The following is a 110,502-nucleotide window of genomic DNA, read 5'->3' on the forward strand; positions in this document are numbered from 1 at the left end:
GAATGCTCTAAAGAAAAAAAATTATTGCAAGCATTGTATAGCCTAATAATGTCAGTGTTTTCAATTAAAGTTATACTTTAAGCAGAAAATCTAGCTTTTGGGGGTCAAGTAGAAACGGGTCCCTGGAAATTACTTCAAAGGTTGAAAACCTCTCTAAGAGATGTAGTAATATATCAATATTGAAGTGCGCACTATTGCAAGTGTCCTCGCACGCCCGCTTGAGCTTTAAAGCACTTCCTGTGATGAGAGGCGCGTGCATCAGAAAAGGACGGGCTTCATGTGGGAATATTTGTGTTTAGACTCCAGAGAGGGCTCCACGTCCCTACAGTCAAGCTCCATAACCTACACTTAACAGGACTGCAGCTGCAAGAGGGAGATATTTATTGGACTCCACACAAAGGTCGCGTTTTCAGATGAACAGGAGCATGGGTCTGCAGACTGTGTTCCGCGCGGTGATCATGGGGGCCCCGGGCTCAGGGAAGGGGACCGTGTCCAGCAGGATAGCGCAGAGTTTCACACTGAAGCATCTCTCCAGTGGAGACATGCTGCGGGCCAACATCGAGGCCAAGACAGGTAAAACAGCTCGGACTATCTCAGGTTTTATTCACATAAACGATTAAATAGCTTTCTCCGCTCGCTGCGAACGCAGTTCAGCTTACTTAAGGGTTAAACGCAGCGGTGATCAAAAAAAACTTCAGCTTCGGTTTTATGCCTAATATCAGGATATAGGCTATAATTACAGGTTATTTATCAGCAGAATTGAGTCTTAACTTCGGTTGTGTCTCAAAACGTAGTGCGCTGCCCATCTAGACAGCAGTGTTCAAATGAGCTCGCGCGTGTGATGCCCAAAGATAACAGTGTTAGTGCACATTTTTTGTTTTCTATCTGCGCTGAAATGCACGAAAGAGTTAACGAGGAAACAGTTCAGCTGATACGTTTCCAGGCCCGCCTCTCTTCTTCTAGTGCTGGTGTTGATTTAAACACTGTCTGGAGAAACCATTAAAGTCCATCTGAGGGTTTCTGTTTGTGTTATTACTCTTTTTATGCGTAGACTGTCTGGTATTTTCAAATATTTGTACTTTATAGAGCTTTTAAAGGCGTTGTCTTTCTTCAAAGAATGTGCCTTGCATACTAAACATGTCTAGACTGTTTACTACAAATGATTAGGCTGCAAATCACACTGAAGCCCAAGCCTGCAGCGCATTCATATTTGCTCCACAATTCAGAGGTTTGCAGGGTTGTACTGTGTACAGTACTGCAGGTTTCTTCTCTAATCTGAGCTCTGTAAATACTGTTCTTGTAGAAGTGTGTGTGTGTGTGTGTGTGTGTGTGTGACAGTGGGGGTGTATGTAGCATCATCAGTTTTCTGGTGTGCAGTTCTCTACCACAGTCAGACTAACCCAGGTACAGCATAAACAAATGAACCATATAGGCTGTAAAAGAATTTAGCCAGATATGGAGCTGCAGGAGATAAATATTTAAATGTGAGTTTCATGTTGTTTCAACTTAAAATAATTTGTTACCCCACTGACTTCAAATATTTAGCTTAGTCAATTAAAATGTTCCAGTTGTCCCTTAAATTAACAGCGAGTAACTTAAAATTTCAAGTTGACTAAACAAAAGTTTTTAAGTCAGCAGGGTAACAAATTATTTTAAGTTGAAACAACTTTTTGAAACCCTTTTTTTTTACAGTATACTGTACAGTTACAACTTAAAGTAAGACCTTAAAGGTATAGTTCACCCAAAAAGTTGCCCTCGTGTCGTCAAAACCTGCATGACTTCTGCGTAACACAAAAGAGGATGTTTTGAAGAATGCTGCTGAACAAATCAGTTCAGTTTACCATTGACTTCCATTGTATGGACAACAAAACATTGAGACATTTCTCTAAATATCTTCATGTGTTCCACAGAGAGGGTGAGTAAATGATGACAGAATATTCATTTTTGATTGAACTAAGTAGATTTTCAGCAGGCGATTTTATATTTCAAGAATTGCTTAAACCAAACGTATTTCTGAATAATTTGTATGTATGTCGATTTTATGAGCTCATATTAATTTTGATAAATTAATTATCTGTACTTTAAAAAATTATATTGTCCATTGCAGAACTATTTAAGCAAACTGTGAAATAAATTAAATATTATTATGGTAGAAAAACCTATATACCTATAACTACTACTCAAACATTTGAGCAGTAATGAGTAGTGCTGTCAAGCAATTAATCGTGATTAATCACATCCAAAATAAACGTTTTTGTTGAAATAATATATGTGTGTGTACTGTATACATTTATTATGTGTATATATAAAGACATATACATACAGTATATATTTACAGGTATATATTTATATTCATATAATTTATATTATGTATAAATATATAAAATGTAAACAACTTATATTTTCTAAATATATACATGCATGTGTGTGCATTTATATATACACAATAAATATACACAGTGCACACACATATATTATGTAAGCAAAAACGTTTTCATGCGATTAATCGCGATTAATCGTTTGATAGCGGTAGTAATTAGTAAGACTTTTTAATGTTTTTAAATATAGTAAAACTATACTATATTTAGTATAACTATAGTATGTGAAAAACATTGTAATTTAAAATAAATGTTGTTTATTTTAATAGTGTAATATCTTGTAATGTAATTGTTTATGTAATTATATTTTATGCAATATAATATATAATATATTCTTTTGATGGCAAGGCTGAATTTTCAATACCTGAATAAAAGTATTAATTAAAAAATAAAATAAAATAAAATTTACTGACAATATTTATTCAGCACTTACCAGAAATGTCACAATGGGTCACAGGACGGTTATTAATGAGTTATTACAGTGTGTGTAGAGCCACATCTATCTGTTACTACAAGCTCATTGTAGTGGTCACACTTCATTTCATTGGAGTTTTAATAGTTAATAGCTAAGCTAAAGGTCATATGATTCTGTAGGCGAGGATGATAAACCTGACATCCTTCAAACCAGTGAATTTAATTAAATGTTCATTGTTGATTAATTTGGCAGTATTTCAAATAATAAAATGAACACCAAAATGTTTATTTTTCTTTTTTTTTGTGATGATTGGCAGATGCATCATATTCCTGTAAATATTTTATTATTAATTAATAATAAATTAATTGTAATTTAATGTTAATAAATAAAATGTATTAATAATAAATAAAATGCAAATAAAATGGACTGAATTTAATAAATACAGATTTTTTTTTACTATATTCATGTCTGAATTTCTTCTGTCCTTACTGAACCACTGATGATCTCTTATGCACCTGCGCAGATTTGGGTCTCCTGATGAAGTCGTGTATCGATCAGGGTCAGCTGGTTCCCGATGATGTCATCTCTCGCCTCATCTTGTCCAGTCTGAGGGGTCTGGAGCAGACCAGCTGGCTTCTGGACGGTAACTCTCACCCCGCTCACCTGAGCCATGTTACTGATTAATTGTGCAGTTTAATCGTGGTCACCATCATCATATTGTCCCGACAGGGTTTCCTCGTACTGTGGCTCAGGCTGAAGCCCTGGACAGCGTGTATGATGCGGACTCTGTTATAAACCTGGACGTGCCTTTCCAGACGATCCGAGAGCGCCTGACCTCTCGCTGGGTGCACCTTCCCAGCGGCAGGGTCTATAATATAGACTTCAACCCGCCTAAGAAACCAGTGAGTCCTCTGATCCTTGTATATTCTATATCTATATTCTATATATTCTATTTCCTCAATCACGTTTAACATCACTTCAGAAAACTTTAGATGATTAAACAATACAAACAGGAAGTCGAACACTCCTTTTCATATGAAAACGCCACAGTGCAAAAAGTACACTGCAAAAAATGGTGTGAAAATCCATGAAAACTTATGAAAACTTTCATTCAAATGACCTGTTTTCTGCAGGCAATAATAGTGACGTGTAGTGAAGTTACTAAAAAAGACTGACATTAACCTTGGCCTGGTTAAACTGGATTAAGTAAATGTTTGAAAACCTGTAATTGCAGCTCTGTGCTGAATTATCTTGCTTGCGTGGGGTTGTGATCCGGTGCTCCGGCACGGCTCCAGCGCGGATGAATCTAATGATTTGAGGTGAATGTGTGGCAGTCAGTCACTGCACCGGTGTGGATACTGTACTTAGGAATCACAGATTCTAGCCTACGTCTTGGAATATATGACCCAAATAAGAATTTTCACCATATATTGCCATCTGAACAAGTAACAAGTCTGCCACGTTTGTTCTGACCAACTGAGGAAAAAACATTACCATAAATCGCGCTACCAATGGTGATTAAATCTAAAGACTGGTTAGCTCACATCACATCAAACCGTGCAAATTATTATTATTGTTATACTTTATTCTCAAATGATTAATGTTAATAACATCAGCATTGCATGACAATGAGTATAGTGTGTATTAGCATGTAGATTTCAATTTCTGTACAGTCTAATCTCTAATTGTCATGCCATTTGAATTTCATATTAAGAAATTCTTTTAACCCAAAAAGCAAACTATGCTTCCTTCGAACTGATTTAAAAAAAAAAAATACAAATCTTGTGTAATCCCAGGCTATCTGTAATCAGAAGCACATTTAAAACTGGAATATAATTTAATTTCATTCACATGTGTTTCATAAACGCATAATCCTTTCTGGATTACAATCCGCCATCAAATTGATATATTTAATTATTCTAGCTGCTGTGAGAAAAGGCTACAAATGATCCTCCACCTGCAGGATCCTCACGTGCGATAGCCTACTAGCCGGGACAACTTCTTTATGTTTACAGATGTGACGTAATGACGCAGTGCCATGCTCGAATCTCCCGTGGAAACCTACCCGTACCACTCAAATTAGAAAACGTTATTATAAACTAACCGTTGTGAATCTGGCTAAAGTAAGGCGGTCGTTTTAAACACTGGCTGGTTATGTACTTGCTCAAATATTGATTTCGGATCATTTTTAACCCAAAAAAGTTACGGACTGCAGCTTTAACTTTACATGTAATATCAAATAACACTTGAAATTATAATCAACATCTTTAAATGTGATTTAGTATGTTAGTCAACACATCAAAATAAATGCACTTCTTTAAAGAACATGAATTAAAACAATGATCTAAAAGTTACTTTAAAATAATACTTGTAATTTGACATTATTAGTGTGTAAAGAAACTCTACATACTTATATTACACTTAAGTGGACATTTCAATACTATTATTTGCAAGTACAGATTTTAATGTGTTTGCTTTCAAACTTTCAAGTACTTTATATATAATATAGAAATATACTATACACACATACATACGTGCGTGTATATATATATATATAGTCTTTCTTTAAATGCTGTATAATAAAATAATAATGAGCTGTAAAAAGCATTGAACCCTAGGTAAAATCTGTGTTAAACTTGTAAGGAGTCCGACGAGTTCCTGTGGTGAAAGTAGGTCATGCTATTTCACAACCTGGCACTCAAGACAGATATGAACACTTCTGTTCACTAAGGAATTTATTCAAGGAACTTTGCTCTCATCCATGCAATAAAACTGGAGCTGGCAGAGGAAGTCATGGAGTTCCTGTCCATTTATCAAACAATGTCAGAGAAATAAGGAATCACAGGGCCAGAAAAATGTTGCTTAAATAGTTTTTGCTGTACTTTAAAAGATAGCTTATCTTCTAAGAGTAGAGAGTTTTATAGAAAGTAAAACTGAACAAAGAATAGCTGTTTATATTCAAGATGTTTTGTCTACTGCCACAAAGCCAGTGAGTTTGGTTTTTGTGACACAAAACTCTTTCCTACTTGTTACATTTGGTCCTCTTTGCAATTATTCTTTAGACAGCAGTTGAGTGCGTGTTAAACTAATACAGCACAAGCCCAGTGTGAAACTGTGTTTGTCAGTGTTGCTCAAATACAGCTCAAGCTTATGTCAACACAAAACTGTTCCTGAAGGTCACCTCCGTTCAGCTCTGGAACTTATCAGCGACTGCCAAAGATTGTTGGCACGTTCAATGCATGAATTCTTGAGATACAGCAGCTTTATTGGGTGATTATGGCACATTTGAAAGTGGGCTCTTTGTGGTGGAGGTGGCCTGCAGTGATGTAGTCTGTGTTGTGCACAGGGTCTTGATGATGTCACAGGAGAACCGCTGGTCCAGAGAGACGATGACAGTCCTGAAACTGTGTCCAGGAGACTCAAGGACTATGAGAGACAGACACAACCAGTTCTAGAGTATTACAGGTACTGTACAGGAACCACAGCACTTTAGAGCTGTTTTACACGCGTGTTTTCTTTATGATTTATGTTGAATGAAAGAATTCAATAACACAGAAGAAAATGTTCAGGAGATTAATAAAGGAATAGTTCCCCCATGTTCTGTCATCCTTTCACACTCAAATGATTCTAGATCTGGAATAATTTCTTTCTTAAGTGGAAGCAAAAAGAAGATATTTCGCAGAACGTTAATGCTACTCTTTTCCATACAACGAAAGTGAGGCTGCTGAGCTCTAAAAAGGACAAAAGAAACACAGAAGTAACATAAATATAGTCCAGACATTTTTTTTTCTTTTTTTGAAAATCTTCCTCAAATCTCATTTGTGTTTTTGCACATTAAATTATGTGTTTGGTCTTGGCGGAATAGATCTGTAACGCTGCTGCTGCAACAAAGTACCGAGACTTGCTACTGCCAATACATCCACAGACATATTGCTGTGAGCATGTAAGAAATGCTGCTGCTGCACATTTAACATATATGAAATAACACGTGAAATTAACCCATAGCAGATCTATACAGGTGGAGCTGGTGAAGGTGGAGGGTTTCTGGAGTGCACTGCAGTGCAAACTGCTACTACAAACGTTAACTATTTGAAAAGTATTTGAATGTTGAGCAGCGAGCTCATTGGCTACCGATACAGGAGAGAACCAATCAGCTGTGACATGCGATGATGATGTCATTATGTCATACTGTGTTAGATCTATTGGACTGCGCCATCTAGAGTTTCATGCCAGAACTTTGTATTAATGTCTTAAATTCTTTCAAACATTATTTCAAACAACCAAACTCTTTTAACGTATCAGTTCCTGGAGCTTTTATTTAAGTGGAATATTACAGAAGTGCTGTAAACTACTGCCCATAACTGAACCTAGCTCATGATGCAGTACAAAATATATGCTAAATTCTCAAGCAGAGATTGAGTTTGCAGTGCTTACTGTGAACCGAGAGGCTTGAAACATAAACTTATTTCATCAACTCATAAACCCCTTTCTAGGAAACCCCATGTCACTGGTTCTCCAATGTCCGGTCAAAGGAATTAAAACTCATTTATCTGAGATTTTGGGATGATGATGATGATGAGGTAGAATGATTCCTGATGGACTGATGGTGTCATTTAATATGAATAATGATGTGTTTAGGTCATTACATATGATATTCTCTTTGTAATTGAACAGGAGTAAAGGAGTGCTGGAGACCTTCTCAGGAACTGAAACCAACAAGATATGGCCTCACGTTCATGCCTTCCTGACCAGGAAAATCCCAGGAAACCAGCAGGCTATGGGAAAAGTGTGATTCCACAACAACCTTGAGGACTTTCACCACAGCTGAAGTACACTGTTGGACTCGAGCACAATGCACCTCTGTGGCCTTAAGCGGTCTACTGTATTTGTCCAAGCCTTTGGTGTCCCCATCTGGTTTAATGCCTTTGTGTGAAAGTTAGTGCCAAACTAGAGGTTTATGGCCAAACTAGTCTATTACTGAGCTCTAGTGCTGTCATCTTAATGAAATAAACCCAGCTTAGAGAGTTAGAGGTAGGCATGCTAATATTATTAGATGACTCCAAAGTTAACAATTCTCAGCTTTCCACTTAGAAGTAGTGGCCAACCATAAGATTTTTTTTTTCTTTTAACTGAAGTGGCTGCAAAGTTTGGACACAGCAGCTCCAAAACATTCCTGTTTATTGTCCATAATGGCATTTTAATAATATTAAAATTTGTGCATACTAGAGAAGTATTAATTTAAACATTTCACAAATGAATGCAGAGCAAAATTACAACCCAGACCTGATTTTTGAATATTCTGTCATTTTTGTGCGAACCACTGTGGCCTTAATTAGCAAAAACACTGTCTAATTATGAGTCTGATGACTGCGTGGTGATTTTTCTATTGTAGATCATTTGAATGTTAATATTTTTTGCATATTCAAAATAATGTATTTTTAATTAAGAAAAGTTTGCACAATACAATAAATAAAAAAAGGGAAAGAAAATCTATGTGATCATAATTTATAAACTGTTGTTTTATAAGTCCTTTTTGCATTGATTAATCACTATTATGTGGTTATGAAGCCCTAGACCACAAATGAAGTGCAAATTGTTTATTCATCTAATTTTAATGGCACAGTTTGCGAATTGAAAATCTGCTATTGAATAATGGAGAAATTAAGTATAATGCAAAGCATGGCATTTCAGAAACAACTGCAATAAACAGTGAAGCTCAAAACTTTTTAGTTTTTCTTTTGGTAGTGAATCATAGGAACAGGTGCATCTGAAAAAAAAATAATATCATGCAAAAGTTCATTTTTTTTGTAACTTGAAACTTTCATATATTCTAGATTCATTACATGTTTTGATGATTAGAACTTACAGCTCATGAAAGTCAAAAATCCAGTATCTCAAAATATTAGAACATTTACATTTGAGTTTCATTAAATGACCATCCCTACAGTATAAATTCTGGGTATCTCTTGTTCTTTGAAACCACAATAATGGGGAAGATTGCTGACTTGGCAATGATCCAGAAGTCAATCACTGAGACCCTCCACAAAGAGGGTAAGTCACAGAGGGTCATTACTGAAAGGGCTGGCTGTTCACAGAGTGCTGTATCAAAGCATATTAAACGCAAAGTTGACTGAAAGGAAGAAATTGGGTAGGAAAAGGTGCATAAGGAACAGGGATGACCGCAAGATTGAGAATACTGTCAAGCAAAGCTGATTCAGACACTTGGGAGAGCTTCACAAGGAGTGGACTGAAGCTGGAGTCAGTGCATCAAGAGTCACCACGCTCAGACGTCTTCAGGAAAAGGGCTACCAAGCCGCTTCTGAAACAGAAACAACATCAGAAGCGTCTTACCTGGGCTAAGGAGAAAAAGAACTGGACTGTTGCTCAGTGCTCCAAAGTCCTCTTTTCAGATAAAAGTAAAGTTTGCATTTCATTTGGAAATCAAGGTCTGAAGTCGAACAAGAGCTGCTTGAAGTCCAGTGTGAAGTTTCCACAGTCAGTGATGATTTGGGGTGCTGTGACGTCTGCTGGTGTTGGTCCATTGTGTTTTATCAAGTCCAGAGTCAATGCAGCCGTCTACCAGGAGATTTTGGAGCACTTTATGCTTCCATCAGCTGACAAGCTTTATGGAGATGCTGATTTGCTTTTCCAGCAGGACTTTAGCACCTGTCTACAGTGCCTATACCCCTTCCAAGCGGTTTGCGGACCATGATATTACTGTGCTTGATTGGCCAACACGCCTGACCTGAACCCCATGTGGGATCTATGGGGTATTTTCAAAAGAAAGATGAGAAACAGTCAATCCAACAATACAGACGAGCTGAAGACTCAATAGTGCCTCAGCAGAGCCACAGACTGATCGCTTCCATGCCATTCCTCACTGATTTTGAGATACTGGATTTTTGACTTTCATGAGCTCTAATCATCAAAATTTTTAAATGTTTTACTTTACATGTAACGAATCTAGAATATACTAAAGTTGAACTTTTTGAAACAAGTTACAAAAAACCATGAACTTTTTCCACGATAATCAAATTGTTTGAGCTGCACCTGTATATACAATACAGTGCGTGTATATATATATATATATATATATATATATATATATATATATATATATATATATATATATATATATATATATATATATATATATACACACACACACAGAAACATATACATACATACAGGTGCTGGTCATAAAATTAGAATATCATGAAAAAGTTGATTTGTTTCAGTAATACCATTCAAAAAGTGAAACTTGTATATTAGATTCATTCATTACACACAGACTGATATATTTCAAATGTTTATTTCCTTTAATTTTGATGATTATAACTGAAAACTAATTAAAGTCCCAAATTCAGTATCTCAGAAAATTAGAATATTGTGAAACTGTTCAATATTGAAGACCCCTGGTGCCACACTCTAATCAGCTAATTAACTCAAAACACCTGCAAAAGCCTTTAAATAGTCTCTCAGTCTAGTTCTGTAGGCTACACAATCATGAGGAAGACTGCTGACTTGACAGTTGTCCAAAAGACGACCATTGACACCTTGCACAAGGAGGGCAAGACACAAAAGGTCATTGCTAAAGAGGCTGGCTGTTCACAGAGCTCTGTGTCCAAGCACATTAATAGAGAGGCGAAGGGAAGGACAAGATGTGGTAGAAAAAAGTGTACAAGCAATAGGGATAACCGCACCCTGGAGAGGATTGTGAAACAAAACCCATTCAAAAATGTGGAGGAAATTCAGAGTGGACTGCAGCTGGAGTCAATGCTTCAAGACCCACCACGCACAGACGTATGCAAGACATGGGTTTCAGCTGTCACATTCCTTGTGTCAAGCCACTCTTGAACGAGACAGCGTCAGAAGCGTCTTGACTGGACTGCTGCTGAGTGGTCCAAAGTTATGTTCTCTGATGAAAGTAAATTTTGCATTTCCTTTGGAAATCAAGGTCCCAGAGTCTGGAGGAAGAGAGGAGAGGCACATAATCCACTTTGCTTGAGGTCCAGTGTAAAGTTTCCACAGTCATTGATGGTTTGGGGTGCCATGTCATCTGCTGGTGTTGGTCCATTGTGTTTTCTGAGGTCCAAGGTCAACGCAGCCGTCTACCAGGAAGTTTTAGAGCACTTCGTGCTTCCTGCTGCTGACCAACTTTATGGAGATGCAGATTTCATTTTACAACAAGACTTGGCACCTGCACACACTGCCAAAGCTACCAGTACCTGGTTTAAGGACCATGGTATCCCTGTTCTTTATTGGCCAGCAAACTCGCCTGAGCTTAACCCCATAGAAAACCTATGGGGCATTGTGAAGAGGAAGATGCAATACGCCAGACCCAACAATTCAGAAGAGCTGAAGGCCACTATCAGAGCAACATGGGCTCTCATAACACCTGAGCAGTGCCACAGACTGATCGACTCCATGCCACGCCGCATTGCTGCAGTAATCCAGGCCAAAGGAGCCCCAACTAAATATTGAGTGCTGTACATGCTCATACTTTTCATGTTCATACTTTTCAGTTGGCCAACATTTCTAAAAATCATTTTTTTTGCATTGGTCTTAATTGATATTCTAATTTTCTGAGATACTGAATTTGGGACTTTCATTAGTTGTCAGTTATAATCATCAAAATTAAAGGAAATAAACATTTGAAATATATCAGTCTGTGTGTAATGAATGAATCTAATATACAAGTTTCACTTTTTGAATGGTATTACTGAAACAAATCAACTTTTTCATGATATTCTAATTTTATGACCAGCACCTGTATATATATTATTTTTTTTAGACCTAAAGATTAAGTGAGTAGCTTAAAGGAAATAAAGAAATGGACAATTTTCTCATCAATATCTCCAAGTAACATTCAATATTTCTCAACCACTCTCAAATGTTTAAACAACACCCTCATATATATGTGGCCGGGGCCTTGTGTTCCTTTTGTTGAGTGGACGTGCTGCAAAAGCACATATCATACATTTGATCCTAGCTGCTTTCATCCAAAACAAGCCCCTCCTTCTAAAACCGCACGTTTTATGCCAGTTTATTGCCTACAAGCAGTCCGAGGTGAATCCCTCACACAGAGACCTAGCCAACACATTTATAAAATGCCAAGAAAAAAATGCCATTCTTTTTATAAAAATAACCTGCAAAATTAAAGATTTCAATCAGTCAGCACTACTGGTGGTCTAAAGATTTAATTGCGTATTTTGTTCTGATTGTAAAGACTTGCACAATGTCATCACAGCCATCATTTAATATTACACAAATTGTGGTTTGCTGTATATGCTCTTTGGGCAGCACAAGCAATGCAACTGCTGCAATCAATACAAGTCAGTTTGATGGTGAGGCAAAATGGCAACTCTGAAAGTCTTATTTGTTGGGATAGTTCAGCCAAAAATGAAAACGGTCATCATTTACTCGCCCTTGTGTTGTTCCAAACATGGAAAATGCAAGAAGAGATATTTAGAAGAACATTTCTTGTTTTTGACCATATAATGAAAGAAAGTCAGTGGGGTCCAAAACAACATTGATTGGATGCCATTGACCATCATTGTATGAAAAAAAAACATTTTTGTGTTCAACATCAAGTCAAACAGGTTTGGAACAACATAAGATTGAGAAATGATTATTTTTTGGGTGAACTATCCCAATTTGTCACTTTTGACATATCGAACTCAACAGCCCCAGTGCCTTTAGCATCCGGTTTACATTTTGATAACGAACATGAATCTCTTTCATTATAACTGAAGGTAACAATATTAAATTGCTGGTTTTCATGTCGTACTACTTGAACTTTTTGCAAAGGTCTCATTTCCATCGTGAAGATAGCAAAGTGGGAGGTCCTGCTTCGCCTTCGAGTCGTTTGTCTATCTGCAGGAAGCCGACGGTTATCTGCCGTGTCCATGCACAGATGACACACGAAAGAGTTTGAATGTTCAGCGGACGTTGTAGATTACAATCCTACGGTGGAGAACAACAAAAAGAACATGAGAAAAAAGCTCGATTTAAACTATGAGGTTTTCCTTTGCACTCCTGCACGTACCGCTTTCCTAAACTTTTCTCAAAATGCTCAAACAGAAGAAAAAGTTAGCAACAGAAACGTAATAAAATGTGCACAAAAATATAAGTGCCTCAAAATACAGTTCCCTATCTTTTTTAAAATACTTTCTCTTTTAAACAAATATAAAGTGCAGCACACATCCAGGCACGGATACAAAACAAAAGTCTCTGCGCACAGCCCTTGTTTTTCCTGTCCTGCGACCCAAAGCCCTTTTCCTACTGAACGTTTGGTCAGGGACTGATAGTTTCCACTGCTAGGTCTCCATCATTCTCCACTCGTCCGTTTCTGAACTTTCTTCTTTGGAGGCTCGTGGTATATTCGTCCAAAGTCCTGCCTCCAAGCAACGCTTCACGTGGTATTCTGCCACCTGTTATGAGCGAGAAAGAGGATATTAATAAATAACAGGAAAAGATGCTCGCAGAACAGAGATCAGTATGAGGAACAGGAAGTGAGCTGTATACTAGATCAAAAATGCTTTTAGTTTACCCAAAAATGTCAATTCTGTCACCATTTACTCACTCGTGTTGGTTTCTTTCTTGCATGCAAGAAACTTTGAAGAATTGTTATGCTGCTCTTTTCCATACAATGAAAGTCAATGGTGAGCAAAATCACATTTCAAATTTTAGCAAATAATTTAAAGGTTTTCTTCATACAAAGCTTCAGTGTCACATGATCCTTCAGAATTTTTTAATATGCTGATTTGCTGTTCAAGAAACAGCAAATTGTGCTGCCTTATATATATTTTTTGTAACATTATAAAGATTTTAGTCACTTTAATGCAAATAAGTATAAAATCTAAAATATTTTTTTTTTTCTGACCCTTAACCTTTTAATGGTACTGTAGTGAGTTGTTTGATCTACATTTATGGTGCCTTTGTGGCATTTTGGAGTTTGGAAGTCCCTGGTCCCCATTTACTTATTATATGGAAAGGAGCAGCATGAACATTCTACGAAACATCTCAATTTGGGCTCTATGGAAGAAAATGAGTCATACAGGTTTGGAACGACATGAGGGTGAATAAATGACATATTTTTGTTATAATCTGCACATCCACCTCTTATGCAGATCTGCAGGGCAGGAACAGGGATTATAGGTTAGCCTGGATTCTGATGAATGCAACGCTGTTGCAGATTAAAGCTGTTATCAAATTCTTCCTGTGTCCTTTGGCTGTCATTCAGCTCGTCTGTGTCAGGTTCAGAGCATGTGCTCTCTGTGGTGACAAGTGAAAGTGATGGAGGAAGTGTTCAAGAACCTGAAAAATGTACTTAACCCCTAAATGAACCTGAAACACGCCATCATGTTTTGGTTACACTTCAGACAACGTGCTGCATGATTCCTAAAGCTGTAACACTGCACCTGATTTGAAGGGTTGGGAACCTACAACCATTTATTCTTTCAAATTAATAATAATAATAATAATAAAAAGACAACCCAGAACCTGATTGAGAATGGTTGACACGTTCTGATGTTATACAATATAAAGCTGTTACCTGCGGGTTCATGCTGCTAAGCACGTTCTGAAGAATCTGCATATCCTGCATCTGGATGCATGTTTTCAGCTCCTGCAAATTCAACATTTGACTCATTTTATATTTTGTTACTAGCAACACTAGTGCTGAAAAGCTGAAAAGAAAAGTATACTTTTATTCAGCAAGGACACATTAAATTGATCAAAAGTGACATTTTCATAATATAAATTCTATTTCAAATAAATGCTGTTCTTTTGAAATTTTAATTAAAGAATTTTTTTTTTTTTTCAGTTTCCAAAAAAATATGAGGCAGCACTGTTTTCAGCATTGATGATCATTTCTGAAATGTTTCTTTAGCAGCAAATCAGCATATTAGAATGATTTCTGAAGGATCATGTGACACTGAAGCAATGATGGTGAAAATTCACAGGAATAAATTACATTTTAAAATATGTGCTTTGGTTGCTTCATGCAGAATATTTTCTGTCAGTGAGGATCAAAAAAATGACTTGATTACAGCACATAAAACTGAGAGATTCAATCTTTCCTACCGGTGGCAAAGACTCTAAAACCTCCTTGGGGTCGAGGCGAGAGTTTTGGTGCACTGTATCCTTTGGGGTTTCTCCTTTTGATCGCATGGTATACTCTTTAACTCTCTGCTTAAAGGCGTTGAGTTCTGTGTGGAAGACGTCCAAGTATCCCTCCTGCCCTGCCTTAAAAAAGAAAAAAAGAGCAAACAAGATTAAAAATGATTCAAAATGCATTCAGTGCAAATATGAATGAGGTTTGGATGAACGTGTGAATATGAACATCATCTGTGTCCATACTGGCTTGTTTCCTGGCCTCAGGCTGTCAGTTATGTCATGTCTCTCTCTAGTGGTCACTGACATTATTGCATAACACCTACACACTCAGACTGACTTCACTAAAGGCTGCATTTATCTGATCAAAAATATCCTGAGATATTATTACAATGTAAGAGTTTTTCTATTTTGAACATTTGTAAAGTTTTCCAATTCTTTTTTCTATTTTAATGCGTTAAATGTAATTTATTCCTGTGATCAAAGCTGAATTTTCAGCATCATTACTCGCATGTTTTCAGTGTCACATGATCCTTCAGAAACCATACTGATACGATGACCTGCTGCTCAAGAAACATTTATTATTATCATCAATGTTGAAAACAGTTGTGCTGCTTAATATTTCTGTGGAAATCGCAATACACTACCATTCAAAAGTTGAATAGTAAAATAGTAATAGTGATACGTTTTTTCAAAACAAAACATTTATTTGCATTATACTGACATTAATAATGTTACAAAAAAAATTATATTTCAGTATTCATCTCAGAGAATCCTTAAAATAGCTTCCAAAAATATTACGCAGTAATAACAGTTTTCTACATTGATAATAAGAATCATTATTAATAATTGAGCACCAATAATAATTGATAAAAAAATGGAGCAGCAATATTATTATGATTTCTGAAGGATCATGTGATGCTGAAGACTGGAGTAAAGATGCTGAAAATTCAGCTTTGATCACAGGAATAAATTACAATTTAAAATACATAACAATAGAAAGCAGTTATTTTAAATTGTAATATTATAAATCACAACATTACAATTTTTATTGTATTTTTGATCAAACAAATGCAGCCTTGGAGAGCATTCCTTCAAAAATAAAAAGCCCTTAATTATTCCAAACCTTTGACCAGTAGTGTATTTTTGAAAATAATTTGAGGACTTTATTGTTGTACCTCTCTGGCTAAATAAGTCATGTACAGTAAGAGATGTATAATGTATTGTCCAAAACACCACTGGGAAAAGCGCAGCAGAGGTTGAATGTTGATGTTGATGTCTGCAGATGTGAGTCTAACTTTGGCTTTCTGAAAGAACTGACGGAAACAGCCTCGTGGGTCTTGCTGAGTGTTGCGGGCCATTTCCAGAATAAACTGCATGACGACTGCCTGATGAGCCACCTGCTCCATTAAGGCCTCTTTCTGCAGAAGATCCAGACAGTCAGGATCAGTAGAAGGTCATTAAGGCACACGGTACATACTGCAGAAACAGTACAGCTTGTTTGCACTCACTTGCTCTGCCTGTAGACGGAAGCACCACAGGATCAGGTAATTGGCCGTTTCTTCACAGATGAGATGATGGTACTCTGCTAGAAAGCGCTGACTATCATCCCACCTCCTCAACATACCTGTCCAATCAGAACAGAGATGACAACCTCTATTCAGATGAACAATCTCCATTAATAAACACAAATCAAGATCCCATGACTTACCAAAATGTTTCAAGTGTTCTTCATTACGCTGGACGAAGCTTATGTTCTTATCGTGATCTGATTCATTAGGCCATGACTGTGAACTGTTTATGATACTCTAGGAAACAACAACAACAGGGGCATCAGCAATCTACACATGAACACTAATAACGTAATGTGTTAAATTCAGACTTTGTTCAAGGACAATAACATTCATTCAATAATAACAATATAATAATAATAATATCCCTATATAATTATAACTGTAATTTACAAAGCTACGAGAATACGTTTTGTGTGCAAAAAAACAATAATAATGACTTAATTCAACAATTTGTCTCCCTCGCGTCACCCTATAGTACCATTCTGGAGAGTATCACAGATGTAAACAACGTATGCAATATGTATGTACACGGATACATTGTTTACATTCAGATCAGACTGCAGAAAAATAAAAACAAATCTGTTGCTTTACCACACTCAGTATTTAGGTAATTAATTCAAAGTCACTATAATAAACATATATAAACATGTGGATTGCACTTTTTAAACATTGTTAACTTTTGACAGATTTTAAATAAGAATTTATATATCTTCATGTTTTCAACACATGAGCTCAGTGAAATGTTCTATGATTGGGTGTTAATATTCTGTTCAGTAATTGGTTAAAGCCGACGTGGCTGCCGCTTACAAAAAGAAAATATTTGTAATTTTGGGTGCACGAGCACCGCTTGCGCTCCGCCTCCGCGCCGCCAGCGAAACCGCCCGCTGTTTGCCGCTTTCCGCATGTCTCCCATTGAAAATGAACTAGACACTCACGACTGCCGAGTCCCGTGTGAAAGGGTGTTAATATTAATATATTATGCTTTCTCTCGCCGTACTTTGATGTCATTCACCAATCCATCTTCAAGTCGAACACACCTCTTTACTCTCGCATGTCACGTGACAGTGTAATCGCAGCCTCTGCGGTTGAAAAATATTATCGCAAATGCAATTAATCGTTCGGCCCTAATGCGGAGGAGACAAATTGTTGAATAAAGTCGTTATTTTTGTTTTCTTTGTGCACAAAAAGTATTCTCATAGCGTCATAAAATTACAGTTGAACCACTGATGTCACATGGATTATTTTACCGATCTCCTTGCTATGTTTCTGATCCTTGCCGTCTATGGGAGGGTCAGAAAGCTCTCGGATCTCATCAAAAATATCTTAATTTGTGTTCAATGAACGAAGGTCTTACGGGTTTGGAACGACATGAGGGTGAGTAATTAATGACGTAATTTTCATTTTTGGGTGAACTATCCCTTCAACTGTTTAACTGTTGGGAATATATATAAAAAAAATTATAAATCGGAGTGTCTATCTACACTAAGTGCAAATAGCCTGGTTATTGGCAGAGGCTATTTACACTAACTCCACCCACCAACGTGTGATTGGACTAGTTAACATTAGTGAAGTGACATTCAGCCAAGTATGGTAACCCATACTCGGAATTCGTGCTCTGCATTTAACCCATCCAACGTGCACACACACAGCAGTGAACACACACCCGGAGCAGTGGGCAGCCATTTATGCTGCAGCGCCCGGGGAGCAGTTGGGGGTTCGGTGCCTTGCACCTCAGTCGTGGTATTGAGGGTGGAATGAGTGCTGGACATTCACTCCCCCCACCTACAATCCGGCCCGAGACTTGAACCCGCAACCTTTGGATTACAAGTCCGACTCTCTAACCATTAGGCCACGACTTCCCCCGATTGACCTGGGTTCGAATCTGCCGTTTGGCAAACTTTATTCTCCCTTTTCAAATTTCAAAACACATCAGAAAAGCATTTATTTTTAATAAAAATGAAGGAAATCAAAAAGTTGAAAATAAAGTATCGGTAGGTGTAGGGAGGGCTTTTGTCCCAATAAAGTGGCATACATTTAATGATTTGAATTAAAAATTTATACAAGTTATTGTTGCATACTATTTTATAATATAACAGTGTAAATGGTATATCACTAAAATAATACTGCTATTTTCACTTATAAATAGCATCTATTGCAACATAACCCCCCGTCCCATTTAGTAGTAAGATTACTACTCAAAAATACTTTTGTTAAATATATTTAGCTTCTTTCCCTTATCTCAAACACACTTTTAGTTTAGTTGGGAAACATAAATATGTACGTACAAAGACTCTGTAAGCAGAAAAATATGTAACTGATATAAACTATATCAACAGAACTACAGCAAAGACCATATAATCTAAAATTGAAAAATGAAAGTAGGTTTGAAAATGGATATGTCCACATTTCATCCTGCTTCTACCTATTAAGGAAACAGGACAAAAAAATAAATTAAATTAAATTAATAACATTTTAATTAATTTAAAAGTAAAAAAAAATGCTTTTTCATTATAAAAAATTATATAGTGGTAATTTCACAAATGGGCAACAAAAGAGTCTATAACTGCTGGTACAACAACATACTAAAATACTTAAGTATAAAACCTATCATGACTAATGAGATTCACACAAAATTGCTGAAAAAAGCACTTATGTAACACGATATTTATTTTGTGTAAGCTTATTATCCACTGACAATGAAGGAACTAATACTTTTGTTGAATAAATAGTTCAGGAATATCATTTCAAGCTATTCTTGAACAATATCCTGACTTATTAATTCACATTCATTATAGGGAAAAGAATGGCCAGGATAGTCAGCATAATGCTGGTGTTTGGTTTGCAAAAAACATTACTATTAAAAACATTCAGTTTTCAACTAATATCTGAGTGGAAGTCTATACATAATGGTCTTTAAAGGTGCCATAGAGTGCATTAATACAATATTTTAAATTGTTCTCTGATATCTACATAGTATGTGGCTTAGGTAAGGGCAAAAAGTTTTACATGTCCATTTACAATCTTAGGATTTCTCCCCAGAATGAAATGGTCTGTTACTGGCTGATGTGGAAGGGTCATGAATAATAATGTTGAGCTCTGCTCTGATTGGCTGTTTCACGGTGCTGCTCAATGTTGAGCTCTGCTCTGATTGGCTGTTTCACGGTGCTGCTCAATGTTGAGCTCTGCTCTGATTGGCTGTTTCACGGTGCGGCTCAATGTTGAGCTCTGCTCTGATTGGCTGTTTCACAGTGCGGCTCAATGTTGAGCTCTGCTCTGATTGGCTGTTTCACAGTGCGGCTCAATGTTGAGCTCTGCTCTGATTGGCTGTTTCACAGTGCGGCTCAATGTTGAGCTCTGCTCTGATTGGCTGTTTCACAGTGCGGCTCAATGTTGAGCTCTGCTCTGATTGGCGGCTCATTTCAGTAGCTCACAGGAAGGAAACACAGGGAAAATATATATTTCAATACTTTCTGGCGCAGTTATATCGTTGGGTAATTATACTGTATATAAAATGCGGGCGTCAGGGAGCTGCTATTAATATACTGGGCATTGAAACTGCTTTGGATTTCACAATCACGTTTTACTTTCGAGATTCACGATTGCACAAACTCTAGTTTATACTATGGAGCAGCAGTACCTACCACACATTTTACAAGATCAGATGCTTGTCAGTGGTGCTCAGGATCTGTAAATCATTCGCCATCATCCTCAGGCATCATCTCTGTGGTTAGTGAAATCTTATGTACTGTAACAGGCTACAGCTAGCAAGGAGCTAACCATGTCCATTTAGTGGCTCGCGCTATTTTATTAGAACGCATTATTTGTTTTCCGTGCCTTTCTCAATACAGACACCAACCCATCCCTGCACTTCACATCCCCTGCACAGCCTGGAACATTACATTTATTTCCATGATCTGCCATTTTCGCTGTTGTCCTCGCTTGTTTCTTCACAATACCAGCAGAACTTCTGATGGTTCGGCTGGCGGCTGGCATAGAACAAGGGCGGATATATGCAAATGTTGGGGGCATAACTATTAATGATCCCGACTGTTACGTAGTGTTCAGACCATTTTTCAGTGGTCTTTTTTATTCACGAGATTTAAATAAGGAGGAAACAATGGTGTTTGAGCCTCACTGCATGTCATTTCCATGTACTGAACTCTTATTATTCAACTATGCCAAGGTAAATACAGTTTTCCACTCTATGGCACCTTTTTAACATATTTTTTTCTGTTTTTGAAAGAAGTCTCTAATGCATTTATTTGATCAAAAATACAGAAAAAAAACTGTAATATTGTGAAATATTGCTACAATTTAAAACAACAGTTTTCTATTTTAATATATATTAAGATGTAATTTATTGCAGTGATCAAAGCTGAACTTTCAGCATCATTACTCCAGTCTTCAGTGTCACATGATCTTCAGAAAGTTGATTTGATGCTTAATTATTATTGGCGCTCAATTATTAATTATGTTTTTATTATTATCAATGTTGAAAACAGATTTGTGTAAACGATACATTTTTCAGAATTCTTTGATGATTAAAAAGTTCAACAGAACAGCATTTATTTTACATACGTACATATACATTTATATATAAATATATAGTAACATAATAAATGTCTCTATTGACATGATCAATTTAATATTTGAGCGCTGAATGAAAAGTAACACTTACTGACCCCAAACTTTTGAATGGTAGTGTATATTTAGCTGTTCAAAAGAAAGTAACAAACATAAGTGTATAGATATTCATTTTATTCATATATTTGCAGTTAGCCCTGTTCCAAAACATCACAGGCCTCTGCTGTGTGCTTTATATTTAGACTCAGAGCTCAGTGCTGAGATCAGTGGTCTGTATCCGACAATGCTCTGACAAGTATAAGATGGACACTGAAAGACTTTTCTAGAGTGCTGATATGACATACCTTGTCAAACACATCCCGGCTGGCCTCCGGGCACAGAGTGGGGCTCCGTCCCAGCATGGTCTCTTTATGTCTCCACTCCTGTTCGGTCTGAGAGAGCTCCGTGGAGGAGGCCAAGGCTCGGGCGCGCTCCTGCTCCACAGACTCAGAGCTGTGGAGCTCCAAACCGCAGAGCTGGTCCTGCGCCTCGACCAGCTGCAACTGCGACGCGATCGAGGCCTTCACACAGCGCTGCTGACTCAGGCACAGAGACGCCATGTTCTCCGCACTGGGCTGTGATGGGACACAGAGAGATAACGGTCACAATGTCTCCAACATTCATTCAACAATCATTACAGGCTGCATGTAAGATTCATATGTTTATAAAGAACATTGCTCTGGTTTTTTAACCAGTTTCAGGGATGCTTATTTTCCCACTGTTTATAAATAAATGAAATTTACATTTTAAAATATTCAAACAGAGAACAGTTATTGTAAATTGTTATAATATTTCAAAATTACATTAAAAACAGTAATATTGATATCAAATAATTGCAGCTTTATTGAGCATATGAGACTTAGCCTATGTTTAAATGGCATATAACAATAAATAATGCATTTTATAACTAGTATGTCTTCATCAAAATTATTCCGTAAAATAAAATTCTTCTCAAAATGATAAAATGTTGCGTTGCAAAAAAGTGAGTGCACCTTCCTGAAAGTTACTAAACTAAACTAAATACATTTTTTCTGGTGCAAGTGAAAGGCAATTTTTAATGAACAGGTAAGTATGTTGAACTAGAAACTTTTAATTTCTTGATAATTAAGAGTGTTATATAACTGAATTGTACTCAGACTTATGCAGACAACAATGGAAGCACTTGGGACTTATTTCTTAGCACAAAGGATCATAGTTTTTAATGTGAAAATATAGGAACGTAACAGAAATTCAAAAACAATGGACTTTTGACAAGGCCCCTGAAATAATCAGGCCTTCACTTTCAGCGATTTTCATGGCTAGGAAAAAAGCAAGTGCCTCAAAAGCTAGGAAAAAGTGAGTTAATCTCATACAGTAAGATGCAACGTGCTGAAGTGAAATGCATGGTCTTTGTCCTCTCCAAAACCTACTGTAGCCAAAACACTCATTTAACCTTTTTCAAGGCATATATTTACACAATATAGACCTCTGGGAATCCATAATCTGGTCTCATGAGACCATAGTAATCCTTCTGGATCTAACAGCATACAAAATATTATGGTGCTGCTAGAGGAGGAGTTACTTTATTTCTGTTTTTATTAAATATATGTTTAATACATTCCATTCTTATCATATATATATATATATTGAGTTACCTTATTTATGTTGAGTACATACACACACATGCAAAGTTATTGTAGCACAATACATCGACAAAAGAGATTTTTTTTAAATATTTAATAAGTATATTAACAGTACAGCTGTCAGTAAACACAGGGTCCACACAATGCCCCTCGATGACGGTCTGTCCACCTTAAACAGCCCTCTAGGCACCGTAGAGCTGTTTGATTGTGATGCCCAAAGATGCTGTCTAGATAGGGAGCTCACTTTTCTCTTACTCATCCTGCAGCATCCAACAGTTCTCCAGCTTTACAGCACATTTCCGTATGGTTTCAAGTGTAAACACAGCCTCATGTTGATTTAAAGCACAAGCAGAAGGCATTGAGATGTGAATAAAGCTGTAGTGAACTTTGTGAGTACCTCGTGTGGGTGTGTGCGGGGCATGTTTTCCTTTCGGTCCGGTTCAGGTCCAAACCACTCCATCACCGCTCAGCTCTGCCCTCCTGCTCTTTATATCACTCACGATCCGAGAAACACTCCCAGATCTCTAGTATGTAAGCGAGCACAGAGAGTTATTTTCAGAGTATAACATCAGCAGCTCTTTTTAGCTCCTTATGACAACTTCCGTGCTCTGACGCACTCACTCGTCACGTGACGGTAGACGCTAATCACGTGATAGACAAATCGAACAATATTTATTTATTTATATACAAATGTCATATTTGTATATGAAATTAGATTTGTTTGCAGACATTTTTTGCAGCATATTTGGAGAAATATACATTTGGAGCAAAAACAATAAATACAAAATTGCTTATGTTTTCTTAATTGGTTGCGAAGATTTAACAAATAAAAATATAAAGTATTGTTTTATTTTTAAATAAATTAGTTTAAGGGGAAAACCCACATAACTTTACATGCATTCTATTCTTAGATGAAGCATCACTCTTCAACAAGAGGCTGATGAATAAATAAATAAATGTTTATTTAGATCCACAGATTGTCTTCATCAAATCTTCATAAAGTAAATTTAGAAACAGGTCTCTTTTGAAGAGATATTGTGTAAAAACTGCTGAACCGAATGTAGCTTAATTTATACTAAGGGGTCATATAATACATTATAAATAATACATGTGCAATTTAAATTATAGAATAGATTTAACATATTTAAAACACTCTTATTATTATATTATAACATCTTAAGACTTAATATTATTATATTTTATAACATTTCCGGATTTAATAAATAAATAAAGGTAAGTTAAACTTTACTTTTAAAATCTAAAAGTTAAAATCTACTTTATTCTGTATTGTAGTTGAAGGATGTAGTATTTGATTATGATCACAGTACATCCAAAGAAACTAATAATATTTTTAACTGTCTTACTTGACAAATTTAGTTTTAGATTTTTATTTTTTTTATATAACGAAATCAAGCTGTACATCTAAACCAGACTGTGGTTTCTTTAAAATTATTTTTGAAATATAAGACTGTTTTATACTGTTTACTCGTCAATAGATGGCGCTCCAACTTCGTTCTGCTACTGATTTATTATTTAATAACGATAGACTCGTTTTGTCCTTTAAAAATAAAACTATTACTGTCGCATGTTTAATTTTAGGTCGCAAATTGAAAGCTTTTCCAGTTCCACGTGAGAATATTCGCGTGCCGCAGCGTCAAATGTCCATAATAAACATTCCCTGAATTTAATGGTTCCGCCCGGATATATGGACAGATTTCTCCTACATACACTTTCCTCGGTGGCTGACATTATAGGTATTCATAGGTAAGCTGAATATTCACAATCAACACTGACTCAGTCAGAACATGTAAATATAAATGTTTTGTTTTTAACACCAGTAGTTGTGATGGAAAGCACACTTGTGTTTTTATGCTAGCTGACATTAGCCACTGAGTAACGCTATATTGACTGTTCTCGTTTCAAAATATAGAAATTACGTCTTTTGGTCGACGTTTTAAAGTTTATGTGAAAGTGAAAGAGTACTTCAGATTTAATTAGTAATTTTTTTCTTACCCAAAGTCATTCAAGTTTAGTTTTCAACTTCCAAGACTGGGCTTTGCTCTAATAATATATGTAACGTTATGTATTGAGAATGTGTTGGAACTGTCCTGTTTAATGGCATTGATATCTTTATAATGTAATTATGTAAAGAGCTGTGAGTAACGGGAGTCGGTTTGATCAGGAGCTACACCCACAGTGTCATGCAGGGCGTATCCAGCCGCTACCAAACTGCGCCTAGCAATCATTTTCATCAAATAATTAAATATATGTATATGTTTTTGTCATTTCAGACTCGCTTCTGAAACGTCAAATCATTGATATTACCGAACAAATCAAAGTAAATGCGTTAGAAACCTCTCAAGCATGTAGTTAGACAGCATCAGTTCATATAAAAGCCCACTTCTGGAATGAACTCAGTTGCATCGATGAGCTTGAAGAGCTGTTTGACTTTTAGTCATTCTCAGGATGTGAATCCTTGATATCAACAATTCAGTTTTCACTAGTGACAATGTTCATTTCTGATATCTGAAAATGTATTTCTGGTATCAACAATTCAATTCTTGATATCAGAAATTAACATTGTCACTAGTGAAAACTGAATTGTTGATATCAAGAATAGACATTTTTACTATTAATATTTGTGTTTCTGATGTGAAATTGAAATTTCAACTAGTAAGAAATTAATTCTTGATATCAGAAATTAACATTTTAACTAGTGAAAACTGAATTGTTGATATCAAGAATTCATATCCTGAGAAGGATTAAAAGTCAAAACGGCTTGCCATACTAACTTTGTTACTAGTGGAAATGTAATTGTTGATATCAATAATTAATTTCCTGCGAATGAATAGAAGTCAAAACGGCTCGCCTATTGCCATTACTATGATATAAATTCTTGATATCAAGAATAATATTTTTTACTAGTAGAAATCTAATTCCTGATATTAAGAATTAGCATTTTAACTAGTAAAAATTGAATTGTTGATATCAAGAATTCATATCATGTGGATGAATAAAAGTCAAAACGGCTTGCCATAGACTGGCGACTGGCTTTGCCTCATGCTCTCTCCGCGCGTCCGCCAGAAGGATGCGAGTGGAAGCGACCAGGTGGAGCAGAGAGACTAAACTGTCTTGTTCAGGACTTCAAGTGCTGACACTTTTTTATTTACTTCTGTAAATAGACTATTGTAGTTTTGTATTTGTTTACTTAGTTAAACATTAGACTGCTAGCAAATGTTCGAATAGCAGTCAATTAATTATTGCAAAACTACCAAAAGGACATAGTTACTATTGTAAAGAGTAGGAATTTAGCAGACAAATATTCACATGGTTTTATAACCGGATTAGAGGGAGCTAAGGCAAACAACAACACAATGACATTTAACATGGTTACTATACTTAAAACATGGTTACCAAAAATTAACAATGGTTTTACACTATATAGTTCACCATGGTATTTGTAGTAAAACTCTGGTCATACAATTGGTAATTAGTCTGCCAAAAAAAGGTTACTTTTACCATAGGCCTAATAATACCATGGTTCATTTTCCTTATAGGACAAAACATGACCCATGATAATGCAAAAACATGTTCAGTGTTAAGATTTTTTCTATAAAGATATATTCAGGATGTAGCTATTGTTGTACCAATTTTGACATTTAGGCAAGATAAAACAATAACATATGGTCCTAATGTAATACTTATTTATTTTTCTAAAATAAAGTATAGTATGTGCAAACAAATTATAATGAGGTGGTTGTTTTGCAACAAGGTGGAGATGCTGGTGAAAAAAGTAAACGCACGATGGACAGAGAGATGTCAGGGAAAATGAAGAGACTAAAAAGGAAAATGGAAGTGATAACCTTGAATTATTTTGCACGGCCTCAGCCTAGGGATTTAAACTTGTTTTTATGTGATGATGATGATGATGATGGTCATACAAAAAATATAGTTGTCCGTGGTTTCAAATGTTGTTGTGGGTTTATGGGATGGTCTGGATGAGTGTGAGATTTCCCGGCCTGAAATTTTGTCCCAGTCCACCCCTGTTTTTTTTATTACCACAAAAATATTAAGCAGTTTTCAGCATGTGTAATAATGAGAAACATTATTTATATTTGAGTACCAATAATAGTTGATAATAATTTAGAACCAAAATATCAACCAAATATATATATATATATATATAATTTTTAGTTTTTTTGGAATACAAGAAAGTACTACATTTTTAATCTTCTTAGGTATTAAATGTAAAAAACAAAAAAACTTTTAATTATATTATGTATTGCAGTAAAAATGACAACATTATGCTTGGGAATGTAGTGAAGTAGAAGTTTTCCAAAGAAAAACATTCTGATAAAGTACAGATGCTTTTTAAATTTACTTGAGTAAAATCACTTACTGTTCAGATCTGAGCACAGAACAGGATTTGATGTTGTGTGAGTGGTCTCTGTGTCCACTAGATGTCAGTGAAGTCCAGAGGAGATGTGAGTTAGTGTCAGGAACGGGAGCTTTGGAGTTCAGTGCCAGGAGCTTCCCCTGAGACTGATGAGAGAAACAGTCCAGACTCCAGACCAAAAAAAGTGTTTAGCAGATAAACACAATCTGCTTTGCAAAGAAAAACTCGACTTTCAAGCAAACACAAAGTGATTTGCAAATACAAAACTCTATTTGAGAGAAAATGCAGAGGTATGGACAAATATATGTATTGTGTGTTACAACTGTGAGACTCAATTTGCCTTTTTATGAGGCCATTATTTTCTCACAAATGCGTGTTGGCAGATTTTCTCACAAATGCGTGTTGGCAGATTTTCTCACAAATGCGTGTTGGCAGATTTTCTCACAAATGCGTGTTGGCAGATTTTCTCACAAATGCGTGCAGGCAGATTTTCTCACAAATGCGTGTTGGCAGATTTTCTCACAAATGCGTGTTGGCAGATTTTCTCACAAATGCGTGCAGGCTGATTTTCTCACAAATGCGTGCAGGCTGATTTTCTCACAAATGCGCGCAGGCTGATTTTCTCACAAATGCGTGTTGGCAGATTTTCTCACAAATGCGTGTTGGCAGATTTTCTCACAAATGCGTGCAGGCAGATTTTCTCACAAATGCGTGCAGGCAGATTTTCTCACAAATGCGTGCAGGCTGATTTTCTCACAAATGCGTGCAGGCTGATTTTCTCACAAATGCGTGCGGGCTGATTTTCTCACAAATGCGTGCAGGCTGATTTTCTCACAAATGCGACAGGCTGATTTTCTCACACGTGTGCGGGCTGATTTTCTCACATGTGCAATTGAGCAACTTTCTTTTCCAAAACAGCAGATGGCGCTGTTGGTCAATTTACGCTAGTCTCCCGAGACCCAAAACACCTCTTTACCTTTTTAGACCAATATGAGTGGGGAACAGGTGAGTTTCTGTCTTACTAGATCTATAATTAACCATTTAGATGTTTTCACAAAGCGACCCTACTACAGTGTCAGTGAAATTCACAACAAGTGCTGTAAAGTTGTTAACATGATTGATTAGTTCAAAAATCAGGAGTGACATGGTTAAACATTTAACTAGGCAGGCTTTCCTGCCTAGAAATGAGCCTGCACACATTTGTGAGAAAATCAAGCCAAGTTTCCTCATAAAAAGGCAAAAGTTGTAACACACAATACATATATTTGTCCATACCTCTGCATTTTCTCTCAAATAGAGTTTTGTATTTGCAAATCACTTTGCGTTTGTTTGAAAGTCGAGTTTTTCTTTGCAAAGCAGATTGTGTTTATTTGCAAAACACTGGATCTGTTTGATGAATATTGGCACAAAATTCGCTCCATAGAAGCACTTGTTCACATGTTGCTCAACACCAATCACTTTGACTGTTCAGTCGACTAACTAGGAAAAAATCTTGTTATACGTTTCCTCTCATAATGTGAAGGTAAATCTTAGCCCTGAAGCATTGCGAATTCAATAGGGAACGATATATAACACTTTTTTGTGAGTAAACTGTTGCTGACTTGGGAAAAACTGCCTGAGAATGTGTGAGAACTCACTGAAACGACTCGCATGTCGAGCAACATTAAGAACAGCTGCCAAACTGCACATTTTTGGGGATTGCTACATGGGGGGAAAAAAAGTCATTTTCATTTTACACTCATTTGTTTGAGGTCATCTAGCAAATCCTGCTGTGACTTCCCAGCCTGAGAGGCATTCTGAGAGAGTTTTTCAGTTATAATCATATATTTCAGTTATGAATGTTATTAAAATCCACCAGGCAGAAAAAATTATGCAATGTTAGACGTGTTAGAGTCTCTTAAGCATGTTGTAGCCTGTTAAGCCTGTGTTGGGAAATCAGTTTTTCCATGCATTTTACGATCATGACAATGATTGGGTTCTTTGGTGCAGGGTGTGGAAGTGTGGAGTTCAGACAGCGCCACCAGGTGTACAAGAATGAGCCTGGAAGGACAATCTAAAGGTACATTTCAAACATCATTTGATGCTCTTTATTAAACATTGTGTGCTAATGCTAGCATGATTATTACTGACTCATTCCTAGGAATAGTTATTAGAAAAAATATGAAAACAAATGGGATGCAAATATATCCGTACCATTTATTGGCTAGTAGCTGTTATTTTATTTATTTAAAAATATATATTAATTTATGCTATTTTTCAGAGGTTTGGGAGACAGTAAGATGTTTTAAGAAATGAATACTTTTATTCTGCAAGGTCAAAAAAAACTTTATCATAACAGACAGTAAAATCGCCTTTAAAGTTGTCCAAATGAAGTTCTTAGCAATGCATATTACTAATAAAAAATTAAGTTTTGATATATTTACGGTAAGAAATTTACACAATATCTTCATGGAACATGATCTTTACTTAATATCCTAATGATTTTTGGCATAAAAGAAAAATTGATAATTTTGACCCATACAATGTATTTTTGGCTATTGCTACAAATATACCCCAGCGACTTAAGACTGGTTTTGTGCACCAGGGTCACATTTGTGCATCCCTAAATCAAAATTGACCCCATTTACTTTCTTAATACATGATCCTTGTCTTATTGTGAACAATTATTAGCGCATTAGTTACAAAAAAAAGTTTTCATAATAAAAGCTTTTGTTAAAAATACATAATTTGCTCCATTTCCTTTTCAACTCAAATCACCAAGCCGACTAATTTTTAACCACTCATCATATCAAGACTAAATTTTCCTATCCAGTCGAATCCTGATGGATGAAGCGACTGCTAAACACAATAGCAATGACCTTAGCAGTGGCTTAGCAAATGTTGTGAAAGTCAACTTCAGCATCATCACGGCGAGTTTTGCGCATTTAAAAAATTTAATAATCCACTCAATTAAAGAGATGAAGTGTAGTTTCTGCTTGTTTCTCGGGTCGTTCGCTCCACGAGTGGAAGCAATGCATGATATGGACTTCTGTAAGTACATACCTGTCTCCTTCAACAACAATCTCACTTTTCGAACTTCCCATTGACTAGCTGCATAGTCTACATTCCTTAATGTCCTTCCACCCCACTTTCCTCCCATGCGTGTGTATGTTAATGCCTGGAGAAGAATGAGGTTAGGGTGGAGTAGAGACAAAGACCAGAGAATATAATGTGTTTGTGTGTCATCGTGCTAATATGCGTGTGCCGTGCCGCCACACCAATCACAGAAAGTTTGCTTATGGGAAAAGACTATCCTAAATAATGTTTAAGCTCATGAGGGAAGCGTTGCTGGCAAATCCGATGATCTCCATGTAGCCTGATGGGACAAATGGGGGTGCGGTTGTGCTGAGAGTGGACGGAGAAAAGCCCTTTGCACCACTTTCCCAGGCTGTCGGTCAGGAAGGCTGGATTTTTTACACTGTGACCACCGTGTTGCCCTTTCCGGGGGAAATCCGAGACAAACACCAAGAAGGGGGGGGGGTGGTCGGAGAGGACAGGAAAACCGGTCCTGGGAAGAAGGAGAAGCTAGGAGAAGAAAGGTGTTGGCCACACAGCGTGAGAGAGGTTGTTGCTTTCAGGGCTCCTCAAAGGAGCGTATACCTCCCCTCCATTACCCCATTGTCACCGGCCTGTCCTGTCTCGCCCCCGCCTTCTTCCTCAAAAAATGGCTCATCTTCTCGCAGTTTTGTGGCCTGGAATCACTGCCCAAAAATACAAAGGCCCAACACCTCACACACAACAATAGACTCCTCCTTTATCTCCCTGTTACGCGTATTAAATGTTAATTTTTGGGCCCTTTTTGCTCAATTCAAATGCGGTGTGAAGTATCCACATGTAACAATAGCTGACTGGGAAAAAAGAGTCAAGGAGTGCATTACAATGGAAGTAAAATAGTTAAGCCTGTATCCCGGATTTAAAAGGAAAAGTTGGTAAAGTCTTAGAGTGGCGGGAAAAGTGAACTTTCTTTAATTAATATCTATTCCTGGCCTTATTAATGATTCATTGGTGCATTTTACAGACGAAAGGAAAAATAAAACTAGTGTTTGCATCATTTATCAAAATGTAATGCTTTTCTTTTTCAGCTGTCATTACTGATTTTTCAACCAGTTTTCTCCAACTATATAGAGACCACTTTTTATGGTCAAACCAGTCAGGTTTTACTTGTTGAACTCAAGGTCATATTGTGGAAAGAAAGTTTGCAAATGCATTTGGACTTGCAAGTCAAGTGAACTATTTAACTTGTGGAAATTGTTGTTTTTAAACATTCCCTCATCTGCTGCTAGCCGGTCAAACAGGTAGTCCCACCCTTGTATGTGTATACATTTATATGAAATATATGTAATTAAAAAATTTTGAATAAAGAAATCAGTTTGTGTTGGATAAGGACTTATAAAATCATCAGACCATGGCAGCTCATGTTTTATTTGTTGAATATTCTGAAATATGTCCCAGCGCAGAAATAAAATGGGTTGCGGCTCAGAATGCAATTCATTTGAAATTTAAAGTGGAATTGCACCAAAAAGATTTGCAGAACTAATGTCAGTTTAAAAACATTCTCTCATCTGCCAAAGTGGTTAAAAGAGGTATTCCTGTCTAAAACTCACACCATTGGTTGAGCCAACGTTTTTACATATGAAAAAAAATATTTTGATTAAATATGTTGTGTAAAGAAATTAGTTTACGCTGGAAAAGAAAAGACAACACTTGAAAAATCATTAAACCGTCAGCAGTCCACATGCTCTTGACACATTGAGCTGTGGTGCTCAAATGGGGAAAACAAGTTTGAGTCCAGCCTGCAACATTTCCTGTTACAAGGTTAACACAAAAACATTTAATGACTTTAATTTTCAGCTGACTTTTCATCGCCTTCCCTCCAACTACCTGTCAAATAGAGGCCTTTTTTATGGTCTAATCAGGTTTTACTTGTTGAATATTCTGAAACATGTACAATGGGTTGCAATTGCAAACACATTTTCATTTGTTTCACATTTATGCCAGAAAGATCTGCAGAAATAATGACGATTTTCAAACTTTTCCTCTTCTGCCATTAGTCCTGCCCCTAACTCACGCCACTGGTTGAGCCAGTGTTTCAAAACAATTTCATTTGCAATTTCAAGTAAAGTAAAGTGGTTCATTTTGTGGAGTTTGTTGAAATAATGTATGCCTTCAAACAGTCAGTCCCACTGACTGCATGAGCCTTTTAGTCATAAAAAAAAAAAAAACAGTTTAATTGGAAAAGGACACGTTTGAGTCTGGCCTGCAACGCTTTCAATTTTTTTATAAAACATGGTCAAAAGTTGCAAAATGCAGTACAGTCAGCGTGAGAATTTGTGAGGTGGAGTGAAACCAGACATGCAGTTAAGAGCTGAGTGTGACTGTGTGTAACCCTGCTGTCATGTGTGCTGCCCCAGGTGTTGACCTGCCTGCCCTGCAGGAGCACCTCTGCGGCCTGTGGAGCAGGAAAGAGCAGGAGGAGGTAAGAAACAGATGTAACTATACTCGAGCTGAGCGTGTGAGCGTCTCATGAGAGATGAGACGGTCATGATAAGTTAACGAGAGAGAGGCCTAGCTAACCACTTTCTCAAAATTCCTGTATTCCTCCCCCCAATGTTTAGGACCTACTCAATATTTTTCAAAGACTCCTACATTTAAAATTTGCCCCCCCCCCCCCCCAGGTTTCAGTTGCTTCTTCAGCTCTCATGAGAATAATTTAGACTTTAAATGCAATAATCAGTTGTAACTGCAGTGAATTATCATTATTTTGGTATCACTAGTAAATATTTTCATAATATAATGACAAACACAATTGTAACTTGACAAAAAAAATCACTGTGCAGCATTGACCAGGTTTGACATTCAAAAGCCACAGAGTTGTAGTTTTGGAATACAGAATATTAAGTAATACATATAATTGAAGTAATTTAATTTATTAGTGCTGTCAAACGATTAATCGCATCCAAAATTAAGTTTTTGTTTACATAATATATGTGTGTGCACTGTTTATTTATTATGTATATATAAATACACACACATACAGCATATATTTTGAAAATATTTACATTTATATATTTATATTATATTTTATATCATATATAAATATATTTAATTTATCAACAAAATATTTTTCTTGCATGAGTTTGTATTTATATATACATAATAAACATATATTTTGTAAACAAAAACTTTTGGATGCAATTAATCGTTTGACAGCACTACAATTTATTAATAATTGTATTAATCAGTGCATATTTTATTTTATTTTTCAGCTGCGGCAGTTTTTAGCGAGCAGTTTCTCGCAGATGCAGGAGCCCTTGGTTGGTCTGCTGGACTTCCTGCAGGGCTGCCTGACCGTCCAGAAGGGCAAGTGCACCACGCTGAACCAGATCATTCTCACAGAGTTTATGCGCTGGAGGACCAATAATCCCCAGGCCAGTCTGAATGGCATGAGGGAAGAAGAGCGACTGCGTTTGCAGAAGAAAGCCCTGGGGCTCCTCACAGACTCTCATCCTGGGTACATGGACCCCCTGCTGGAGATTTATCAGCTGAGCTCACTGAAAAGACCACTGCTGCTGGAACATGTGGACTTCCTGCAGGACTTCTGCTGCTTCAAAGAGGTGAGAGGAAGTCGTCACCAGCTGACTGACACTTTTACAATATGTTCCAATACAGTGACAATAGTTGCTAGTAGTAGAAAAGTATAGTAAGGTCAGTTATGGGCAATATTTATTTATTTAAATAGATAAATAATTATATAATAGTACAAAATTAGTTTTATTTTATTTTGTGTTTGTTATTGTTTTTTTTTATACAAAATTCTGAGGTCGCATTTATATATATAAATTTTAATATGTGTCATACTTGCTATCATTAAATGCAGGAATCAAAATTATGTCTAGGTCAGATTGCACCCCCCAAATCAATCAAACAAACAAACAAATAAATATGTTGCTCATAATTAAAAAAAAGATTACAATTATTTACTGCTATTAATTTAACACTGTAACATTATTTTATGACAATTAAAAAATAAATTAATGTATATATATATGTGTATATATATATATATATATATATATATATATATATATATATATATATATATATATATATATATATATATATATATAATATTATTATTATTTAATTTTTTTATTTATTTTATTTTTCTATTCATTCATTTATTTTTTTCAATATACATATTTGCTTTAATTCTCACCTGAGAATATACTATATATATATATATATATATATATATATATATATATATATATATATATATATATATATATATATATATATATATATATATATATATATATATCATTAAATGCGGGAATTAAAATTTTGTTTAGGTCACATTGCACCCCAAAATCAAAAATGTTATTTAATTTAAATGTTGCTCATAATAATAATAATAAAAACAAATATTTACTACTATGAATTTCTCATTGTAATATTATTTGAATTAATATGTATTACTTATTTTTTAATAATGAATTTAATTATTATTTTGTTATGAATATGAAATATAATCAGTCTTGTAAATGGCCAATAATTTAAAATGCTTATATTTGGCAACGAAATATAAAGCAAGATATTGTGCAACATAAGCAGCTGTAATGAAATGAAATGTTGTGTTTTATGACAGGCGTTGATGTTCAGTGTCAAAGTGGAACTGCAGAAAGATCTGGACATGGAGAAGGTCAGTTCACACAGCTTGATGAATAGCTGGACCTTTACTGTTTTAAGCTGGACCATCTCATTTCCGCTGTCCTCTGTTTGTGCTGTTAGATGTGTGTTCCTCTCATTCTGCTGGACAAGCTGTCTCTGGCGGAGCTGTTTGTACGTGACCATCCTGACCTGCAGCAGCGTCTGGTCTCACTGCTGGACTCCTGGTGCGAGCTCAACTTCAACATCCAGGCACTGCTCAGGTGAGAATCAAAGCAAATATGTATATATTGAGATATGTATACCATATATATTGAAAGGTTGAAAATATAATGTAAAAATTATAACACCCTGCCTTATTATTCATTACATCTCTTTATAGTATTAAGAATTTGTAGGGAAAACATGCCAAATGTTTTTAATTGCCAGTAATGTCACAATACAAAACATGGTCTTAATTAGGCTCAATTTATTTTATGCAAAAATCTTTTGAACCTGGAAATTCAATTATTATTGAAACATATATTAACTATTAATAATATTATAATATAATTACTTTTAATAATATTACTTAATAATAATTAAAGTCTATTCTCTCGTGTTATAACACCCATTTAACCATCATTTATCATTCCATTTTTTTTCCTGATGCCTGATTTCAAATCAATACTAATACTATTTATTACTTTCATGATTCATGGATTTGTTATTATTATTATTATTATTGTTAAGTAACAACAATAATAGTCTGTTCTTTCATATTATGATAACAGTAATTTATGTCTTTTATCATTCATCCAACTTCATGTAAAGTTTAGTGTTTTGATGCCTGATTTTTACATAAGAAAACATTAATTATAATAATAATAATATTAATAATGGTTTATTTTTCAATTTGTTATTCATCCATCTTTTTTACAGTGCATTTTATTGATGTCTATTTCACTTGTGCAAAATTGTCTAGAATTTATAAATATTAATCATATGTATTTATTATAGTGCTGTCAAATGATTAATCGCGATTAATCTCTTCCAAAATAAAAGTTTTTGTTTACATAATGTGTGTACTGTGTATATGTATTATGTATATATAAAGACACACACATGCATGTATATATTTAGAAAATAATTACATGCATATATTTATATTCATATATATTATATTGTATATATTTAATATATAATCGTAACATTTTTCTTAAATATATACATGCGTGTGCCTTTATATATAAATAATAAAAATGTTTTGCCTCTTTTTTTACTTCTGCAAAAGTGTATAATTAATAAACAATGCAGTATGTATACATGTTGTGTGGTTTCAGTCAGTACCCAAACATGGTTCTCTCAAAACATCAGAGAGACCAGATCCAGCCCAAGCTGCTCAGTAAACATGTGTTCAGACTCATGGAGAAATTCTGCATTGAGCCAGGTGTGTGAGCATTTCACTCCACGTTTGTTTGATCTCAAGTGTGTAGGTTTATGAATGTGTGTGAATGTGATGTTTACACTGGTCCCACTACAGGTCTGTGCTCTAATTCGGTCTATAAGAGGAAGCTGGACTCACTGAGGTTCCTCATGTACAAAACCTTTGGTGAGGTGAGAAGGTTCCTCTTTTTCACAGCCCTTTTTTATCACATTAGCCAAAAATATGTAAAAGTGTCAGGTTTTTAGAAATCTACTCTTTGTATTTGCTAGTTTTACTTCCATGACTTAAAATATTTCAACTATAAATATCTATATGTCTAGTATACATATCTTACTCAATGTTTTTTTTAAATAAATGTTTTTATATATATTTTTCAAGGCAAGACATATTTGTTTTTACAAATGTAATGAATTATTAATTTATAAATATTGTTATGGTTTTGGAGAGTTTTTGGAGGTTTTCATATATTATTGATTTTTGTTTTCAAAAATCAATAATATAAATACCACGAATAATAATTAGCAATAATGATTTAAATATAACTGTTAATTTAACATTATTAAGATTAATAATTAAGTTTTAAAAATGAAATTTATTTTTTAGAATATTTATTATAAATCATTTCTGTAGCTTACTAATAATTTATAAATAATACTCTTATAAAAAAAAATACTATTTTTCTAAAGAACCAATAATAAAAGATTATGCCAAGCAAATAAACAAATCAGTTAGTCAACCACCAAAACACTTGTTTCTTTTTTATGACATGGCAGTTCTTTTATCCTGATAATATAAATAAATGAATAGATAGGATGGAAAATGAGTGTCATGCAATCAAATGCCTCACAACTACTTCTGTCTCGGAAATGACATGATGATCAATATAAAGCTAAAATAAAGGTGGGGAAAAAAAAAAATGTTGTTTTAGTTACTAATAAACCAATCAAATCTTGATTAATAAAATAAAGTCTCTCCCTTTATTTACCACTAAATATTTTGTGCTTTCAGAAATGCATCACAGGGTAAAGTTTTAAGAACTGCAGTGATGTGTCTGCTTTATTGTTTTTTTTTTTTATTTGACAGAAAAGCATGTCGGAAGAGAACTGGAGAGACCATGTTCAGGTAACATGGTCTTAATTCTGTTTTAATTAAACACTTGAACATTTTAACTGTTTTTAATAAGTGTGTGTGTTGTGATCTCAGGCCATGATTGAAGGCAATACAGAGCTCCAGGTTCAGTTGGTGCAGCTGTTGGTTAAACATTGCAGCCTCCAGACTGCTGCCCAGTGGGCTGCACATTACAACTTACCCAGAAACAGGCTTCCCCTAGGAGTCTGGGACAAAATTCAGAGCCTCTCCCGCAAGAAGCAGCTGTAAGTATTAAATCAAACGCACACATACACACACACAAACACACACACACACACACACACACACAGACTTAAGAAACTATATTTGTAAAGACCTCCCATAAATGATTTCCATTCCAATAATAATAATATTTACTGTAACCCTCACACAAACCTTCTGACACAAGTCAGAAGACACACACACACACACACACAAAACCATCAACCTCACAAGTATATTCCTGTCATCTTGTCATAGAGAGATGTGTTTTGTGAGCGGCCCACCCGAATCTTGGACACCTCTTCAGTCTGATCAGCAAAAATACTACAAGCTGCCTCTGCCCAAAGAAAACGTCCTCTTTGTAGAGTCATTAGATGAAGTTACACAGTGCAGAGATGCTGTTTTAAAGGTAATCCTTTGCTACTGTATCTTTAAGACCTCTGTTATGATTGGCTAACCTCTGAGTATTGATGTAGTTTATATTGTCACATCAATTTTAATTATTTCCAAAGAACAAGGAAGATCCTGTTTTGCATTTTATATCCTCTGTGACTGTCTCTCCTTATTCTTCTTCAGCCTGGTTGTGTGGTGGGAATAGACATGGAATGGAGAGCCGGTTTTGGCACAGTATCCTCTCAGCATGTGGCTCTGATCCAGCTGGCCGTACAGGAACGGGTGTTTCTGTTGGACCTTTGTGCTCATGCCATTAGCCATCACAGCACCACAGTGAACTTCATCAGAGCTCTGCTGTCAGACAAGAACATCCTTAAACTGGGTAGGAAACCTTAAGGCAAATTAAGCCACTGACTTTCTGATGTTCATCATATTTCTTGTGTTAGTAAACTATGGGTTGGCTATCAGGGAAGATATGGTAATTTTGTCATCTTCTTTGGAAAGCATTGCTAGCTGTGTGTGTGTATCTAGGTTATGGGATGTCTGGAGACTTGCGGAGTCTGGTCAGCACGTGGCCTGATCTCCGGGAAGAGCCAATGAAAATGGAAGGAGTTCTGGACCTGCTTCATGTCCATCAGGAGGTGCTGCTACAAATGACCCCCCAAATGAATATCCAATCACCATTGCTGATTGGATATTCCTAACCATATTTTGATTTTAAAACCTATGTTGATTCTTTATACAATTAACCTCTGTCACCCCCAGCTTCAACGGTGCTGGTTGGGAAACAAACTGTGTCGGTCAGTGGAAGTGAGTGATGGACCAGCAGAGAAGGGCCTGAGTTTGCTAGTACAGCAGGTATTAGGAAAACCACTGAACAAAACCGAGCAACTCTCTAACTGGGAGCGCCGACCTCTCCGTACCAGCCAACTCCGCTATGCAGGTAACACACAATTCATGAGTAGTGGCATAGCATTTTCAAAAACCTTGTCTCATTCTCTTTTTGTGACTATTTTTTTAGCCACTGATGCATACTGCCTGCTAGATGTCTACCTCGTCCTCTCCCGGGACCCAAAGGCATTTGGTTTGCCAGAGGACCTCTGCTCCATTCCCTTAGCCCAACCGGGCCGTGAGGAAAAGAAACCCAAAGAGAAGAACAAGCAGACTAAAAGAAGAGAGGTCAGTCCACTGGTCTCTGACTCTGCTTTTTATGAGCCTGTAGTCCTGAAAATGGCTCTGTTGTCATAGTTACTGTCATAAAATTCAATATAAAAGTAGCTGATGAGAATATGTAGAGTTTTTATGGTGAAAAAATTAAGGGATCCAACTAAAAATGTGGCAAACATTCAAAACAGTTTATTTTTGTGGGGGTTTTATGTCATTAGTCACTTTGTGTATTATTAGATTATATATAATAATTTTCCCATTTGTTTTATAATCTGTCATTTAAAGACACTGCATATTTAATGCATAATTTATAATTTACTTTAAAGAACCCATGGAAAAAAGTTTTGAGTTTTAAGAATACAAGTTTTGTGACAGGCCCTGTAATACTGTATGGCCTGCCCAAAATTTTCTCCAATCTCTTGATGCATTTAGTGGATCACAATTTTTAGAGCAGTTTAGGTTATAGAAAGGTCAATTAATTTCAAGGAAATTCTTCACCAATGATTTGTAGTTTGTTTTAATCTTCAGGCTCGGCAGAAGGTGAATGAGCCCCACTCTATGGATGACTGTTTAAGGATGAATTCGGTGTATGAAGGACCCACTATCACACCACCAGAGCTGCGAGTGGTCTGTGATAACATGCTGCAGGGTCTGGGACGTTTTTTGCGCTGTCTGGGGGTGGACGTCAAAATGCTAGAAAACACGGATGACCATAAAGTAGCAGCAGAGGTGAGACAATCAGCCACCTGCTGTTGACATTTGACATAACCATTTTAGTTAAATTTCATTAAATTTCATAGGTCTTTATAAGATGGTCCTCAGCTATCTCAGATCATATTTGGAAAGAATAAGTAACTAAAATTCTGAGTGGACCTCCATGGCATGTGGTGTCCCTCAGGGCTCGATCCTTCGACCTTTTGATGTTTAACCTGTATATGCCCACACAAGGCCAAATAATGAATGAAATGCGTACCAAAGTTATGCTCCCAGATCTACGTACAGTAGTGCTATCATCAAGTGTCTACAGCCCCATATTGTCTCCTACAGTTAAATAAAGACAGAGGTTATTGTATTCGGCTGCAAAGAAATTTAAGGAAAATACCTTCTGAAGTTTAAAGACTTTAATGGTGTCCTCTTTTATATAAATCTCTGTATTAGTAGTTGTGTCAAAGCATAACTAAATAACTCTATTATTATCCGGAAAAAATAGTAATGGAATTAATATATTAAGTAAGTAATGTACTTGCAGTCATGTTATGTTCTCTCCTCCAGCTGGCTCGTGCTGAAAGTCGTGTCATCCTCACCGCAGGTCAGCCCTTCCAAACAGTAAGTGTGTGTTTGAGTTGTTGAGAGACATGCAAACTCTGTGAGCTGTCTTGCATCCTACTGCCTACATAGGTAGTTTATCTCCATAGGCAGCTCAATAGGTTTTAGTACAGAGCCCCAGTCTGCTTACCAAAAAACCTGTGCAGTGACTTTGTTTGTATGTGTGTGTGTGTTTCTGTGTTGTATAGTTACGCTCACAGGTCGGAGAGGGCCGCTGCCTGACTCTGGACTGCTCCGAAAAGGCACGTGACCAGGCCGTCCATGTTCTCAGACATTTCCACGTCCACCTCACCCCTGAAGACATCTTCAGTCGATGCCAGGTCAGTTGTGCGTGCCTGTAAACAAGCACATATGTGTGCATCTCTTACACGTGTTATCACCAGAACAGAAACTTTGTCCTATTTAAAATAAATGCATTTATCAATTTTTATCAATATTAAAAGGAAAGAAACAAGGAAAACATTCTTTATTGATCTCTTGATAGTGGCTTTTACCACAAAAAGTTGCACTGACATTGCAAGCAAGCACTAGGAACCTTTAGAGGAGTGGAACAGCCAAGCACAAAATAGTGGAACACGGTTTGTTTTTAAAGATCTTACAGGAAATAACCAACCAGTGTTTTGCGTCATGAATTCTGTATGTCAGCATCATTTTGGAATTCCATTGTGACTTTAAATTGAATAGTGAGATTCCTAAGCATTTCCACATTTACCCCCTATCTTAAGACATTTGTGTCTTATCTGCAGACATAAGAGTTGTGAGTCCGGAAGGAAGCTCAAGGAGATAGAGGGCTTCTCTGGTGACACTTCTACTGTGAATCATTGGCTTGATGTGCCACTGCTGTTTTCAGTAGAACATGCGCAGGAGGAACTTTCTACAGGCATTTCCTCTCACATAAGTGATGATCGGAATTCAGACAATGGATATGAATAAAGAAATAAGCAATTACCAGAGGGATATAGAAACAACATGAGACAAACAGAAGGAAAGAGTAAAGACAAAAGAGTACCTAGTCATCATTAGCACTGATATGGTTATTAGGATGTCAGTATATCGTTGGTAGTTCATGTCAAAAGGTTTTCTAGGATAGGCTAAAATCATAAGTGAGATCACATTGAAACATCACATCACAACTTTGTTCAGAAAACCACATGGCATGTAGTGTCCCTCAGGGCTCGGTCATTGGACCGTTGTTATTTAATAGGCACATCACAACACACCTTTGCCCAAACAAGGCTAAATAGTGCAACATAACAGAAGAGCATACCATAGGTAGGCAGCCAGATCTACCTAGCACTTTTGTTACTAGGGTATTCTTGGTGGTTGCTGGCTCATAGCTTACTAGTTCAAGTCAAAAGAGTTTCTATGACACTGTTGTTGCTAGGGTATTCATGGTGGTTGTTGGCTAATTGCTTACTAGTTAGTCAAAAATGTTTCTATGGTAGGCTAAAATCATTAGAGAGATGGCTTTGAAACATCACAACACACCTCCCTTGTTACTAGGGTATTCTTGGTGGTTGCTGGCTTATAGCTTACTAGTTCAAGTCAAAAGAGTTTCTATGACAGGCTAAAATTATTACGAAGGTTGCTTAGAAACATCACAATAGAACTCTCCTCAGAAAACCACATGATTTAAGGTATCAATCATGTCCATAGCTCAAACAGGATGGGTTATTATGTGCTGAAATTTAATAAATGTGGTTAGATGTTTGTTAGAAATAAGACCTTTAGAAAAAGCGATGCTTTCTCTAGCAAAATGTAAAAAATGTAATACGGACTAATACCAATAAGATGATCAAGGGATGAGATGAATAAGTGGAAGGTGGAAGGTTGATGGGAAAGGAGACTCTGGCCCTGCAAGAGAGGACAGGCAGAAAGATGATGTGAAAGATAACAGAGACAGACTAGGGTGTGAGACAAAGGTAGAGATGGAGGCAGATATGTGGTTGACTCATTCCTGCTGTAATACCTGATCTCCATTAGAGCTGCACCTCCGGCTCCATTGCAGGTCTACAGTTGTTTACTACCTGTGATTGTAGGATTCAAGAGCACAGTAAAATGGGTTAACATTGCCAGTAAGATTGTTTTAATGTCTTTTAAAAGAAGTCTGTTATGCTCGCCAAGGTTCATTAATTTGATCAAAATATGAAATTTAAAAATAAAATGTAAAATAACTGTATTGTGTTTGAATATACAAAAAGGTGATTTATTCCTGTGATGGTAAAACTTAAGCATACATTTTATAAATATTTTGTTTTTGTAAACCAGTTACCAGATAGATTATGCAGTATACTCAGAGTTATTAATTAACACACAAATAGAAATTCTGTCATTTACTAATGTGAAATGTCACTAATGTCATTACAAACATGTGACTTCCTTTGTTATTTGAAAAACAAAAGGAGATGTTTAGTGTTATGTTCATGCTGCTTTTTTTCTGGATTACAGTTCCGTAAATAAATAAATAAATAAAAGCATGTCATATGACTTGTGTAGTCTTCTGAAGCCATACAGTAGCTCTGTGTGAGGAACACACCAAAGTTTTAGTAATTCACAACAAATATAGATTTTTTTTGCCAAAGCTCTTAAATTTTATTTGCATTTGCATATTCAAACTTGGAAAATCAGAACTCATTTCATTTATCAGAGGCAAAAAAGTGATGCAGCGAGTTTGAATATGCAAATGGTAATTGAATGGAACTGAAAGGGAATTGACAGCTGTTTTCAATAAATGATGACCTAGATTTCGGTCTGATCCTCACGTAGACTTACATGGTTTTGAAAGACTGAATATAGCGCACAAGTCAAATGGACTAATTTTATGGTACTTTTATGGAGCCATTTGTTAATTTTTTGGAGCTCAAGATGGTTTATCCCCATGCACTTTCATTGTAAAGAAAAGATCAGCATGGGGAAGTAGTCATATGGGTTTGGAACAACGTGAGGGTGAGTTAATGATGAGACAATTTTAATTCTCTATGAACTATACCTTTACTAATACTTAATACTTGACACAGCCTATTGTTGTTTGTGTCATAACGATTAAGCTGTTTAGGTGACATCCTAAAAACTCAGTGACTGCGCAATTCTGCATGTATATTATGCCACACACCTCGTAACAGTCAAAGCAGTTTCTACCACGCCAAGTTCACACCTATAGCCAGCGAGGACAGGAGAGCACAGAGATCTAGTCCAGACGTTGGTTGTCTGAGCACCACATGGGTGGTGGTTTCCCCAAATGTGTCTATTTTGTGGCCACCTACCTTTCCTGAGCGGGTGGCCGTCGGCTCCCATCCTGATCTGTCGCATTCCACCATTTGTTGCCTGAGGATTCATCCACCTCCACGTGTTTGCCGACCAAAATGTACAAACAAAATGTGCTACAAAACAGAACGACGGCGTTTTTAAGGTCTGAATGAGATGCACACATTGGAATGCGATGGCGAGGTTGATATAAAGACAGTATGATGGCAGGAAAAGTGGAAGCTTCGGGGCTGGTATGTGGAAGCCCACCCATGCTAAGTTAACCCTTTTGTTATCTGATTGTAAAGTCCTATGATTAACAGTGGCTTGCCCCTCGGCTCTGTGAGAGACAATCCTGGGGCCCCATGTGTGGCCCATTGATACTCATTGCCAATCATTAACCTTTCCCCTACCCATCCCGCCATAATCCCCTCTTTTTCTCAGTCTATCTCTTTCTTTCTCTCTCACTGCTTTATCAATGCCTCTTCCTGTGAATTCCTCTCTGTCCACATCAGGTTTAAGTCAGGATCAGGGCTAAGCTGAGTTCAAATGTGTGTCACCACAGTATCTAGAGCACTAAATGGATTAGAGATCCGACTCGATCTGGTAGAATTTTTCTATTCAGTAACATATTCATTAGAATGACTGTTAACACTTTTAATACAGACATACAGTCCCAGTCAAATGCTTGAACACACCTACTTATTCTTTATTATGGCTATTTCCCACATTTTATAATCATTAGTGAAGTCATCAAAACTATGAAATAATACAATTGAATAGAATATACTTTGTCCCATTTCATGGAATATATTATATAAATAACACAAATCAAAGTATAGGAATTTTGTAGTGAACAAAAAACGTTAAATAAATGAAATATTTTATAGTTTCTACACTGTTGCCACTGTCTATATTTCAGCTGAAGAATACTTTTAACAAATTACATTAATATACAAAGTACGTAAAATATAAATTTAAATGTCAAAATGATGCATATGGAAGCAATAGGGATGACTGTTTTTTTTCCCTCAAAATAATCAAGTATGCATTAAATTGGTCAAGTGACAGTAAAGATATATTTATAATGCTACAAAAAATGTATATTTCAAATAAACACTGTTCTTTAAACTCTTTCTACTTAAAGACTCCTGGGGGAAAAATCATCACAGTTTCCTCAAAAATATTAAGCAGCACAACTGTTTTCAGTATATTAGAATGATTTCTGAAGATCATGTGACACTGACGACTGGAGTAATGATGCTAAAAATTCAGCTTTGAATCATAGGAATAAGTTACATTTTAAAATGTATTACAATAGAAAACAGTTATTTTAAATTGCAATCATATTACTGTTTTGATCAAACAAATGCAGCCTTGGCGAGCATAAGAGACAAATATCTGGAAGCCCTAACCAGTAGAGAACAGTTAAAGATATCTCTCAGCCTTCTTTTTTTTTTTTTTTGCTTAGTCGGTTTAATACATTTTTATAATAATAGAAGAATGAGGATACAAGAGAATAGAAACAAATAATTTTCCCAACCCTACCCGCTAGCCCAACACCAAATTTTACAAACCAAACAGACCAAAAAAAAAAAAACCTCATTACACAATTATGAAGTGTATGTAAATTATGTACAAAATAAGTTTAGAAGCAAGATAAATAACAATCACCCAAGTACATTGAATACATTTGCATCAGCAAACAAAACATAAATAAAGATTATGTACATATGGTGCACGTTCATATACTCAATACGTTTTTTTTATCAAAATCAAGCCCCAATCATAAGGACATCCTATTGATTAGATTAACCAACTACAGAAGAAGGATTCACATTACCAGAAAAAAAAAATAATAAAGGGTCCCAGGTTTCATAAAATATGCCAGTGTTGCCCTTTATTGTGCACCTAATTTTTTCCAAATGAATGAAACTCATAACATCTCTCAGCCAGTCATCAAATGATGGGGGAAGATTTTGTTTCCATAACGGAAGAATACGCCGTCTAGCCAATAATGTTGAAAAAGTAAAAGCTTTTGCAGAACATCCAGGCAAACCTGTGACATTTGGAGGAAGTCCAAAAAGTGCCATAAGACAAGGCTCGATCTATTGTTTTTGTTACAGAAGAAAAACATTTAAAAATTGACAGCCAAAAAGAGGTTATGGATGGACATAACCCAAACATATGTATTAAGTCTGCGGGGGTCTGACAACAACGATCGCATATAGGATCAACATCATGCCAAATTTTTGGCAACTGCACTTTTGTCCAATAAATTCGATTAATAAATTTTAATTGGATAATTAAATTTTTAGCTGACTGTGCTTTTAATTGCAATGCAAGAAGTTTACATGGCTTTTCACCATGCTTAAAAAATGCTTGTTTGGACTTCTGTAGTAACTTTTCAATTAAATCTCCACCCTCCAGAGTCAAGCGTCTTATCTTGAAACAAAATAGAAAGTGTAAGTGGAGCGTGATCTGATATAACAATATGTTATATAAACAATCCTTCACTTTAGACAACAATTTCTTGTCTAAGAAATTAATAATAATTAATAATAATATTCAGAAGTGACTGAAGTGTAATTGCAGATTTAGAGGGTTGGGTAGGTTTGTTGGATGAGCGGTCCATAAAAGGGTTGAATGCACAGTTAATATCACCTCCCATAATAAGATAATGTGTGTTCAGGTCAGGGAGTAAAGAAAATATTTTTTGAATAAAGTTTTCATCATCATAATTCGGAGCATATATATATTAGCCAGTGTTACTGTTAAACCATATAAAAGACCTGAGACAATCACATATCTACAACCAGAATCAACCAAAGTTTGTGAAGGAGAAAACCGAATTCACTTATTGATAATAATTGCCACCCCTCTAGATTTACTGGTAAATTTAGAGTGATATACTTGTCCAATCCATTTCTTACAAAGAACTCTCCATGCTCCCGTGACAAACGTAGGATTTTCGCTCTCATTTGGAAGCGAAGAAAGCGTACAATCATGGGTCTTGGAGGCGCGCCGGAATGCGTTCAGCCTCCGGCATCTGTGATGGTTTGTCTCCAAAAAGTTCTGCGAAGAACGATAGCATGAAATGAGAGGGCCTGGCCGTTTCCACATTCTCTGGGATACCCAATATACGAAGATTGTTCCTGCGAACGGTTTTCCAGATCATCTGCCTTAGACTTTAGCTCCTCGTTATCCCTTTCCAGGGACTGACATTTGCTCTCCAGAATGCCAAGCCTTTCATCCACGCTGTTCAAAGAAGTTTCAATACCTTTAATCTTGGATCCTTGGCTAGAAATGGTGGCTTGAAGAACAGCTGTAGAGGCACGTATTTCAGCAAGGAACTCAGACCTCAACGAAGCAATTTCCTCACGAATTGTTGCAGTGAGCATTTCTTTTAGAAGAGCTGGAGTTAACGCCGAAGCAGCCGCGGCCATGTTGTCGCCGTTGTCAGCTTCATCACGAGCAGGGGAAACGCGCTTGGGTTTAGGCATAGTAGCGATCAAAACAAGCACCAACTGGGATCAAAAAGTTGTTTAGCGTTGTAGACGTCGTCCTAGATCATTAAAAGCACTAAACGTTCCCATTAATTATTACAAAAAATACGATTTACGGAGCAGCTCCCGGACGCGCCTCACTCACTCAACTGCAGTCCTCATTATCTCAGCCTTCTTTACGAAGGCTTTTGTACTCAAGGAAAGCTTTTTTATATATATAAGAGCTCAGCGTTCACTACTGATATTGTTTGGGTAATCTGGGTGGTTGCATACTGGCTTAAATCAACAGAGTCCAACACCCAAGTCTTCATGATATTCTTGTCCCACAATGTAGTTTGAATCCTTTCATCCTTTCATTAATGTTTGCTTCAGCAAGAACTGCTAATTATTTTGGTCACATGGTTATGATTTCTTTAAATTAACACCGTGTTAATTAACACCACTCCTCTGTCTGGTATCCAGTAATACAGGACAATTCCTCACACATTACCATGTTACTGCTATCATTCCCTCTCATACTATTCCATTGGACTCGCAGGGCCTATACTTGATCCCTGCCATTTCTCTGGGAAACTCTCCACAAATGTGCCTCCACCGATGTGGCATCCAAACCACGGAGACAGACTTTCTAGGTTTACTTGATGAGCTTCATACACCAGGATCAGATGACTATCGACCCTTTTTATAGACTTGAGACTAGCAGGTTCTTGGTATCGCAGATGCTGCCGTGGCACTAGCGCAGGAGTTCCCACGATACCGTGGAGGGGAGGTTTTGGGGGGGGTGAACAGGAACCGAAACGACGTGAGAAGATATAAGGAGAGAGAGGAAGAGAAAGAGCGAGAGGGTGTTTGAAAGAAGGATTTCTGCCTCTTTGATCTACAGAAGGCTGAGAAAAAGGGAAGAAAATGAAACGACAGGAGAACTTTGAGGTTCTGCTGCAGCAGAGCAAGTGTGCAAAACACTCTTGGCTGATTGATCATATTTCTGTTCCGCTTTTCCCTTGGTATGTTTGACCCCATTGTTTTATTTGCAGACTAAACCGTAAGAGGCACTTGATTAAAGTCACATGAAATCAAAATGTACCCTATTTAATGTCTTAAAGGGATAGTTCACCCAAAAAGAACAGTTCTGTCATCATATGTCGTTCTGTTCCTGTATGAGTGTCTGTCTTCTGTGGAACACAAAAGATATTCTGAAGAATGTTCAAGCTGCTCTTACATACAATGAAAGTAAGTGGTGACTGCAGCTGTCATTTCAGAAGACAAAAATGTACAGTATTCAAACAGACTAGTTTAATAATGATTTTAATGCACACTTTTTGTCATTTTTGGAGCTTGACAGTCCCTGGTCCCAATCCATTTTGTGTACACGGCTTAATTTCCCATTTTGTGTTTCACCAAAAAACAAGTCAAGACACAAAACTGGCTTTTTATGTCCTTGAAAATAGTAAGCCTGTGTGATTTAAAGGGATAGTTCACCCAAAACTGAACATTACCCCATGATTTACTCACCCTCAAGCAATCCTAGGTGTATATGACTTTCTTCTTTCAGACAAATACAATCGGAGTTAAATAAAAAAAAATGGCCTGGCTCTACCAAGCTTTATAATGGCAGTGAATAGTGGAAATTTTGAAGCCCAAAAAAGTGCATCCATCCAACATAAAAAGTGCTCCACACAGCGCCGGGGGGTTAATAAAGACCTCCTGTAGCGAATTGATGCATTTGTGTAAGAAAAATATCCATATTTAAAACTATCGTACATGCGTTCATGAGAGAGTGGCGTTCCAGCGGATGACGGAGGCGTAGCGTTATCTCCGGTGAGAAGTGACAAACGTTGAAGTGCGGAAGAGAGAGTAAAAAAAAAACACCAGTCGCGAATTAGAAGTACAAAACGAGGAGTTGTAAAGAAAAATGACGGGAAGATTTCGATATAAGCCAAGAGGAGACTGCTTTTTCTTTGCTTTGAACAAAAATTGGTTCTCATGAGACTAGCATATTCTCACCGGAGATTACGCAATGCCTACTTCCTATGTCATTCGCTGGAACGCCAATCTCTTGTGAATGCGCCATTTTAAAGCTTGGAAGAGCCAGGACATTTTTTTATTTAACTCAAGGGATCAAATCAAGGGATAATTTTCATTTTTGGGTGAACTATCCCTTTAAGTAAAATTAATATGCTGTTGGCACTGGGAATCGAACCCATGACCATTGTTAGTGCTGAATGAGCTACATATTTATTCATATTATATTTACTCATATTTGAAACCAATAAGTGTTTTTGGATGCCCTGGGTGCACATTATTCTGAAGTAATAGTTTTGTCTTCATAAAGGAAGTTTGTAATTCTTCATAAAAACTTGCTCCACCTCTGCAACAAATTTCTATTTCGGCTGACATCACTAGGCCCTCGTTTTCTTTTATTCGTTCCTTCCAAACAACGGTCTTATAGAAGCACTTTGCAACATCAATACTGTAAATCAAACCCTGCTTTTTTTCTTACTGAAAATTTTTACTTGGCACATTACAGAAGTGAAATGGGTTGCGGATATTGTTTCATTTTCATGAAAGAAAAAACCCAGTCTAGGTCATAGAGTTCAAAATCAGGCATGTTGTCTTAGTTGTCATTTTCCCGCTTTACCCCGACCCCTGCCTGTAGGGCAAGAAGGAAAGGGAAAAGGAGGGAGAGAGAGGAGACAAGAGCAGGGAGACATTCCTCAGACATGCCAAGACATTCCGAGGGAAACCATCCCAAATATTTCTCACTCCGATCCACACTGTGTGTGTGCGTGTGAGTGTATGTATGTCTCCTGTTTCTGGGGCCAATCTGACAAACTGACTGACAAGCTGTCTGCAGTGGAGCAGAGCCTGAAACACACGAGATGTGTGTGTGTGTGTGTGGGAAAGTGCGAGTGAGAAAGTCAAAGTGAGAATAATTGAATCTGTACTCGTTGGAGAGACTGAAAGACGAGGAGGGAGAAAAGGTCATGCAATGCACGTCTTCTAAAAGGCACAGGAAACTTTTTCGATTATCATTCTTTTTCTGCCTCCTGCAGAACAAGATCCAGGCTATGAATATGAGACAAAACTACAGAATGTCACATTTTATTATTGGGCATAAGTATTGGAGCAGTTGCCTCACAGGTCTTTCAGTGATCAGCTGTGTCCTGTTGCATTAATTCTTCAGATATTAAAAGCAGGGAATGTGTCGTATCCGTTATATCCATTACTTCTGTATTCTGAATCTTGCATTCGATGATGACACACAAACCAGGATGAAGACGAGGGAGCTGACTTTGAGAGAAAAGCAAGCAATTTGGATGCTAAAAGAAAAGAGGAAGTCAATTAGAGCTATAGCAAAAACAAAGGGCATGGAGAAATCAAGAGTTTGGAAACCACCAGCGACACCAGCAACCAACAATGACCTGATCGGCTGAGAAAACAACAGTAGTTGATGACAGACAAATCATAAAAGCTGTGAAAATGAATCCTAAAAGACGTGTCTGTAAAATCACCAACAACTTCCAGAAAGCTGGGGTGATGCTCTGACAATCTACTGTCCTCAGGAGACTTTGACACAGAATTACAGATGCTACACAGCAAGATGCAAACCTCTGACCAGCACCAAAAATAGAAAGGCAACATTAGAGTTTGCAAAAAAGCACAAAGGTGAGTCAGAAGAGTTTTGTAACTGTGTTTATGGACCGATGAGACAAAGATGAACCTTTATCTAAGTGATGGGAAAGCAAAAATGTGGAGAAAAAAAGGGACCTGCAATGATCCCAAGCATACAGCCTCATCTGTAAAGCATGGTGGAGGTGGTATCATGGCATGGGCATGCATGGCTGTCTCTGGAACAGGCCCTCTCAACTTTACTGATGACTTAATGTATGATGACAGTAGCAGAATGAATTTGGAAGGGTACAAAACCATCTTGCCTACCAATATTCAAGAAAATGCCACCAGATTCATTGGGAAGTGCTTCATATTGCATCAGGACAATGACCCAAAACACCCTGCCAGTTCAGTCAAGGAATTTATAAGGGCAAAGAAATGGAAAGTCTTAGATTGCTCAAGTCAATCTCCAGATTTAAATCCAATTGAACATGAATTTCACCAGCTGGAGAGGAGAGTAAAGGCAGAAACTCCCCAAAACAAGCAACAAGTGGCACTGGCTGCATTAAAGGCTGGGAAACGTATTTCAAAGGATGAGACCAAGAGTCTGGTGATGTCTATGGGTCACAGACTCGCTGCTGTGATTGTGTGCAAGGGATCTGCAACTAAATAATAGCTTTTAATCTTTAATATCTGTCTTATGTTCAACTGTCCCAAAACTTATGCTCACATCAATGAGTGGGATGAACTCTAAAAGTGCTGTTCTTTTTATTTGGTAAAACATGTCCTTTAATCATATTTGCAAATGTCTTGACTGCACAGCCAACAGAGCAATTTTGTTTTTACTGTTCCAATACTTATGGAGGGCACTGTGTATGTGTATATATATATATATATATATATATATATATATATATATATATATATATATATATATATATATATATAATTTACAAGTATACATTTATATTCTTATATTGTGTGTGTGTGTGTGTGTATATATATATATATATATATATATATATATATATATATATATATATATATATATAATAATAAATGTATACTTGTAAATATTTTCAAAATATTTACTGTATGTGTGTGTCTTTATATATACATAAATATACACAGTACACACACATGTTATGTAAACAAAAACTTTTATTTTGGATGCGATTAATCACGATTAATTGTTTGACAGCACTAGTAGCTACATTGTAGGCTACATTTACACTAGTGCATTTTTTTTAAAAACGCATAACTTTTGCTACGCCTGTTGTTTACACTACTCCGCCATTTTTAACCCTCGAAAACGGAGACTTTCAAAAACGCTGCCCCGTTTTAGTTTGAAAACTCCAGGGTTGCGTTACAATGTAAACGGACCAAAACGAAGACTTTTGAAAACGATGGCATGGCTGCCCACATTTGCTCTGCGTATCCTTGGTGACCGTGTAAATAATATCATACTCATAGTTGTACCTACATGAATGGTCATGTGACACGCGTTTTTGATAGTTTCTGAAACGCAGTGAAAGTGTAGACGAGGATCGTTTTTATTTTTAATCGCAGTTTTAAAATGAAAACGCACGAGTGTAAACGTAGCCTTAGACTCCAGAGTTTATGTGTGTGTGTATATATATGTGTGTGTGTGTGTGTATATATGTGTGTGTGTGTATATATATATGTATATGTGTATATGTGTGTGTGTGTGTTTATGGAGATGAAAACTAAAAAACTGCCCCAGAACAGCTATCATCGTGGACCATAGGCCCCGATCACGTTATTATTGCAGAGCGCATATTCAGTTCATGAGTAGCCTAACCTCTCCACTCGGATCGCAGGTGGTTTTCCCTCACTTTATGAGTGAGAGAGAGCGCCGCCGATGCGTCCAGTTTTATGTGAACAAAACTGGATGCTCTCCCTCTGTCTCAGATATTACAAGTGTGCGTTATGCAGTGTTGACAGTGGGAACCGACCTGCAGAAACATAAATCTGCACCTATGGCATTGAGGACGAAACAAGCCACAATACGGCGCAGAAGTGTACAGTGTGTGTGTGTGTGCTTGCCTCATATCTACATTTGAAATAACGAACCTGAGACCGCAAAAGACGCAATGTGAACGGATATTTCTTCATGTGAGGCTCCGTTTTTATGATGAGAGGAGTAGAAAGGTTGAGAAAGCACTCCAGGTAAATTTTGAAATGTACCAGGCTTATATCTATTTATCTAGTTTTTTTTTTTTCTCCCTGTTTGATAAGCACTTACATGTGTTTGTTTACACACTGAGAAAAAGAAAAGTGTAAGCTTTTAATAAGTCCAAGAATAAAATGATTAATAGCCTACTCAACATGTTGACTTATTTCTAACAGTTTGGACTGGAGAATAAAGAAAGAAAACTTGCACTTAACCTTTTCACAGGCATTTTGTTTAGACAGATATCGTGATGTATCATTATAGGATTTTCTAGAAATATATCGATTATTGCAGAATCGCTGTATCGTGATATTAGCGCTATCGTAAGCCATGCATCGTGATTATATCGTATCGTGAGGTACCCTGCGATTCCCACCCCTAGCCACCATAATGAGAAAAATCTCACATATGCTTGTGGATTTTTAGACTGGGGTCCCTGGGAAGCACAAAAAAATGTAAAATGTAGGGGTTTTAGATCTGTCAAGGTTAATTAGTTTAAATAAGATATTAATTAAATTGAATAGAGTAATTGTAACACATTTACCAATATATGTGATTTGATTACTGCTTAATTCATTCTGCTTTTAAAAGGCTGGTTGGAAATCATGACACTCTTAATTGTGGGGAGAAAAGTATCATCTAAATATAAAGTAAATGTTTCCAGAAAATATTTTAATTATTTGCTTGATTGATAATTATTGATTGGTTTTTATTAAATACGTATTAAGTATTTATTAATAGTTAATATTATACTTCAAAAGTTTACATTTAATTCAATGTGTTACTTGCTGTGTTTCACTTGTGAAATTTACTTGCCATTTCTGAGTGAAAATTGTTTTCAAATATTTTTCTCAAACAGTTTAAATGGGCCTTTATACATACAAATTATTTAGCCTTTGAACCACTGGTTGAAAATCATGACACTAATAGTGGATTAAAAAAAATATAATGTTTTTCTAGAGAATAGTGCAATTAATCGCTTATATACAAAGTCCATATAATGACCATACTGTATATGAATTAAATTTGTATTATTATTTCATTTGTAATATTAATTAAATATTATTTTCCATTATATTTTTTACTGTTGTTGTTATAATAATAATAATAATTATTATTATTAAATATTCAATACAAATTCATTAATCATAATTCATCTTTTAACATAAATTGACATGTTTGTTGGCTTTATATATTATAAGGGGATAAAGGGTATGAAGATATTTGCGGCTCATCAGAAAAAGTTTAAAAACCACTGATCTAGTACACATTTACCATCATTAAATGTACTATGGGTGATCAGAAGGCGTTCTGTCAGTGGAAATCTATGCTCAGTGTTATCTTACACCTTTTCCGCCAGTAAACCGTTGCAGAACATTGTGGTTTGGCTAACCTCATCCAGCTTTCACACCCCGGATGTGTCATATTTTGGCGAAAAGTGTTGCAAACTTGCACTTCTGTCTGTTTGTCCGGTGCAAAGGGTCAATCTGTGAGGACAGAGGGTCAGGGTTTGCGACTTTGGGTCTTGTGTGTGTGTGTGCTTGTGTTGGGGATGTATAATAGGAGCGTATTTCCTGTTGGCACCCCCGGTTGCTCTTGCGATTAGCCGCGGTGAGGAATCTGTAGCACCCGGCAGCTGGAATGTCCTGTTTGCCTAGATCTGTTTGTGCTTTCTGCGCGCCGTGTTTTGATTGGCCTGACTGGCATTGGTGTGTATGTGTGTGTCGGTAACGCAGCGCAGAGCCTCGTTGTTTGATGTGAGCCATTGTGTCAGAGCCAAGCTGCTTCCTGCTACTGCTGACAGAAAGACAGTGAGGGACCCTTACTTGGACTTTTCCTAAATATACTTTTAAATGGTGCGCAATTTCCGTATTTCGTGCTGATCTCACGGCGCACACACACAGCTGCCTTTGTCCGTGTCGCAGGGTATTAAAGAAATAATCTGGGTTATTTTCAACTTAATGTCTGTGGACAACATCTGTGGTATGCTGTCCATTAGCACAGATGATAACTTTGACTCTTTCCCTAATAAATGTATAATATTTTATACGTGTCCCACCACAAGCATTGTGTTTTTAAAGTTGACATGAAATGGAAATTCAATCTGTTTAACCAATTCATCTGTTTTTTAATTGCATATTTTTGAGCTTATGGTGAGCAATTCATTTAATTGCATGTAAATTCATGCAGTTAACCCTGCATAGACCGCAATGCAACTACTACGTTCAAGGCGTCGGAGACAGACACAGAAGAGAAGAAATTGTTGGAGTCATTATTTTTGTTTTCGCACAAGAAGTATTCTTGTAGCTTCATAATATTACGGTTGAACCACTGTTGTCACATGGGCTATTTTAATGTCCTTACTACCTTTTTTGGCCTTGAACATGGTAGTTGCGTTGCTATCAATGGCAGGTCAGAAAGCTCTTGGATTTCATCAAAAATATCTTAAATATCTTATGTTCTGAACATGATCGAAGGCTTACGGGTTTGGAACGACATGAGGGTGAGAGAATGACAGAATTTTCATTTTTGGGTGAACTTTTAATGGAATCGTTCACCCAAAAATTAACATTTGCTGTTAATTTACTGACCCTCGGGCCATCCAAGATGTAGGGGATTTTTTTTTTTCCTTCTTCAGTGGAACAGTAAAGAAGATGATTAGTTGAAACTGTGGTCCTTGGTGAAGTCAACAGCTGCCGTCACTTTGAGAGTCAAAAAAAGCATATCAGGCATCACAAAATTAATACCTGTGGCTCCTGACGAAATATTGAAACGATCGGTCTGTGCACAAAATTGAATATTATTTATAACATGTATTACCTGTAATCCATAACCTTAGGCAAAAGTTCCGGAGTGATGTCCAGCTCACAAAATCCAAAAGTTCATCCACCTAGAAAAGTAATCCCAATTGAAAATTATTTACAGCTTCAAAAACTCAACTCAAGTAACACAAGTTTCCACTAAAGAGGTCATGCAAGTACTTAAAAATACAAGCTTCAATTGTAAAAAAGTTTCCCATTCATGACATAAAAACGAGGGACGAGTCTGAAGACTGACATATTTCTTTTTTCTGAAAATATCCCAGAAGTTCCCTTTTAACACACCAGTTAAAAACTCGCAGCTGGCCAGTAAATGAACTCAACATTCAGTCGCACTGTGAGAGCGTGTTTTGTTGCACTAAATGTCCCCTCTGCACCCAGAAAGCCCGTTTTTATCATCCACCATGTGGAAAGTCACAAATCATCCTTTGCTAAAAACTGCAAAAAAGCTCTGATTGATTAGAAAACAAGGTATCATTCACGTCTGCAAATGATGTGGGACGAGTTGTGCAACGAAGTCTTTTGGGATTAAGGTTTTGTTGAAATCTGTAACCGTTAGTATGAGCAATAATAAAAGTGATGCTTGCTTTAGCAAAGTGGGAGCTGATGAATGTCTGTGAGAAAAAACATAAAGGAAAAAAATACAGTGAACATAAGACACGCACACAAAAACAGAAGAGGGAGAATTCTTCCCAAGTAAGGGAAAGGGAGGGTAAATGATTGACGGATCTTTTCAGAAAGAGATAGGAATGGAATGAGAGAGAGGAAGAGAGAGCGAGAGATGAAATGAGCTCTTCCTCTCGCTGCTTTCTGCTTGAGAGCATTCCTGTGCAGCGATGATGTCATGAGAACTGGCCCCGGGCAGACAGGGTTGCTTATGTTGTTCAGAGAGGAGGGGCCGCACTCTTTCACCTCACGGAAAGACAGAGCCATATATCACTTCCATACAGCACACAAATATGTGTGTTGGAAAAGAAGCTCAGACGCAAACACAAAGTCAGTGTGTGTGTGTGTGTGCGCTTTTGTGTATGGTACCCTTCAGGAATTCTCTAAATTGTCTGAAATTGGTGCCGCCTTGTCATGTTTCAGTATTAGCCTTCTGTCATGGTATTAACCTTCTGTCATTTGATGCTCTAAACATCCGGCACTGGGTTTACCAAATACGGCAGCCCAACATTCTTTTAACAAGGAACAGCATGTTTTAAAATATAGGCAATATCAGCTGACCGAGGCAACAGCTGTATTATACTGTTGTATATTGTAATAGAAAGCACAAAATTAAACTGGTTTATTTGGAATATTAGATGTGTGTATTTCTTACCCCCCTCATGCAAGCGCTCATGACCTTGCAGACAAACCAATTAGTGCAAGAAAATACACATGCATGTGTGAGCTAAAGGCCAAAGTATACTTTGGTTTTTACATGTATACGACGGTCCATCTAGTGCGCGTGATGCAAATTTCGTCAATAGAATAGTTGCACGTACTATGTACAATCCGATTTTTTATGTAACCATGTGTGTACTTTGTATGTGCAGGTCACAAATGCGGGTTGACTTGGTTTTGCACTAATCAGTTGTTCCATAAGGTGGCAGCACTGGCCTGGGCTGTTGTTTCACAGTAGAAAACAAAACTAAAGAGATGGAACAATAACAACAACAAAATAAGATTGCCGCAACTTTAGTTTAATAAGAGTACAAAGACATTTTTATCTGTCATAAATTCTGGAGAAAAATAGAGCAGACGCTGGAGAAAGATGAAGCTTTTTAGAGCACGTTTCGACCGCCTGCATTCACGCACACCTCAAATGGACTATACTTTGAAAGGCTACGCGTTGAGCTGTAAAAAGTGTACAGATACTTTGGGCTTTAGAGTGCGGCACTATTACATGTTTACACCAGTTAATGAGCAGTGCGACACAACAAAATACAGTTAAAAACATGATAGAATCAGACTCTTTTGGAGTTAATTTGAGTCTTTTGTGGCACCAAGTTGCTCCCTAAGTAGAGTGTTCCAAATCAATCACATCTGCCTTTTTAGCCATTAGGCACAGAGATGGCATCAGAAGGTTAATACCATAGGACTGTAGTATTGAATGATTACCGCATGCATATTAGCAGGTACTTCAAAGTGTTTTGAAGAAAACCATAAGATTGAAAACCATAGGATTGCAAATCTCTCCTTCTCTCCTTTCACTTTTTTCCTGTCTCTTCCCACCCCTCCTCTCCGTCCCTCCCTAATAGTTGCATGTGTGAAAGTGTGCCTTGATGGGCATTTTTATGAGCTGTACTTAGGGAGGGTTGCTCAATGCGGTCATTCTTATGAATGGAGTGTGTGTGTGTGTGCATGTCTGTGTAGGAGGAAAGCATCATGTGTGTCCATGATTTACCGTGAAAGAGAGACCGACCATGTCACCATGTGTGTATATCTGTCAGCTTTTCCATCCCCAGAATTTATCTACGAATTTCCATGTTTTTGCAGAATGTAGAGAGTTATGTTTTTCCACAAGCTATCATTCAAGCCCATTTTTTATCTCCAGTCGTCTTTCATGAACTTGCACAGCATGCCTTTAAATTGCAGGGCTACGTGCTGGGTTCCCTGTAGTTCTGTAGAATGGCTTGCCCTTGCCAATGTTAATGCTACCCTACTTTGCTTTGGTTGAGCAACTAAATGGGGCTTAGTTGGTCATCTAGATTAGGCTCTTGTTTATCTCACCGGTTCTCTTACTTTGAACAAACAGTCCTTTCTGTAATTGTACCTTAGCAACAATTAATTTGTAAAGCACAGTCTTTCTAAAGCACACTTTTTAGGATAAAAACAGATGTTTTTAAGGTTAGCCCCTGTTTCCTTTCTTATGTAACAGAGCAGCTTGAACATCAGAATTTATCATTTTTTTGTTCCACAGAAGACATTAGGAGTGAAATTACGGTTGGTAAATGATGGCATTGTTTTATTTTGGGATATCCCAAACAGTTTTAAAGAAAAAGCTGTTTTCAAGCAAAACATAAAAAAAAAACATTTGTGAGGTTTTAAATGTTAGGAAAATTATATACTGTTCAAAATTAAGACAAAAAGTGAAAAGGTTGGTAGCCTAGTAAAAAAAAAAAAAAATTATATATTTAAAATATATTTATTAGTAAGTATAGTTCAAATCTATGAGCATATTAAATGACATATCACTTTAGACTTACTGATATAAAAAGTATAATTAAACTTTATTTGGAGTACTAGTGCACAATGCACATTTCTTATTATTAAACCTACAATAGATTTTAATGCACTAATGACGAGGATTGTATTATCTTTAAATAATATCAGTCTTTAAATGCAAGATATTTAAACTGTACCTGAAGTATACTTGCAACAGTTCCACTTTAGCACAATCAAATATACTTAAGTTTATCTTTAGTTGGACTTCAGCACTACTTCCGCAAAATTAAAGTGCATTAAGTACAAAATTAGTTGTTCCAATTTAAGTATACCAGTTTAGTATACTAAAAATATACTAGTTGCAGGTTATTTTTAAGTACATAAATATGTAAATGTATTTGTAGTATACTTTGCATGAAATAAATGCATTTCAAATGCATTTTAGTGTATTTATTTTTCACTAGGGTACATATTTGTGTGTGAACTTTAAGGGCGCTGACTTCATACATTTACTAAAATCACTTTAGGAGCAATTTGACCAAGTTCACTTTCCCCAATGCATTTGTCATTTGTCTTAAAAACAATAGGTTGCTTAAAATGGGCCGTTATGCCTCCCACATTAAATCACACATGCACTGTTTGAAACAAGATTTTGATGGATGTGCTTCTAAGTAGCGCTCACAGACCGAAGAACAGTTTCTAAGGTTAATAGGGTTGTTATATTTGCTGTAGCTAATAGTGGTATGCCTAGCATCCATGGGAATGTTGTTGGACTTGACGGATTCTTTTTGCATGGCTGGTCTGTGCACTTGCACAGTGTCGATATGTCTTAAGTGAGACCCCCAGTGAAGCCTGACAAGCTATAACAGCCCTGGAACCCCACTGCTACTGTTTGTTTCTGTGTGTGTTAATGAGGGGAAAACTGGCGACCCATAGTGTGTCTGTGTGTGTGGTGAGAGAAAGTACTAAAGTAGTGCTAAACATGAGATATTTAGTTATTTTTTGTCATTTATTAGTATTCGGACACACTGTGCTTGAGTCTGGCTTGGGAATGGGGGTCAACAGAGGCTGGCAGTGCTTCCTCTGTGTCTGATCCGGCTGATGTTATCGAGGGTTGGAAGTCTGTTTGCTTTGGGAGTGCTGGGCAGTTAGGGGTGGGAAGGGTCGAAGAGCAGCCCCCCCGTAGGACAGTCGAGGTATACGGACACTGGGGTCAGCCTCTCTGGCTTGGGAAAGGGCTGGGAGAGCCCGGACTGAACGACGTCGAAAAAAATTGGAATGGAAAAAGGGCCAAATTCAGACAAGAAAAGATGCACGCTCTCGCCTTCTCCCTATCCCTCCCCATCCTCCAGCAACCAAAGAAAGTCAGTTTTCTCACAGGAACTGTGCTAGTGCATCCGTGATGCTTGCGCATGAGGAAAAGGAGGCACAGAGCTTAACCTTATCCACTTCACCTTTTAAAGGGATTCCCCAGTGATATCATCTGAACTTGCAATATTAGCCGGTTCTTGTCGAACCAAAGCATGCTGGGATATGTTCATTACCTCTTATCGGACTAGCCTGCAGTGTTTGATCTCTAGATTTCTGCTCTCTTTGAATATCTCCATTACAAAGAGAGGGGACACCGACGGCCCCAAAGCCACAGTGTAAAAGCAGTGGCCCGAAGTGCCCAAAATCAAAGCAACTGTTGGAGAACTTTCCCGCACCACCTACCCCCCATCTGCCAGATCCTGATTGGTTAGGTTGCGTACCTGTTTCTGTCTGTCTGTTTAAGCCCTCCCTCTGGGAGGTATTTCTCATTTTCTTTCTCACCGTTTTTTTTCTTCGCCATCTATTTTGGTGAGCCGGGCCGGTCCAGCCGGTTCCCACAGAACGGTTCCCATGGTTATCGGCGAGGCGATAGCGTCAGGGATGGAGGATGATTGGGACGGGGGGGTGGGGGTGTTTGACAGAGACCGGGACGGACAGCTCTGCACTGGGAGATAGCAGCTCTGTTACATGGAAGGAGGGGGTTACTGGGGTCCGGCTCTCAGAGATATCAGGGGGCGAGCGGAGCTGGAGTCGGTGGGGGTGATGGTGGACTGAGGTTGGGCGGAGCGACAGGCTCGGGGGGCACTGTGAGAGGGACAGATTCAGTTCCCACACTCATAATGACTGTGTCACAGGAGACTGCAAAGGGACTGCCTCTGGCCCTGGGGAATTTAGCGGGACCGAGCAGATCGCGAGGGAAGGAGGGGTGGCGATGGGGTCCGTGACACAGGAACTCTCTCAGGCCTTTTTAGGCTTCACCTCGACGCTTTCACACCCGAGGTGAACCCCAAACCCAACCCCCAGCCGTCCTCTACCTCTGCGTTTCCATCTCCCGGTGTCTTTCCCCCCCAGGCTTTTGTTCACCATCTTGTCCCATTTCCTGTCTACACCCTTGTTCTTGTTTCTCTCTCACACTTCTTTTTGTCCACCCCTGCTGCCATCTCAAAGCCCTTCGTTTTTGTCCTTCCCTTGTGGACACCGACACTCAGAGAAGGGGGTGCTTTGAAGTCGTCTTTCTTCTGAGGCTCTCGTGTCTTATCCAGCATCATTAGCACTTGACCTCTCTCCCCTCAGGCCCTTTCATTTCACTTTATCTCCCACATGCTGTGTGTGTGCATGCACGGTTATCTTTGTGAGAAAATCAAGATCATTGGTCCTCATTTGCACTCTTATTTCACTGCACAATGAGTCTTTCATGTTTGCTAAATTGTTTGATACTGTCGGTACCTTTGACAGAGCTACCTGGTATCCATGTTATGGGATCAATTATGACCCTGGAGCACAAAGCCAGTCTTAAGTCGCTGGGGTATATTTGTAGCAATAGCCAATTGTATGGGTCAAAATGATAAATTTTTCTTTTATACCAAAAATCATTAGGATATTAAGTAAAGATCATGTTCCATGAAGATATTTAGTAAATTTACTACTGTAAATATATCAAAACTTAATTTTTGATTAATAATATGCATTGCAAAGAACTTCATTTGGACCACTTTAAATGCTTTAACTTTAAATATTTCTCAATATTTAGATTTTTTTTTTTTTTGCACCCTCAGATTCCAGATTTTCAAATAGTTGTATCTCGGCCAAATATTGTCCTATTATAACAACCCATACATCATTTCATTTCTTTAATTAACCAGGTTAAAAACTCGTTGAGATTAAAATTTCTTTTGCAAGAGTGACCTGGCCCACGGAAAAAGCTTTGACCCTTTAAAAAAAAAATTGACCCTTATGACTGGTTTTGTGGTCCAGGGTCACAATTCAGACCTGTCTTGCACATGGCCGATGGTAGGTAAATCTATGCTAAATCAACAAAAGCAAATCTTCTAAAGTGCCGAGGGGTAATGGGAGAGATACTGGGAAACTGGAAACTGGGTTTTGACCCACCCTGTGATCTGCAAACTCTTTTTGTCAGCCTGCTGGGTCTGAAATCTGTGGTGCCCATTGGAGTAGGCTGGGCACCAATCAACCCACAGCTTTCTCAGGCTCGTCCCCCCCCTTAAGGGCTGCCGTAGTCAATATTTACAGTTGGGGATGAATCACGAAGACTTCACAATAGCATTCCGAACATGCTTAAGTGTGTCGGTTAAAGAGAGCAAGCAAGGGAAGAAAGAGAGGTGTGAAACCCAGCACGAGGTTTGCGCAACAGAATGTGGTGGCGCTCCCATGACAAGACACCGGGAAACAGGACGGGACAAATACCGCAGCGAGTTACTGTGGGTGTGGTGGGAAGACTACGCGACACGACAACCTTGCCCACAGTTTCTCTCTCACTTTCTTCTTCTTAAATTCTCTTCCTATATATGGAGAGACTATAGAGAGAGGTATCTTAACACGTATGTTATTAGAAAAAGGCATAACTATGTATGTATATTATATACATATATTCACACTCTACAATTCAACAGTTTGGGATCATTATTTCCTTTTTTTTTAAATAACTCTTATGCTTATCATGCATCCATTTAATCAAATATACAGAAAAAACTTTAATAATCTGAAATATTAGAATTCAAAATAAAGTTTTTCTATTTTAATATACTTTAAAATGTAATTTATTCCTGTGGTGGCAATGCTGAATTTTAGTGTCATTACTCCCGTCTTCTCACATGATCCTTCAGAAATCATTCTAATATGCTGATTTATTATGAGTGTAGAACAGCATTTATTCAAAATAGAAATCTTTTCTAATAATATACACTATCGTTCAAACGTTTGGGGTCAGTGCTTTTTTTTTTTTTTTCTTTGAAGGAAAATTTTACTATTATTCAACAAGGATATACGTTAAATTGATTTAACAAAAATGACAGAAAAGACTTCTAAAGATTCTAAAGAAAGAATCCTAAAAACATATTCCAAAATATTTTAACAACATTGTTAAATCCCAAATATAATATCTGCTTTTCATATGAAATAATACAATAATACATGCAATGCTTAAATTTGCTTTGATGCCACAATTCATACACAAAACGTTTTAATACTAGCTTCTTTTTCATTTATTTTGGCAAAATAGTGTGGAATTTTAGTATTGGCCAATTATTGGCCATAATATGAATGTTTTCATTGGCTAGAATTTTAATATTGGTTCACCCCTGATTATCAAAGCATGGAAAATACAGTGCAAGACTTTCATGAACATATTTTCTCATATTTTTTTCACAATGTAATCCGGATTTAAACCAATTCGCTAAAATGGATCCTTCAAAATAACTGATTCACATAAAATTATGCCTAGAAGTTATGACACATGGTGGCTTTTTATGAAACCCAATGGCCAAATAGAAATCTATTAAAATTAATCTAATATTTTCAACCTAAATGTATTGTATGTATACAATAACTCAGCCAGCCCTAGTTCCAAATCTCATTTATTTACATCTAGTTGTGGACAAAAAAAATTCCCCAGCGACATCCTCAAGGGTATTTACTGCTGGAAGTATGTAAGAGTCATTGATCTGACCGCCTGAGACGAAAGAATGAGGGGAGAGAAAAAGAAAGAGCTATGAACCATTCTTGGTTTCAGGGCTCGTAGTGAGGCTATTATCCCCCTATTTGGGCAGTGCTAAAGAGCTCAGCTCTGAGAGAGGGGCAAGTATCAATAGGTTGAGTGGTAAGGCTAGCTAGCACACAAAACCCCCAGTGCCCCCCTGAGCCCTGCAGCTAAAGCCCACACAAAGAGTTTCCTCACTGGCCATTATTACCCGACTCCCGTGGTTCTCTGCAGAGCTCCAGTCCCAAAGCAGCCCCCCTCGTCCAGAGCTGCCAAGAAACTTTGCTGGGTATGAGCTGTTCCAAGACCAACAGAGGAGAGTTTTCTGAACACATGTATGTTGTTAGAGAAAGAGAGAAGTGTCGACTGCATCCTGTCCAATCGTCTGGTCAGGTTCAGCTCTCTGGGCAGTGAACGGACCATTAGCACCGACAACAACACTAATCTAAAACACCTCCAGGCAGGGTCACGAGAGAAAGAGAGGTCAGGCCTGATGAGCTTTCTGCTAATGCCTCAAGTAAACGAGCAGTCTCGTGTCTTATTACCTCTGAGAACTGATATGTTGTTTTTCTTCTTTTCGAATTCCAGTGTATCACAAATACGTGTGACGTGTGAAGGAAGCTGCTTCCCAAACTTAAGTAGTTAAGATACAGTCAAGCTACCTTTCTGATGCTCTAATTAGATAAACAAGGTGGTTACAAACAGTAGCTAATTAAATTAAGCCTACTTAATTATTACTGTCATTTAACGTGATTGCATTTTGCCATTGAATGCTTGCATCGAACTCAATAATAGAGTCCAAAACTCAATAGAGCCCAATAATATAGTTATCTTTCCTAAAAAAGGAATTAAATGTGTTGTTGATTTGCTTTAAATACAAAACACCTTGATATTAAATATAGAGTTAAATATTTGAACAGACTGACCTAAACATTAATTTGTATGTTTTTGCAACAATTATTTAAACAAATGTATTTGTAAATAAAATATTAAAATGAATTTAATTGTAATTCTATAATATAATATTGATTTCATAGTAACACTTTGCAATGAGGTTCCATTTGTTAACTATATTTAATGCATATTAAATACAACGGTATTATATTAACTATATTAGATAAAAATGTTCATTGTTAATCCATGTTAATAGATATAACTTTTCATTTTAGTAATGTATTAGTAATTGTTGGAAGCAATGTTAACAGAGTAATAAATGCTTTAGAATTATTTCTAAGTGATTTTAACAAATGGAACCTTGTTGTAAAGTGTTACTTTACATTATATTATATTATAGTTCTTCCTTTGTGTCATTTATTATCATTATTTTGTTGCTTTTTTCAGTTTTGGTAGTATTTACTTCCTTTTTAAATATTATTGTATGGTTTTGAATCTGAGTTTTTTTATTTGGCATTGATAAATGCAATTTAAAAAAATATATATAATAAATATGAAAAAAAATTAACTAATATTGGTTCAGTTGAAGTGATTAAAAACACACACACACACACACACACACACACACACAAAAATTGCTAATACTTTACAATAAAGTTAGTTAACATTGGTTAATGGATTAAGTAACATTACCTAACAATGGGTAATATGTTTGTTACATTATTTAATCATTTTTATTTACGTCAGTTAATAAAAATACAGCTCATTGCTAGTTTATGTAAGCTCAAATCATATTAAATAATTAAATAATATTAACAGATAGAGCATTTGATTTAAATAATGTATTTAGTGAAATTTAGAGAGCAATAACTAAGATTAATAAATGCTTTTGAAGTATTTTTCATTGTTAGTTAATAACTAATTAATGTAGTTAATAACTAGTTAACTAATGTTAACAAATGAAATCTTGTTGTAAAATGTTTCCAAAAATTCTCCATTAGAAAGAAATTTCCCAATGCCAACCCCAATTAGTTTTCCCACAAAGCGCTATCAACGTTTCTCAAGAAGCTAGTGATCTTGTTATTGGCCGCCCATGCTTGCAACAAATGTGTCAAACGGTGAGGTTTGTGGCCGACAGGGCAGGAATCTGTTCCCACGCTTACCTGCCTCTGCTTCTGTTTGAATCATAGCAGCCTCCTCTCATTGGTCAGACTGGCGGTCACGTGACCCAGCCACAGCACAAGCCTGCCGTATGAATGCAGTGCAGGATTTTCCCATGGGAGCGGCAGTGAGAGAGGGAGGGGGAGGGGGGTGTATGCGAGTCCAAATTAATATTTCCCTCCGCTCCCCTCCCCCAGCTCTCGGTCTCTGACTTCTCTGGAGCTCGGCTCTCTAATTGGAAATGTTTGGCTCGTCTGAGGCTTCATGTCTGGAACATATACTCAACACTGCTCTGTGCATATCGTCACCGGTCAACTCTTGCACCGTCTTTACCTGAGGCACAACAACACAAGCTCAGTTACGAACCTGGTTACCACATTTTCTGAGGAAATGATGAAGGCCAGCTCCAGAACTTGGATGCTTGGATGTTATTTAGTTTCCAGGATTTTCTGTGCTAGTGTGTTCAGGGTGAATGCTAGAAGGTTTTAGGTGGTTGCTTTACTGGCCCAGATCAAAAGCAATACATATGACCCTAAATATGACTCGGGTCCCTTCTAAAATGTAGTTTTATGGGATATTTTCCCTGTTTAATCACTAAACAGCTAAAAAAAAGCTCCAGGTTTGTTGTGCGTGTGTTTGTGGAGCTGCAAAATCTGGCCCCCAAAAAAAATTATTATAAAAATATATTTTTTTGTGATTTTATATATTAGTATGACTATAATTATAACAGTTGTAAGTATTACTAAATAGAAGTATTAAATATGAAATAAAATGATGAAAGCAAATATTACTATACTAATATTTCACTGTAAAAAATATCTAACTTCTAATATCTTCATTTTCAAAAGTTAAACTATTGAGCTTTTTGATTATTATTTTTTGTGTGATTGTATATATCAGTATGACTATAATTTGACTAATTATTATTATTACTAAATATTACGAAACAAAATAAATATTATTATTGTAACTAGCTATTATTGTAATTATTGTACAATTTCACTTGTGTTTTTGTTTTGTAAGTACAACTGCAAAATTACATTAATATTAATGGCGCTCCTAAATTTTTCATTTTCAAAATTGAAACCAAGGAGCTTTTTGATTGTGAAAATATTTTGGTGATTTATATATCAATATGACTATGTTATTATAGTAATTATTATAAGTACTGAATACAAATATCAAATAAAACAAAATACAATTTGGAAACAAAATAAAAAATATTACTATTGTAGCACTGCAGTATAAAAGAAAAATATAAAATTACTAATTTACTCATATTTATGGCGGTCTTAATTTCTTTACTTTCAAAAATTAAACTCTTGAGCTTTTTGATTATAATTATTTTTTGTGATTTAATCAGTATGACTATATAATTATAGAAATTATATGTATTACTAAATAGAAGTATTAAATATGAAATATAAAATTATGAAACAAAAGAAATATTACTATTGTAATATTTCACTGTAAAAAAAATCACAATACAACTGTAGAATTGCAGTATTATTTATATCTTAATTTCATCATTTTCAGAAGTTAACCCTTTTTTATTATGAAAATCTTTTTTTATATCAGTATGACTAATACTTGTAGTAATTATTATTATTATCACTAAATAAACATATTAAATATGCTTATTTAAATTAGTAATTAAATCATGAAACAAAATAAGCAATATGCTATTGTAATATTTCATTGTAACATAAAAATATTTCAGTACAACTGTAAAATTACAATACTAATATTTATGGAGGTCATAATTAAAAAAGTTAAACCACTGCACTTTTATTTTGATGGAAAACTGCAGAAAGACCTTTAAAGCTTCTTAAAGCCAACAATTTAGGTAGAGGATTGGTGCATGTTTCAATCCCAGATGCACATTATAGCTTTAGATTCACTCGGAAACATGCGCTGCATATATTTATTTAATTAAATCGCAGCATTTGTGATTTGATAATCACACTAAGTCACACTGCAAGATTTATTAAGTATTTGTGTAGCCTTAATCTCTTTTCAAAAACGTGCAAGGTTTATTCATTTCCCTTTCCAGACCACATTGATTCATTTCCATACCACGAACGGAGCAGGACGAGTTAGGCCGTTAAATACTCCAGAGTTTTCAAAGCATGTCCTAACCAGCTGCGATTAAAATCTATCTCTTCATCAGTTGTTTTCTGAATCAGGGGCAAATGACGAGTTGGGAAGTTTTGTTACTGGCTTGCCCACTGGTGCAAAACCCCACTCAAAATCTGCATCGCACTAAACACTAGTGATGCCTACCCAATCACAGTGTGTTGAAAGAGCTGGAAAGCACTAGTGGCTGACGATCATAGCTGGACCCGCAACAGCAGCACATATGACATATTTGCCATAAGGTTTGGTCTGGTCACGCCTCGCAGGTTTAGAAGCAAAACTCGCACATGTGGTTTTGGAGACAAACACAGATGGAGAAAGAGCGCGGCGGCGGTGGCGCAGGCATGAGTGTGAAGAGTTGGCGGAGCAGGTTTTGACTTGCTTTTGCATGGGAAACTCAGGAGTTGGGTAAATAGTTGCCGGTGTGTTTTGCGCAGTGTGTGGGAAGAGATCGCTCAAGGTGGAATAGAGAGAGCGTGAGAGTGAGCAGACAGGGGTTGCAAAGGGCACCTGTGCTGGCCTCTCACACACACACACACACACAACATGCCTTTTCACAGCACCTTGTGTTTGTGTGTGCGTATGCAAAATCATATAGAGTTTAAAAAGAATTCTGAATGGATTCAGTATTAAATCTGAATGCTTATGAATAGATATCATTCACACTACCTCTTTTTTAAAAATTAGAAATCCTGCAAATATTGTGATGTGAAATATTATTACAATTTCAAATAACTTTTTTAGTTTAAAATGCAATTTATTCATGTGATGTTAAAGCATCATTACTCCAGTCTTCAGTGTCACGTGATCCTTAAGAAATCGTAATAATATGCTGATTTTATTGTGAATTATTATTGGTGATCAATATTTAATAATGATTCTTATTACTGAACATTTGCTTAATATTTTTGTGGAAACTGGTGCTTTCTGGTGCAGTTCAAAAGAACAGCATTTATTTGAAATAGAAATCTTTTGTAACATAATAAATTTATCATCACTTTATGATCAATTGAATTTTTTCTTGCCGAATATTTAGTTTTAAATCAGCATATTTGAATGATTTGCGATGGATCATTTGCACCTGAAGACTTGAGTAATGATGCTGAAAATTCAGCTTTGATCACTTTAATTAATTACATTTTACAATATATCCGAATAGAAAACAGTTATTTTAAATTGTAATAATATTTCACAATATTACTGTTTTTACTGTAATTGTGGCCAAATAAAGGCAGCCTTGGTGAGCAGAAGAGATTTCTTTCAAAAATATTGAGAAATTAAGTATTCCAAATATTTTGGTCATTAGTGTATATTTATTAACATTTGTTTATCTTCATGTTGTTCCAAACCCATATTCTATATTTAAAAGGAGAAATATTGTGTTCATGCTGCTCTGTATTTTTAAGGCATCTTCAGTCATATGTGACCCTGGACCACAAAACCAGTCATAAGGGTCAATTTTTGGAAATTGAGATGTATACATCATCTGAACGCTGAGTAAATAAGCTTTCCATTGATGTATGGTTTGTTAGCATGAGTGAGTAAATGTGACAATTTCAGTTTCAGTTTGTGTGAGAAGCATTCCAGTCTAATGAGTTGACTGACTGAATTGTCAGTGTCCTGTTAAGGTGCTGCGTTCAGCGTGAGACTCAGTCTGGGTGGTGTCGCTGAGTTCAGTGACGAGGCTTTTAGCGCCTGTGTGTTGTCTGAAAGGGTGGGAATTGGGTTCCTCGCTGAAGATGAGACAGAAGCCACACTGAGGTGTGAAATCAAGAGAGGCGACTCACACCTAGCGTGTGTGTGTATGTGTGTGTGTGTGTGTGTGTGTGTGTGTGTGTGTGTAAAAACAATATGAAGCAGCACAACAGTTTCAACACTCATAATAAATCAGCATATTAGAATGATTTCTGAAGGATCATGTAGCAATGATACTGAAAATTCAGGAAACCAATATTAGAAATTGCAATAAGATTTCACAATATTACTGTTTTTTCTGTATTTTTGAATGAATAAATACAGCCTTGATGAGCAGAAGAGACTCCCTTAAAAAAACATTAAAGCTATTTAGAAGTAATATGTATATAATGCCTGTATTATATATCAATATCTAACACTTGATTTACATGATCATGTCATGTTTTATTACATGCTAATGTGTTTTGTCTGTCACCTTCTTCTAGGCTTGCAACTGTAATGAGTACTTTAAGCTGTCCAGAGAGGAAATGACCCGCATGATGAAAGAGAGAGGTTGCCTTTTCTTTTCCATTTGTTTCCCATGTCGATACAGCACATATTTGAATGTATATTTTAAAATGCATTTACAGATTTTCCACCATTTTTGCATTTTAATTTTAATTAGCATTTACTTTTCACAGTATTTTGCCTGAATCCTTGATTTTTGTCAGCAGCATATTTTAACATAAAGCTTGGCCTTTTCTTGCTCTTAAAAGGTCTCCTTCAAGACATCGTATCTAAGCGGGATGACTGCGAGCCGCAGGATGAAACACAAGCTGAATACAATAGCTGGAGGCCCCCAGAGGGCCCCAAGTTCACCCCTCACTGCCGCTGGGCCCCACGTACCGCCCTGGACCCCCAGACCTTCAAATTCCCCAGCGGGGCCGAAGTTCAGCTGGAGACCGTGCCCCCAGGCCTCCTGCCCCGGATTCCAGTGTACTTCATCTGCACCGGCTGTGGAAAGGTGTTCTGGGAGGGGACGCACTTTGACCGGGTGCTGTCGCAGTTCCAAGAGGTCTTGCACGTCAGTGAAGACGCAGCAACAAAAGCTTGAGATCGACAGGGAAACTCCTGGTGTAACGAACTCTTGCTGTTGCCTTGCTTTCTTTTTTTTTCCCCATGCATCTGATTTTTTTAAATTCTTTTTTTTATGGAGGTACTTTTATTTGCTATACTGTGTCATAGTAACTGTGCAAAAACCTTTTGGAAGGTTTAACTGTGTTTTGCACTGTCTATTTCGACTATTAAATTGTCCTGTGTGCATTTGTTTTACACAATATAATTATATACTTGATGCTATAAAATGTTTACAAACCTCCTGAAATTAGAAAAAAAAACTTTCTAATAACACTTTATGAAATTAGTCATAAGTTGTTATTAAAAAGAGGATTTATATTGGACTAACACCACAAAATGACATAAGACTTTAATTTACATTTTTGCACAATATCTTTAGACATTTGTTAGTTTTGTTTTTGTTTTTAACTATGTACTTAATGCCATAAAATGTTTGTATTCCTCCTAAAATTGTTCGTAAATCATAAGTGTTAACTGTTTTAACAACACTTTATGAAGATTAGACACGATGTTATTAAAAATGGGATTTATATTGGTTTAATCTCGCAAGTTTTGCACAATATTTTTGCACAAAAACAAAAGGTCTTTTTAACTTTTTTTTTCTCAGATTTAAGTTTGTTTTACACAATAATATACTTAATTCCATAAAATGTTTACGTTAACCCCCCAAAATAAGGTATTCATTTTGCACATAATCTTGTTTAGCTATTTTTTACTGTATATTTAAAAAAAAAAAATTAAGATTTGAATTTGTTTTACAAATTATAAAAAAATATACTTAAAGGATATATACTCATTTGACAACTCCCCAAGAGTTAAACGGTTGAGTTTCACCGTTTTCGAATCCATTCAGCCGATCTCTGGGTCTGGCGGTAGCACTTTTAGCTTAGCTTAGCATAGATCATTGAATCGGATTAGACCATTAGCATTTGGTCATCAAAAATTTTCCTATTTAAAGCTTGACTCTTCTGTAGTTACATCGTGTACTAAGACTACCAGAAAATGAAACGTTGCGATTTTCTGGGCCGATATGGCTTGGAGCTATAGCTGGGGACTACTTTCAGGCGCTGCGTAATATCATTGCTCCTGCTGCACCCATGGTACGGCAGCAAAGTCCCTTGATTATTACGCCGGAATGAGAGTATAGTTCCTAGCCATATCGGCCTAGAAAATCGCAATTTTTAATTTTCCGTCAGTCTTAGTGCACGATGTAACTACAGAAGAGTCAAGTTTTAAATAGGAAAAATATCGAAACTCTTTGGTCATTTTTGAGCGAGATGCTAATGGTCTAATCCGATTCAATGATCTATGCTAAGCTAAGCTAAAAGTGCTACCGCCAGACCCGGAGATCGGCTGAATGGATTTGAAAACGGTAAAACTCAACCGTTTAACTCTTGGGGACTTGGAAAATTAGCCTATTTCCAAAAAAAGTGGAGTGTTCCTTTAATGTCATAAATTGTAGACAAATCTCCTAAAATAGTTCATAAATCATAAGTGTTTAACAACACTTTATGAAGATTAGTCTCAAATTTTTATTTAATTTTTGCTCAAGATTTATACACACTTACTTTTTTTTAAGACCTAAAATTAGTTTTACAAAATCTAAATCACATTAACCCCCAAAAATGACAAGATATTTCATTTTCAATTTTGCAGAAACTCTCTTTAGCCATTTTTTACTTTATTTAAAAAAACTTTTTAGCGTCTAAATTTGTTTCACACATAATAATATACTTAATGCCATAAATTGTTAAAACACTTTATGAACAGATTCCCACAATCCCACAATTTTTGTGCAACATTTAGCCATTTTTCTATTTGTTTTTCTAAAACAATCATAATATTTTGCATGTTATCTCTCTCGCAATTATCTCTAAAAACCAAAAAAAAGTTTTATTTTGTTGACTTTTCAGAACGAACGTTGTTTATGTTTAGTCTTGAAGTCATATCTCCATTTGTAAATCTGTCAAAACTACAAAAAAACATGCTTGGGTTCCCCAAAGATAGCGCTGCTGAATTCACGCCAGACACTATTTTCGTTCCAAGTTTTTGAGGACGGTTTGCAAGTTCATAACAGGATGGGCTGCATACAGTCAGTCCTCCGACCACGCTGCCCTTCCAAGCTCAATAAAGCAACACTCAAACAGAGCCGTGTCCTCTTTTAAATGTGTGCTCCCTGAATCTAAGTATCAAAGTGCTGACTGTAACCGTAGCTCTGCGTGTTTGCATTTGCCGGAGATAATCTTGTCTGCTTGCAGTAGGAGCTCTACCTAGCCCTGTTCTGCACTTCTGTTATTCGATACTAGCTCTTTCTTTGCTGGGAAGAAAAGCTTGCCTCTTTCCCACGCTCCTTGAACACGTGGTACTGGGGCTGAATTGGACTCTGAAGGCCCTCCCTCTATTCAGACGTCATGCTAGTCCCGCAGAATCCCCGGCCAGTGACTCAGGTGCTTCTGCTTGCTCTCTCCCCCCACCTCTGCGCTGTCTGGCTCAGGCGCCAAAAACCTCGCGCGGGGCAGGCTGGCTGATCTTTGAAGAGCTCCCCCTTCATGCCTCGCTTCAGGCAAAATGCCTCTGCGCGGCTACCAAACCCCAACTATTTTCACTGAGTGTGAAGGTTTGATCAGTCAGGTTTGAACTGAAAGCATTCGGAGGTTTAGATGCCACAGAGCTTTTATGACACGTATTAATCTTTAATGACGCCGGGAGGAGTTTTTAGCTCGCTCGCTTGCTCTCGCCGGCTTGGGTTTCTGATGAATGTGACCGGGGCCCAGGTGGAAAATGGGACAGTTCCTGTTAAGTACTGTACATCTGAAATGGCTCGCAGGATATTCTCAGCGTCGGCTCGATTTGCACCTCGCCGGCGTCTCATTATAGCTTGTTGCTTTGATGTTGACTGAACTGTGATACTTTAAATTACCATTCAGGCTTGGTTTATGTGTTGGGTATGTATTAAAAAAAAAAAAAAAGATGAAGGAATAAAACTTATAAAAAGTTTTTTAAATATTTATTGAAGCTCTGAAGCAGGATTTCTGCTGGTCTTGAAAAGATCTTTAAAAGTCTTAATTCACCCTAAAATAAGGCCAAAAAAGCTCTCTCTGTAGACATGCAACTACAGTGTTCCCAGGTCCAGAAACGTAGTAAATATCATCAGTAAAATAGTTCAACCGTAATTTTACGAAGCTATAGGAGAATACTTTTTGTGTGCAAAGAGAACAATAATAACATAATTTATTCAGCAGTTCTTCTCCCTGAGTTACCGTTTTCCGTTTTGGAGAGTACCCCAGAACGTAATCAGCGTTGTTTATGTTCAGCATGCGTGCGCTGATTACGCTATGTCCCAAAATGGCGGAAGACGGTAACTCGGGGAGAAGAATTAATGAATAAATTTTTTTCTTTGCGCACAAAAAGTATTCTCGTAGCTTTGTAAAATTATGGTTGAACCACTGTCACATGGACTATTTTACCGATGCCCTTGCTACGTTTCTGGATGTTGATCATGTAAATTACATTGCTGTCTATGGAGGGTCAGAAAGCTCTCGGATTTCATCAAAAATATCTTAATTTGTGTTCGGAAGATGAACGAAGGTCTTACGAGTTTGGAACGACATGAGGGTGAGTAATTAATGACAGAATTTTCATTTTTGGGTGAACTATCCCTTTAAATTCATAGTCATGGCATTAAATGATGCAAAAACTGAAAGTATTTTTTTCCAATAAAAATATCTAAACATCCTTAAATCAAGAAACATTTGCTTGAGATGCAAACTGAATGACGCGAGTTAATGCTTAAAACAAGAACAAACTATGTTATTGGGAAATGAAAACTTGTTTTTCCATTGAATTAAGTTGTTTTTTCTGAGCCTATTGGCAGATATTTATTCATGTTTTGATCATAAACTCTCTTCTTTTTGATACATTTCTCACCAACTTGTCATTTTGCTTCTCAAGTAAATGCATCTTGATTTAAGGATCTTTTGCATTTGAAACTTGAACACTTCTTTTGCAGTGTGACCAGAAGAGACAGTCAAAGTTATTTCCATATTCTAGTGGTTTTGAGTGGTGTTATTCAATCCATAAGCTGCTTCTTTTTGTAAAATGTATTAAAAAGTAATAGAGATCCGTTGGAAGTTGTATTTTCAAACTTCAAACTACATTTTCAAAAATGTAGAAAAAATAGACATATTGTGTTCCATTCACTTTATTACTTAATTTTTCTTTACTTGGTCTTAAAAAGGTCTGTAAAAGTGTTAAATTTACCTTCCAAAAAACCTGCAGAAACCCTGTGACCCCCCCCCCCCCCCCCACACACACACACACACACAAACACGCTTCATTTAAAAAATCTGAATTATCACATTAGATACAAAGTGTCATGTGTTCTCAAATACAGCTACAGCTTTTCTCAGAAACATTTCTCACTTTTCTGAGTCAGTTTTGCAGTGACGTTTATGAACTGGTTTTGTGGTGATTTTTCAGTCAGTTCTCAAGTTCACACAGGTGTCAAATCAGGCTAACCACAGCAGTAGTTCATCAAATTAATATGAACATGGTCCACTAATGTATGACAACCAAAAGTGCCAAAGGACTTTTTGTCTTTGTTTTGAACAGTATCTACTGATTTATCATCTAAAATAAAAAAAAGCAATAAAAATTTAACTTTTTAGGCTTTTAAAGATGGCACAAGCATTTTTTTTCCCTCCCTTAATAGACATTTAAAATGCCATTTTTCTGCGGTATGCAAACCATATTCTGAAGAATGTTAGTAACCAAACAGTTTCGGTTCCCTTTGACTTCCATTGTATTTTTTTTGTCCAGACAATGGAAGTCAATGGGAACCAAATGTAACATCTTTTGTGTTCAGCAGAAAAAAAGTCATACATGTTTGGAACAAAAAATGTTCATATTTGGGTGAACTATCCCTTGAAGTTTAAACTTTGTGGGGCCTTGCAGACAAATCTAAGTACCAGAAATGGTGCAATTTCCCGCATTCAGTGATAACCAGCCACAAGGAGAGGCCTTCCGTTCTCTCAACAAATATTTTCCAAAAGGCCAGCGCACGGACACATCTTTCTGATTAGCCAACAGATGTGCTGAGATATTTTAGCCCTACCCTGGCAGGTCTTAAAGAACACTTCTGTTTCACACATGGTCAAATACCTCACAAGTGCACGTCGCTTCATTCTTTCAAATGATGGCAATGTTTTGCACGGGGAAGAGAACAGCTTTATGCTTTAGCCAGTTGAAATATAATGCCTGAAATTCAGTATTCACACAGGCCCAGATATTAAAGAAGGATATTAGAGGAGAAAAGACATGTTAGGATAAGGTACTACAAATAATGAATAATGTGCATGAGTTATTATTTCCACGTTAACTCAGTGTTTATATGTGCGAAGTCTGGTTTCACATGGTTTATTTTTGAGTTTTAAGTTTCATGTACAAAGAATGTTAACATGAGAACTTGACAGCCGACACATAACCAAGGATTAGTGAGCTTCTCAAAAGCGGAGGTGAAATTTTACCCTCAGTTTTGAATTTTTGGAAAAAGACTGAGCAATATCCCATAAACCGAGCAGAGACCCTTTTTACATTTAGCCTATTGTATAAAACTGAGTGTTGCATTTAAAGCCAGAACATGCATATACCAAATAGATGCGTTTACCTGCATTATGATGCATACTTTGCACGTTTTAATTTTACATATATTTATTGAATGAAATATTTATGTGAACATCTTTGTTTGAAGTTAACTTATCATTGTAATTTTGTTTGATACACTTTTACATTTATAGCTCTTGCAGACCCTTGGGCTATATATATATACTGACACAATTTTATTTATTACATTTCATTTGACAGCAAGTGATTATCTGAGTACTTTTGCCAGAGGTTAAACAAACCAGTTATGCAGAGATGTGCAGATCGTATGTCTTTAATATGTATAATACAATAGCCTAATAGGCAGGTAGCCTAGTTGAGAATATAATTGCACTCAGAAACCTGTTTAGAATTGACTGTCTAAAATATGTATCTTAAAACTGCAGTATTTAGGAACTGTGGAAATAAAAATGACAATAATGTAACAAACGAAAACTTGGTTGCTGTTGTCGTTGAATGTGTTGAATAAATGAGGCGAGTGCGCTGCGCAGAAACTGCATTCGTCCGGTTCCCACGGTACAGCTGCTATGAGTGTCACTCCGCTTCCTGCCCCGCGCATGCGCAGATCCAGCTTTGACTTCAGAGCGCCTGCTTGACGCACAGCTCTGTTGACGCGCGCAGGAAGTCGCTCAGGCTTTGTTATTGCCTTAAAACAGCTGGAATGGCTGCTTCACAAGTCCTAAAGTCTATAATGGTTCAGAGAAAGGTGTTTCTTGTAGCTTTAAAGCAACGTCAATAAAGAAGTCATTGCCATTTGGTGTAAACAGGTAGGAAACTGAACTATAACATTCATTGGACAATCTACAAATAAATAAATAAAATGAATAATAATAATAATTTATTGTTTGTTTGTTAACAGATTAATATTTTCCTCTACAGTGGGAACTGGATCCCAAACTGCCCGCTGATTGCGTTTATGATGCAAAATAGCAAGTATATTAGTGGCCCTGGAGCACAAAATCAGGGTATATTTGTAGCATTGCATGGGTCAAAATTATTGATTTTTCTTTAGTGCCAAAAAATCATTAGGATATTAAGTAAAGATCATGTTCCATAAGATATTTTGTAAATTTCCTACTGTAAATATATCAAAACTGAATTTTTTATTAGTAATATGCATTGCTAAGGACTACATTTGGACAACTTTAAAGGCGATTTTCTCAATATTTGATTTTTTTGCATCCTCAGATTCCAGATTTTCAGCCAAATAGTGTCCGACTCGTATCCTAACAAACCATACACCAATGTAAAACTTATTTATTCTTATTTAAATCTCAGTTTCAAAGAATTGACCCTTATGACTGGTTTCGTGATCCAGGGTCACATTTTTGTGTAACGTAATTTTGATCAGGTTCTGAATAAAAACCCAACCTAAGCCTTTCTGTTATTTTATGTCCATCTTTCATGTGTTATTTTATAACATATTTTTCCCTCGAATCTGTACCATTTGGTTCGCCGAAGAGCATATTAACACATAATAGCGCAGTCGTTTTATTACTGTGGGATGTTTGGGCACTGGGCCACGCCCATTTCTTCGGTCCCCCCCCCCCCCCCCCCGCTTGGTCACGCCCCCAAGCCGTCTCCGCAGCCAATCAGCGTCGCCCATCCTCCCATTCCACAATACTTGATTCTATAGAGACGTTTTATGCAAACTAGTTCATCTAAAATATCTCCCTGGCAACGCAGCTCTGGGCAGAGAATCACCGGGACCGCGCGGCGGACAAGCGTCAGTGTTTGAGTCAGTTCTTCCCGTCCAAACGTCAAGAGTAAGTACATCTTTACTCGTTCACGTTCAGAAGCCGCTACTCGACAGCGTGAAACAGTGCTTTTAACAGTTTCTTTGTTTATTTCAGTCGCCCTTGCCAAATAAACCACCGCGGGACGCGAGAGACGCATTGCTGAGGTAAATTAACGTTACCTCAGACGTCTCTAAAAGCTAACGACCCTCGATGCGCTTAACCGGAGAGACCGCCGTTCACACGCCTCCTTTCCCACACTAAATATCTCCATATTCTGCCATAACCCGGTGCTGCTACTGAGAGACACTTACACATACGGAGACTTAACGTACGCTTTTGTGGATGATTGAACTTTCTCGCTAGGGCTTTGGATATATAGCCACCGACTGCATTTGCACACCAAGTGTGTCGTTTACTTGTCCTTTTTGGGATATACGCTCGTCTTATTTCTAGTCTCACTCGCCTAAGCTGGTTTTAGTCCAGTCAAGCCGCGAATAAATCCCAGTACTAGAGACTGTAAAGGCGGCGGAGAGCATCATGAGCCAGGCGGATATATCGACGTGCTCGGCGCCGCAGAGAGTCTTCCAGGAGGCGGTGAAGAAAGGCAACACCAAGGAGCTCCATTCACTTCTGCAGAACATGACCAACTGCGAGTTTAACGTTAATTCGTTTGGCCCCGAGGGACAGACGGCGCTGCATCAGTCGGTCATCGACGGGAATCTGGAGCTCGTTAAACTGCTGGTGAAGTTCGGAGCCGATATACGGCTGGCGAACCGGGAGGGATGGAGCGCGTTGCACATCGCCGCTTTCGGAGGACACCAAGACATCGTGTTATACCTCATCACCAAGGCCAAGTACTCCTCCGGCGCGCGGTGATCCGGTAGAAGCACGCGGAAAGACCGGGCTCGTTTCATTCTAGCGTTGTGATCTGCCAAGCTCGAGTTCCCTTGTACCTTAAAACCAAATGAGGGCTGTAGCCTTTTTCTTTCCCGTGTCAGATCTGGCGATGAGAGAACCTGAAACGCATGCTGTTTGGGATGTGCGTTGGTACTATAGCTTTTTATTGAATGTTTAAGTCATCAGATCTGGACTGTGTGGCTTCACCAGGGCTTGACCTGTTGACCTGGAGAAATCGAGATGGCACTTGATGCTGCGGCTGAATGCTGGAATAGTTGCAAGAGGAGAACTCCAGAATGAAAGCCATCCTCTGTTTTGGCTAAACACTGTCTTTTAATACGAACCGTAAGTCGTTTCATCAATCAAATCTTGTGGCATTGGTGACCAGTGCTGACATATGTCCTCGAAATAACAAGTGACTTATTCCTAAGTACTGTACACATAGCTTTACTGTGTTGTTTCTCTGTACAAGTAGTCTATTGCGCTCAGCCTTCACCTAGCAGACTGCTTCAACAGCTTTCAGGCCAGTGCGACCCATGTCTATGCTTAACGTGTTACTAAAAACCGCTGCTTTCGCTTTTTTTTTTGTATCAAAACGTCAGGAAAGTCGCCTTTGGGACACACTTTATAATCTTCTTTCAGTATTTTGAATTAACACCCTGGTCATCACTGTGAATACAGGCTGGGTTTGTCTTTTTATTTATGAAGGTACATTGAGATGATGCATTTAAATTATGTTGTGGTTATTTTTAAGACTATAGCCTAAGTGTAAAAGTATGTAGGGTGACCTAAAGCTGCTTTGGACTCATTACAGGCTAAACTGTCCCGTGTGGAGATTCCGCGCCACGGCCCCCCACGTGTACACCTTTTTTCCCGGGAAAAATGCATCCCCTTCTACTTTTATCCTGGTTCTCTGCATCAGCTACCTCGACTTGAAAGTATTCGAATATCATATACTCTCTTTCTCAAGCCTTCTCCTTAACTGTGCTCAGTTACCCACTAGTGCTCGTTTTTTGGTCAACAGAATCAGTAGGCCCTGTCCGGGTCATTTTACTTGATGTGTTTTCTTAATGTCATCCTCGTTTTTTTGTTTCACAATCTTCACTCGGGACAATTTATCTCCTTGAACCAAAATTAAGATCCATTGGTTATTCAAAACATTTTTTTTTTCTTTCGCCAAGCGTGGTTGAGAAGATTATATATATATATATATATGTAGGTTTTATTTCAGCCGATTGCTTCTATTTTTGCATTATCATTTTTGGTTTCTTTTGTAGTTACAAAAAGTGAAATGCATTGCATGACTATTAAATGCAGGGAGTTTTGTTGCACATAAATGTGGAGCCTTTTATGCCCCCTAGTGCCTGGTCGGGTAACTGCAGGAGCTGAGGCTTACCAATAGTTACTACTGAGCAGGACTATATGAACATTGAGAAAAAGACTATGACTTCTGTTTGCAGGAAACATCGACAGATTCGTTCAAAAAAAGACTGCCTGCCGCCTTTAAGAGTCATGGCACCTGATGTTTGTTTCAATGCTGCTTTTATATAATTTTTTTCTTGATACAATGGCCAACGGTGAGTGAATGAGGACAAGTATCAGTTAGATATATCATTTTTTTGTCATTGTTTTTGCGAGAAGCCCCATGCAGTTGTGTGAGCGTGTGTGATTGTACTCATGTCTTGCCACAGTTCAGTGGTGTTGCTGTTGTTTCCTGCCCCCGTCGCTCAACCTGGTTAACCAACCGGGAACTCCTCATACCTGGAGATGCAACCGATGTGATTCTCACGATCATCTATTCGATTGGTATAGGCAGAACAAATATGCATCGCTTGTCTTAAACTTGATATTTTTACTCTTGTTGAAAATATTGCACTGATGACTGTTGTTAATTCGTTGACTTCAGGTCAACATTTAATTTTTTCTAAATAGAAAAAAGGAACACAACAAAAATACTATTGTATAAAAAAAAAAGCTCCAGGTTATATTGTCTCTGTTTGTGCGTTACATTGTATAACATTACGTTTGCAAAGATATTGTATCTCTGTGATCGGGTGTATGTGTATACATATATAGTATATATATGGATATATAGACTCTGATATCTCAGAGCACTTTCTTATTTGAAGTGCTCTCCTCCTGATGTTAATAAAGGGGAATAATACTTGTGATGGTAAGATCATTGTAACAAAAATAAATTGCACGATGTATAGTTGTTTTACCCCACCATTTGTCATAACATTTATGACATGGGGGTTAAATGACTGGATAGGTGTATATGAATGAGTAAAATTGCTGTTGTATTTTTTTCTTTTTGTTGTTTTTGTGGACCAAGTTATTTTTCATCTTGTGTCTCCAGCGAGTGATGCGAATGTTCTTTTGTGTTGACTTCAGCTTTTCTTTTTTTTCTGTTTGTGTGTCTGTTTTGTTTGTAATTTTTTGAACATTTGTAACACTGTGATTCATGTGTGGTGAGAATATGAGTGCTGTAATATTTTTATGTATGTGTGTGTGTTCAAGCCAGTAAAGAAATAATTAAACCTTCCTCAATGTGTGGCTGTGAACGTTTCTTTCTAACTCAGAGGAAGAATTTGGGCCTCCTCTCTGGGCCAACCTGACCCCAGTTTCCATTCTCTCCTTTTTGTCATTCATTTGGCCTAGTCCTTTCATATGCTGGATAAAGGAGTGCAGGGGGTTGTGGGTAATTTTGTTTTAAAGACAGATCCCCTCCCTGTGTGTTTGTGTGGGTTTTATGTTACAACTCTGTGCATGGAGCAGCTCTCTGCCCTTCTGTTCTGTGGGAGACTCGAAGCGTTTCTTCATACATAAAAAAAAAACACATCCATAATTCTTCATCTTCTGATTCCATTCCACCTCAGTTTCTATTGGACCCCAACTCTGAAACATTGGCAGATACATGAGAAATCGAGTCATGTTTGCTGCATTTCATGCTTTCATGAAACAAGAGTTGTACCTAATTTCGGCTCCTGCTCTGATTTATTGGTGGAATGTCCAGAGTCATGTGCGTTTTTGAAATTCACAAATGAACCAAAAACTTTATCCGACATTGTCCGGAGGCCACGTTTATTGCAACCGTAATACGAACCAAGCAAGTGCTTGCTCTTTGCTGCAGGTAGACAAGAGTTTACTGCATGCTTTTGAAGACAACCCTCGCTAGAAGACTGTGACCTCAATGGCATCCTTCTCTGTTTCCACCCCCCTCTATGCCCCCCTCCATCCCCCGGGCAGGATGTTATTGTTGAGCTGGATTTCCATTGTCCGGCGGCTGAGTTGGCCACCTTCCCAGAGTGCAATAGAGAGGCCCCCTAATAGATTCTTCATGTGCCTCAGTCCCGACACACATCATTGCAGGAATTTGGAAATGATTTTAACAGAGTCCTGTCGTTCTGCGCGCTGGCCTTCCCCCAGCGCCTGCTAGAGAGGGAGGGACGTGTAAACCCAACAATGTGAAAAAGAATTTTGTGAATGTACTTGAGAGCGAGAAGGAAACACGCTCCTCTTCTATCTCTGAGAATGTGAAGTGGAGGCTCGGAGGTTTGTCCTCTTTTGTTTGTACTTCGGTGCGCAGGAATGTTTCGTTTTCCCATACCTTCAGTGTTCCAGAGATCAAAAACGACCTCTTTGCACGGACAGATTCTTGTCAGCAGTTATGCATACTTGCGCATGTAGTTCCAAAAAGGCCCCACAGCATTGCTCGCCCTGGTGCAAGTACACACACGCAGAGAAAAACGTGTTTGCCACCATGAAAATTGTTGCAGATTCTCAGAAGGAGAGGAACATTATAGCCAGAAGGGAATGAAGATGAATTATTGTTGCAATGGCTTAGTCATGACCAGAACATTTACCAGGAAAAGTTCCTTTCAAACACAGTATAATCCAATTAATGCACTCATCTGCTGCTGGCAAATGAGCTGTAGTGTTAAACATGTGATGAGTTTAGTGTTTATTTTTGTTGAGCATTGTAATATGTCAGTTTGACATAAAATTTGCAATATAATAATGAATAATTATGACAAAATAATTCAAATTAATTTACATGAAACATAGAATAAAATATATATTTTTTAATAATGAACACTTGATTTATAGCTATTAATCAATGTTATATACATTTAAATATATTACAATTAATATATTAGTTCTAAATAATATATATTAATTATATTAATGAATAATTATTGCATAAAAATTTATTAAAATAAATTTAAATGACAATGAGATAAACTAACTTTAAACAAATAATAAACACTTGATTAATAGCTATTAATATTATATACATTTAAATATTACAATTAATATATTAATTGTAAATTATATATAAACAATATATTAATTATAATATAATAAAGAAAAAATATTACATTAAAAAATAAAATTAACCTACATGAAACTGAACTTTTTTAATCATTCAATCAATCGATATTATATATATATATTATATAAAACATAAGTGATCTCGAACACTGTCAACGCAAACGCAGACTGCTCACTTTTGTTCAATATGAGAAACCCACATTATAATGCATGTTGTTAAACATGTAAAACAGAGTTCTCTCATAGTGAATAGCGAGAGGATAGATATAGAGAGAATGAGACAGGTGGCTAGGCCTGTCCTTCCTTACCCTCCTTTCCTGTTTGAACTCTTTCATTCTTTCGCTCCGCTCTGTGCTTTTTCAAGCACACAGTCACAAGCACATTCATTCTCTCACTCTATTCTACGTTCTCCTCTTTTTTTTTTTGTCCAGCCTGCTGGATTCTGCTTCATCGCTATTCAGCTCCCAGACGGACCACCATTGATTAGAGCCCCCCTACACTCACCCCCTCCAAAACATACTCACACACACACACCAGCCGTCTCCACCTCACACACCCTGCTCTCAGCAGCTGCTATGCTAATGAACCTCAGGAATAGAGAGATGGGGAAATGACAGGGAATCATCAGGATGACTCTGTGTCTTCATAACAAACTGAGGTGGAAGAGCTGAGAAATATTACTAAACCATATAAAAATGTAAAGAATGAGAAAAATATTCCTGTCCTTCTTCAGGCAAAGGTTAACTTAACACGTGTTGGCCTTCAGCGTCTCTCCTTTTACTGTAACTACTAAAACTGGATTTCCCAATCCAAGGCCTAAATATCATCCAAGCCACATATTGATTCTGGCTAAAAACGGCAGTTAATTATCCACTACTGTTCCTTAACTATAACTGTGCAGGGCTCTGAAGTGCATAAAAATGAGCGTATGCCCAATTAAACTTTTAAAGTCCTACAAACTGCAGAATGTTGCAGACAGACTAAAATCTGCATAAAAAGTGCATCTTTATCAGTGACAGCAGATCTTCCTATAACGAAGTGGCCAAACATTATGATGTACCAGCAAGAACAAATTTGTGACTGTATTCTGTAAATAATTCCAAAAAACCTACAGTTGTCTATATTTATAAGTGACTTTATGGAGAGAAAAAAAACAAGCCATAAACTACTTTTGGTTTCAAACCTTGATAGTGTTGCTTTCAGGTCAAAATGAAACAGAATAAAAATTCATATTCATCTATTTACAATGTGTTCGTTTAATGTTTTTATTGTTTATAGTGATTTGTTTGTGTCTGTATAATTTGCAAAGCAGCTCTGGTCAAATAACATTTCACTTTATACACTCTTAAAAATCAATTTGGCGCTGTAGTTACATCTACAGCATCTACGTTTCCATGAAGAACCTTTAACATCCATGGAGTCTTTCCATTGATCAAAAGGTTCTTTATAGTGGGAAAAAAAGTTCTTTCGATTATTAAATGTTCTTCACACTAAGAAAAATATGTTTCTTCTAAGAACTGTTCACTGAAAGTTTCTTTGGGGAACCGAAAATTGTTCTTCTATGGCATTGCTGCAAAACCCCCCTTTTGGAAATTTTATTTTTAAGAGTAAACAGCATTTTGCTGTTTTACTGTACTTTTATGTCACTGGAATGACAATAAACAATTTCAACTACCACAAAATTCAAATCATCTGCACAAAAATGTTGTGTGATGTCCATACCATGCATGAAAAAGATAGAAGTGTGTGCATAATAAGCAGAAATCAGTGTGGAGAAGTAAACAAACACGCAAAAAAGAGCACTAACAAAGCAGGAGGGGAACACGGGCGCTTTGGTGCATGGGAGAGGGTGCATGAATATGGTTATGCGTATATGGAGCAGGCAGCTGGGGAGAGGCCCCGTCCTCTTCACTCCTGCTCAGCTATTTAGATGTGTCCCCGAGCGGCGTGACCCAATGGCCTGCAGGGCGGGGCCACCCATGTGACATCTGCCTTTTTGCACGAGGTAGTGCCCATATGGAGCATACGAGCATTAACACTCGCGCGCACACGCATACGTACATACAGCCCTCGCCCTGTCACATCGCTGTACCCTCCTGCTGCCTGCACCCTTTGTTCTACTATTGTGCGTCTCATTCGCTGCTGTTTGCCTCATTCCTGAACAGACCATAAAGAGGGAGGGTGTGGGTGTGTGAGTGTGTGTTTAGGAGGGCATGTCTGGTCAGCGACGCATTCGTGCAACAGGCTTCAAGGGCAGGGCGCTCCCCTACACACATACACACACACGTTTGTTTTTGTGAAAGGTGGGGACATCCCATAGGCGTAATGGTTTTTATACTGTACAAACTGTATGTGCTATTGCCCTACACCCCCCCCAAAAGAACCCCTCACTCTGTAGGATTTATAAGCATTTTGAAAAGTGGGGACATGGGGCAATGTCCACATAAGTCACCTTCACCTTGTAATATCTGTGTCATTATAGAAATGTATGTCCTCATTTGTCACAAAAATGTGTCACACACACATACACACACAGAGTGGGGTCAGACTTTCTCCTCTCTACACATGTTCAGCTCTCTGTAACCAGAGGGCAATGACCTTACCCAGCTGGACGCTCTGATGTGACTGCTGTCCATGTCTGGTTTGTGTTTGTAAGGAGAACTTTAGATTTCAGAAATCAGATTTCACTGAAGGTTAACTCTTCTGAGCTGTGGGTTTTCTTTTCTAAGCAACACAAATTGCAACTTTCACCTGGCAAATGATAAAATGAGGAAAAATCCACTACCCATAGGCTAATGTGCATTATAAATGGAAGGAGATAGGTGTACCCCAGGTATAGGCTATATCCTAGGACCTTTTTTGTTTCACAACAAAAGTGTTTATCCTACAGATAGAGTGTAACATGAATAATACCTCAAATCATGTGATTCTTTGAGAAGAAGTGTGCTTTTACGTTTCTAAACAATACAAACTACAAATTTAATCTGGCGAATGAATAAATGAGGAAAAAATCCTCCACATTCTAGAAAGCATCCATTCTGAATTAACTGAATGAAGTGCAATATACATGCTGCATCAACTTCTGGATTTCAGAAAACATCCCAAAGTATATCCTTAAAGTTGCTATGTAAGTAGATACAGATCTTTTCTTCCATTTTGTGACATACAGCCTAGCAAAAAAATGTAGGGCAGGGACTTGGTTCAATCCATTGGTTGTTGATTGGATGGAGGCAACTCGGAATACGAGCTTGCAGTCGATTGTAAGAAAGGGGTGAAGTGGACAAAATAATTGGAGAAGTCCAACATTAGAGAGAAGATTCACTGGAAGATCCAGATATTTTAATCATAAATTACAAGTTCAAAAAAAAGAAAAACAAAAAAAGAAATATACATAGATGAAGCATTCACTAAAAGATCAATAACACATGCATTAAGAAAATACAGTGGGTGAGTTTCCATTTCATGCTGACTTCAAGCAACTTGCAGTCAACAGTGCAATCTATCAGCAATTTTTTTTTTTTCTGTTTGAAAAACATCTTCTGTTGCTGACAGCCATTCTAGATCTTTGGTTTTGGAAGCATCAACTGCATTTGAAAACAACAGCTCGCCACAAACCTCTTGACAACCACGTCAACACTCTCTGCTATTGATTCTGTGATCATTCTATGTGACCGTGTACATGTCGACACAGCACTAGAGTGCAGGAGAGCACTTTAGATCTCGCTCACCAGTTCCACTCCTGCTGCACAATGTAGCTAAGTACACGCTATGTATGTCACCCCAGTGCTCCTCCTATTGATTGTGGGTGAGTGCGTGTATGTACGTATGTCTGGCCATGCCGTCACTCCTTTTGGGCTACACAAGTGTGAGTGTGTGCGCTGGCGAGTGATTGTGGGGAATAAAGCCCTGGTTGTTTGCAGTGAAACTATGGGTTGTAAGTGAGTGGGGAGATGCGTTTCTGTTTGACTGGGCAGGCTGAATGGGACTATTCAGTAGGCCCCAAACTGCAACTCTCTTTTCTCTCCATTGTCATCTCCCCTTCTCTCTGCTGCCCCATACAGCCCAAGACAGAGGGAGAGAGAGGGAGAGAGATGTCTGGGTGGGAGAGGAGAGTGGGGGTTGGGATCAACAAGGGTAGACCGAATGGGGACAGAGAGGAGTAAAAACAGCCGCTACACGTGCTGTTTTACTTATTTAGGGTTCATTCTTCACTTTGGTTTTTACTGAAAGTATGTATTATTAATGTGTGGTGACAGGTGTACCCCAGTATATGTCCTAGGACCATTTTTGTTTAACCTTTAACTTGTTAGAAACAAAAGTCTATAAGATTTATTTCTGTCCTACAAACATAGTGACAGCCTCGATTTATATAGCTTTATTTTCTACTCTAAAGAAGCAGGTTGTTTGTCTCAACAAATTATAAATAAAACATAAAAAGGATAGTTCACACAAAAATGTAAATTGTCATCTTTTACTCACCCTCATGTCATTCCAAACCCATAAGACTTTTACTCATTTCAAAACACAAATGTCCCTCCGTTTAAAGTATATGCCACCAAAAGTTGTTTTCACGTATGAACATTGATCAACGCATATACATAGACCTCATCAAATACAGTAAACAGAAGTTCAAGCATGCTTGAATGAGGCGCAAGAAATAATGAGGTTCCTGCATGTCAAGCAAGTTCGGTTGAACATCTGTTTATCGTATTTGATGTGTTAAACGTATTTGTGTTGATCAATGTTTCTATGTGAATAAACGCCTAAATTAAATCTGTTCAAATACAGTAATGGTGGTGTCTCTTGAGAAGACTCATGATTTGTGAAAGTTTCAAAGTTTTGGCTGAATAGACTTTCAATGGAGGGACAGAATGCTTTCAGATTTCATTAAAAAATACCTTCATTTGTGTTTCAAATATGGATTAATGTGACGTCATATGGGTTATGGAATGACTTGAGGGTGAATGAATGTTGAGATTTTTCATTTTCGGGTAAGTCTTGATATATATACTCTACGCAAGTATGTGAACGCAGATGCTCCTAGCTATGCAAGCTCGATTTCACACGTTATTATGTTACAAAACATGTCAAGATGCAATTCATAACAACACAAGTATGCATTGTCGCAAGGGACATTAGAGTAAAATGTCTGCATCTATCATCAGTTTTCTCTTTTAGATCAACTACAGATCAACCTGATATATAAACATAGAAAAAATACTTAATGTTTAATAAAAGAAGCAGTCACAAATGAAAGGAAGGTCAAATCTACACAGGAAGGCAGGAAAGAGGGCACAGCTTTGATCATATGCGAGGGAAGTGTTTGACAAAGTTAATTCTAACCTGCTGAGGGCTTTATTATGTACACAACCCAGCTGACAAATGTGCATGAGTGGAGCCTCAATGACCAGTCAGTGCCTTTGTTCTTCCTGTGGTCACGGTTGAACTCAGAGCCTGTAAGGAGACACAGAGAAAGGAATCCAAGCAGCCGGGATCTCTGTTTTTGGTTGCAATTTGCGTTTAATTGCTATGCAAAAGAGAGAAGGTGCAATTCATCTCTGTTCAATCATGGTCTTTGTGGTTCATGTTTTTCTGCAATGAGTGTTTGTGGTGATGCATGTATTGACAGTGAAACTGGCTTAAAGAATTAGCTCACTCTAAAATGAAATTCTTTCATCTTTAATCACCCTCATGTTGTTCCAAACCCACATGACTTTGTTTCTTCTGTGGGACGCAAGAAATTCTGAATTTTCTTTCCATGCAATTACAATATATGGGAACTGGAAGGGGACAAAGGAATAGTTCATCCAAAAAACCTCAACCTCTATTTCATTCCAAACCTGCATGTCTTATTTCTTCTGCGGAACAATAAGAAGATATTTTGAATATTTCAATTGTTTTTGTTTATACAATAAAAGTCCAAAACAACACTGGTTACTATGGAGCCCAGATATGACATGTGGGAAAAATATTTATACCTTGGCCACAAATTAACAATTTATTCCTGATACTTACTAATACATCGGCACGGTAATGAAATAGTTAATCAGGCTCATGATTTACGGTAACGAATAGGTAGGGAATAAGTAAAGCTCACGCACACTTTCTTAAAAGTAACAAATTAGTAAATCATGCTCACAATTTACTTAAAATGAAGTAACGAGTTATAAATCGTGCACACAATGTATTTAAAACAAGGTAACAAATTAGTCAATTATGTTGACGTAGTAGTAAGTTGTGGGAATTAATTGTTAATTCTTGGCAATGATATAAATATTTTTTTCCTGCATGTCATGTCTGGGGCTCCTTAGGATCCTATTGACTTTCATTGTACAGACAAAAAACACGGAGACATTCTTCAAAAAATCATCTTTTGTGTTCCACAGAAGAAAGAAAGTCACACAGGTTTAGCACGACATGAGGTTGAGTGAATGATGAGTTTTCGTTTTTTGTGTGAACTATACCTTTAAGGGCGTGTGTGTGTGTGCTTTGCAGTTTATAGCTGTGCATTCGACGTGGGCCTCTGTGGGAAAGTCTGGGTGTGATTGAATGCGTGTGTGAAAATGTATATGTGTGTGACCATGTGTGTATCTGGAAGGAGAAGTGAACCCTTGTGTCTAAGCTGACTCACTTTGATCCTGTTCAGCGGTCTGAAACTGTTTTCCTGAGTTGCCAACAGACATGACACATGTACACACGTAGACGCTCACACACTCTTTTCATATTTACACTCCAGCAGTCTTCCCACAGCAAAGACGCACCACTAACCGACACCAGTCACACGCATACACACATACACAAGATGCCTTATGTATCCTTCATTTAGCCAGAGCACTGTGGGAAACATGCAGATCAAAGGTTTGCAGGAGCTCTACAGCTGCTAGACTCATCTGAGTTCATGACTCAACATGTATATAGTAAGAGACTCAATTATGTGTACACCTTTCAGCTGTGCTAGAGCGTTTTACCAATGACACATACAATGTAAAATAGATTTACATTTTCTGAGGAAAATATGAGTGGTGCTTGCTTTTCTAAAACTCTCCAGCATGGTGCTGAGGTGTTCCCTGTGGTTTCAAGTGCATTGCTACACAGCTGCTAAAGTGTTCTGAATGGTTTTCAGGATGCTGCTGTGTGCAGTTGTTAAAGGCCTAGTAATATTAAAACTAGTGGTTGAAATGGGTCCTGCAATCCAAATTCTAAATATTGGACAGAGTTGTTTCTCCCGCCCCCTTCTCTTCAGGCTCAATGCTCATGCAAGTTGCCAGATTGAGGACATGCAATAGGCCATTGACAACAAGCTGATGGGTTGATTTATTCGCATTTAATGTTCCTCTGGTCATAGAGCTTTTTATATGGATGCCAAGGCTTATTTAGGTCGGGTAGAATCTGCGATATCTGACCCAGTTGGTTTGCTGGCTTTCATGGCTGCAATATGCTGTGCTTTCCACCAGCTGGCAACCTATGGTGTTGAAATCCTATTGGGTAAATTAGCAGTGGATGAAATCACCCAGATCAAAACAAAAACTGACATTCTGACATAGAACACACATTTAAAAGAAGAATAACTGGCTGTAGCATTGTTTTTCAGAGAAACAAGTATGTGAACTTAGCATGTTTCCTAAATATGCAAACATATTTTGGCATTTTTATGCTTTAGTACAGCCAAAATTACATAGAGCACCTTTAAATTGTTCTGGGTGGTTACCAGGGTGTTGCTATACAGTTGTTAAGGAGTTCATGGGCCACTATGATAAAACAGATGCTGCGTCCTAATTCGCATACTAGCTGTCCTAAAGAGTAATCAAAATTAGAGTTAGTGTGTCCCAAATCATAGTATGTTGAAATGAGTATCCCAAAGGTGTACTATTTCCAGTGGAAATTTGAAGTGCACACTCTTAACGGCTAATATTGCCCACGACACTGCGCGTTGGAGAAGATTCGATTAGAACTACAAACCCAAGTATTAAAAAACTACAAACATGGCAGACATGCAAGACCAACAGGTGGGTTGAGTAACAGTGTTTAATTGCTACTTTTATATTTTTATACTATACGAACGGGCGGATTTTAATACACAGACCTGGGAAACCTATAGAGTGAGGGAACTATGTCGTCAGAACCAGGAAGTGTAAATCACTTCGAGATATTCCTATGGGGTTTATAATGTTTTTTTTTTTAATTTGGTAAACATAACTTGACAATCGTTTTACTTTTTTTTTTCCTACAATGTAAACCACACACTCACAGCCCAAACGCTCTTATCTGGTTACTTATTAAAACTTAAGTTTTCAAAAATGAACATAACTGCTTCAAAAATTTGTGTTTTGGGTATGGATGTGTGATTTATGTTGCAGAACAAAACGAAAAATTATTGTCAAGTTATGTTTACCATAGGCTTTATTTTACTCATAAATTGAGAAACCCTATAGGAAAATCTCAGAGGAACCCATGGCGATTTACTCTTCCGGGTTCTGGCATCATAATTCCCCCACTCTATTGAGTAATTAATAATTAATATCTAACCTGATGAAAAAAATACTTATTTAATGTCCACGTTATATTTGATCTGCAACAACACAGTAAAAGATATGTTTGGTCATTAACTTATAAATGCATCATTATGTTAACACATGAGGAGAGACTGGCAGATCAATGTGCCTCCTCATTTCTCTCCAACACAGCAGGAAATTAAATAAATTGAAACGTGAAGAATGTTAACTGTGACGAGATGATTGACAGGGCAGTAAATAAGTAACAGAGCAGTCCGTTAAAGATGCAATTATGACAAAATCCCAAAACTCGTTATTAATTACTCGTCTGCTACATACTCAAAAGTATGCTTTTCCTTCACAAAAAGAGTACATACTTTTTTAGGAATAGTAGAAGTAGGTGAACTGGGACGTGGCATGACCCTTAAAGGGTTACTCCACCCCAAAATGAAAATGTTGGTCATTAATCACTTACTGCGGGTCGTTCCAACCCCGTAAAAGATTTGTTCGTCTTCGGAACATAATTTAAGATGTTTTGGATGAAAACCGGGAGGCTTGTGACTGTCCCATTGACTGCCAAGCAAACAACACTGTTAAGGCCCAGAACAGTATGAAAGAACATCCGCTGGACACAAACTGCGTTTGCCGTTCTGTGTCAGCCGCACCACACGGATATGCTGTTTTCATTCAAATCAAAGCGTAAATACACTTAGAAGACGTATCCAGCATGCAGTTTGCGTCCAGCGGATACTCCCCAAAATGGCGCTACGCTGACGCAGAGGAGACGTTACGGTTGAACGACTGATGGCAGATTTTGAAGATGTCTTTTCTGGGCCTCGACAGTGGTATTTACTTGGCAGTCAATGGGAAAGTCATGAGCCTCCTGGTTTTCATCCAAAATATCATCAATTGTGTTCTGAAGACGAACAAATCTTTTACGGGTTTGGAACGACTTGGGGGTATGTGATTAATGACACAATTTTCATTTTGGGGTGGAGTAACCCTTTAAGAACTAGTTTAACCAACTAACAGTTGAGTTATCAGAGTAATCAGCCTTACTTTCCTGATTTAAATTGGGCCAATCTACCTTTTTGTAGCTGACTTTTGTTATGACCGGTCTTGAAGAAAACTAATTAAATGATTAACGTTTTAAGACTAGTCTAAGCAGTTATGCAAGCGGCCCCTGGGTGATAAAAGTAACAGCACATCTCTGCAGGATTTGAGGCGTTTTTCATGTCTATTGTACAAAAAGTGCAAAACTTAAAGTTGAAAACCTGAAATCCCCACAAGTATGAGCGACTGTCTTCAAATAAATCACTAATAATGTTTCTCGATAGCAGATGGATGCGGGTTTGAAATAAACCGGTAGTGATGATATTCTAGGTCTAACTGCTCACATGTAATCTAGCATTTTCACACGGTGTTTCTTGTGTAAACGCTTGTGTAAGAAATGAGTGCGACGTCTGAGGAAGTTCAGATTCTGCATTGTTTGTGCGGTTGAGTGAAACTGAAAAGTGTGATGTAGTTTTGTGGGCTTGTGTTTGCTGCATCAGCATGTGTTTGCGGATGTTTGTGTATGTATGAGAACACGTCTTGTGCGGTTTCATTGTATTAATACTATAGACACTTTTGTAGTTGTCAAACGTTAGTGTAAGCACACCTGTGGTTCCTCTGTTAGGAGGACACCTGCATGAACGTGAGAGATCTGACTTTATACAGCCACTAAAAACACCTAAAAAGTAAGAGCAAAAACGGCTCATAACAGTGAAAAAATTTCTGAGAAAAGCTCGAGTAACATTTGAGTTGGTTTGATATTTAGAAGCTAATGCAATGACATTCAGACATTGTAGGCAGGCATGAAGTGTCCAGATAGTGTGTGGATGTAGAGCTCTGGTGTGAGGAGGGTGTGTGTGAGCAGGTGATGTGGCCCTGGCTGGAAGGTCACTGAAAGCCGTCAGTTCCTTTTTCCTCTCCGGATATTCCCAGCATTCTCCAAGCAACATCACCAGCAGTGAATTCTGAGAAACAGCGGGCAGGAAGCCTGGCTGGGCTGCTGGGGACCTTTTTTTTGCCCGTATGCAGGATCAGCTTCTTGAGCCTGAACGTATTGCTTTAGTATTATAACAAGAGCGATAAAACTGGTCACAGATCAGCAGTGAAATCAGATAAGCAGGCAGGTTCACACAAGTCCAGAGACTAGAGCTGGTAAGAAGATCTCCTTCAGTAGACAACACTGACCTCTCCTGGTCACCGTCAGTCGAGGACAAGGGGAAATTATAAGAAAATGCCCAGTGGAAGAAAAAAATATATAATTAAATAACATAATAAAATGTATATAATTTTTTACTGCAAAATAAAATGAAAATGAATAAAATGTAAAAAAAACAAAACTTTTTTAAATAAAAAAAATATTTTTACTGAAAAAAATAAAATAAAAATAAAATGTATGTTTACTGAAATTTATAAATTTATTTATTTTGAAAGAAAGCAAAAGAAAACAAAAATACAATACAGTAAAATATAATAAAATATTGAAAAATTTAATTAAATTTTTACCGAATTGAGTTTTTAAAGAAAGTATTTTTAAATAAAATAAAATAATTCTATTGTTTTATAAAATATACACTGGACAACAAAATAAAATGAATTTAATACAGTAAACTAAAATAATTAAATAACTTGTATTTTATTTTTCACTGAATTCTATTTTTAAAGAAAGCTAAATAAAATAAAATAATCTTGTTCACATTGGACAAGAAAATTAAATGATTTTATTTTTTAGTGGAAAAGAAAAAACAAAAAAAACAAAACAAATGAAATTGTTTTATTTTTACTGATTTTTATTCTTAAAGCAAAATAAAACTAAATAAAAAAAACATACAAACAATAATTGTATTCACACTGGACAACTGAATAAAATGAATTTAATACAGTAAAATAAAATAATGAAATAACTTGTATTTGACTTTTTACTGGATTTTATTTTAAAGAACGCAAAACAAAATAAAATAATTTAATTCACTGGTCAAGAAAATAAAATGTTTTAATTTTTACTGATTTTTATTCTTAAAGAAAGCAAAAGAAAACGAAATAAAATTAAATATTTTTTAAATAAATCTTACTGAATTTTATTAAAGAAAAAATAAAAAATATATATTTTTTAAGTAATTAAATAAAATAATAATAAGATGCTAAAATTAAAAATAATATGGTATCTTAAAATGTATTAAAAATGAAGTGCACAACCAGTACATTAGACAGGTCTTTATTTATTGTGTTAATGCTGAAGTTAATGCCGGTTGGAAACTGATCCTTGTTGCACTTTCTGTTTGAAACAAAGTAACGCTCCATTTTCATTCACAGCATTCTCAGTTCACTGTGAGAAACTCGTCATCTCCTGCAAATCCATAACAAAACGACACAAGCGTCACAATTCTCCTTACAATTTTGATGATAATATGTACGACATTAATAAAAAAATCTGCTATTTTCTGATGTAATGTGTGTGTCCCACCATTTCTCATCATAACGCCACAGTACTCCTCACACTCCTTCTTGCTATAGAATTTATTGCCGTTGCCCTTGCAGCCTCCATATTTGAAGGACACGCACTTCCCCGTGGCTGAGTCGAAGGCCCACAGGTCTGAGAACACTTTACAGGGACCAGCGTCCATGGGCAGCCTGCAGGCGGCTGAGGGACCAAATACAGTGTGTGTAATAAAACCACACCACAGACAGATGCATTGAGAGCAGGTCACTATCCACACACACACACACACACACTCACTCACCCTCAGTGCGGCAGCTCTGCAGACACTCCTTTTCAGTCACAAAGTTGTTCTGGTTTCCCATGCAGCCTCCATAAGTGAACATCTGACAGGCCATGATGGACGAGTTGTAATGGTAGCGCTGCAGCATCCCGAAACACGGACCTGAGTCTGGCTGGGACTTACACGCTTCTACACACACACACACACACACACACACACGCACGCACGCACGCATGCACACACACACACACACACACGTCATTTAACTATAATATCAAAGCAACCTCTAATCATTTTTAAATTATATTATTACATACTATAATTTATTATAACCCTAGAAGATTATAACTATCTTCTATAATATCAAAGCAATAATCTTTTTCCCCCTAAAGATTTATCCTTCCAGCACTCTTTCTTCTCACGCTTAATTAAATAAAAAAAATTAAATAAAAAATACACTGCTGTTTAAAAATTTGGGATCATTCAGATTTGTTTTTTTTTTTTTTTTTAAGAAATTAATCCTTTTTTTCAGTAAGGATGCATTAAACTGGTCAATAGGGAGAGTAAAAACATTTAAAATATTACTTTTAGATTTCTATTTCGAATAAATGCAGTTGTTTTACGTGTTCTTTTCATCAAGCAATCCTTTAAAAAAAAGTACCATGGTTTCCACAAAAATATTAAGCAACAAAACAGTTTTCAACATTGATAATAATAATAAATAATAATCAGTTGAGCACCAAGTAAATACAATTGTAATATTCAACTGAAATTATTTTAATATTTCACAATATTGTGTTTTTACTGTATTTTTAATCAAATAAATTTAACCTTTAAAAAACAATAAAAAAATCTTACTGAACTCAAATTTTTGAACAGTAATGAATATTTAAAATCTTTGTTGCCTCTTAATAAGACATTTTTCCATGATATACAGTACACACACACACATACACACACACACACACACACACACACACACACACACACACACATAACCAAAATAATAATTAAAACAGATTTTCTTGCAAAATTAAAAAACTAGCTCAGCTGTGTGGAAAACCAATCAAAAGGCAATTAAAAAAAAAAAATATATATATATATATATATTACACATGCCCTTTTATGACATTAGTAATTTTGTGACATATTTGCACATTTAAAACATTTCTCACACCACAGGGTTATTAATTAAATAAATAAATAATAATTTAATTAAATGGTTACCAACCAGTCATGAAATCTACAAAAACACCCAGTAAATAAACACTTACACTTTATACATTATTAATTCGTTTACATACATATATGAAAGCACATAAGTGGCACTATTGCTCACCCGGTCCTCTGAACATGGGCGTATCGTCACCCGATCCCTCCTCAGGGGCCGGCAGGACCACATTCCTCCTCGCCCTCTATTGAGATCGAATCACATGACAGGATTATTAATCAGTCACAGAAATAATTCTGTCAGATGTGACAATTATTTATTCCCCCTCAGGTGTTGTTTGTATGGATTGAGCAGACTTTAAATCATTCAAACGTTCACCTTTTATGGTCCACCAAACGATGAGGTCATTTTTGGTAACTATTAGCTTTTAGCTAAAATGTAAAAGTTCAGTGTTTATGGTTTTAGTTTATGGTGTGTGTGCTGAGGTCTTCACCTGGATCTGTGGCTCTGGTGTGACCTGCTCACCTGGAACACATTCACCTGACGACACAGAGCCAACAATAATGACATCTGGTCTGAATAAAAGCGTGTTTTGCATTGGTTTGTGTCGTGAGGCTACCTTTGTTCTTTTTGATAACTACAGTGTCTTCACTCATTCCCTGCTCAGCCACCAGAGTCTTGAAGTCTTCGATGAGAGTGGGCCGCAGCTGCATAGCACGTCCTACACAACAAACACAACCCAGATAACCCAGATGTTCCCATTCAATTATCAAAACATCACTGCTGAATGTTCTCTGAATGTTCAAAAAGGAAACATTTCATTTGATAAGTTTGAAAACATTACGAGAATGTTACTTTTGAATGCTCTTGAATGAACATTTTGAAATAAATAGTAACATTTAAAAAAAATTGGATAACCATCCAACTAAAACCTTTCAGGGAAAACATTCCCTACCCAGAGCTGGGTAGATTACTTACAAATTGTAGTTCTTTACTGATTCAAAATAACATATAAACTGTAATTAGTAACGTAATCCTTTACATTTTTGATTACTTTTAGATTACTTTTGACTCATTTATCACATCGGTTTAAACAGGATAATCTTGTACCATATTGATATATAGATATAAAAAATATTCCATTTGTTGTTATTAACATCATGAAGTGCATTAAATGTTATATTACGTCAAGCTATCCCAAACTGGGGTTCATGAAGGAACTGCAGGAGGTTCATGAGTTTAACGCAAAGCTGATAATTAATTAAATCATAAAAATGATTTTAAAACAACATAAATCAAAATCAAACAAGTAAATATGTTATTTGTTTACCTGAATATCATGTGAACAGAGAACTGTGATACTTTATTATTAATATATATGACCCTGGACCACAAAACCAGTCATAAGGGTACATTTTTACATCATATGACAGCTGAATAAATAAGCTTTCCATTGATGTATGGTTTGTTCAGCCCGATCTCATGGCAATTCGTACATATTTTGCAAGGTGGCTAATTCATACGAACTCACAAATTCAAATTCATACGATTTTTGCTAAAGCGTAAGTATTTTACAAGTTGCCAATTTGTGTGGATTTGTACGAATGACCTACACCTAACCCCGCCCCTAAACCTACCCATCACTGGGGTTTAGACTAATCGAACGAGTGAGGTCATATGAATTTGTACCAATTAGCCACCTCATAAAATATGTACGAATTGGTTTTGCGATAGCGTTGGGCTTTGTTAGGACAGGACAATATTTGGCCGAAACACAACTATTTGAAAATCTGGAATTTGGGGGTGAAAAAAATATATATATATTGAGAAAATCACCTTTAAAGTGGTCCAAATGAAGTCCTTAGCAATGCACATTACTTATCAAAAATTACGTTTTTATATATTTAGGGTAGGAAATTTACAAAATATCTTCATGGAACATAATCTTTACTTAATATCCTAATGATGTTTGGCATAAAAGAAAAATCGATAATTTTGACCCAAACAATGTATAGTTGGCTATTGCTACAAATATACCTGTGCGACTTATGACTGGTTTTGTGCTCCAGGGTCTCATATTTATTTTCATATCTGAGGTGTACTGCAAGTAAATATATTAGGTGAAAGAGGTTCAGATGACAAAAAAAGTTGCCTGCATTTTACGTAAATAAGAAATTGTGTGAAATCGTGCATTTTGTGTGTCTGAAAGACAAAAGCCTTCTGAAGACATAGTAATACATAAATAACCAACTGAGTGATAATTCATATAAAAATGCATGTGTTCATCAGTAGTTGATGCAATGTTGAAACACTTCTTAAACCTGAAATGATTTTTGTAAATCCAGTGGTCAAATGCTGTGTCTCCACCTGACTAATGACTGATCTCTGTGTGAATGTCCACAAAACTGGAAGACTTTCTGAGTGTATATAAGCGGGAGGCTATTTTAGAGAGGAACATTTAAAAGATGAAAAAGAGGCATTATTTATATTATAAATAATTTATTGTGAATAACATGCAATCATGTAATCAATTAAAGAGTAACTAGTCTGATTTTAAAATGTAATTTAATCTGATCATAAGTACTTAATTTTTTAAAATCTGATTACGAAATCCAGATTGCATGTAATCAGTTACTACCCAGATATGATACTGTAGTATTACTCTATACTCCACGATATTCTCAAATTTACACTCTTAAAAATAAAGGTGCTTAAAAGGTTCTTCACAGCGATGCCATTTTTGGTTCCACAAAGAACCATTCAGTCAAAGGTTCTTTAAAGAACCACCTCTTTCTTACCTTTTTGTAATCTGAAGAAGCTTCAGTAAAACAGAAAGGTTCTTTAGATGTTAAAGGTTCTTTATGGAACCATTTAGACAAAAAGAGGTTCTTCTATGGCATCGCTGTGAAGCACCTTTATTTTTAAGAGTGCAATATTTTTACATTTGAAAATCCCTAGTACTTTGATTTGAGATCATGAAAGACCAATACTAATAGTTGTCCAAGAAGAAAACAGATGTTTTACCGTAGAGTTTGACAGATGTGGTTTTTTCACCGCCTGGTTTTTGTTTATACATCACCACCAGAGCGTACTCATCATAGTTTGTGTGAACCACATAGGCGTCCATGTCAGCATTCCACTCTACATGAGCAAAGACACATAAACAGCAGTGAAATGACACGAGGACACCCTGTGATTGACAGCTGTGGAGCTGAACTCACTGGCACTGTGGTAATGAAATCTTCCAGGGGTTTTGGTCAGCTGATATTCTCCACTGATGGACTTACAGCTGCCATGTCTGCAGAATAAACACACAATACCTGTCATACGGGGTCGGTTTTGAGGGTATGAGGGTGTTTAGTGAACAGTAGTGTGTTGATTGGATGTGCTGTACCTGTGGCTGGTCCGGGTCATGCTGATGGTCTGGGTCGAGCCGCTGGACTGCAACTCCATAGAGCCGATGGCTGCATCTGCCTTGTGACGCTTTATCCACGGGCATGTGGACGCAATCGCAATATCATACCATTTGCCCATGAACTTCAAGAGGAGACGAGGAGGTCAGATTAGGAGAAATAAGGTCAATTAGAGGTTCAAAAACAGGTGGATGTGGACGCGTAGGAAGGATCACATCACTGGCAAGATTAAAATAATTATTTCTGCATAACAGCCCGTGAATTTTTTAAATGCAAATATCACCTTAACACTCGCATTACACCAAAAGAAAAGTTATTGAAATGTGACCCTAGCACAAAACCAGTCTTGAGTCGCTGGCGTATATTTGTAGCAATAAATATCTTTTAATCATATTTGCAAATGTCTTGACTCCACAGCCAACAGAGTAATTTTGTCTTTACTGTTCCAATACTTATGGAGGGCACTGTATATACAGTGGTGTGAAAAAGTGTTGGCCCCCTTCCTGATTTTTTCTTTTTTTGCATGTTTGCCACACTTTACTGTTTCACATCAAACAAATTTAAATATTAATCAAAGATAACACAAGTAAACACAACATGCAGTTTTTGAATGAAGTTTTTTATAATGAAGGGAAAACAAAATCCAAACCCACATGGTCCTGTGTGAAAAAGTGCTTGCCCCCTAAACCTAATAACTCTTTAGCAGCAACAACTGCAATCAAGCGTTTGCGATAACTTGCTATGAGTCTGTTACAGTGCTGTGGAGGACTTTTGGTCCACTCATCTTGGCAGAATTGTTGTAATTCAGTCACATTGGAGGGTTTTCAAGCATGAACCACCTTTTTAAGGTCATGCCACAGCATCTCAATAGGATTCAGGTCAGGACTTTGACTAGGCCACTCCAAAGTCTTCATTTTGTTTTTCTTCAGCCATTCAGAGGTGGATTTGCTGGTGTGTTTTGGATCATTGTCCTGCTGCAGAACCCAAGTTCGCTTCAGCTTGAGGTCACGAACAGATGGCCGGACATTGTCCTTCAGGATTTTTTGGTAGACAGCTGGATTCATGGTTCATTTATCACAGCAAGTCTTCCAGGTCCTGAAGCAGCAAAACAGCCCCAGATCATCACACTACCACCACCATATTTTACTGTTGGTATGATTCTTTTTCTGAAATGCTGTTATGCCAGATGTAATGGGACACACACCTTCCAAAAAGTTCAACTTTTGTCTCGTCAGTCCACAGAGTATTTTCCCAAAAGTCTTGGGGATCATCAAGATGTTTTCTGGCAAAACTGAGATGAGCCTTTATGTTCTTTTTGCTCAGCAGCGGTTTTCGTCTTGGAACTCTGCCATTCAGGCCATTTTTGCCCAGTCTCTTTCTTATGGTGGAGTCATGAACACTGACCTTGTTGATTGGGGGTTCATGTGGGTTTGAAGGGGGCCAACATTTTTTCACACCACTGTATATATTTCAGTTGAATATTTTACATAATGCTATAATAACAGTAGTTATAAATGCTATTAAGTTATTATAAAATTAATACTTAATTTACTTTAATTGTTTTGTTTAATGTTTATTTCATGTTAAAAATGTTGTATATATTTTATGCTATTTCTTGTTTTATATAGCTTACTTTCTCAAAATATTTAATATTAATTACAATATAAGAAACACAAAAAAAACAACAGATAAATAGCATTTTAAATAGAAATGATTTTTCTTCACCTATTTCATGAATTGATTTATGTATTTATTATTGACTTAATTTATTATATTATTAATATTTATTTCATGTTAAAAAAGGATTGCATATATAGTCAAAACATCACCAAAATGCAAATAAATAGCCTATAAAATTCTTTAAACACAGATAGTTTTGTCTTTTTACCTATAGTGTTTTCTAAAATTAGTGTATGTAAACGGGTTCCCATTGTGACAACATACCACATTTGGTGTGCCCACTGGGGCATGTTGTCACAAAAGCTGAATAAGTGATAAATGAATTATGTCTTCTTTTCCTTGGGTAATAATAGTGGAAATAATGTGTAGTTTTTTTGTTTGTTTTGCATTCAAGGCATTTTTTTTTAGATGTTTGTGTCTATATAGAAACTGACTACATAGAAATATTTTACAACTGTGACAACTAGTCCGGGTCTGCTCTATTCACAAACAGTTTCTTAAACTTCCAAAAGGCATTACTTACCCGGTTCACATCAAAGTTCTCCTGGGGCTGAAGGACAGGCTCATCGGGCAGCGGCCCAGCATGCAACAGGCCCAGGAGCGGCAGAAGAAACACCACAACAACACTCTTCATTCTGACTCGGATGCAAATGAAGTTGTGAAGAACCACATTCTCTCCATCGACAGGACATCGACCTGCTGGCCATGAGTGCAACACCACCCCCAAAACCAGTCCAGCAGAACAAACAGAACAAAGGTCTTCTTATCTGTCTGTTGACTGCAACCTTTTTGTGCCTCGTGTTCTTGTTTGCTTTGGCTGAAATTCTGACATATACAACATTAATATTAGCATGATTCTATTAAATGCAAGCATGTAAGAATCAAAATGAGATAAAAGTTTCATCTTCAGTTTTTTTGCTGAGTGACTTTATATAATAAATGTTTTGAAATTACAAAACAAAACAGATTTGCTCTGCACACCCTTAGAATTAGATTTTTATGTACAATTACCAAACATCCGTCACAAAAAATGGCATCCAGCGAGCGTGATTTTTCAGTCACAAACACACACAACCAGTTCATATTTTTCCTGTTAACACAACCTTTGAGAAAAGAGAAGATATGTATACTTATAACTTTAATTTCTCATGCCAAACTCCAGATATGAATAACATACACAATATGAACAGAAAAACAGTTTTATTTTTGCCAGCAAAGATCATCAGAGATGTGATGATATACCTAGATTCAGTGTTTTATCATAAATATAACAACTAAGCACAGCAAATGACATCAAGTTACAAACTGTCACAAACAGACATCATTTAGGCACATTAATGATGATGTGTTTCCTCCAGCTCTAAATGTGATTGGAAACTGAAAGAGAGACAAAACAAGTAAAAAACAATGTGAAAAAACAATATTCAAAGCGGTCTATACCTTCTGGTAGTATCACAAGGTGAGAAAACAGGGATTGAAAAAACTATATACGAAGCTCTCGCTTACCTATTTTCCTGAAAGAGGACAGTTTTCTAAAAAGACTAAACAAAAATGAGAAATTGTGAGAATTTTGCAGACAGTACAACTGTTTTAGACAATAAATAAACCTTTCAATGGATTGTGAACAATGGTTAATTCTTAAGCAATTATTTGTGTCCAACCATGTATATTCTTAAAAAAAAAAGTACTTCAGGCACACTTAAAACATATGACAATGTCATTCACTGCATGCGAATTGAATACTTCCTTGTACTATATAAGAATGCTGAAAACAGTAGTATCTGTGAATTCAGAGTATTTGAAAAACGTAAAAAGTAATCCGATTAAAAGTGCCTGGATGACTTGCTACTTCTGCCTGGATTCTGAAGTGTGCATTCGATGAACACTTTACTATCCCATGAGGCCATAATTTTGTGATTTTGGATGCACTGATTGAGTTAGATATCAAACCAAATATATCAAATTATTAATATCTTCTCCTCAGGTGCCCTAACAGAGTCACCAACAATCACTTCATCTATAAACATGAGCCATTAATATTTGACAACCACTTAACTCTCCAATTACTTTGTGTTGTCAATTTGAACAGCATTGCAATATCATTCAAACCCTAAGGAGCCTTTTACAGATTCATTCAGTATTAAAGAGCCCCTATTATGGATTTTTGAAAATGACCTTTCATGCAGTGTGTAACAGCTCTAAGTGAATGAATGTTTTTTGACCTTGCATGCATGTCAACCTGTTGTTGGGGACTCCCAAAACCACAAAAAGAACCTTTCATAATCCATAATAGGGGCACTTTAAGTTCAGCCAAAAATGAAAATTCTGTCATCATTTACTCACCCGTGTGTTGTTACATACCTGTATGAGTAGGGCTGTAATATCGATTAATCGCAATTATACACTTCCAAAAACATTTGATATATATATATATATATATATATATATAATATATTTAAACATTTCTTAAATATGCATGTATATATGTGTGTACTTTAGTGCTGTCAAATGATTAATCGCAGTTAATCGCATCCAAAATAAAAGTTTTTGTTTACATAATAAATGAGTGTGTACTGTGTATATTTATTATGTATATATAAATACAAACACATGCATGCATATATTTAAGAAAAATGTTATGTCTATATATTAAATGTATTCATATATAATATAAAATATAAATATATAAATATATATACACATGTAAATATTTTCAAAATATATACTGTATATGTGTGTATTTATATAAATAAACACAGTGCACATATATTATGTAAACAAAAACTTTTATTTTGGATATGATTAATCGCGATTAATCGTTTGACAGCAATAGTGTTTATATTATATCAATATAAACAGTACACACTCATATATTAAGTAAAATACTTTTGTTTTAGAGTTAATCGATTTTTACAGTCCTGTGCATGAGTTTCTTTTTCTTCTACTGAACACAAAAGAAGAGAATGTAAAAAATTTAAGTAACCAAGTAGCTGACAGTACCTATTGATATTATTCCCATAGTATTTTACATACTATAGAAGTCAATGGCTACCGTCAACTGTTTGGTTACCGCCATTCTTGAATTCAAAATATCTTTTTTGTGTGTTCAATAGAATAAAGAAACTCATACAGGTTTGGAACGAAAAGAGGGTGAGTCAGTGATGACACATTTTAATTTTGGGGTGAACTGCCCCTTTAATTCAAGTCCAGATGAAGTCAAACTTGCGGGTGTAGGTGATTTGAGTGGTTTACCAGCAGCTGGTGGAGTCAGTATGGAGTCTTTAGGGAATCCTTGAGCTGTGGCATACACTCTGAACTTCTCCATCACATCTGCCCTCAACTTCTTAGTACGACCTACAGTGAAATTACAGGCACTGAGAACAATTTACAAAGTCAGAGGAACAAGGACGCCCTCCCAAAAACCTTGAGTTGATAACGGTTGTTTATCGCAGACTCACCATAAAGGGCCACTTGTGTGAACTCCTTGTTAAACTTCTTGTGTTTGAGGACCAGGGCGTACTCTGTGTAGTTGGTCTCCACCACAGTAACATCCTTCACCCTTCGGTGACCTTTAAATTACAATAAAAAACCTGAACGGTAGTATCATTTTCTAAGGCTCAGATCAGTCATATATTTGTCTTATACGTTGACTCACGAGTGCTGTAGTAGGTGAAGACGCCGGGCACAGACGTCTTCTTATAAATGTAGACCTTAGAATGACAGCCAGAGGAACTGCATATGATCACAGGAGATGAGTGAATATAATATAATACTTTTAGTGCTGTCAAACGATTAATCACATCCAAAATAAAAGTTTTTGTTTACATAATATATATGTGTACTTTGACATATATATATATATATATGCATGTGTGTGTATTTACATAGTCATAATAAATATAAACAGTACACACATATATTATGTACACAAAAACTTTTGGATGCGATTAATCGTTTGACAGCACTAAATATAATATAATATCAGTTATTTTAGAAACTATTCTTTATGTTAAGGGAAACAATTGACAAGAATCATCACACAGTGTGTGAATATAATATAATAAATATATAACAATTTTAAGATGACAATAATAATATTTTTGGAACTATTCTAAGTTCATTATGAATTAAAACTAAAACAAAATTATTTTCTGAAATATGTTCCTCAGTATTAACAGAGAGTTCAAAGTGCTGTTGTTCTGAATATACATACAACTCTGAACTTGTTGTATGTAAAAGAACTTACAATAGTATTTTATATACAGTCATGGCCAAATATATTGGCACCCTTGGTAAATATGATCAAAGGCGGCTGTGAAAATTAATCTGCATGTTAATCCTTTTGATCTTTTATTTTAAAAAAATTCACAAAAATCTAACGTTTCATTGGATAATAAGAATTTAAAGGGGGGGGGGGGGGGGGATATCATTATGAAATAAATGTTTTTCTCTAATACACGTTGGACACAATTAACAGCACCCTTTTAGTCAATACTTTTTGAAACACCTGTTAGAGAACACCTGACAAGAGATCAGAGATCATTCCTTCATCCAGAATCACTCCAGATCCTTCAGATTCACAGCTCCATGTTGGTGCATCTTCTCTTAAGTTCACCTCACTCATTTTCTACAGGGTTCAGGTCAGAGGACTGGAATGGCCAGCAGAAGCTTGGTTTTGTGCTCAGTGACCCATTTTTGTGTTGTTTTTGAGGTTTGTGTTTGGATTATTGTCCGGTTGGAAGATCCAAACGTGGCCCATTATAAGATTTCTAACAGAGTCAGTCACTTTTAGATTTTTTATCTGTTGGTATTTGATAGAATCCATGATGCCATGTGTCTAAACAAGATGTCCAGGACCTCCAGCAGAAATATAGGCCCACAACATCAATAATACAGCAGTATATTTCATTGTACACATGGGGTACTTTTTATCCCTGTGTTCACCAAACCCATCTTGAGTGTTTGCTGCTAAAAAGCTCATTTTTTAGTTTCATCTGACCATAGAAGCCAGTCCCATTTGAAGTGCCAGTCCTGTCTGATAACTGAATAAGCTGGAGTTTGTTTTTGGATGAGCTAGGAGAATTCTTCTTGAAACCCTCCCAAACAACATGTGGTGATGTAGGGGCTGTTTGACTATTTTTTTCAAGGTTTTCTGACCCCGAGTTTTCTGCAGTTCTCCAGCTGTGGTCTTTGGAGAGTCTTTAGCCACTCAAACTCTCCTTCTCACCGTGAATTAGGACGATATAGACACATGTCCTCTTCCAGGCAGTTTCGTAACATTTTATGTTTATTGGAAATTATTAATTATTGCACTGATGGTGGAAATGGGGATTTTCACTGCTCTAGCTCTTTTCTTAAAGCCACTTCACTAATTTGTGAAGCTCAATTATCTTTTGCTGCACATCAGAAATATATTCTTTGTTTTTTCTCATTGTGATGGATGATTAAGGGAATTTGGGCTTTGTTTTCCCTCCTATTTATATTTCTGTGAAACAGGAAGCCATGGCTGGATAATTTCATGTTCATAATCCCCCTGGAGTGCTCAAAATTGTGAATATGAATGGGAATATACTTCAGAGATATTTTACTCATAAGAATTTCTAGGGGTGCCGATAATTGTGTCCAACGTGTATTTGAGAAAAACATTTATTTCATAATGATATTTCCCCCCATTTTAAATTCTTATTATCCAATGAAAGGTTAGATTTTTGTGAATATTTTAAATAAAAAAAATCAAAAGTATTAACAATGCAGATTAATTACTGCGCATATATATATATATATATATATATATATATATATATATATATATACACACACACACACCCTCACCGGCCACTTTATTAGGTACACCTGTTCAATTGCTTGGTAGCACAAATTGCTAATCAGCCAATCACATGGCAGCAACTCAATGCATTTAGGCATCTAGATGTGGTGAAGACGACTTGCTGAAGTTCAAACCGAGCATCAGAATGGGGAAGAAAGGGGATTTAAGTGACTTTGAACGTGGGATGTTTGTTGGTGCCAGACGGGCTGGTCTGAGTATTTCAAAAACTGCTGATCTACTGGGATTTTCATGCACAAACATCTCTAGGGTTTACAGAGAATGGTTTGAAAAAGAGAAAATATCCAGTGAGCAGCAGTTGTGTGGACGAAATGCCTTGTTGATGTCAGAGGTCAGAGGAGAATGGGCAGACTGGTTAGAGATGATAGAAAGGCAACAGTAACTCAAATAATCACTCGTTACAACCAAGGTATGCAGAATAGCATCTCTGAACGCACAACACGTCGAACCCTGAAGCAGATGGGCTACAGCAGCAGAAGACCACACCGGGTGCCGCTCCTGTCAGCTAAGAACAGGAAACAGAGTCTATAATTCGCACAGGCTCACCAAAATTGGACAATAGAAGATTGGAAAAACGTTGCCTGGTCTGATGACTCTCGATTTCTGCTGCAACATTCAGATGGTAGGGCCAGAATTTGGCGTAAAGAACATGAAAGCATGGATCCATCTCTCCTTGTCTCAACGGTTCAGGCTGGTGGTGGTGGTGTAATGGTGTGGGGGATATTTTCTTGGCACACTTTGGGCCCCTTAGTACCAATTGAGCATTGTTTAAACGCCACAGCCTACCTGAGTATTGTTGCTGACCATGTCCATCCCTTTATGACTACTGTGTACCCATCTTCTGAGGCTACTTCCAGCAGGTTAATGCACCATGTCACAAAGCTCAAATCATCTCAGACTGGTTTCTTGAACATGACATGAGTTCACTTTACTCAAATGGCCTCCACAGTCACCAGATCTCAATCTAATAGAGCACCTTTGGGATGTGGTGGAACGGGAGATTTGCATCATGGATGTGCAGCCGACAAATCTGCAGCAACTGCGTGATGCTATCATGTCAATATGGACCAAAATCTCTGAGGAATGTTTCCAACACCTTGTTGAATCTATGCCACGCAGAATTAAGGCAGTTCTGAAGGCAAAAGGGGGTCCATCCCGGTACTAGCAAGGTGTACCTAATAAAGTGGCCAGTGAGTGTATGTATGTACATACACACATATACATACATACATACATACATATATATATTACAAGTTTTACTGTATTATATACAAATATTTTTTCTCTGAAAACAATCATATGAGAAAATAGGTGTCCTTCACCTTAAACTCCACATGGTCATGTTGACGTTCCCGTTCTCCTTCGGCTCCACTGTGCCCATAGAGATGGTAAGTTTGTTTCTGTGCCGCACAAAACCAGGGGAATCATAGGCCATACCGACCCGATACCACCTCCCTGCAAACTGAACACAGTCCAGCGCACAGCACACATATATCCCATCTTAAGAAAATAAGCATAGTTAGACAAGGACGTCTTGGAAAATCAGCAGAGAATCCAGCCAAAAAATGTAGCCTGATACTAATGTCCTATGTATCATTATCAGATAACAGAACTGATATTTTGTCTTCCCTTAAAACTGTCTTTTTTCATAAAATCTCATGAAAATGCCTTGAGAACTTGGCAGAAATCACTCGGTCCTTGTTGCAACACTGAGTGGTGACCTTTGCCCTGAGCTGTTTGTCTGCACTGTCTCTGCCGTTAATGCAATCGCGGTCCCCTCAAATGGCCCTGTAGAGCATTACCCCAATCAACATGTCAGTATTTCAGCCCTAGACCAGACAAACATCCCTAAACAAACATTATTCAGCTGTTTCAATCTCACACAACACCAGCCTGAACTCAACAGAGACGGTTGAGTCCAAACTGCTGTTTGGAAATTGCTACTATTCCAAAACCAGTATAACGGAACATGCTACAGTGCAATCCTACAGAAAAAAAGGCACCCAAGTGTCATTTCATGAAGCTTCAGTGTTTAAAACATCAGCTAAAGTACAAGTTCTCACCCTCTGAAGGTCAAAGTTTTTCTGCGGTTGGACGCTGGCGTGGATGCCAGTCAGAAGCATCAGCAAAAAGATGCTCACCAAGGCGATCTTCATGGTGACGTTGTAGGAACACAGCCAGGGATTGTGGACTCTCGGGGTCTGCCAGCCACATTAGCTCCTCCCATTCACCAATCCAGCCAATCACATGCAAGAACACACACCTAACAGAGAGTCCATTCATTGAAGGTACCATGTTTGAAACGTACAAATATTACAATTTCCATCCCACAAAGTCATAAATGTTTCTATATTTCAGATGCAATAAAGTAAACAAACAGGAGCGACTACAGAGAATTAATATATTTTTTATTAATATTTATTCTTGGATGCCATTGTTTTGAAAGAGCATGA

General features: G+C 36.9%; 6 protein-coding genes across 18 annotated transcripts; 3 read left to right on the top strand and 3 right to left on the bottom strand.

Moving 5' to 3' along the window:
* Positions 1-220: 220 nt before the first annotated feature.
* LOC306864224 (GTP:AMP phosphotransferase AK3, mitochondrial-like) lies at positions 221-8,740 on the top strand. The gene is made up of 5 exons (XM_079408070.1): positions 221-573; positions 3,317-3,436; positions 3,523-3,695; positions 6,140-6,258; positions 7,468-8,740. Exons 1-5 carry the CDS (start codon positions 414-416, stop codon positions 7,583-7,585), a joined length of 690 nt encoding a protein of 229 aa, XP_079264196.1. The 5' UTR covers positions 221-413; the 3' UTR covers positions 7,586-8,740.
* Positions 8,741-11,355: 2,615 nt separating this feature from the next.
* Positions 11,356-23,359, bottom strand: LOC306864174 (hsp90 co-chaperone Cdc37-like 1). 6 transcript variants are annotated; one of them, XR_013783753.1, is made up of 10 exons: positions 23,127-23,357; positions 21,413-21,682; positions 16,622-16,718; positions 16,422-16,537; positions 16,209-16,331; positions 14,881-15,042; positions 14,351-14,422; positions 13,915-14,070; positions 12,842-13,226; positions 11,979-12,759 (listed from the first exon to the last, which is right to left on the bottom strand). XR_013783753.1 is itself a non-coding variant. In XM_079407933.1 (8 exons), exons 1-8 carry the CDS (start codon positions 23,187-23,189, stop codon positions 13,113-13,115), a joined length of 1,017 nt encoding a protein of 338 aa, XP_079264059.1. In that variant the 5' UTR covers positions 23,190-23,359; the 3' UTR covers positions 11,356-13,112. The 6 variants fall into 6 exon arrangements, 3 of the variants coding, with proteins under 3 accessions (XP_079264059.1, XP_079264060.1, XP_079264061.1); XR_013783751.1 differs by lacking the exon at positions 13,915-14,070 and having other exon boundaries at positions 11,815-12,759; positions 23,127-23,352; XR_013783752.1 differs by having other exon boundaries at positions 11,824-13,226; positions 23,127-23,359.
* An 887-nt stretch (positions 23,360-24,246) lies between these two features.
* On the top strand, positions 24,247-71,771 carry LOC306863966 (exonuclease mut-7 homolog). 2 transcript variants are annotated; one of them, XM_079407596.1, is made up of 20 exons: positions 24,247-24,493; positions 29,115-29,184; positions 32,576-32,640; positions 33,431-33,778; positions 34,813-34,866; positions 34,956-35,095; positions 36,155-36,261; positions 36,355-36,428; positions 37,342-37,380; positions 37,462-37,631; positions 37,867-38,017; positions 38,185-38,383; positions 38,533-38,642; positions 38,767-38,944; positions 39,023-39,180; positions 39,697-39,897; positions 40,441-40,494; positions 40,683-40,814; positions 70,416-70,482; positions 70,686-71,771. In XM_079407596.1, the coding sequence occupies exons 2-20, from the start codon at positions 29,160-29,162 to the stop codon at positions 71,021-71,023; spliced, it is 2,610 nt and encodes an 869-aa protein (XP_079263722.1). In that variant the 5' UTR covers positions 24,247-24,493; positions 29,115-29,159; the 3' UTR covers positions 71,024-71,771. The 2 variants fall into 2 exon arrangements, with proteins under 2 accessions (XP_079263722.1, XP_079263723.1); XM_079407597.1 differs by having other exon boundaries at positions 24,486-24,536.
* Positions 71,772-78,361: 6,590 nt separating this feature from the next.
* On the top strand, positions 78,362-81,888 carry LOC306864242 (notch-regulated ankyrin repeat-containing protein A). 3 transcript variants are annotated; one of them, XR_013783763.1, is made up of 5 exons: positions 78,367-78,473; positions 78,561-79,688; positions 80,158-80,281; positions 80,804-80,920; positions 81,035-81,888. XR_013783763.1 is itself a non-coding variant. In XM_079408095.1 (2 exons), the coding sequence occupies exon 2, from the start codon at positions 78,984-78,986 to the stop codon at positions 79,320-79,322; it is 339 nt and encodes a 112-aa protein (XP_079264221.1). In that variant the 5' UTR covers positions 78,362-78,473; positions 78,561-78,983; the 3' UTR covers positions 79,323-81,888. The 3 variants fall into 3 exon arrangements, 1 of the variants encoding a protein (XP_079264221.1); XR_013783762.1 differs by having other exon boundaries at positions 78,362-78,473; positions 80,158-81,888; XM_079408095.1 differs by having other exon boundaries at positions 78,362-78,473; positions 78,561-81,888.
* A 13,531-nt stretch (positions 81,889-95,419) lies between these two features.
* Positions 95,420-102,888, bottom strand: LOC306863890 (protein AMBP-like). The gene is made up of 10 exons (XM_079407472.1): positions 102,728-102,888; positions 100,506-100,648; positions 100,333-100,409; positions 100,136-100,252; positions 97,731-97,832; positions 97,605-97,651; positions 97,280-97,355; positions 95,962-96,129; positions 95,685-95,861; positions 95,420-95,567 (listed from the first exon to the last, which is right to left on the bottom strand). Exons 1-10 carry the CDS (start codon positions 102,836-102,838, stop codon positions 95,539-95,541), a joined length of 1,047 nt encoding a protein of 348 aa, XP_079263598.1. The 5' UTR covers positions 102,839-102,888; the 3' UTR covers positions 95,420-95,538.
* A 12-nt stretch (positions 102,889-102,900) lies between these two features.
* LOC306863891 (prostaglandin-H2 D-isomerase-like) lies at positions 102,901-110,218 on the bottom strand. Of its 5 annotated transcripts, XR_013783721.1 has the most exons (8): positions 110,113-110,218; positions 109,372-109,511; positions 105,860-105,936; positions 105,663-105,773; positions 105,457-105,558; positions 103,711-103,745; positions 103,216-103,581; positions 102,901-103,029 (listed from the first exon to the last, which is right to left on the bottom strand). XR_013783721.1 is itself a non-coding variant. In XM_079407474.1 (6 exons), exons 1-6 carry the CDS (start codon positions 110,203-110,205, stop codon positions 103,711-103,713), a joined length of 558 nt encoding a protein of 185 aa, XP_079263600.1. In that variant the 5' UTR covers position 110,206; the 3' UTR covers positions 103,633-103,710. The 5 variants fall into 5 exon arrangements, 4 of the variants coding, with proteins under 4 accessions (XP_079263600.1, XP_079263599.1, XP_079263602.1 ...); XM_079407474.1 differs by lacking the exons at positions 102,901-103,029; positions 103,216-103,581 and having other exon boundaries at positions 103,633-103,745; positions 110,113-110,206; XM_079407473.1 differs by lacking the exons at positions 102,901-103,029; positions 103,216-103,581; positions 103,711-103,745 and having other exon boundaries at positions 105,320-105,558; positions 110,113-110,206.
* Positions 110,219-110,502: the final 284 nt, after the last annotated feature.

Source organism: Barbus barbus (genome assembly GCF_936440315.1).
Source record: "Barbus barbus genome assembly, chromosome: 45".
NCBI lineage: Eukaryota > Metazoa > Chordata > Actinopteri > Cypriniformes > Cyprinidae > Barbus > Barbus barbus.

What these genes read in the sequence shown, in the direction of transcription:
- LOC306864224 (XM_079408070.1), top strand. Translation starts at nt 414, where the DNA reads ATGAACAGGAGCATGGGTCTGCAGACTGTGTTCCGCGCGGTGATCATG. An exon ending in CAACATCGAGGCCAAGACAG is followed by an intron (nt 574 to 3,316) that starts GTAAAACAGCTC and finishes GCACCTGCGCAG; the next exon opens with ATTTGGGTCTCCTGATGAAG. An exon ending in TCAACCCGCCTAAGAAACCA is followed by an intron (nt 3,696 to 6,139) that starts GTGAGTCCTCTG and finishes TGTTGTGCACAG; the next exon opens with GGTCTTGATGATGTCACAGG.
- LOC306864174 (XM_079407933.1), bottom strand. Translation starts at nt 23,189, where the DNA reads ATGGAGTGGTTTGGACCTGAACCGGACCGAAAGGAAAACATGCCCCGC. An exon ending in CCCGCACACACCCACACGAG is followed by an intron (nt 21,683 to 23,126) that starts GTACTCACAAAG and finishes GTCCCATCACAG; the next exon opens with CCCAGTGCGGAGAACATGGC. An exon ending in TTTTAGAGTCTTTGCCACCG is followed by an intron (nt 14,423 to 14,880) that starts GTAGGAAAGATT and finishes TTGAATTTGCAG; the next exon opens with GAGCTGAAAACATGCATCCA.
- LOC306863966 (XM_079407596.1), top strand. Translation starts at nt 29,160, where the DNA reads ATGAGCCTGGAAGGACAATCTAAAG. An exon ending in CTCTCCCGCAAGAAGCAGCT is followed by an intron (nt 37,632 to 37,866) that starts GTAAGTATTAAA and finishes ATCTTGTCATAG; the next exon opens with AGAGATGTGTTTTGTGAGCG. An exon ending in ACCATAAAGTAGCAGCAGAG is followed by an intron (nt 39,898 to 40,440) that starts GTGAGACAATCA and finishes TCTCTCCTCCAG; the next exon opens with CTGGCTCGTGCTGAAAGTCG.
- LOC306864242 (XM_079408095.1), top strand. Translation starts at nt 78,984, where the DNA reads ATGAGCCAGGCGGATATATCGACGTGCTCGGCGCCGCAGAGAGTCTTC.
- LOC306863890 (XM_079407472.1), bottom strand. Translation starts at nt 102,838, where the DNA reads ATGAAGAGTGTTGTTGTGGTGTTTCTTCTGCCGCTCCTGGGCCTGTTG. An exon ending in ATGACCCGGACCAGCCACAG is followed by an intron (nt 100,410 to 100,505) that starts GTACAGCACATC and finishes TTTATTCTGCAG; the next exon opens with ACATGGCAGCTGTAAGTCCA. An exon ending in GCAGAGCTGCCGCACTGAGG is followed by an intron (nt 95,862 to 95,961) that starts GTGAGTGAGTGT and finishes TTGGTCCCTCAG; the next exon opens with CCGCCTGCAGGCTGCCCATG.
- LOC306863891 (XM_079407473.1), bottom strand. Translation starts at nt 110,205, where the DNA reads ATGAAGATCGCCTTGGTGAGCATCTTTTTGCTGATGCTTCTGACTGGC. An exon ending in AAAACTTTGACCTTCAGAGG is followed by an intron (nt 109,512 to 110,112) that starts GTGAGAACTTGT and finishes GACTGTGTTCAG; the next exon opens with TTTGCAGGGAGGTGGTATCG. An exon ending in CTTCACCTACTACAGCACTC is followed by an intron (nt 105,774 to 105,859) that starts GTGAGTCAACGT and finishes TGTAATTTAAAG; the next exon opens with GTCACCGAAGGGTGAAGGAT.